At 38.0% G+C, this 105,249-nt stretch overlaps 9 protein-coding genes and 1 pseudogene across 12 annotated transcripts; 4 read left to right on the top strand and 6 right to left on the bottom strand.

Annotated features, from left to right (window-relative positions):
- The first annotated feature begins 7,240 nt into the window (after positions 1-7,240).
- Positions 7,241-8,652, top strand: LOC147850208 (uncharacterized). Its single transcript, XM_087336128.1, has one exon. It carries the CDS (start codon positions 7,521-7,523, stop codon positions 8,268-8,270), a length of 750 nt encoding a protein of 249 aa, XP_087192254.1. The 5' UTR covers positions 7,241-7,520; the 3' UTR covers positions 8,271-8,652.
- A 14,689-nt stretch (positions 8,653-23,341) lies between these two features.
- On the bottom strand, positions 23,342-24,632 carry LOC147850209 (pentatricopeptide repeat-containing protein At1g11290, chloroplastic-like). The gene is made up of 5 exons (XM_087336765.1): positions 24,549-24,632; positions 24,116-24,242; positions 23,944-24,057; positions 23,707-23,853; positions 23,342-23,535 (listed from the first exon to the last, which is right to left on the bottom strand). Exons 1-5 carry the CDS (start codon positions 24,630-24,632, stop codon positions 23,342-23,344), a joined length of 666 nt encoding a protein of 221 aa, XP_087192891.1.
- A 4,888-nt stretch (positions 24,633-29,520) lies between these two features.
- LOC147850210 (protein RER1A-like) lies at positions 29,521-33,360 on the bottom strand. The gene is made up of 3 exons (XM_087336468.1): positions 32,822-33,360; positions 30,078-30,258; positions 29,521-29,737 (listed from the first exon to the last, which is right to left on the bottom strand). Exons 1-3 carry the CDS (start codon positions 33,214-33,216, stop codon positions 29,687-29,689), a joined length of 627 nt encoding a protein of 208 aa, XP_087192594.1. The 5' UTR covers positions 33,217-33,360; the 3' UTR covers positions 29,521-29,686.
- A 5,486-nt stretch (positions 33,361-38,846) lies between these two features.
- Positions 38,847-41,793, bottom strand: LOC147850211 (putative pentatricopeptide repeat-containing protein At3g01580). Its single transcript, XM_087336620.1, has 2 exons — positions 41,686-41,793; positions 38,847-41,610 (listed from the first exon to the last, which is right to left on the bottom strand). The coding sequence occupies exons 1-2, from the start codon at positions 41,754-41,756 to the stop codon at positions 39,549-39,551; spliced, it is 2,133 nt and encodes a 710-aa protein (XP_087192746.1). The 5' UTR covers positions 41,757-41,793; the 3' UTR covers positions 38,847-39,548.
- Positions 41,794-42,640: 847 nt separating this feature from the next.
- LOC147850212 (uncharacterized) lies at positions 42,641-47,391 on the top strand. The gene is made up of 4 exons (XM_087336648.1): positions 42,641-42,775; positions 45,437-45,530; positions 45,689-45,898; positions 46,323-47,391. The coding sequence occupies exons 1-4, from the start codon at positions 42,695-42,697 to the stop codon at positions 46,985-46,987; spliced, it is 1,050 nt and encodes a 349-aa protein (XP_087192774.1). The 5' UTR covers positions 42,641-42,694; the 3' UTR covers positions 46,988-47,391.
- A 964-nt stretch (positions 47,392-48,355) lies between these two features.
- Positions 48,356-61,328, bottom strand: LOC147850213 (protein ENHANCED DOWNY MILDEW 2-like). 2 transcript variants are annotated; one of them, XM_087336814.1, is made up of 19 exons: positions 60,700-61,328; positions 57,340-57,480; positions 57,141-57,237; positions 57,009-57,068; positions 55,823-56,136; positions 55,603-55,705; positions 55,380-55,484; positions 54,896-55,143; positions 54,709-54,810; positions 53,832-54,299; positions 53,609-53,756; positions 53,428-53,529; positions 52,929-53,021; positions 52,400-52,441; positions 51,854-51,964; positions 51,351-51,422; positions 51,150-51,268; positions 50,598-50,661; positions 48,356-50,507 (listed from the first exon to the last, which is right to left on the bottom strand). In XM_087336814.1, the coding sequence occupies exons 1-19, from the start codon at positions 61,089-61,091 to the stop codon at positions 48,750-48,752; spliced, it is 4,539 nt and encodes a 1,512-aa protein (XP_087192940.1). In that variant the 5' UTR covers positions 61,092-61,328; the 3' UTR covers positions 48,356-48,749. The 2 variants fall into 2 exon arrangements, with proteins under 2 accessions (XP_087192940.1, XP_087192941.1); XM_087336815.1 differs by lacking the exons at positions 57,141-57,237; positions 57,340-57,480; positions 60,700-61,328 and having other exon boundaries at positions 55,823-56,128; positions 57,009-57,028.
- Positions 61,329-63,321: 1,993 nt separating this feature from the next.
- LOC147850214 (uncharacterized) lies at positions 63,322-75,937 on the bottom strand. 3 transcript variants are annotated; one of them, XM_087336248.1, is made up of 17 exons: positions 75,660-75,937; positions 74,427-74,666; positions 70,056-70,202; positions 69,863-69,941; positions 68,168-68,351; positions 68,005-68,070; positions 67,678-67,893; positions 67,377-67,583; positions 66,981-67,293; positions 66,130-66,289; positions 65,927-66,035; positions 65,712-65,847; positions 65,576-65,631; positions 65,198-65,497; positions 64,816-64,944; positions 63,975-64,649; positions 63,322-63,807 (listed from the first exon to the last, which is right to left on the bottom strand). In XM_087336248.1, exons 1-17 carry the CDS (start codon positions 75,742-75,744, stop codon positions 63,649-63,651), a joined length of 3,261 nt encoding a protein of 1,086 aa, XP_087192374.1. In that variant the 5' UTR covers positions 75,745-75,937; the 3' UTR covers positions 63,322-63,648. The 3 variants fall into 3 exon arrangements, with proteins under 3 accessions (XP_087192374.1, XP_087192375.1, XP_087192376.1); XM_087336249.1 differs by lacking the exon at positions 74,427-74,666 and having other exon boundaries at positions 75,660-75,936; XM_087336250.1 differs by lacking the exons at positions 69,863-69,941; positions 74,427-74,666; positions 75,660-75,937 and having other exon boundaries at positions 70,056-70,196.
- A 3,327-nt stretch (positions 75,938-79,264) lies between these two features.
- LOC147850215 (ATP-dependent Clp protease ATP-binding subunit ClpA homolog, chloroplastic pseudogene) lies at positions 79,265-82,345 on the top strand (annotated as a pseudogene).
- A 2,033-nt stretch (positions 82,346-84,378) lies between these two features.
- PDE149 (integral membrane TerC family protein) lies at positions 84,379-91,181 on the top strand. The gene is made up of 16 exons (XM_087336638.1): positions 84,379-84,645; positions 86,769-86,841; positions 86,939-87,016; positions 87,100-87,186; positions 87,267-87,358; positions 87,576-87,652; positions 87,981-88,068; positions 88,683-88,763; positions 88,846-88,902; positions 89,583-89,670; positions 89,808-89,857; positions 89,940-89,996; positions 90,081-90,159; positions 90,246-90,304; positions 90,500-90,557; positions 90,661-91,181. The coding sequence occupies exons 1-16, from the start codon at positions 84,517-84,519 to the stop codon at positions 90,759-90,761; spliced, it is 1,254 nt and encodes a 417-aa protein (XP_087192764.1). The 5' UTR covers positions 84,379-84,516; the 3' UTR covers positions 90,762-91,181.
- Positions 91,182-93,471: 2,290 nt separating this feature from the next.
- On the bottom strand, positions 93,472-96,373 carry LOC147850217 (Translation elongation factor EF1B/ribosomal protein S6 family protein). The gene is made up of 2 exons (XM_087336551.1): positions 95,900-96,373; positions 93,472-94,078 (listed from the first exon to the last, which is right to left on the bottom strand). The coding sequence occupies exons 1-2, from the start codon at positions 96,314-96,316 to the stop codon at positions 93,767-93,769; spliced, it is 729 nt and encodes a 242-aa protein (XP_087192677.1). The 5' UTR covers positions 96,317-96,373; the 3' UTR covers positions 93,472-93,766.
- Between the last annotated feature and the right edge of the window lie 8,876 nt (positions 96,374-105,249).

Here is a 105,249-nt window from a genome sequence, read left to right on the forward strand (position 1 = left end):
CCCCTCTCTCCGTCCTCCCCTTTTTAATTTCAAGGAGAGCCCGTGACATCAGTCATAAAGACAGTCATTTTCCTCGAAGATCCTTCCCCACGATTTTCTCTCATCACACCGTTTATTCCTCTCGATTTGTGGGTCATTAAAGTACCCATCCAAATCACATTGTCTAGTACTTATTAGTCCTAGAATATTTATAATGTTTTATGTACATATAAGGCCTCGTTCGTGTCCATCCTTGCACACCCCCGTTCACACACATCCGGCTCCTTTCTCTCCTATGGCCGGAATCCTTCACGACAACGTAGAGTTGAAGGTCATAAATTCAATCCAACCAAGACCAATACATTTTCTAATGTGTAGTTTTTAACAATAGGGATCTCTTTTGTTAAGCATGTACAAGTTGTGCAAGTTGTAATTTGATTCTAACGATAATATGCATGCAATAAACTTATTACTATACATTATAATTGTGTTGATGTCCTTGAGTGGCATAATTAAATAGATGATTAAGTTCAACAAAGCTAATGAGCATTTTCTTGTTCGCAATAAAACATATTATGCCCAAATTCTACATTCAAATATTTCATGTCGAAATAGCTTAACAAGCCTTCATCCACTTAACAAACACAAAATATCTATAAAAGTTTGAGTTTGAGTCTTCTTTTTTCCAATCATCCATACTCTTCTTTGAGCATTAGGCTCCAATCATTCATCAATTATAGAATGATATGATATAAAGTTGATTTTGATTTGACACTTCAATAACCTTTAAGTCAACTACCATAATAAGTTCCACAACATACAAACTTTAATAGAGTCTTAGCGACTAGCAACAAAAAGGCCTAACATTTTTTGGAATGATCGGCTTTTCTAATGGTAAAATAGAAAATCCATCATTGTACAAGACTAAGAAATCATACCATAATATGTGGGGCATGTCATTGAGTATATAATATAGGCTATTATATTATGATAAATTAGTTATAAGAAGGAATGGAGACCTAAATGCTCAAATTTGAAGTGATCTTTAGACAAGATACTTTATTGTTGTTGTACATAGTTATGGACATACATAATTAAGATACTACACATGTAAAGCTCAATGACAACATCAAAGGGGATGTGTTTCTTATAGACTTTTGATTGTAATAATGTCCAAGCTTAAAAACAAACTTATTCACAACGAGTGATGTATCAATTTCTTCACCCAAATTAAAAGATGTTCCCCATTTTATGACCATGAAAATGTAAGAGTGAAAAGCACATCTAAGGACATTATGGAAATATGAATATTTAGAGATGAGATATTGTTATGATTATTTAGAGTACGCATTGAAGTTGTAGAATTACTCCTTCCAATGTTGTCTATAGGTTATATCAATTATGTTGTAATTATTTCATGGAATCATAAAAGTTGGACAAAGTTATATACTTATAGAAAGCTCAATAATACCATGTGGCTTTGATGAACTCAAATTACAACTCATTTTTTAGTTTGGAGCTTGACTCAGTATCACCTAACACTTGAATTGTTAATCCCACCTTTTGGGTTTGGAGTTTGCCCTAGGACTTCCATTATATCTTTAGTGTCACCTAGACAATTCTAGACTAACTACCCAAATGTCTAGGTGAGGAAATCTAGAAATTGTGCAATCCTCTACATTTATGATGTGATTATCTAAAGAGACCATTTCGTCGCCATCTTGACCACTCATTACTATATGGCAAGATGTCAATCAAGTCAATCTAAGAGGATGGCAGTGGGCACAATAAATCAATCAAGTTACAATGGATTATGTCTTTCCGTAAGTCGTAGGCTCCTTTATGATTGATGATACAACTTTTGAAACTCAACTCTACCAAATTACATACCTAACTTATTATCATATCAATTTCCTCTACACGAAAGCAACTAACATGGAAAACAAAAAGTCATAGGCAATATGGAGTAACTTTATTATGTATGATGGAGTTGCACATAATGTATAATATCTAGGTCACCATGTAGTATATCCAAAAATAATGTTTGTTGCAAGTCCTTTCAAGTGAAGTTGTTCATACATCAACTTATTGAAATTTAAGGCATTAACTACCTTTTCCCCTATTGTGAACACGTACCTAGCCTTTGTGTCCATTATTCTTGTTCTCCATTAGGAAAAAATTGCATATCAAAAAGGCGTCTATGAAATCTTGAACTCCCCGTATTTAAAAATCAATTGGTTTTCTTTCAATCATGCTTTCCTTGCTACGCTTGACAAATGTGTAGAACGGACTAAAATGTTGCTAGTATGTATTGAATCCCCGTCCTAGATATAAATCGAATGTTCTAATATTAGAAATTGAACTCCATTTGATTCTTACGAAAAAAAGAGGTTTTTCTATATTAATGTGTAATTTTAATCATCACAATTGCTTACATATAGAATTCATTCAGGAAATGATCTTGAAATTTCAAATCGCATTGAAACTTTAGGCAAGTTGAAACATTATAGTATTTTTGTTTTTAAAGTGGTAACTAGTTTATTGTTGGCCCACCCAAGCAATAGCCTACTTTTACATAGTTTAACCTTTAGATAGTATCATCATACAAGTGCCACTAGAGTCCAAGGTATGTTAAGAAACCTATACAAATGCCAATAGAACAAAATTGAGCTCCATGCAGATCATCTTGTCATAGATGGCACCAATTTGATGATCCCAATTATCAAATTGTGTGCAATATTCCAAGCCTTGATTGTTAATATACCAATACGTCCAATAGCCCAATGACCAATATTGTGTATGTTTTTCTACATGCTCACACCAACATTTTAGTTGTCACTTTTTGGTATCTTAAATCCATGAGCACAAGGAAACAAATCCAATATGTTAATTACAATTTAGGAATGTTTTTGGTGGGTCATATTTGTTACTTCTAATTGTCCCATGCTTAATCATACATCTAGTTTCTTTTGGTTTTCTAATGATGTAGTTGAGGATCGAACTATGTTAGTGCTAGAAAGGCTATGAAATATTGGATATCCATCTGCAAACATATTACTTTCACCTCGTAGTTATAAGGTCCAACATAGATAATCAAACCATGTTCATGTCTTTCATGTTGATGTTGATTACATTACCTCATGTGTGTGATTAGCTTCATAATGTTGACCGAAACAATGTCCATCTATTTCTTCCACTCAAATATCTACATACTCCACCCAAACCATCTATAGTTAAGGAAACTCAAAGTTATGTGCCGACATTAAATTCGTTGAATTCATGTAGGTAGTTGGACTATATCTAAATACTTTTCCTAATTTTCGATAATGTTGCACCTTGAGACATCAACAATCAACCTGTGATATTTTAGAAACATTGTCCAACTATATGCACACATCAAAACATTAGGTGTTCCTTAGGCAAGTATTGGTAACATAAGTTGCAATTGTTTCCAATTTCTATGTTAAACAAAAAGAAATGGTTAACATCATCTTCTTCATGATATTGATGTGCCGCCATTAGTTACTAAGTTATTTACTACGTTGTGGTACGGTAGAACACTATATTGTTTTGCATGCCCAATGCGACAAGTCGCAACCAACATGTTAGCATCAATGTTGACATGGCAACAAAGTTAGCTCCATACGCTCACATGGACTAATCACCTAAATGGGATGTTTGCGGCAAACCATGTTGATTCACATTTCTTTTTAAAGGGTCAAGTTTCTACTTTTCACTCTTGTGTTATATTAGAAAATGTACAACTGTAATGAATGTGTAGCTTCATGATTTTAGGAGCAAATCCATAGTGTGGATTATTTCAAACCAAAATTATGAAGAGTTTTTATAAAGAACATGTCAAAATAAAAACCCTTCCGTTAGTTATAAAATTTAAGGGTAACCTCCACATTTAAGGGTACCATGTAAACTAGTGTACAAATTTTATGTGCAACACTTATGGCGATTAGTGAGTGGGGCACCACCCTCGAGTCATATCATACCCATGCTGGAGCAGGTCACCTTTATTGAGATCCAAACCTTTCCTAATGACCTATTGTGGTTCATTCTTAATTACTTGACAACTTCTAAAGGACCCTTTTGGTTCCAAACATTTCTTAATGTCCTAACTTTTATTATTTTCTAGCTCTTGTTAAGATATTTCTAAATCTCATTTAAAAATTTTCGTTTTTCGTTTGCTTACCTTGTTCTAAATTCTATTTCTACATTAAGAAGATTTTCATGTGTTGTTTACAAAGATACAGTCCATCAAACATTTAATGGCAAACTAGAATTGATGATTCCCCCCTTAATACTCATTTAAAATGCCCTAAAAATGGGCATCCACGAAGCAGTAGTAATTCAAACATTCTTTGTCACACACTCATGTTTTTTTTTCCCAAAAAAATACTATTTCCATTAGTTATAAAATTTTATAGATGAGAATGTTATAGACAAATCCAAGTAGGGACACGATAGTTCCATCTTATGTGCAGGCCCACTGACTCAAGAAAGGGAGTGCACGCGCCCTCGTTTTAACATGATGGTTCATATTAGTAACTAGCATAACACCATCTTTATTGTTACTAAATGGAATACCAAACCAAACTCGGTTGTGAACAAGTTGATTTGCCCCATTGGTCATTTGTTGCATATTCTTTTCTAGTATGGGGGAAGTTGATAATTGTGTACTCACTAATAAGTACACGACCCATTATCACCGGTTTTCAAAGTCATGCTACATTATTCCCTAGATGAACATTCTCAAACTTGAATGAGATGCCACTTTATTCATCATCCAATATATAGGGTATGTCTAGCTTTTAATTATCAATGTGGTTGTTATTCCATCGTGACCTAAGTCATCGTCCTACAAACATGAATGTAGGCTTAAATTTTGTTTAAAAATTTCATTTCACTTGTTCCCTTAATCACAATGATTAAGATTGTTGAGCACTAACCAACCTGGGTGTCCTCAAGATAATTTATGTTCTGGTTGGACTCTTTATAGGTTGAAACAAGTTACATTGAACACTCGTGACTCTCACTTATAAGGGCCAAACTACCAATATTCAGGCAACATAATTAGTGACATCATCATCTAAAACCACACCGTTACAAGAGGATTGTGTTATTATGATCGCACTCATGGATGAGATCGATCGATACAAACTAATCGCGCAAGGACCTCATGCCTCATGTTTGAGAAAATGGTTTCAATAGTAACTTTCCATTCATAAAGACGAGAAAAATGTGAATACAATATTATGGGAATTAAGGAGTGCATTTTGTTATCTTTATGAAAATGTCTTAGAAGCATAAAGCACAAAATTTGACTAGTGTAGTGGATGGACACTTCAAAATATAAGCATATCTTATATAGATGGCCATGACAATAACCTATATCAAGAATTGATAATCTTATTTAACAATAAGTTCACCTTCACAAAGGCACACATATTTTAAGAACGTGTTTTGTTCATAAGACAGGGAAGCGAATTAATCGGAGAAAGATATTAAAGCCTAGATCCAGTTTGAGTGACACTCCAACATTTTTGTTTTTTATAAATAGGTGTGTCTACCTTTAGATCTTTTGTTTCACAAAGGACTTCCGTCACATCATCCACAACACCCTACTTACTTGCATTCATGCATTTTTTGGGCTAGGATCTCCATATTCTACTCAAGATGGTTAGTTTGGCAAAGGGATTGTAAAAATCTCTCTCTCTCTCTCTCTCTCTCTCTCTCTCTCTCAACCACATGTATGCAATTTGAAACTTGTACAATCAATCACACTTGTGGCCCTCTTGTATGGCATGAGGAATGCACGTGGCCAATGAACGAGCCATGAGAGGTGTTAGATTAAGAAAGGAAATAGTGAAAGAAGAAGAAGAAGAAAAGCAAAAGAAGGCAATGCCACAAGAAATCGCCACTATCTAGGTATTTCCTCTACTGACATGAGGCATGCGGCCATGTACAAGCAGTTAGATATGGGAAAGGAGGGTCATGAGAAGATCATTGACAAGGGATTTCAAATGCGCGATGAAGTTAATTAAGATTATTTGGAAGTGTACATGTATCAGTTAAATCACTTTAGACATAATGTAAACCATCGTTGGATAAAAGAAGAAGAAGAAGAAATCACCACTATCTGTTTGTCGTGTAAGAAAATGAAACGAGGGCGTGGTGTGAAAGTGGTTGTAACTTGTGGCCCGTGGGTCAATCAATAGTTAATTTGTTTGTTTTTGTCTCCCACTGAATAGGTTTATTTGGGGTAGGAGGAGGAGAATCGAAACGCTTCTTTGGAGTGAGTGTGTGTGTGTGTGAACATTTGACGAAGAAGAAGAGAGTAAAGAATGGAAAGAAAACAAAAACCAAAAATACAAAAAATGGAAGTACAAAAAAAGAACAAAAGAAAAAGGATAAGAAAAAGAAGAAGGAATATGTATATATGTAAGTGTATGTACATATTTGCCGCTTCTTTGGTTGAAATGTCAGTCAGTAAAGAATTTTGATTAATTGTTATTATTATTATTTAGAAAATTTGAATTTATGGAATTATTATTATTATTATTATAGAATGGTTGCCCCCCAAAAAAACGCGGCGTTGGTTGGTGAGGGGAGGGGTAGGTGGAGGGGATTTCGGAAAACTAGAGAGAGAGAGAGAGAGAGAGAGAGAGAGAGAGGATCCAAAGGAGAAAAAGGAGGACTGAAACAAATAGTCATTTTTTTATATTTGTATCTATGTATTTCGTTTGAATGTACATAAATAATTAGAGTAACGAAGTAAAAAAATAAAATAAGAATAATAAAAGTAAAATGAGCGCGTCGTATGTAAAAAAGCAGCCAAGCCCAGGGGCAGAGGCAGGGGAGGGGCTACAATAAAAAACAAATTGAAATTACAAAGCCATTTACTTTAGGAATTTTAATATAATAAGTAATAGATAAAAAAAAAAAGAGGCTACAATAAATAATAAAAAAATTTGAAATTACAAAGCAAGAAAAATTAATTAGGAAAATAGAAGGCGAAGGAAGGCAGCCCATATCCCATAACATAAAACATAAACATAAACAACATAAACAACATAAACATAAACATAAACGTAAACGTAAAACATAAACATAAACATAAGCAATAGCGTAGCATCATACATACCATACATACATACATTAGCATGTTCTTCTGCGTTATTTACAAACATGGCCGTATTTTTAACACTGTGCACCACCCACTTCACTCGCTCACTACTATATATAAAGCGTCTGTCTGTCTGTCTGTCTGTGGATGAGCAGCACCTGCACTTGACCATCTTCATCTAATCTTAACCTAATCCAATCCAATCCAATCCAATCCAATATCATCTGCATCATTTTCTTCTTGCTACTACTACTACTACTACTACTACTACTAGACGAGTCACTGTAGTCACTGCAGAAAACGAAGGGGGGGGGGGAGAAGGCAACGTAGGAGTGTAGCAGCAAGCAGCAAAGGAGCAGCTCCAGAAGAAGAAGAAGAAGAAGAAGAAGAAGAAAAGGTGGCGGCCATGGGCACTCCTTATCTCCATCTCCTCCTCACCTTCTTCTTGGTGGTGGTGGTGGCCATTTCCTCCTCCTCCTCCTCCGGCGGAGGCGTCGACGCCCATTGGGGCGGCGGAGGCGGCGGCGGCTGGCCCATCTACTCCTACAAGAGCCCTCCTCCACCTCCACCTACCCCCACTTACACCTACAAGAGCCCGCCACCTCCGTCGCCATCTCCGCCACCACCTTCGCCATCTCCGCCGCCTCCTTCGCCATCTCCGCCGCCTCCTTCGCCATCTCCGCCGCCTCCTTCCCCATCTCCGCCGCCTCCTTCCCCATCTCCGCCGCCTCCTTCGCCATCTCCGCCTCCCCCTTCTCCATCTCCGCCTCCCCCTTATGTCTACAAGAGCCCCCCTCCTCCTTCTCCATCTCCGCCTCCCCCTTATGTCTACAAGAGCCCCCCTCCTCCTTCTCCATCTCCTCCTCCCCCTTATGTCTACAAGAGCCCCCCTCCTCCTTCTCCATCTCCTCCTCCCCCTTATGTCTACAACAGCCCCCCTCCTCCTTCTCCATCTCCTCCTCCCCCTTATGTCTACAACAGCCCCCCTCCTCCTTCTCCATCTCCCCCTCCCCCTTATGTCTACCATAGCCCTCCCCCTCCCCCTCCTTCTCCTCCTCCTCCATCTCCATCTCCGCCCCCTCCTTCTCCATCTCCTCCTCCTCCTCTGCGATACTTCTACAGTAGCCCCCCTCCCCCTCCCTCCACTCCCTACTAACTAACTACCTCCTCCTCCTCCACCTCCATTTCTTTCTTTACCCTCCCACTCCTCCATTTCCACATTAAATTTGCCTATTATTAGCCTTTCTTTATCAATTCCTGTTTTCTAATCTTTTGGTATTCTTATGATCATTACTACTAATACTACTACTACTCCTACTACTACTATTACCGCCATTACGCATTGTTATAATTGTGTTTCTTCTCAATTCCCCTTTAGTTTCTTTTTCTTATGATGACCATGCTGCAGACCCTGCTCTTCTTGTCTGCAAAGAAGAAAGATTCTCCTGAGAATTCGACGTAAATCCATCCATATATGAATAAAATGAAATGACGCAATGAATGTAATAGAGCTTTTTAACTTTGATTCATTCGTTGAACTCGAGTCTGCTCATGCTTTGCTTTGATTTAACTTAATGTTACTTCCGTTTGCTTTGTGATACCAATGAATGTATCAAAATCCATTGCTTCATTAAGTTAACATCCTTTTTTAAAATCAACGAATCTCCAACCAGGAAATATATTAATGGTCGTTATACTCATTAATAATGTAATTAGGAACGATCGTTCATTCCTAATGATTTAAACTTTTTCTCAAATGGGTGGGTGACTTCTTATGTGTTAATGATCCATACTTTGAGATTTGTGTTAACCCATTGCATGGGGATCTGCATTGGATCAAACAGTAATTTGCTCCTCAAAGTACTATGGTAATGTGAACGAGGAAGTCTGGATCAACACTACCCATCTCCTTCTCCTTTACTCAATCTCTGTGTCCACGTGTCCTTTTAGCCACGAAATTCCTTTTTGTGAGCTGTATTTAGTGATGGATGGATGGATGTATGGGGCTGTCTTGTGTGACTCTGGTTTTTGGTTGTATCTTATGAGACAAAAGGAGTGTACAATAAATAGTAGGAAAACCCTTGGTTGTGAGTGGTCTCCACTAGGCTCTTTACTTTTTTGTTTTCTTGTTGTGACCATGTTTTAACGCCATGGATCACCTATATCATCATATAAGATGTGATGTGTTTGTGCTTTCTCTTTGATAACCAACTTGTAGTGATTGGATCATCCGTGGGCGAGTGATAGGGAAATGATCATTTGTAGACGATCGACGATTTACTTGTAGTATGTCGTGAATGTCGTAGTCTCTCTTGGTGCAATAAGATTAAATGATGATGATGGTGATATACTTATAAGCTTCATGGATCTGTGATCGCTTATTATAAGTGTACCGACAATAGTATTTTAGAGCATTCGTGTCCCGATACACAGATGGAACATGCAAGCTCGATGAAAGAATTTATGGATTTAATTGAACTCTGTTACCAACATGATGGCCACGAAGTGTCACGTTATAAGAAGATTGATGACCCTAGGGAAGTGTTGTAGATATGTCGAAGAAATGTTTTACCTTGTCTAGGAAACTCTTTGTTGAGACTAAATCTAGTTTCTGTATACAATGGTGTTTTTCTTTTAGGGCTCACGAAGAAGTAAAGACAAATAGGGCCCCTCCCCACCCACCCAAAGTAATGAATGTGAGGGTATTTGGTCTTGTCAATGTCTCTTCAATATCCCCAGCTTGACTTCCTAGTACTTTGTAATAGGCCTTTGCTTAAATTTATACATTCAATGTAAAGATTCCATGTGCCTCTCGTGTTTTTGCAAGCTTTGAGCGTATTAAATATTGTTGATCTTGCTCTTTTCATGTATTCAATACCGACATTCCGAGACTTAAGAAGGACTTAGAAACACTAATTTCCCAACAAAGTCAACATCAAAGGCAAAAAGGTTCTTAATATTGACGACTTCTCTTTACACATAATCACCCATCATTTGTACCATGGAAAACAATCAATCAAGTCACCAAAGACGTTGAATAATTTAATTGCGTAGATGTACATATAGATGTCTTATAAAACTAAAGGGATGATAATGGCACATTACACATTTTTAGAGATGTTTGAAAAATGCTAGACCAAACCATGGGGTTTTGCACCAAGTGAAAAGTATTCATGTTGAAAAAGAACTCCCTTGGTGACCAAGACCATTGCAATGCATTATATTTCTCTTGTGGGTTGCCCTGTTGCTCCGTTGTAATAATGGCTGGTGACAAGCACGTTTGGTGTCAGTAGAAAGGGTGATCATTTGGGTTCCATGTAACATGCACCACGAAGACAAGAGGATGCATAGCCAAAGTACTTGACAAAGCAAGATTAATTATTAGATTATGTGGACAACAAGAGGATGCACAAACAAGTATGTACTTGACAAAGCAAATATTAATTTTTCGATTACATGGACAGCAAAGAGGAAGCACATTCAAGTACTTGACAATGCAAAGATTAATTGTGAGATCATGTGGACAACAAGAGCATGCACACACAAAGTACTTGACAAAGCAAAGATGTTATTACCAAAGTGCTGAAATGCGATCACAATGGGGAGCCCAACCTTTAGTGCTCATAAGTGACCAAAAATAGATACAATTGAATGGGGCAAGGAGATCTCCTCAGTTCAATAGATCCAAGAACCTTCTTCAAGTGATCCACACAATTTCCATACATCGATATTTTTTTCCCTTTTCAATAGTTGATGGCTTTTAGCACCAACCATATGCGACAAACCTAATGCCTCACAACACCAATGTAATATCCCACATGTTACACTACCTCTCCACACCTATCATATTGTAAATGAGGTGTCGTGTGTAAAGTGAACAATAAATGATGTTGCAATTTATGTCAACAATCACACGAAACATAATCCCTGGTTATGTCTTTTATTTGATGTAAAATTATTATTAGTGCAATTGCTCACTATTAAAATACCAACTCAAGTTCACTATATCACAACATTAAATGTCAACATCTTTTGCTTTTGGTCAAATGCTAGTTGAGCTAATTGGCCAAAGTTAGATTCAAAGAACCAAATTGAACTAGCCTAGCAACATTGTTGGAACAACACAATTGCATAGAGCATGATCAAATTTTTATATCTACTTGGTTAATGCTTTTTCAGAGCTTCCTGGCTCAACAAAATACTTTTATGTCAAGTCATATTCCTTGGAGGTTGACGTCGCGTGTGGTACCTACCACTACCATAAGAACGAGCCCTATGAGCAAGGAGTGAACCACTCTACTTGGTTAATGCTTTTTATATGTACTTGGTTAATGCTTTTTTTAGAGCTTGATGGCTCAACCAAACACTTTTATGTCAAGTCATATTCCTTGGGAGTTTGAGTTTGTTTGTTGTTTTGAGACCCTTTGAGTTATAGTTTAGGTTTCAAATGAACCCTACCTCATAAATATATAAAATAACCTTGTGAGAAAGTTCTTATGTGTTTGTTACAAATTTCATTATCATGGCTCTATCTATATATTAATACCATGAACATGCTTTGATAGCAATGTGATGGTTTTTGGAGGAAAATGAATGTTGGGAAGTGTTCAACAAGAACATTACTTAATACTTCTAATAAACTTGTCGAAAGAGGTTCAATAAGAAGATTAACATGCTTAAATAAAGTTGTTACAGAGCTCTTCGATAGGAAATATTACACGAAATGTTTTAGAAAGTATAAGCATGAGATTTTGATGGAACGTGTCGAAAAGTGAAGAAAAGTAAGATTGATGAATAAAACTGTGTTGGGAAATTCGATGATGTAAACATGTTGGAAAGTGTTCAATCATATGAAGCTTGATGAATAAATATATCTAGAGGAAAGGTGTTCAAGAATATTGATCCTGTTGGAAAGTGTTCTAGACTAGGTAAATGTGTACACCATGCTTTTTAGATTAGGAAGAAAACACACACAAAAAGAAAACTAGAAAGTTGAGGAGGGACTCCTCCCCACACCTCAAACCCAATGTAATCAATGTTACGCTTACTTGGTCTTGACAAGGTCTCCATTTACACAATCGTGAACATTTGGTCTATAACTTTATGATACTTTACCAGATAAGCCTTGCCCAAATTATTCTTCCCTTGCCCAAATTATTCTTCAATGTGTACGTATGTGCCTCTCATGTTTTGCTCTTGTCCGGATATTAAACATCATGATGATCACCATGTCATCCCACATGTGGAGTGATCATGCCATCACACTCATGTGTACTATACTCGTACATCAGAAACCCACAAAGACTGATTACCCTCGACGGGCAATTATATATCTACTAAAAAGTTTCCATTGTTGACCTTGATAAGAATTTAAATATAATTTGTTTTGCAATGATCCACATAAAAGACAAAAGACAAAAAAAGTGACTCAAAAAACTTTATAGTTTATCGAGGATAAACCTACTAGTGTTCAAAAAATTGTAGGGATGATGATTGTCAATTGAACATTGATTATCCAAAGGGGAGATATTCAAGTTAGAAAGAGGTTCCCTTTGTGTTGTATTGTATAGTTGGTATAGCACTATAGTATCTAAGGGTTGCAAAAATGCACATAACTGAATTTAAAGTCATTATTAATTACATTCAACATTATGAGTTGATTATTGTCAAAGAAGCTATGTTAATGATAATTACTTCATAGTTATTATGATTATTATTATTATTACATCAATAACTATAGAGTGTTATTGGTCCCTTTCAAGTTGATAATGACTAGAAGACTATTCCAACTAATCTATATGAGGGTTGTGGTGTGTCTTGAGTAGGAGGCAATTACCCTTCTACCCAAAGAATTTGCTCACACCTCTTATCCATGCCTCTCAATGCACAACATGCGCTTCACTGGGTCATTGCCTCAAGGACATCCACTTAAATATCTAGAGTGATACTTGCCCATAAGATTCATATAGTAACAGAACTATGCTACATGTGAATACACCAATAAAGCAAGCCAACTTACTATGAAGATCATTGACAAACTATCCAAACAATGCACTAACCCACATGGTTAACGTAAAAGTGATTAGCGATTACTTAGAATAAAACATGATATAAACATGATCGTCGAGGATTGAATCATTTCCACTTGGCGTATCAGAATTGTTGACGTTGTATTGGTTCTACGTGGACATAAGATGGTTGATCTCAATTGTCACATCCACCATTAGTTCTTGACAAGCTTAAGTAATATATACTCGTATGTCTGTTGTTGTCATGAGCATGTAATTTTGTTTCCTATACTATTTTTATTGTGTAAGAGTTGCAAGAGCCTATGATTTTGTGGCTTGATACAAAGGTCCATAATGTGAGGGTGGGGCAAAATATGAAAAATCGCAATGAACGTGAAGACATGCAATGACACTTCAAACCCAATTTGACACATCACCAATATTAGTGAACATCATATTAACGCAGCAAGAACGTGTTAAATGCCCCCACTATGATAAACAACGTAACGTTAGTCATAGAAGTATTGGAACAAGGCAAGCAAGGCAAATAAAAAGTCGCGAATGCTTCATCAAAGACCTTAAAGGACAAAAACTACCTAGTTATCCGTGGAAGAAAAGAAAGGTAAAGGTTTATCCTTAATAACAATGAGATGAAATCCATGTCGTTTATTTAAGGAAAATGGGCACATCCAACATTGAAATATAACACAAACAAGAGGATTTGTGACCAAATGTCTAAACTTCACTAGGAATAACTAAGTCTTCTTACATCATGTGAGAGAATTAGAAGATATAAAAGTATTGGGGGGATATCCTCTCTCTTTCCCCCCAAAAAACTCCTTCCATTAGTTATAAAATTTTACAAATGAGATTGTTATATACAAATCCCTGTAAGGACGCAATAGTTCCATCTTATGTGGATGCCCATTGACTCAAGAAAGGGAGAGGATGACCATTGTTGGATGAAGGTTGGTCGTTGTCTTTAAAATCCGTCGGATCCGCCCGTGAGGCTATCATATTAGCCCTTTAGAGTAGTTACAAATTCACTCCAAATCTCTTGCATTAACGTTACTAGATGCACGGTTTGGTTGGAAAAGGCCCGTCTACATCCTTGTTTCCATAGAATCCAAAGAGTTATTGGGCTATCCAATTCCAACACAACTTGAGATATGACATTAATAGGAGTTTTGTGTCCGATATTGTCGATGGTGGGAAAAAAACCTCTTGTGCTTTTATCACCAAAGTCGACTCCTCCTCCTGATGTTCGTATTTGTCAACTGGGGCTTGCCATGATGTTATAGACCAAAATGAAGTAAAAAGAAGGAAAATAGATTGGATGGAAGAACCCGTTCCACCCGACCACCCCCAAGCTATGACCTAGACATAGCCAACCTACCACTGACGTCCCATCCCGCCGGATATTAGGATGACTAATACCTTGGAAGAGATAACACGATCGTCGAGATGAAAGCCTAGACCGCACCATCGGTGTCTAAGACAGTAGCCTTCCGACGTAACCCTTATGAGGGTAGCTAAGCCGCATATTTATACCTCTTCCTAGGCCCCTTGAATAGATGTGTCATTCTAAAAGGCTCTCCATTCATTGGTCCCCTTTTTAACATTAGTGAACATACCCTTCACTTATGTAAATATTAGCGACCTACTCTCACTTACGTTATGTGTACATAACATACTCCCCTAGATTGCACTACTTCAAAAGATTGCACTCCTGCAATATAAAGTGAGGAAATTGTGCCTTAAGAGTATGTGCGTTGTCGTGAAGATCCGTCACTACGTGCGGATCGTGAGGTGGAACCGTCGGGGTTCTGGACCGGAAGGATTCAAAGTCGGTACAAGCTTTGGCACAAGCTTTAGCAAGAAAGTACTTAAGATAGATTGGGAAAGAGAGAAGTTGAGATTACACGATTGAGAGAGATTGATTGAACTTTTAACTTTAGATTTAAGAAACAAGTTACACCATCAATTTGATAACGAATTTCTTCTTCTTAATTTCATAATAAAAAAAAACGTGTTTTTTTTTTTCCTCCCCCTTCCTTCTTTTATAGATGCTCTCATGCATATGATGCATGTGAGGGTACAAGACATGCATAAATTGCATGTTTGCCATTTGGCGCTTATGTATTACATGTGGTGCATGATAACCATGTCACTCATTTTAGCTCTCATGTATGAGAATTGACATGTAAAAGTACAATGATAGAAATATAATTTCAACTAAATAGCATGGCTTAATGGTAAGCCAATTGATTCCTAACTTGGAGGTGCAAGGTTTGAATCCTTCCTTGCCCTCCTTGTATATGTATATATATTTATATATTTATTTATCTAGTCGTCGGACGTCGGTTCGTCGGTTACCGGTGCCTCGCCGGATACCGGTGCCGCCGCCAGATGTCGTTGGTTGCCGGTGCGTCGTCGGATACCGGTGTCTCACTAGCGCCGGATTGCCGTCGGATGCCGCCGGATCACCGGCTCCATCGCCGGTTCGGTTTTGGTTGGCCAAAACCCTTTACGAGTAGCTAACCCACCTCCACTCTTAGTTCAAGTTACCTTGAACTCTCTATGCTCCACACATAGACACAAAGATAATATCTTTTGCTCCACCTTATATATGATGAGAGCCGTATTTGTTGTGCCTATGTGGGATATCTCACAATTTTCTCTTTTCCTTTCACAAACTTTATACCCTCATATCTTGACATTTAGTTGTCCGTTTCTCGTGTAATAAAGTGCATTCGAAACCTCCATCATTTTGTACTTAGATATTAAATTTATTTAAAATGTTATCTTCACAATTATTGTACTATGTGATTCATACTCGATTTCGTACGTTTTATGGGATTTTCACACTATTGCCGAAAATCTTCATGACAGCGTGTTCCCATGTGGCATCATCAATAGGTTTATCCATCCATTTGATCTTGAATAGCCGAATCTCTTTAGAATGTAAATGTTTAACTGTACGAGAATGAAGAATTTATTCAGGAATATGAGGTTTGTAAGCAAAATCCTCTAATGTTACAACATCTTGGATTGTGATGGCGTTATCACCAAAGCCTAAAAATGGTTTTAGTCGATTGACGTGAAAAACAAGATGAATACCAACGTTATGGGGTAAGGCAAGGTGATAAGCAGATGATCCAACTCGCTTAAGGATTTCAAATGGGCCACAATATCGTGGGGTTAACTTAGCGCCCTTGCCCATAGACAATGACGTAGAGTCAGTAGGGACACGCAAAAAAAAAAATTGACCAATAGTAAATGAATGAGGACGTCTATCCTGATCAACATAAAATCGAGCATGATCTTGAGTTGTTCGAACATTTTCTTTGGCAATATGCAACATTTGGTTCATGTCTTGGAAAAAATTGGGTGTATTGTCTAATGTATCATGATGAATAGTGACATCAACTAGGGCATGTTTTCATGGAGGATTCCGGCAAAAGGGGGAAAGGATGCCAAATGCCTTGAACGGAGAATTTTGGCCACAAGAAGGAGAACTCGCCGAATGCGTGTGCACACGGGGGGTGTGCAAGTATGCACATGAAAGGGGAGTCTTTATTAAAAACAAATGTACATATTCAAGTATTTGTAAGTACTAGGTAGATAATGTTATAAGGTACTTTAATGTCCCTCAAAAAGAGGAGAATAAAGTGTGTGATGAGAGGATATCGTGGGAAGATCTCTGCAGAAAAACGACTATCTTTATGATTGATGTAACGACCTCTCCTTGGGCTATAAAAGGGGAGGACAGAGAGAGAAGCGGGGGATCGATCGCTTTGGAGGAGGATGTGTTGTCGGTTTGAGCTCGGAGTTTCCGGTTTCTGTCCTATCATTTTCGGTGTGCTATGTTGTCGACCGAGTCGGTTGTATTTTCTGTCATTTAATCCATTACTAGTTTGCTGTGTTGGAATCTCTCTCTGTGTTTGGGTCCACATTCTCACCTCTATTTTTGTACGTTTCTGCATATTTACTTGAGTCTCCGAGCCCGTGTGCTCATCTTTCGGAATACGGTGACAAGCCTGGATCGGATACACGTTTGCAAGCCCGTGCGCTCCATAACTATCTCCGGCAACCAAACCGGAGAGTCACTGCAAGCCTGTGGTCTCCCTCCAGCTCTTTAGTCCAAGACCTCAGAGGTCTCGCCCCGATCAGACATGTGCACGTAGATATCCGCGACATCTTTGATGAACCCGACGTGAAAAGGGCGACAAAGGAGTCAAGATGAGGGGAAGCGAGCTTACAGAAGCAATGACGATGGTTGTCGACCACCTGGTGAATGCTCGAGAGAATGTGAGTGGCCTTGACAGGGCCATAGAAACGATAGTCGGCACAACGGGCCGATTCAATGATAAAGGTGTTTCGACCTACTTGGAGGGTTATAAGGCCGAAATGTTAATGCGGGACATCCCGGAGGACAAACAACTGTCCGGATTCCCGCGAGTGGTCACAACGAGCATTCACACGGATGTGCTCGAGATTCAGGCCAACTACATGAACTGGTTGGAGCTCAAGGGTGACTCCTCGAGAGGTACAACATCGATGACTCACCCCATATGTCGAAATAGGAGCTTATGGAATGGGTCGCGTCACCTAGCAAAGGAAGGAACACATCAGTGCTTTTCCAAGAGTTCGAGAAGCAATTCGTGCGACTGTTGGCACTGGACCACACTGTGCTCGATACGAGCAAGGTCCTATTGTTTATCAAATTGGTTGATCCACTTGAATGAGATAAAGTTGGTCTCTTGTTGGAGACGGACAAGGGGCTCACGACCGACTGGGCCACCGTGAAGAGAGTCTGCATTCGTTGTCTGGGTAGTTGTGGTTCGTGTAGCAAAGTCGTAAGGACTAAGGTTAAAGGGAGTTGACTAAATTTTAATAAGGCTTGTGTGGTGATGTTAGAAAGATTAAGGATAGGAAAAAGAAGAGTTAAAAGTAATGTGTGTGAGAGAGATGAGCATAGATGAGAATAGAGACAATGTATGATTGACGAAATGAAAATGTATTATAAGAACATGTCAAACTTTACATTAACAATACAAGATTTTACCAAAGTTACAATGTTCAATCACAAGATGTGACTTCTCTTTGCCGAACTCTTGATTTAAACCCTTGACTCCAACTTCGAAACACAAGACTCTTCGCAAATAAGCTAACTTGTTTGATTGATTATTTATTTTTCTAACTTTCTCTTGATTGATTGATTCCCCTCTTTTCCCTTTTACTCTTTTTATAGGTGCCCCCATGCATACAATACATGTGAGGGTACAAGACATGCATGAAATGCATGTGATGCATGATAGACATCTCGCTCATTTGAGGTCTCATGTACGAAAATAGACATGGGATAAGTATAATGATGGAAAGGCATTTCTAGAAACGAGTAACCTAGCCTAGTGGCATGTACTTTGTACTTGGTAAATAAGGTTGAGGGTTCAAGTCTCTCAAATATTATCGAATACAATATTTAAGTTCATTTTTATATCGTGAAGCACATCCTTCACAACACCGTGTTGTTTCGACAAACGGCACGAATGGAACGTTGCAAGGTCGTCATCGGCTGGCCCGATGTCGTGAGGATTTCCAATAACGGTGAGAAAACCGGGTGGAACAGGCGAAGTCGGTGATGTGCACTGAGTGCACATTCAAATAAATAAAATGTATATAGAAATAAAAAGGAAAAGGGACGGTGTTGTTTTGACAAATGGCACGAATGAAACGTTGCAAGGTCGTCGTCAATCGGCTCGATGTTGTGAGGATTTCCAATAACGGTGAGAAAACCGGGTGTAATAGGCAAAGTCGGAGATGTGCATTGAGTGCACATTCACATAAATAAAATGTATATAGAAATAAAAACAAAAAGGGATGGGTGCAAGTGCGTCGATAGAGTTAATGGATATAATAAGTGTGATGTGTACAGTGGCCCACATGCACATGTATAGGGTAGTGGGGAAGTGAGGGGGATTAAATGTACTTCTCCCATCACCGCTCTGGATACGGAGGCAAATATTTGACCGACCTATAACGTGCCTCCCTCCTTGTGCTATAAAAGGAGGGAGGGATCTCTTGTAAAGGGGTTGCCCCCCCCCCCCCCCCCCCCAGTTTTTTTTAGTTCCCCGTTTTTTAGTTGCTCCGTATTTGTTTTGGTCTTGTTTTGTCTGTTAGGGTTTGGGGTTCCGTTTTGGGTGTTTAGGGTTGGTTCTACTCGGAGCTCGATGTGCCGAGGATTCCGATTCCTCTTCGTAGCCTATCCACTTCTCTATTGTCGTCCTTTGATTAGCAGATTCCCAAAGCAATAGAGTGTTAACAATTTCATATCGCATAGTCCATCAACCCTTCATTCTATGGAGTATGTTGGCTTTATCTTGTATTGCAACATTCTATGCTATTTCCTGGACCTTCTGCAATGCACCCCAATGGCAACCCCTGACTTGATCCAATTAGTTGACCAAATTCATCTATGATACGTGCGTTCCATAAGATGCATTGATTGAACCAGGCAGGTTCAGAATTAGGTTGATCGCACTTGAGCCCTCATCTTATGTCACACCACGCCTTCCACATGGATGCACTGAATATATCCTCCAATTGGCCTGAGAAACTTGGTTTGAGATCCATGTTTAGAATCCATCCTGTTTGGAGGGGCCAATTGGCCCTTTTTCATGGCTTACAGTAAGCGAAACGTAACATCGATACCTAGCGTTTTCCAACAGTCATCCCCTGGTTGGAGTGCTCACACCACAAATTTGCCGAGTAGGGCTTTCGATTGTGAGAGGGGATCAATCAAACCCAACCCTCCTCTCGACTTACATAATGTGAGTATAGGTCACACCACCTTGGCCTAAGCTGCATGGTTTTCCTTACCATACCAAATGTAGTTGCGTACCAGACGCTAAATCTGATGTATACTTTCCTTGGAGATTGTCCAACATGATAGGTTGTACCATGTTGTGAGTAATACCTGGTCTGCCAAGTTATGATGTGACCTGCTAGCAAGAGTTTTTTCAAGCTCCAATGTATCAACTTCTGTTGAATGGAGTGAATAATTGGTGCAATCATTGTCTTCGGAGGAATGTTGAATCCAATTTGGAAACCCAAATATTTGGTGCTCGTTTGATCGCTTGCAAAACAAGGATAATCCACTTTTTCACTTCTTTAGATTTTCCAAGTCCCCTTACATGTAGGTTGCGGTGTCATCTACAAATTCTATATCTAGGAGGCTTTGGTGAGAGTGCGGCACAAGAAGGCCATGTAGGTTTAGATGCCGCAAGTTGAGAAACCTATAGTGTGATTCAGGGTATAATAGAAGTAAGGGTGGAGCTAGTGGGCATCCCTAGACAGATCACGATATCCTTAAGTTTCGATAATAATGTCTCCTTAGTCTCAATAGGCCTCCCTCACGCCCTTGTGATTTGCTATTCTACTATTTCATCTGTAGGCAAATAATAGATACTTGATTCCCAAATTTTCCAAACTTGATAATGGAGCTCTTGCTCATTAGGTAGGTTTCAAGAGCTCTCTTATCGAATAAAAATAGTGTTGCCTCTTTTAGCGTGCACTGTTATTTTTTCATGCACTTAACCTTATCCTAGCATTGGTGCTCGATGCTTGTAAAATTATTGTTGAGATGTTCATGATAACCTCTCACTTAATTGTCGTTGTTTAGTGAGGTTCAAACCCTTGACACTATTGTTCTAGTGGCTAGCTCTTCTATTTTATCTACACCCAAATGTTAACTAAATGTTTACCTTCTTCTGAGGATCACTATGATCATAATCCCAATCTATCATAAAACCTAGCATTTATACACTTTTCTCCCTTCGCGCACATCACATCACAATGTCGTCAGCATATGTAGGTACTACGTTACCATCATTGATGGCCACTCACAACACATGGGTATGCTTGATGTGTAAGAAGAGTGAAGTATTCATACCACTACTTAAAGGGAGGGGGGGGGTATCATCATGCCCTTCTTAACAAGAAGGTAACACTAAACATCTCAAAAAGCACATGTCACTAAATATGATGTTTAGTGTCACCTACAATGAGTCATTTCTATACTAGATAGCAATGCTAAACGTCGTTGTAAAGAAATGCACGATGACATTTTTAATTGTATGTATGTATGTATGATGTATGTATGTTTGTATGTATGTATGTATGTGTTGGGAGACAGGTCCCTCCGGATGGGAAGGGAGAAGAACAGTGCCGACGAACAATCTCGGCCGAGGCCGAAATCGGAAGAGGAGTACTCGGCTACGGAGAGCCGGATGATACAGACCCGGTATGAACCGGATGAGGAGTACTCGGCTACGGAGAGCCGGATGATACAGACCCGGTATGAACCGGATGAGGAGTACTCGGCTACGGAGAGCCGGATGATACAGACCCGGTATGAACCGGATGAGGAGTACCTGGCTACAGAGAGCCGGATGGTGCAGACCCGGTATGAACCGGATGAGGAGTACCCGGCTACGGAGAGCCGGATGATACAGACCCGGTATGAACCGGATGAGGAGTACCCGGCTACGGAGAGCCGGATGATACAGACCCGGTATGAACCGGATGAGGAGTACCCGGCTACGGAGAGCCGGATGGTGCAGACCCGATATGAACCAGATGAAGAGACATATTCATAAATATGTTTCTGAGAGTCCATCGAGGTTATGTTTGTAAATAGCCGAAAAGTCATATTAGTATAAATATGACTTAGGGCAAACTTTTAGTATGAGTTGTAGTTGTTGTCATTTTCTTGTTGGTGCAAGAAGAAGAGAGAGTACGTAACGTTGTACAAAGAGAGAGAGAGAGAGAAAGAGGTCGTTGCCTCTGTTGTAACCGCCGCCTGTGGCGAAGATCGTGAGTCCGAGGTCGTTGCCTCCGTGAACTCACTGTTTTGTACATTCTTACATAGTGACAGTTTGCAGCCTGTGGGCTGCCGTGGTTTTTCCCCTAGTTTGGGGTTTTCCACGTAAACGTCCTGTGTATCTTCCTCTTCTTTGTGTCGTGTTCTATTTCCCGTTTTCTGTGTATCATTCTAAGCTCGGTTGTGGCCGAGCGTTGCGCATAAGGAGCCTTGAGTTCCCGTTAGTATGTATGTATGTATGTATGTATGTATGTATGTATGTATGTATGTATGTATGTATGTATGTATGTATGTATGTATGTATGTATGTATGTATGTATGCATGCATGCATGTATGTATGTATGTATGCATGTATGTATGTATGTATGCATGTATGTATGCATGTATGTATGGATGTATGTATGTATGTATGTATGTATGTATGTATGTATGTATGTATGTATGTATGTATGTATGTATGTATGTATGTATGCATGCATGCATATTTCTTGAACATCACAAGGATTGATCGCGTGTATTTCTTGTTTAAGGACATGTAATCTTTATCATGTTTTCATTCTCACAAGTTAGTTGTTGCAAAGAAAAGGCAATTGCTTGAAAAATCCATGTTCTCATAGAAGCGCGACATTTGTATTTCCAATAGTTGTGATCATATGTGGAAGTCTTAAACCCTTAGGATTTCTCGATCCAAGAATCTTTGCATATGTAGCCTCTTGAAATTTTAGTTCATTATTAATCAAATATATAATATCCGGTAAAAATAGTTTTTGCATTTATAATATTATTTATTTCTGTGATGGAAGTTATCTTTGGAGATTTAGTCAATTTTTTAATATGCCAAATTTTTTTGTAACTCTTACAATGTTCAGAAGTTGTTGTAGTTTATGATCACGAATAACAACTTATCAATTATAATTGATAAGTTGTTATTCATTATCATAAACAAAAAAAAAAACCTATCAAAGCAAAGAAAGTACAATAAAGCCATACCATTCTCTAAATCAACAAGATGCATAGTCCAACCTCCAGAAAAAAGCCAGCAAAGGAGTTCGTAGTTTCTTTTTTTTGCACCAACTTGATGATAAATTCAATTGCTTCTTTTGCCACATCAACATTCCCATGAAGTTGGGCAAGATCTTAAAATAACCATCCATGATGATAAAGAAGGCTTATCAGGAAGCTTTTGCAACAAGTTAGTTGTTGTTTCGACGCCACATGACCTTTTGTCCTATGCCATGTTCACTCATCCCATAAGCATGAGAATGACCTTTTGTCCTACGCCACATCATTCAAGGATCTATGGCAATCACCAATAAACTGACATATTCTTTCATTCAACTATAATCCAATGGTATTGCCTGATCGAAACTTAATTTCCCAACCTCCAAATTCCCCCATTTACTACAAGCATGCAATAATACAAGACCAATTATAGGGTAATTTGAAAATGGCATCATTTTTATAATTGATACAGTCTTATTGAAGAGACCAGCATTTTCATAAGTTTGCCCCATGGAAGTATAATGCTCTATGTTTGGAGAAATGCCCTATTTTCTTATCATGTTTTCAAAAAGCCTTTCGGCCTCGCACAACTTCCCCCAACAACCACGTGCATTTAAAACACATATGAAGGTGACCTCATTTGGAGTGAGCCCCTCAATTTTCATATGTTCAATATTGGTATGTGTTGCACTAATACCTAATTGTTCTTGTTGGGCATACCCTGCAATTAATGCATTCCATGTTACCACATTTCGTACTAGAAGCTCTTCAATCACTTCTTGTGCTTTTACAAGACATCCACATTTCACATACATATCAACCAGCGCAGTGCCAAGCATAATATCTTATTCCAAAAACCCTTCCTGTAAATAACATGATGAATTTGTTTCCCCTTCTCTATGGCTCCAGTACTCCCCACGTGCCTTCAAGATACAGATAAAAGTAACCATATCTGGAGAAATGCCCATACTTTGCATTTGTTCAAATGAATCGAGTGCTTTGTGGCCTTGTCCATGCTGGACATATGTTGTAATGAGTGCATTCCAAGCTATTCACATCTTGAAAAGCAAACTTTTCCAGCACTTCCTTGGTTGTCCCAGACATACCACATTTGGCATACATGTTCATCAAAGTATTGCCAAATACCATCAAATCAGTATCCACCAGAGCCATATCCACAATCTCACTGTGAATTTCTTTTGCCTTGTCAATAGCTTCTACACTTCCACAAGCCTTCAAGATGTAAATCAAAGAAATTGTATTAGGAGACAAGCCCTCGCTTTGCATCCTTTCAAAACAATTTAATACTTTATGACATTGCCCATGCTCAACATACCCTTGAATTAGTGTATTCCAAGTGACAACATCTCTAATAGGACACTCTTCCAACACTTTCTATGCTTGTGCAATCGTACCACATTTAGCATACATGTCAACTAGGGCATTACAAAGCATCACATCCTTCCCAAGAAATCCCCTACTCAAAATCACATGGTGACAGTGTTTGCCATTTTCTAGAGTGCCGATCCTACCACATGCCTTCGTAATAGAAAGAAATGTGATCACATCCAGAGAGAACCCTTCACTTTGCATCCGCTCAAAATATTTCAGTGTTATGTCCATGTTCAGTGTACCATGTGATTAGTGCAATCCAACTGACAACATTTCGACTAGGGAGCCCTTGTAGCTTATGCTATTCTCTTTTATTTATTTATTAAACTTTTTTGTATATACATGTAGATGTGTGGTATGATTGGACCTTCACTTTTCCCTTTTCTACCTTTGGCCACACCAAATCACCACAACGGGATAAATTATGGTCATGCTCGTAACACCTCTAATTAAGGATACTATTGTCTACCATAAGATAGTAACTTGAAGGAAATCGGGCTCGGCCACAACCGAGTCCCACAATGCGAATGGAAGACTAAACAGAAAGTTAACAATGCACTTCCACAATGAGATGACAGTGTTTACGTGGAAAACCTCAAAAGGCAAAACCACGGGAGTTTGCAGACTCCGAATAGGATGACTATAGGGCAGAGATACTACAAAGTGAAACTCAAAGGTAATGACCTCGTGCTTTGTCTTCACGAGCCAGTAGTTACTGTAGAGAATATGCGGGATAATGCTTGGCCACAACAAAGACTGTTCAAGGTCTCTCTCTCTCTCTCTCTCTCTCTCTCTCTCTCTCTCTCTCTCTCTCTCTCTCTCTCTGTTACGCTCTGTACAACAGTTACACCAATTTACTCTTACGATGATCTGCGACCACACTCAATAGTGTTTGCCATAGGTCATATTTATACTAATATGACTTTCGGGCTATTTACAAATATAGCCACAACAGGTTAACAGAAACATATTTACATCTATGTCCCTTCATCCGGTGAGAGATTCTCATCGGGCTTGCGTCATCCGGTTCTCACCGGGTCTTCCTTGCCGAGTACTCATCATCCGGTTCTCACCGAGTTTGCGTTGTCGGGTACTCATATCCCATCCGGAGGGACCGAAATCCTAACAAACTCCCCCTTCACTCCGGCATGGGATGCCTCGTCAATCCGATCCTCTTCCTGCATGCATCTAGCTTGTCAGGTGTCAACACTTTGGTCAGCATATCTGACCCATTCTCCTCCGTGTGGATTTTCGTCAGCTCGAACTCCCAATCTTCTACTCGCTCCCGGATCCAATGGTACCTGCGCTGGATGTGCTTTGTCCTCGAATGATAGGCAACATTCTTTGCAAGGTGGATGGCACTCTGACTGTCACAGTAGAGCCGGTATTCCTCTTGCCGGATCCCTAGCTCTCCGATGAAGTCCTTCATCCATAGTATTTCCTTGTCGGCTTCCACAACTGCCACGTACTCCGCTTCCGTGGTTGACAACACAACCGTCTTCTGCAGCCTCGACTGCCACGAGACAGCTCCCCCTGCATATGTCATGACATATCTGGATGTTGACCGGTTGGTATCCGCATCAGCCGACATGTCTGAATCTGTGAATCCGTTGATGTTGCATTCTGCCTTGACTACCTCCAGAGATGCATCTACATCCAGTATTTCATGTTTCATTGTTGGAACCCTACATTGGTAGTTCCATTCCAAATCGGGTTGCTCTAGCCCCACCTCCAGTTCAACTTGTTGATGGCCCAGAATTTGAAGTCAAAGCTATTTTGGACTCCAAGATAATACGTAAAAAGCTTTATTATCATGTGGATTGGTTAGGATATACACCAAATGATCGTACTTGGGAGCCATTTGAGAACCTTGATAATGCCTCTGACTTGGTGGCTGAATTTCATCGCCAATATCCAGATAAGCCAAGTCTGAATTCATGCATTACGACTCATGGAAGTCGTCGTCAAAGGAGGGGGATGGTGTCATGTGTATACAAAACCCAATAAGCTTTATGGTGATTCGAACCCATGAACTCCTCAAAGAAGGCATACAACCCCATCCATTAGGATACATCATATTGTATATATTAAATAATAAATTCTATTATATCAATAGGAAATACATATAATAATATTATTGAAATGTCGCCACCTTGCATAGGCTAACGCATCATTGCCAAGGGGCATGCTTGCATGAATGCCAAGTGGCGATCATGTGTGTCTATGAGGTGGCGAGCATGCATGTATCCAAACCATGCTATATAAACATGTATTTGACTATTGATGAACCATTCTGGTTCAACGCCAGTCTTTGGCATATTCTTGTAAACATTACTCTCGTTATTAATACATTATCAAATTCTTCTTATCTCTCTCATATGTTTCGCTTCTCTTTCTCTTCTTCATTTTAAAACTTGTTCCTAACTTTGGCCCTGACACTGGGGACTCCGATTTGACTATTGATGAACCATTCTAGTTCATCACCAGTCTTCAGCATATTCTTGTAAACATTGCTCTCGTTGTTAATACATTATCAAATTCTTCTTATCTCTCTCATATCTTTCGCTTCTCATTCTCTTCTTCATTTTAAAACTTGTTCCTAACTTTGGCCCTGACACTGGGGACTCCGATTTCGGTCTCTTCCCCAGTTATTGTCGACTTCCGTAACCAAGGCCTTCTGATCAGTTCCGGATTCCCGGTCCTTCTGGCGAGCTTCTTCATATAGAAAACTGTATTTTACCCTTGCTAGGGACAGGTGTTTTCCTTCCAACCTTGCATTGCCTAGAGTGACAACTATCGTCTCCCAACTATCCGGGAGGGAACCGAGCAGCAGCAATGCGAGTACCTCGTCTGCTAGAGGCACTTCCAATGAGGTTGTTTGATTTATGAGCCCCTGGAATGCATTCATGTGCTCCGTCATGCTAGAGCCATCTTGGTATCTAAGTCTCACTAACTTTCGGAATACCGAGACTCAATTTACGGCATTCTTGTTTTGAAACATGATGACTATCTTCTCCCAGAGTTCATGAGCCTTACTCTCTTCATTGAAGTTGTTGTACAGCTCATGTCGATGAATCATCGAATGTAGGTTGTCGTCTTCATATGCACATTAATTCCCAAGTCGGTGCATCTATTTTGTTCGGCCATGCATCTCTAAACTGTACAGGAAGCCAAAGATCTTTGACCACCAACATGTCCCTCATCTTCAACTTCCATACTGGGTAGTTGGAGTCGGTGATCTTGAACATGGCGCCGAATGAATCTTCCATTTTCCTTTGTTGTTCGCTCTAATACTAGATTGAATGAAATCGGGCTCGGCCACAACCGAGTCCCACAATGCGAATGGAAGACTAAACTGAAAGTTAACAATGCACTTCCACAGAATGAGACGACACATTGTGTTTACGTGGAAAACCTCAAGAGGCAAAATCACGGGAGTTCGCAGACTCCGAACAAGATGATTATAAGGCAGAGGTACTACAAAGTGAGACTCTGTCTTTGCCAGCCGACGGTTACAACAGAAACTTTTTCTATCTCTCTCTCCCTCTCTCTCAGTGTAACAATACAATTACTACAAGCATGACAATACACACTTGCCCTAATTATATTTATACTCATATAACGTACGGACTATTTACAAATGTGGCCTCAACGGCCCCTAGGAAACGTATTTACATATCTGTCTCCCTTCCAGAGATTATACAAGAGATATGTCTAAACAAACCTTTGTCCCAATAGAGACTTAAGGTTGTAAGCAGTAACCCTAGCATTGGACACCCATAAAGGAAGAAGAACAAGTAGAGACATGTGTTTTCCAAATGACGAGAATGGTACAATTCTCAAACATCTACGAAATTAGTTCTGAACGCCATCTTCCATCCAACATAAATATCATCAAGAACCACACATTTTCAAGATCTTAGTAGCCATAAGCTTAAAGTCCAACCTTGGAATAGGACTATGAGGGTCACACCTAATATGTGTTGCCACGGAAAAGGAAGGCATTGAATATGGTAAATGGATTAATCATTTGGTGTAACAACCTATGACATATAATTGATTGTGGATTGCATTCTTATTTTCATTATCATTGTGTTTCATGGAGATATTCAAGCATCCATTGAATTTAGCTCATGTCACCCCCTTGGTTCATTATTAGATAGTTGGTTCTCAAGCCCTCAATGATCTACCAAGTTCATACTTTTCTCAAGCAAAAAAATCCATTTCATACTGAAGTACTTTTCTAGCAAATTAAATCAGCATACATCACATGCACAAACTCAAAAAAGCACCTATCTCAATTCAACCATTTCTCCGGTTCATATTGAATTTGGGTATTATAAATATTGTATTTCTTCTCCACTTTTTATGTTTATTTCTACAGTAACCACCCTATAACTTGTATTCTACACGATATGGACAATCAAGCATGAACATTGTGAACTAAGACAGTTATTCCACTTGAAAGTGCCAAGATTTATTCAACTATATAGACCATAGCATCAGCTTTGAGTCTTGTTTGCTTACAGCTGGTCAAGAGCTCACATATCCTTGTATACCATTCCGAAGTATAGCAGCATCAATCCTACCCTCAATTGTTAAAAACACCATATTTTCCATACATATGATGTAGAGTAAAATAAGCACACATAAAAAATATGTACAGCCACCCACTTCGGAGGCATGACATAATAATTACACTACACGTTTAAAACACCATATTTTCCATACATACGAATAGATGTAGAGTAAAATAAGTGCGCATAAAAAATAGCCACCCACTTCGGAGGCATGACATAATAATTACAGCTGGTCAAGAGTTCACATATTCTTGTATACCATTCCAAAGTATAGCAGCTTCAATCCTACCCTCAATTGTTAAAAACACCATATTTTCTGTACATATGAATAGATGTAGAGTAAAATAAGTGCGCATAAAAAATATGTACAGCCACCCACTTCAGAGGCATGACATAATAATTACACTACACATCTGATCATTGATCCTCTAGGATAATTTTTCTAGTATAGTACTGAAGTAATAAAAATTAATTATCAGGAAGAAACAGCAGCGACATAATACGCATAGTCCAGCCAGAAAGAGATGGAGATAAAAGAATGGATCCAAGAGCATGCATCTATATTGAAAGTCAATACAATTTACAAGAAACTTCCAAAGAATACATGTGGCAGTTTAGTAGCAAAGTTTTACTGGAATTGTGAGAAAAATCAAAAGACAATGTGCATGACACCCCATGTGAAGCTTCATTGGGAATAATTTGTAATTAATCTCTCGAGGAACTGGCTTTGGCGGAAGATTTTCGCCCAGAATATCGCTGCAAAAGCAAAAGAACCAAAATTAATATCGCGTTGAAAACTTGTTTTGGGGAATTACCGAAAGACAACTTGGAACTTGGTTTTATTTCCCTAAATGCCCTGGTAAAACCCCAAAAAAAGGAATCCATTCTTGATGTATTTCCTCAAACATCACAAATAAATGACAATATGACTATTCATTATTGCTCCAAATGGGGTTGACCAAGTGCATTTGGTAAGATAGCAAAAACTTACAAGCATTAGAAGAAATAAAGAACATCCCATATGTATATCCCCACTTTTATCCCTTTCAAATGCGTATATCCCCACTTTTGTCATTTAAAAGAAGTGGTAACTTACCTGTTTACCAAAGGAAAATGGTACATATTTGTATTTTATCATATGGCGTATTTGACGTTTCATTGTAAGAGCAAAGAGCACAATCCAGTAAAGCAGCAAAATTGGCCAGAATACCGGGACATCAAACATCGGAAAGAACGTCAAAACAAAGGCCACACAGAAGGCTTTTGTCAGAGCATACCTGTAAAATAACAATTAAGTTGAACGTTAACACAAAAGAAAATTTACTTACATGAAATGGTTAGAATCATTCACTAACGCAACTTGATCCCGAGTTGCCATGTTCTTTATAACCATTGCCTACAAATTAATACTCGAGTAGAAAATCTCAATGTGAGGATATTCTTAAAGACTCTCTTCCTCTTTGCACTTACCATAATACATAATTGTGCAGTTTAATGGATACACTAATTCTTTTTGTACTCAACATAGTGCTGCAGCGGTCAGTTATTGTGCTTTATAACCATTTTAGATCCGTCGACAGCAAAGTAGTAAATATGGTGGACAAAAACAAGATAACAATGCAGACAAATACTAGATTACAATGCAACAAGTACATAAACAGCACATCGAGCTAAAACTTCAGAGCGAAAAAGAATCAAATTAAATTCAGTAAAGGGGTGAAATAGCAACAAACGCACGTATGTAACCTTCCAATATATGCAAGTACTCGAGAATCAACAACCTTACAGGAAACATGGAAAAGTGTACAAAAACAAATTCTTCAACTTAACAATCCCGATGCTTGCATTTCACAATGCACATATGTACCACAGTGACCTCATGACTCGATAAAGGAAAATAGCCCCGGTGATCTTGGAGTCAAAATGTAATAGGTATCCAATAAGGCCGTTCACCTTAGATTCCACTTCTTAGGAGTAAATATCATGGGGCAATTATTCCTTGTGAGATTGACCAGGTGACTACCCCTAGGATTAAGTTGACTGTATATATTTAGAGTGGTAGTGAGTAGACATGAAACTCTTGTACGTCAATACGGATTAAAAAATTGTAGATATTGTCATATAGCATGGCTATTGAATCTACGGAGTGCATCTAACATGCACGTTTACTTTTCCTAGGTGCTCACATTAATAATCATGATGAATGAAACTTGATTTAAAATTTCCAGAAAAAATAGTTTTTAAAGATTACATTGCTAGAAACCTTGCTAAAGGTGGATTATTCAAAGCAGGTGCAATGGATAACTACAATAATATAGATGTAAGTTGTTCAAGCCATGCCTTCTTAAAAGATTAGAGGGGTTTACACAGCTCTTTCTTCACTACTAATCGCCAACATTTATGATACAAAATGGTCTGACATACAATCCATTGATCTGTGGGAACATTCTGTTTCCAGAGGATAATCCAAAAAATAATCCTAAAGAAGTACAACTACTAATGATAATTATTGCTCCATTTGAGCAGCTTTCAATACAACTTCCAGTAAATTAGGTGGGAGCTATTGACATGGCCTATAGCAATGAACTAGCCATGAATATATAAAAGAAAATTTGAAAGGTAGCAAAATTTTTGGTATTCTAGGATTCTTACAGTGTAGGAGAGGTTTATGGGCTCCATTATCATGAAAAGAGCATTGCATCTCATGTTTATTGACAATCTCCTGGATACTGTCATGCTTCTCCTAATACATCACAGAAATTACTGTTCTGAGTGATATTTCTTAAATCAGAAATTAGGCTTCTGACTAGCAATTGTCTGATCAGAAAAGCACAATATAGACTATGAGGTCAGCAGCAAACTCCGAATCACCGTTAAGACATCATAGATTACAATGATTCCCGCGCAATGAGAAAGAGATAAATACATGTAGTGGAAAGATTGCAAAGTCAGAATAATCCTGCAAAATGTTCAGAATACTTTATGTATCTGCTACAGGATTCCAATCAGAGATGGCAAGTCAATATCCTAAATCTGAGATAAGCATTAACATACCCCTCATGGTTCTACATAAGGTGATGATCCATATTCTCCTCACGTGATCACAAACAAATCATTCCAAACTACTATAATCTAATATACGTACTACTTTTTCAATACTTATAGACTATCTATCCTGTACTACTCCATTTTAAACAGAATCGATTTTCCCTTCAGAAGCAGTATTATATCCTTTACCACTGTTACACAGAAAAGATCCATTACTTTTCTTGAGATAATCACTACAAGATCCGTCTTGTAACTAAGAACAGAAAAACAGCCACTATGAGCAGTGGCAGACATTCTGCAATAGCATAATTATTATAAACGGAGAATACTAATTTTATACTTAGAGCCGACTAGCAGATCTTTCAACTCCAGACACAAAACCTCTCTCAGGAAATCCTTCCAAATAGCTATTTTAAACGGTAAAGATCCGTTTATTCAGCAAAGATGACATTGGCCGATCATTCGAAACAATGGATACTTGAAAAACTTCGTTTTTCCAGATCATTCCCTCAGATAGTACATAAAGGGAGAGTTCGTTACTTCAGAAGTGGTCAATATCAGATCCTTACACTACTACAACTATATAGAACGGAAAATCACGAATGGTTTCTTCATATTCTTCCACACGCGATTACTAAACACGCTGAAGATTTCGAGATGTGATGTATGAGATCATTCCTTCCAGCTAATAACCAGTAAAGACAGAACATTTGTTTCCTCGGCATTTGGTAAAACCAATCCTTCCAAACTACTAGATGAGAGAGAAATGGCATGAGATTCAGATCTACATACCAGAACTTGAACTCAGGAAGGCGACGAATGAAAGGCTTGAATTCATCGCTTCCTTTCGAAGGAAGGGAAGGACCTTCAGTTTCCATGTCGATCTGAGGAGATAGGAAGCCGATGAGGAGGTTGAGGAGGTAGATGCCGAGGCCATAGGTGACAATATAGAAACCTTGAAGGAAGAAGACACGCATGCAGTAGATGAATGCGACGGCAACAGATGCAAGCCATCGAGGGATGGTGTGAGGAGTAGATCTGTCAAGAAAGATCTGGAATTTCCGGGCTTGCTCGCTTCTCCACTTCACGAACGGGCTTCCTCCGCCACCGATCAGATCTTCGCCAGACCATGGAGTAGGGGCTCCTCCTCCACCGCCGCCGCCGCCTAGTCCTGCAGCAGAATCCATCGCTGAGCTCTTACTCTCGCTCTGTGTGTATCTCTCGACTGTGCAGCAGCGGAGGAAGGGAAACAGGCAGGCAGGTAGACAGGCAGCCTTAACCCTAAAAACTTTGAAACCCTAAAAAAACTTCATAACCATCGATCTAAAAATGAGGCCCAATGTTTTCTTCTATTGCTGGCCGTCTCGTTTTCCTAATTTATAAAATTAGCCCCATCGCCCAAACAACTTTGAATCCGTGTGTGTGTGTGTCTCTCTCTCTCTAACTATTTATCTCTCTCTCTCTTTTTTCTTTTTTATTTTGGTAAAAGCACACAATTATATTAACTGTATATAAAATCCACTTAGTTACAACACTTCTTCGTATCCTCTACCTATCATATGCCTATGTAGGGCGAGGGACTTTCTGTAATGCTACTAAAAAACCTGAATATGCATTTGAGGAAATGATCCCCACATGCTCTAACATCCAAAAATTCCACTTGAGAATACCTTTAAGCTTCTTTATATAGGCTTTCACCCCATGTCTATTATCAAACATGAAAGCATTACGTATATTCCAATTGTGTTGTAGACCCCAATAACGTAAAAATTGGAACAATATCTCTATCTCATCATTTGATCCATTTTGAACATATTGAGAAAAACCCCATTGTTGAGCTCTCAAACAACAACGGGTTAAAACTTGCCAAATGTCCGATAAGTACTTCCAAATGGTACACGCTATAGGACATTTAATGAACCTCTGTGTACTATCCTCCAATGGAATAGTGCAAAAGAAACAAGTGCCAAACCCTAGTCCTCGTCTCTTTAAGGCCGAACCTGATGGGAGCCCACCAATCATGACTCTCCATATGAATACCTTTGCACGAAATGGTAGATGGGAATGCAAACCACGTTGTAATATTTTCCACCACCTTGCATCTGACTTATATACATTCCACAACTTCGTTGCTTTAGGAGATAGCCAAGATAATGATGCCATCGCATGATGATACAATATATTTGTAGTGACCTGTAACAAGCGTGTACCATCTTGTAACCGCCAATCTACCCAAGGTGCAAAATTGGTTTTCAATGGCAAAGATCCTTGCAACAATGGTATATCATGTAATTTCTCCCAAATAAATCCATAATTTGGGGGAATACATAACCATCTCTTGGCATCTTCAAAATCTGACAACCTTTGAGATTCATTATCAACCACAACTTCCAAATGTACAATCCCCAATCGAAATAAACGATTGAATTGAGATCTCAACTTCTCTTTCCCATGCCAAAACAACACTCGAGAAGAAACAAGCAATTCGTTCTGTAATGAATTACAATATTCTCAATCACTTGATGGTCCCCATTCAAAAAGAGATAATGCATCTTGCCACGATTTTACCAAATGTTGTCCACATACATAATGTCAAATCTTTAGAGGAATACTTCCATTTAGTAGTGACCACCACGATGCTTGAATCTTTGTTTTCCCATGCACCAATCCTTCATGCTCAATAAAATATTGCATCATAGATATCCATGGTTGATCTTGTTGACATATATCTCGTAATAATGTAAATCTACGAGCCATCAAATGCCTTTCCAAATCCAATATTGTTGCACCACCTAACCTTTTAGGAGTAGCCAAATGGTCCCATGAAATCCATGTAACTCCCATCATTTCTCCGTTCCGCCACAACATGAACCAAATAGGTTGTAACATGCTTTGTAATGCCTTCTTAGTCTAGGGAAGTAAAGGCAAAAAATATAATAACATGGGTATCAAGATACATGCACCACTTTGAGTCGTACATGAAAGGGCCATAATTGAGACTTGCAATACATAAATTTGTCCCTCAATTTACTACCAATCCAATCAATCAATTGAACATTTGTAACATCAATGCCCAATGGATAACCCAAATGTCAATATTTTGAACCTTGTGTAATCACTGACCCTTGGCATCCCAAACATTCCAAATCACTCTCTAACTATTTATCTCTCTCTCTCTCTCTCTCATCCCGATAACACCACAAGGACTCTCCGAAAGACCTAGACACCTTTGTATGACTCCATTGGAAACATAACTAAAATGACCACCCAAGCTTTTATGGAGTTTGCACCAGTAGCACCCTTGTTCGTGCTCACACATATATTGTATTAATATGTTTGCCAATACATAGTTCTCTACTTTACTATATGACAATATGGGTGGGGGGGTGTAGGTACTCAACAATCATATGAATTGAGCATCGATTTGTATTCATCTCGCTCTCAATGTGTATATATGTAGTATATGTAGTAGTGGAGCCTTGGATATGCTTATGGATAGGAATGAGCATGATACATCTTCGTTGCCATGAGTCCAGCCTTAGACATATATGCTTATGGATATCAATGAGTACAATATATGTCTTCATTGCCATCAACGAGACTACCAAAACATTTGTGTTATTTCTATATTAAATGGGTGTTAGTAATAAGTATGATGCGTTTTCTTATCATTTGCTTAAGCATTCACAAGTAAATCTTCACTCTCGCACGCCTTTGTTAACCATGGTGGTGGTATAGAACTCACAACCTAAATATCTTCAAAGAGTAGGCATGACTATCTCTCTATTTTTAAATTATCGAGGTTCTTTTAGGTGTAGTTGCGATCAAAGACAAATCTACCCTTTATGCTAGCTAATATGCTTGGTTTAAATTTAATCATGTTTGTCCACTTATGTCTACAAAATTTGCAAGCCTACATCGATATGAAATGTATGGGATGTGTACATAATTGAGTCAACCTAATGCTTAAAACTTTGGAAGTCTGACTTAACATTGTGAGACCATCCTCCGTGTGCAAGCGAGCTTCAACAATCCATTACAACAAATTAGGAGAAGTGACAGCTCATAAACTCAAACCTTACCAAAATTGCACATGAAACTCATATGCAATTTTTGACATCTTATATTCTCGTGTGGATATCATGTATTAGCGTTTGGACATACACGTGAGTCTCTTATGTTATGGAATTTAATGACTTTGTCCATGATTGCATTTTCTACTTAGATATGCAATCACAATGCTCGTATATATCTCACTTCAGGATTTAGTTGGGGTTCTCGTTTGTACTAGAACATGTTGACATAATTTTTTCGATTACCAAATTTATATCATACATGCACTCCCTACATGGAATTTTCTCATTTAAGCGGAGCATTTGAAATTGGATCGTGTATGTTGTCATTAATGATACATACAATTATTCATCCTCATACCACCAAAACAAAACAACCCAATCTTCAACCATGCAATATAGTCATATTTCTATAGTTGCTATATAATTCAATGCAATTGCATGAATGACCATAACATCATAACACGTGAAAAAAGGATGTAGCATGCAACATCGCAAACTTTTAAATAGATCATGTAATTGATTTCTACAAAGCAAGGTTTTATAGTGTTGACATCACGTGCTTACACAAGAAAATATTTTTTTCATTATCTTATCGACTATATATAGACCAATTTAGTGATACTTTTAATGCTAGAAACCTTATAGCGCTAATAAAAAATCATTTTGTTATGTTACATTATTTTTTCTCAGCAATAATACACTAATTCTTACATTGAATCTCCCTTAAACCATGAAGTACTTCTGACCCCATTCCCTTTGGAGGATATCGAGATTTACAACGATATTCAAATCCAAAATACAATGACAATAAAAGATTGAGGTGTCAACCCACTCAAGCCTTTGTGTGTTCACCCATAATTATTGTAGATTTGATCTCCTAATACCTAAGCATAATATAATATAGTGCTCTTTTCCTTTTGTCCTCATGTTTTTCTCGTGTAGGAGGGACATTCATTGTGAATAATCTTAGCATACATTACATTATCACATGTTACAAGTGAAAGGAGACTTTTGTACCCGATCAAGATAATCATAAATTTACAATTAGGTATTGAGAAACCGTTGGTATAACAAATGCATGTGCAACCCTTGAGCTAGTTCAAAAAATAGGGCTTCTCAGACCTTTTTTTGTTCCTCCTACATTCGTGTGTGGGTCTTTTTTATCCATAACCATGAATGTACATTCTTTAAAGCTATTTTAATGTTTTTAAATCATACTACCAAAGCAAGTAAAAAAACTACTTACAACGACCATCTAGGCAAAGAAACTCACCGAAAACTAGGGAAGACACAATAACTTACTAAGAAGTTCCCAAAAATAAAGTTCCCTTAGAATTCAAGTATTCTCAATTTATTGAATAATTTCAACACCTAAACGAGCTTGAATCCACATTCAAGCATAATATAGAGTTTATAGACATTTCAAATTGCAAATTCATTCATAATATATGAATAATTTACAATAATTGCAATTGCTAAGGTAGACGTGTGAGGGCTTTTGCTATTCGACATGTTGGTTGATGGTATGATGGTTATGTTTTCTTGTATGAGTTATTTGTAGCCTTTGTGCATCTTTCCATTAATACCAAGGTGAATCTTTTTATTCAAAATACAATAAAAAATTACAATACTATATAAGAATATCAAGAGAATACATCATATTTTATTGCAGATAGCTCAATGCTAATAATATTCACACAACTAAACATAAGGATTTCGCTTGTCCCTTCCAAAATTGAAATCAAGATTTTACAAGAGTCATAATCCAAAATTTGATCGTTAGAATAAATGGGTGGTCCAAACCAACTAGAACTAGACAATTTCAAGGTGAATACAATACGTGTTAAGATTCATGATAGCACTTTACAACTTATTAGGAAAAAAGATTATCTTGTGTAAGTTATTAAAGAAAAAAAACTAAATACACACAATACATCACCAAAAATGGTATGTGGAAAACCCCCAAGGGGAAATAAACAACCATGGGACCAAGTCCAGAAATAATTCACTATCAACAGGTACATTTTGTACACCAAAGTTTTACTCTAAAAAGACTAGAGCACTATGCCAAGAGGAAAATAATAACTTAAAAAACCTAGCCAACAAGACAAAACAGACCACCAAAAACTCACAACATGTAGCTAGTAATGGAGGCGGTGCTGTTCAAGATGTTGGTGTCTTATTGATGTACTCCAAGGCACAGATGGAGAAGGCAAAGAAGCTTAATATGTGCTCTTGAAAATTCTGTTCTGCACTCTTACAGAAATCTGCCTATTTTTCTCCCTTTTTCTTACTTTTAAAAGTGAGTATACATATAAGTGTGACCCTTTTCATGTTATATTAAAATAATGACATTTGGGCATCCATGGCCCATTCACACGTAAAGACGTGGCCAGAAATACTATCAATATGTCATGTATGATATTTGGTACATGTGCACATCACACAAGTGCAATATGTTAGTGCCAACATCATATGCCAAATTGTATTAAAAAATTGTTTCTAAGGTCATCACCCATCAATTGCCATAGACAACATATTGAACTAGCCCACATTAATAGAGATGATTGACAATGAAAGAAACAAAGTGGACAAGAACAAAATTTCAACAACTTTGAAACATGGATCAATTCTAATGCTCCACTAATATGCCACAATATATTGCCATGTGGGAATACTACTCAATCCGCACACATGGTTCCTGCTCAAATCTAGGACTTGTTTGTCAAAATTATAAACCCTGAACTGGCTTTTACCAGAGCAATGCTACATTTGCCATTGACCTAGTTTATCATGAAATTTGAGGGAAGGAGACCTATATTTGAAATGGTCGGAACCTCTACATAGAGTGCTATGTTTTTCACAGAAGTCTTATTGATGGACATGAGAGCTTTAAATTCACTTACCTGAAGAGCACTCATCACTTACTTCAATGGCACCTCAAGGATTTCAATAGATCTTTTTTTGCCTATCCAAAGATGAAAATTTGCTCATCTTGTCTTTGCATGAAGCATTTGCTTTACACACTTCCATCTCAAAATGTAGAATCTCGATGGATATGAGCTTTGATTCTATCCGCCTCTCAAGAATGGCACATATCTATTCTCCATGTAGACAACAATCTCATCTTGAACCATTCTTCCCCTCATTCTATCTGTGCCTGTCAAGCTGATGCACAGATATTCTCCATGTAGACAATCTCATCTCAAACCATTTTCCCTTCCATAGCAAAATGCAGTATCCCTACATATTCTATATTCTTTTCTTGTTGATTTATACATATTTTCCATGTAGACATATGCAGCTGCACAATTTTCATCCAACAATAACGAATGCTAAACTGCCCAACTCCCAACCTAACATTCCTCCATTTTCTGTAAGAACCCAATAAATTAAGGAATAGTGGAAGAACGTTAGTATGAAGCCTCACATCTATTTTTCTTTTAAGTTGACGCATATATATTCTCCATGTAGACATATGCAGCTGCACACTTTTCATCCAACAATAATGAATGCTCAAATGCCCATCTCCCAAACCTAACATTCCTCCATTTTCTGCAAGAACCCAATATACTAAGAAATAGTGGAAGATGATTAGGATGTGATACCTTGCCAAGCATGCACTTCACTTTGTCAAACCGTCCAACCCGGCCAAATAGGTCAACCATACAGGTGTAGTGTTCTAGTGTCGGAGTGAGATGATAAACAAACATTTCATCAAATATCTTCTCTCCCTCCTTCACTAAGCCTGCATGACTGCATGCGCTCAACAAAACAACAAATGTAACCAAATTCGGCATAACATCTTTTGACACCATTCTTCTATAGAGGTTCAAAACCACATTAGCATGACCCAATTGGGCATGTCCAGATATGAGGGCACTCCAAGACACCACATCCTTCACTGGAATCTGCTCAAACATTTCACGTGCTTTATCCAATGCACCACATTTGGAATACATGTCCACCAATGCATTGCCAACCATAACATTTTTTTCCAGTAAACCTTGCTTCCTTACCTCGATCTCTATAACACTCCCCATCTCCAAAGACCCCACAATGCCACAAGCTTTCAAAGTGCATACATAAGTTATCACATCAAGCCTAACTCCTGTGTCTCGCATCTGCCCAACGCATTTCAACGCTTCATGACCGAGCCCATTTTGAGCATATCCAGCAATCAGGGCATTCCAAGATACGATATCTTTCACTGGTAGCAGCTCAAATACTTCTCGTGCTTTGTCCATTGCATCACATTTGGAGTACATATCCACTAATGCATTGCCAAGAACATGCGCTTTGTGTAATAGTCCTTGTTTCCGAATCTCAATGTCTATATTTTCGCCGACCTTTCGAGACCCCACAATCCCACAAGCTTTCAGAACACAAATATATGTTACGACATCTGGAGTGACTCTAGCATCTTGCATCTCCCTGTAGCATTCCAATGCTTCATTACCGAGCCCATGTTCAACATATCCGGTCATGATGGCACTCCAGGATACAACATTCCGAACCTGAAGTCGTTTGAACACTTCTCGGGCTTTCTCTAGCGCACCACATTTAGAATACATGTCCACTAGTGCAGTGCCGAGCACAACATTTTTCTCCAATAACCCTTGCTTTCTGACCTCTGCCTCTATCTCTTCCCCAACCTTGAGAGACCCCACAATGCCACAAGCTTTCAAAACACTCACAGAAGTCACCACATTTGGACAAACTCCAGCAACTCGCATTTGTCTGAAACATTGCAATGCTTCATCACCGAGACCATTTTGGGCATATCCTGCAATGAGGGCACTCCAGGACACAACATCTCGTTCTGGAAGTTGTTCAAACATTTCTCGTGCTTTATCTATCTCACCACACTTAAAATACATGTCCATCAATGCGGTGCCAAGCACCACGTCTTTTTTCAATAACCCTTGCTTTCTGACCTCAACCTCAACAACTTCCCCAATCTCTAACGACCCGAGCACACCACATGCTTTCAAAACACATACATAAGTTACTGCATCAGGGAGGATTCTCGCATCTTGCATATGTTCAAAACATTCCAATGTTTCAACAGCAAAGCCATTCCGAACATATCCGGCTATGAGGGCATTCCAGGACACAACATCTCGGCTTTGAATTTGATCGAACACTTCTCGAGCTTTCTCCATTACACCACATTTGGCATATGTGGTAATTAGGGCAGTGGCAATATAAGCATCTTTTACGATTAACCTTTTCTCAATTATAATATCATGTATTCTCCTCGCTTTCCATATGTTCTTCTCTCTCCCGCATGACTTTATTGTATTTAAAAGCTGAATACGATCGCAAAAATGAGATGCTGGTAGATAATCTTGATAGTCATCAGCTAATTTACCATTAGAGCTGACAGAATTGAGCTCTTTCAATCTGGTTTTGGCAAAAGGTGGATGTTTCAGGCCATGGATCCAAAAGGTCTTCTCTGCTTGCTTGTGTATGTATGAAGACAAGGGATATAGGGTGGTTTCTCTGTGATGCGGTATAAGTAAAACACGATTAGGTTATCTAAAACAGAAACACGTGAAGATGAAGCTTCAACCTTACCTCGGTGTGTCGGGTGTTACTGCAAAAGTCGTATTATCGCAGGGTTGTTTATGTGGAGAGCAAGGATTCATGGTTTCTTCCTACTCCGTATTTTGTGTAGAATTATATATGTACATAATACACTCCAGCATGGAGAGAGAAGGGCACAGCTGTAATTAGATAAAACCTCTTGGTAATGTTTCCATAGGTGAGAGAGAGACTACATATAGATATAGATTATTAGATAGATAGATAGATAGAGATTTATGGATAATTACGGGCCTGCCCCTCCTATATTATTTAATTGATTAGCACTATAACATCACTTGCCCGCACATACCGGTTGAGTAATACATCTCACAAATATCGCCTTCTCATTCGTCCAAACGTGCACACATATTACCGCTTTGTCCTTGCATGCTTCAAAACTATATATTTTCCAACTCATTATGCTCCATAAATCGATCCATTTGTTAAGGCTCGCATTGCCCCGATGTATAATGCGGAACATACCTTGTATGCTCGAATATCCCTTTTTTCGGTTTGTTATTCCACGAAAATATATTTGCATTAATAGTAATATTGGTTGCACACTTTGCATGAATATAACACGACTGACTTAACGATTACAACTGTATCAGGCTGACTAGTGTCAAGTGACATGGGAGGAGTATATATGTATACTAGTATTGCTCGTAATGCTAATCGATGCATAAAAATCAAGTCGCTCTATTCACAACAATGAGTATGAAACTAAATCGAGGCATTAATCATCATGCTAAAACGATCGTGTAGATGGATCGAATGAACAAATGGTGATGATTTGCCCGAATTATAATATATAGTGGAGTGTTAATTAACATTAACATCAGGATTAAGTGCAACAGCCCTACAATTAAGAGGAAATATACAGGAAAAGGGTAAGGGGACTGTAAATATGTATGTATATCTACCCTCCCTCCCTGCTCAAAACCCTAACCCCTTCAAATCACATAATAGCCTTACAGATAATTGAATCGAGCAGAGAGCAATGGCGAGGAAGGAGAGAAAATCGCCTGAGTTCCTTCATCTGCTCGCAGAAAGCGTTTCTTCCATCCATGACACTCTCACGGTAAGCTTTATACATATCTATCTGTATGCACATGAGACAGAGATGATCTATATTCATATATATATGTACGTACATCTGAGAGGGAGAGAGATGACGGAAGGTGATGTTCGATTAACGGCCACGATGGAGAGAAATAATTATGATGATATAGTAACATCCACGGGGTTCCAACATGACCCATGAGATCGACAATCTTCAGAAAGCACTCTCTCCCCAGCCATGCTGATGGTGGATTTTAAAACAGTTGAACATAACAAACACAAGAAAACCCAGAAATGAAAAACTAGACCTGTTTGGCTATGTGGTCGTGTAAAAAGCATTCCCAGTGTTCTGTCTGCATCAACAGTTCTTTAAAGCTCGTGTAAACTTATATCAACTCTTGAGCATTATGCCTGGTTTCTTGATATTGGGGCATTCCAAAGCTACATGTGCTTCTGATTCTTGTAATTTGATGAAACATTGGTGAGCTTTTCCCTTTTCTGCTTAGTATTTCCTCGTAGCCAATACCCAGTTTTTATTCTCAATGTGTCTGAGCTCATGTGCGCCAGCATGATGCCACATCTCACTTGCTTAGAAATGAGTGTCCAGATGTGGGCTTGGATGTCGGCCAACCACCCTCGATAAATTTCCATATAGTGAGCATTAGTACTGCCGCAATAATACTTGAACTTTGGCCGTTCTCCTTTTTCTTTGGATGGCGTCACATTTGGCTGAATAAAACATGGACGCATGTCTCATTCTCTTTTCTTTTCCTCTACTGGTATATATTGAAAGTAAGGAGATTGCCTCCCCAAGGCTGTATGGAAAGTTATGGAGTATGGGGGTTGTGCTCTGAACCTCTAAAAATGATGGCATTGAAATTTCTTTTGTATTTTCTATATTTCATTCCATATTCTTTTCGAAATACTTCCTCCCCAAACCTAAGCTCCATCAAACAAATTTTGCACCACACTTGCATCAAGTACGATTGCTTGTGTCCCATCTTTGTGTTCTGCACAAGTGGCACGTGCTCTCAAATAAGAATTATTGGGCTTTGCTGGGCTGCACAGTACACAATGGGCTGCTGACTTCAAGATTTGACAGTATTTATCTCCATGACATTGATCTTGGCTACATCAACTGGTTGAGTAGGTATGCCAATTTTGAGGTATTTGTAACCACTTCAATTTCCTCTTTTTCACAGTACACTATGGGTTGCTGTTTTCAAGTTTTGACAGTATTTACCACAATGACTTTGATCTTGGCTACATCAACTGGTAGGTCACTATGCTTACAGAAAGAATAGATTGTATCTAAAGGCATTTGCATCTCGTATGAGAGTATTGCAAAAGTGCAAAATTGTCTGCATAAATCAGAAGCAATTGGAAACATCCAGTAGCTATTTTTCCCCATTTTCTCGTAACATTTGTTGGAGGAACTTTTCTAATTATTCAACAGGTAGATCAAATAGTGTAGTTGATAGTGTGCATGAGTACGCCATGAAAGTTTCAACCCCATGGTGCTCGTAAACTTCATAGAATTTATGTCCCTTGAAAGTATTATGCAACATCTACTCTTTAAATGTCTGCTTTGCTGTGGACCAGTTGCAAGTATGCGTGAGATTCATTGGATCTCATTATTCCATGCATCTTAGTGAATGGATTGTAGCATCTTACAACTAAAAAGAGAGGGAAATAACATATTCTTAGAAAGATTTGTCCTTATTTCATAGCTTAAAAATTTAAGACATAATTATTAACTGTGATGAAAGCAAGATACCTTTTTGTGCATTAACACATATATAATTAGAGACACAAGCACAAAAGAGAGAAGCGACAAGTGTACAATTAAAAAGAAAGGGAAATAGTGTAATTTTGAAAGATTTGTCCTTATTTTTGTAGCTTCACATACATTAGCGAGGGTTGAAATTTCAAGACATTAGGCTTAACTTTGATAAAAGCCATTAGCGAGGGTTGAAATTTTAAGACATAAATATTAACTTTGATGAAAGCATGCATTAACGCATATATAAGTAGAGATACAAGTACAAAAGAGAGAAGTCAAAATTGTACCTGATATTTCCACATTGAGAAATTTAGGTATTTAAGAGCACACATTCAATATATCCATTAGCAAAGCAAGAAATAGACATAACACTAGAAACATAGAAACTCTACTCCAAGGGCTGAGGTGCTGTGCTCTAAAACTATGATACAAATCACAATACCATTTAATCTTTGTTCAAATCAGGTTACAAAGTCCTTAAGTATGCTGCATTCTAAGCTTGAGCCGGGGATTAATGATGCCATCGCATTTTAATTTGAGCTTGGCTAACCATTTATTGAGTGTTCACTAATGCAAAAATATTTCTTGTTCGAGAATTGATGACTATCGAAATGGTTAATCATTGAACAGCTTGACCCTCTTTCTTTGAAGGGCTCATACTCCTACATGTATGTGCCTCTGGATCTTATGGTAACTTCTTCTAAAAGCATATGATCCATTGCTTTTTTAAGTATGGTGAAATCTCTTGAAAAAGGGAAAAACCATATGTGAAGATTGCCATATGAAATGCCTTATTGTATGTTAGATTTTGTCATAAACACTGGATAGATTTTTATACAACAGACAATGTGTAAGGGTTTCTCCATGCAGCTTTCTGAGTGTGATTGTACTCTGCAGTTGTTTAAAGATCCTGCTCCTATAGGAGCAAAGAAGGTTGAATGGGAAGAAGTTATAGGTGCTGCTGATGGTATTGCCAAACATGCCACAACTAGTAAGTAGGCGCACCATTTGTATTCAACAGTGAGTGCTTATGAGTCTAAATTCATTTTAATACGTTTACTTTCACCTAACAAAGCTCTCATATATTTGTTAAATTTATTTTAGTACGTTTACTCAAACTATACTCGGGACATGTCCCATCATATGCAGCTGGAATCTTGTGGAAGGCAAAACTTGCCAAAAAGGAGGGTGTAGAAAATATTGAGTCTTATACTCGAGCATTGCAAGGCTTTTTGCTGTTTTGCCATGGAAGCACAGTTGGAGCAGGAACCACTCTGCTCACCTTTGTGGATCTTGCTGCCAGACAGGTAGCAAATGCAAGTATAAATCTGTTGAGGGGAGTAGTCGCCACTAAAGCAGGTAATTGGCTGACATAGTACACTCTTTGATTGCTTAATGTATTCTATAGAAGCGTGGTTTAGTAAAGAGAAGGGTGCCCCTCAACAATTGTATCTTATCATTTGTTAAGGCACACACGTACTTGTTTTGTCTCATTGGATGGTTTTGGACTCTAGTTGTAAACAAAACATTTCTATATTCCCTTCCTTTGTTCAAGCGTTCACAGTGCTATATGTGTAGCTAATGAGAGTATCTGCATTTGTTTCACAACAGCATGGAAGGTGTTTTAATAATTCAGGAATACCTTGAATAGTTTTTTTATTAAATTATTTATGTTTACTTTGGTTTGTTCTCTTCAAGGTGAACATTTCAGATGTGTCTCTCGTTTGGTCTCATAGGCCATTTCGGCATCTACTCACAGACATTTGCATATCTTTCTCCCCAGGAACTGTGAGCAGTGAGCAGGAGATTGATATTCCAGTACTAGTTGGGCGTGTTTGGGAAGCTTGTGAAGCAGTTAAAAAAACACCCTCTAGCAACCATGTTGCTATTGGCCGAAGCTTGACTCAAGTCGCAATATCCATTAAGGATGTTCTTCGAGAAATTGATGAATTTAAACAAGCCCCTGAGAAGTGCTCACTAGATGCAGCTAATGACATCAACAATGAAAATGAGGCTAGTTCTTCAGATGAAAATGAGTTTAGTGAGGAGTTAACAGCAACAGAGATGCAAGTTGTGCGTTCAGTTAAAGACTTTGTATTTGCCCTATTGAGCTTGTTGAAGCAGCTTCTGTACATTGTTGCGGCTGTAGCAAAACCACCACTTGATAGGACGAATAATACCAATGTATTAGAGAAGCTTCTAGAGCTGAGCAAAGACTTGGGGATAGGTGTAGATGAATTAGGGGCTTCTCTCTATCCACCACAAGAGATTGAAGTGCTTCAGCAAAGAGTTCAAGAGATAGAGGGTTTGATTGAAAGCTTGCAAGGTGAAGTCTTTTCTATGATCAATGAATCTGTGCCGGAATCCTTCATTTCTGCATTCATTGCTTGCAAAGGGGCTGTTGTCTCCTTGACAAAGATCCTCGATGCTTCTGGTGATTTTCCATGAGAAATCCTTTATCAAAATTCTGGTTTGAGCTAATACAAATGCAAGATTGATCAAAACCATTTACCTGAGTTTTGGTCTCAACTACATGTCTGAGATGCTTTCTCGAAGATCATTGATATTTCCAAACTGGTCATTACTCAAGTCATTCCTCATGTCTGCCCTTGTAGACTTGAGCTCAAATCCTGCACTCTAAGCAAGCTGAACTGGAAGCAATAAGAAGTGTTACAATCCTATGTAACTTTTCGCCATTTCCTTCTTATCAACCGAATCTGCATCATGCTTCAGTTACTTTTCACTGTTCACATGTAATTATTATCCATACTCCTATATTTTGATGATTCAGCATGGTTTAGTCATATTACATTCTTACTGGAATCCAGAATTCAGATGCCTTGCCCACTTTCTTTGTTGTATGCTCATGTATTCTGTCCTTTTCCTCAAAACATTACTGTCATCATCATTGTTAGTTGAATTTGCAAAATACAAGATGCAAATTAAATGTGAAGGCATCCTCTGGCTACATGAGAAATGATGAGAGAAGATTTCACAAACACGAAAAACTAGTCCTTTTTCTGACAAAATGATATAATAAATGATTATTGCAAAATCCTTGTCATTGTATTATAAGATTGGGTTCAGAGTCAGAAATTTTAGAGGAAAAGGAAAAAAAATGGTCATCACGACTGAGAAATTGATTGGTTTCAATTGGATTACAACCAATAAGACAAATCTTATTATAAAATTGGTCGGTTTCAGAGTATCAGAGATTTTAGATGAAATGGAAAAGAATCACGATAGTGAAGACTAGAGATATTCATTATTGTTATATCTGCTCTCCACAGTAATTTCTATATCTAGATTAGTGCCAATCATACTATTGTTGTCTTTTTCACCCCTTGGAAACTTGTTTTGAATTATTGGCTCTTATACATGATGTACTCTTTGTATCCCACCTATGCCTGTATATTGCATCTGCAAGATTTTTCTAACCTTTATAAAGAACGAACTATCCGCCCTGACGCTTGAAACACACATATAATGTCATTAAGACATGCACTTCCTGTGTAATTTTGCACTATTAATATTAACCTTCATAGAAAGCCTGATACAGTGGTGACTACAATTCAGATGAACTATTTGCAAAGTGCTCCCATAGACTTCTTACACAAATATAACTTTCAGATCTTAGAAATATTCATATTCAGCCTTATAAAACATGATACAGATACAGAAGTCACTAATATCCATGGGGTGTACTCGGAGTGTGCTGCCATGGGCTTCTTACTCAAATCAGACACTCAGAGAACCATCAACCCAAATTCTACGCATATCCAAAATTTCATAAAGATATGAGAAAAACAACCTCAGTCATACAAAAGCATTATACAAGTCAGCTAGGATTTTTTACATCGTCAATTCACTTTCAAACAACTTTAGATTTCCCTGTTGGGAACTGTTCCATGCTGATACTAGCAGATCAAATTCAAGAGTAAAAATACTTAAATGATTTTGCAGCATTAGATCACAGATGCTGGTTCTGAAAAAATAACTACACACATTCCACTCATCTAATCTTATTTTCAAGGACAAGATTAGCAATTACACATGGTACAATGTATTTCATTCACATGAAGCCATTAAGCTCATGCAACATATAGGACTTCAAAGAATACCATCAAGGTAACATGCTGTACGGCAGTATCATTAAATGATTGCGATAAGAGAAAACTTGCACGTGGTAAGCACATGAAATCCAGCCTCATCATCTCCCTTGATATCGTGGTGTTTGACCAGGAGGAGGATACTGCGATAAGTTCATAGGAGGTTGTGCACCAAGCAGACTGTCTGAACGGTTGACGCCGACAATGTGGTCACGTGGTGGATTAGGAATGAGAGAATGATAGTTTGATGAGTATTGTGGAACTGTAATTGGCCAATCTCCACCACGATGTGAAAGGCTTTGATTCTGCTGTGGTAACACACTTCCAGCATTGTAATGGCTTCTGTAACCATCCACTTGCCCTCTGTACATGTCCCCGATTGGCAGTTCCAAATAATTATCGTTACAGCTTAAGGTTCCTCTCCTTTCAGGTACAACCTTAGTAGATAGTCCACTAATTGGATCATACTCGTGGCCATAATGTCCTCTCAGATACACATCATCCCTTCTACCAGACCTTCGTGAAGGATTTTCAATACCTCTTCTCTGTCCATCAATTGACTGGGCATTGAATGTCTCATGCCTCATCGCATCCTGATCAAAATAGCTCAAGTTGACTGGCTCCAGAACCTCGTGGGAATATCTTCGGCCAGGTGAAATTTGTCTACGACTTTTTCTTCCGGTGGTTTTCATATAATCTCTATCTTGATCAATCTGTGCATCTCTGCTCGAGTACATGTCAAGGTCCACTACAGAACTCAAGTTATGCCGATGCGATCTCTCAGGTGATGATATCTTTCTAAACTTGGTAAAGTCTGAGATACACCTATCTTCCCTTTCAGACCTGTCTGCAGTCCACCTCCTAGTTTCATGTCTGCCATGCCTATTGGGTGATATTCTTCCACACAATACACCATCGTTTTTGGGCTGATGCCTTACAGATGATTTCCTGTCAAAATTTGGCAGCAAGCCCTGGTTTGAGCTACCTTCCCTGTCAAGCCTATCACTTGACTTCCTTCCCTCCAAGGAAATATCATGCCTAGAGTTTAAACTCAGTCTTGCTTTCTCTGTTGGCTCCTGCCAAGAACTCAGCCTCTTACCATCAACCTTTCTAGCATGAAGATCCTCCTCTTCAGATGCCTTCTGCTTAGATGATTCTTCTTTCCTATTTTCTTTGGAAAGGCAAATCATATGCGTAACTTCTTGACCTGCAATTGGTAGGTGTTCAACTGTTTTTCTTATCTCTGGCAATGACAACTTGTCTGAGGCATCTTTAGAGATAGGCTTGTTCATTGATGTCACTTTGAATTTCAGAGTGTCTTTATTAGCAACGTCATCAAGATTACCTGGTAGAAGAAATTTGGTACCAACTTTCTGTGTGTCCATCAACTTAGAAGATGAGGTTCTTCCAATAACATTGAACGTCAGTGCTTCTCCATTAGCTACAGCATTTGAATCAATTCGTCGGTGAAATTTACTATCCACTCTGTTCATGTCCTTTACCTTAGACAAACTTCTACGACTTACCTTCTGAGAATTTTCTTGTGCAGCATGCAAATTGGTGAATGTTTTGCTTTTTTCGTCCGAAACACTTTCCACTATCTTCCCTCCTGTTTTATTCTTCTTCTCTATTAAGAAATCTGGAATTGATAAGGGAGAACGAGGCTGTTGGCGTGGTATGGAAGGCATCCCAATAAACCGTGTATCTGATTCTGTTGAGATGTGACCTTTCTCCAAAGCTACTTGACGGTGTCTGGATACCCAATCAGGTCTACTCCACAAATACAGGGGTGGGGCAACAGCATTCCAATCAGTCAACGGGTTTTCATCAACATCTATAGAGCCAGGCAAATAGAATGACTGCAAGCAACAATTTGGATCAGTTGGTTTCATTAGAAATATGACATTGTGTGAACAAAACCTGATACAAATTATTGTCTTTGAGCTAACCTTTCCTTGTAAGAGGTCAGGGTCTTCCCATACCAAGTCATATTTCTCAGGTTTCCGATCCAGCCTGCAAAATGACTATATAGCATTGTAGTAAAACCATATTATGTGTGATGGGTCATTATAAAAAAATGAGGGTTTAGGGTTTAGAATTGTAAGCCCTATTATTCAATAACCATGAATACTTGTGGCAAACATGTATAATTGCATTCAAGAAACATCATTGAAAAGTAGCTTGGAACTTTTAATCATTACAAGAAATGATTGTACCTCCAAGGGCATCAGACAGCTACTGCATAGGTAACATAATGCAAAATTTTCATGAACTAAAGAAAACTTTGCCAAAATGATTTATTTTCCAATACCAGAATAGAAATCTGCATCTGGTAAATGAAATTTCACCTTGCTTCCTAGACACCTATTGTGTCCATTTTGCGGCTATATTGGAGTCTAAAAGTACTTATAACTTGGATAGTAAGGGTTATGAGGAGGTCCAAACAACAAGATCCATTTGTGTATGGGAAGAAATTTCCACTTAACAGAAATTGGATGTACCTTTCAGTTTCCTTGGGAACAATGAATACCAGAAGCTTTGGTTTAAACTTCAATGCGTGATTTATAAATTGGTTCGCAAGTGCTCCTCTTACTCCAAAAGGAGGATTCAATCCCATTATCTGCAATATATTTAAAAAACTACTAAGCATTAAGCAGAAAGCTAGCACTAGTTCATCATTATTGCTCATAAGGAGAACTCACAAGCCTGCTTCCATCAATCAAGTCCTCTGGCTTCACTTTAAACCAATCCTTCTTTGTGAAATTGAAGTCATTCTGCAACTTTAGTTTGTAAGTGGGCAACTTGCCATGGTGTAAATGTTAGATTGTCATCTCTAATTCCATTATTCTCTAAGTTTTTGTTTAACTCCATATTTCATGAAACCTCATTTTTAACTACACAACTATTAGGAGTAATTATGAAACCAAGAACACAGCATTGCATTTAAGCAAATCACATAACATTTACATATTAAAATTTAATGAGTACATGTAAAGCCTATAACTTTGTTGCTAGTAAAGAGGAATCAACATCATAAAAATAGTCTTTCAGGAATAGAAAGAGAAAAAAGTGAAATCATTAACAGAAATATTAGAGACATGTACACACCCCATGACTAAGTGAAGTAACTAATGAGGATGAAATGAAGAGCTTGGAAAGCAAACCGCACCATGGAATAGGTGGGTCAATCTTAGGACAAACTTACTTTCGTCTGAATGGCATCAAAGTTTTTATATTTGCAAATTTTCCCAGATTCTTCCAGTTTTTCCTTCATAAGTAATGAGAATTCATTTGATCCACAGCAAAAGTCAACCACCTACAGAATAAAAAAGAATTCAAGAACTTCTAGCATAAAATTGAAATAAACCAGGATAATTAACAGTACAGTATGTAATGGATAAAAAGAGACAATTTGCACTCTTCTGCAATTGCCTTGAACACTTCCCAAAAGAAAAATATCATCATGTACAGTGTACCATTGTACTTAATCATCTTTTGTAATGTAGAAGTGTTCTTGCAAGGAAACTGTGACATAACAAAGACCTACACATATATCAGATTCTCAGTTCTTTTGTATTCTCAATTCAAGTTACAAATTGTGACATAACAAAGATCTTTTGTATTCTCAGTTCAAACTACAGATCAGATTTATATTTTGCAACCCTGTTAAGAATGAACTGTATAAAGAAGATCTTTAAGTGGAGAACTAGCAAATAGTAGCTCAGTTCAGAAAGATAAGATAATGCTTTACCATATCACCTTCATCAACATATGCATGTAGCCTGTCAGCAATCTGTAAATATAAGATACAAAATCACCCAAGGAATTTTTGAAGTGCATTAGATTTCGGTCTGAAGACACAGATTAGAGCAAATCAAGAAATCCCACTAAATATGTAGTAAGTTTTTACATTCATTCTGTCATAATTTTGCACAGGCAATTAAACAAATGATAATGTATAACACACATTGATGAAGAAAGCATGAAACTGCAAACAGAAAAATATTAAAAATATACATATTACACCAAGACACACATTCGAACTCAAATTTAATTTAGTTAACTTTACACTTAGTAGACCACAAACAATTCAATCGCACTTTAAGTACATTATCACATGCAGAGAGTGCATATATTTACAAGGGCACCAGCACAAATTAAGAATGGAAAAATACCAGGCACATGGCCAAATGCTAATATACTAAATACACTGAAATACCAACAATGTATGAACGCGGATGAAAAAGGCATGAATCTGCAGAGAACGAAATAATGCAAACCTGTTCAAGTTTGTCAGTTTTTGTAAAGTGTCGACCATAGGAAGTATACCTTGCTCCGTAAAGAAATGGGGACAGATAAACTCTCAAATCATTCTGCTCATTCACAAGAAAAACGAAATCAACAAGAATACGAAATAATCTCTTAGCTTTTTTCATAACCATGACCATGCAATTCACCAAACAATTTTATTGAATGAACAGAAGCAACAAATAGCATATCTGAAAGTCAGCCACCAAAAATGTTCACTAAATGGTATTTTATGAAGCTTTCAACATGTTTCTCAGCTATTATTTTTATTGGGTTTGGTTTAGATGTATAATAGAAGGAATCGGGGAATTCAATTCAAGTAACAGTCCTATTGACATCCTCAAGCTAATGGAATTTTTGCATCATTCACGATGTTATTTAATATTTCTAGCATTGTCAGTTTAGTGCAATCATTATCTCTAGAAGTTATCCACCTTACAAACTTTGAATGGTATACTCTTTAAACCATACCCTGCAACATTCCAGATATTTGATGAAGTGAGGAGAGCATTTCATTTTTGCATCCTCTATGCTACCACCATTCTCAAGGATCTCTAAAGCTTTGCGCATACCCTGCAACAAACGAATACCAGAACATTTGTGGAGTTAGGAGCTTATTGATGTGGTGGCATCAAATAAAGCTGGAAGTTACCTTGGTTATGGACTCGATTTTGACCAAAGAATATTTTCTATCAGCATTTTGAGAGTTTAAACGCCTATAGTTGATAGGCACTTCATACTTATTTAGAACACTCTCAATTGTCACCACAGCTTTTGCTTTTCCAATGATGCTATCCACCCTATTTAAAATAAACTATTAGCTAGGGCACATGGAGTCTTGACTAGAACTACAGTTTATATAGTTTTTTACGTACACACTCTGTATTTCACTGCCGATTATAATTGATTTTTGGAAAGTGGGTGGTTTTCTTTTTCGCAGATGCTGATGCAAAGTTGCCTCATTTGTAGATTTACAAGAACCATCTAATCCAGTTTTACTTTTTCTTTGCATTGCGCTTACACCAGATTCATGTAAATTGTCATCTTGATTTGTAGGGAAACCTAGTCCTTTTAACACAAAAACAGTTTGTGGTCCCTTCATCAGTTTCTTCTCTGCTGAAGTAGCATCACCCTCTGATGTCTTTGATACTTTCCTTTCAACTGTGGGCTTCAAGTTATCTTGACTTCTCTTCAGTGAAACTATCTTGCTCAGTTTTACTTCGGTCTCCAGCTGCTCTAATTTATTTTTTCCTAGTGTTCTTTTAGGTGTGGACTTGTAGCTTGCAGGAAATTTCACATGAGATCTTTCAGGCGTACCAAGTGTAGAAATTATAGGGTGCCGGCTGTCAAATATATAAAATCCAAAATATAGAACCAAAAGATATAAAGTCAGAGATAATCAAAGCTTCAAAAGCTTTCCATGCAGGGATCTTCTTACAATGATGCCTTACGATCTCTCTTAATAATTACATAACTGAATTCACATCATAATCAGAAGTGCACAACCGAATGGGAATGAGAAAAATGGGGCCCACAAATAGTGACAAGGTTCCACGACACAATCAACTGTTGACAAATGAGATAATTACAGCAAAGGGTATAACTATAAATCAGATAGTGACAATGCTTTATATTAGGACTACTCGATTTTGTTAAATGAACTGTTTTGTCTGTTTTGTCAATAGAGCTTGGAATATGTGTGGTATATGCTTATCTTACTAAAAGACAACTTTAAAAAACATGAATGCTTACTTGCAATATATAAGAATTCTATTAAGCAAAAGGCCATTCCAAGCTCTTGTAGGCTCATCTTCTCCTCTTTCATCATCACTTTCATTATCAAATAGAATTGAACTGCAAAACATAGCATGACAGTCAAAATAGAACATTATCATGCCAGTAGATTATTTATAGACTATAATATTTATTAAAAACTTACGAAGGCAGACATGCACGATGCCAAACCCTTGGGCATCTTCGGCAAATGCCAAATTGTAAGTCTCTCTCTTCCTTCTCCCCTATTCCACATTTCCAACACTTATGCATGGAGCAACTAAACCCTTCTCCTTTTTTTATGGATTCAGCCAGAGCAATTTGTTCACTTTTATCATGATCTCGTAGAGTAATTTCAGCAATGCACATAGGATGGTAAAAACGACCACACATAGCAGTTTCACAAAGAAATACCTGCAAAAGGTAGTCCACTCTCATCTTTAATTTTAGATATAAAGATGTATTTAAACATATCTTTAAAGACTGGATTAAATTATTTGAATACAATAAAAAGACTCTAGTGTGGCTGAAATGTGAATGAGATGGCTATCCTTATAGAAATATCAATATTGTTAACTTTCTGAAGCTGTGAACTCCCATACAATGATCCCTCATAAAGGAGTTCTTGATCACCTTTGAAAGAACGATACCTCTTGAGCAGCACCAATGGTCTCATGAGAGCATCCAAGTTCCCCACATGCATTGCATTGATGTACTTTTGCTTCACAATTTGGACAGTAGAATTTATCCATCCTCTATAAAGTAAAGGAGACGTCACTATTTTTTTTCCAAACAAAAAGAAACACTGCCAACACACAACATTCTTCTGATAATTCAAGATGTAAGATGGCATGCCAATAACTCCTTACAAACCTGAACTTTAGATTTGCTAAAACCCAATGTTGAGCAACTAACATCTTCAGCTCCTTGAGCATCTTTGTGCACATGGAATGACCTCATACATGGACCATCACAGCTGCAGTCCACCAAAAAAAGGAAGATAAAAAATAGCTTTAAAGTAAGATATCACATCTGGTATTTCTAGCCAGTAAAGAGGGGAATGCAAGCATAGATGCACATTCATGCATTTTACCTAGTAACTTCACCACCATTATCACAAATACAGCAAACAGTTTCAGAAAGATCCCCAGTTTGATCTACATCTACATCTTCTCCATTTCCATTTTGATCTACATCCGCATCTTCTCCATTTCCAGTCTGATATACATCTGCATCTTCTCCAAAAGTATCCATTTCCTCATCAGACTCTTCTACAGCTTCCCCAAAACCACCAATTTCCTCATCAGACTGTAGACATCCCATTTCCAACTTGCATTTTTTGTCCTTGTGATATACCATACCTTCATTATTTCCACCAGAAGTAAACACCTGATTTCTTCTACTTGGCTGATCATCATGGTGACAAAAAATGAAACAATAAAACAAGCAAAGAATTAAGCAAGATCATTTAGAATGTTGGAAACATGGTAGCAGCAAATAGATTACAGCAAGAAGATAAATCAACTAGATCAAAATGTAGACCCCTTAAGTACATATGTCAGAACAATACCGGGAAAATTTTGTAGAATCAATGTGAGATGCAGAATGAGACCAGGATTCAAAATCTGATGAATCAGTTTGTCGTGGAGAAAGAACGGGAAAAGAAGAGTTCGCAGTGTTTATCATGCAGATAAACTATCTACTGGACCAATAGGCCACCCCTGTGTCTGATCCTAGTCTCTGATAGACAGGTGCTGAATCACGTAGTGGGGACCATAGAATGAAAAAAAGCTATATTAGAGGCCAAAATGGCCAATAAGACCGAAGAAGAGATTACATCTTAAAATGCTGACTTGTTTTTGAGAGTTACAAACCTAAATAAATATAACTAAATATAGGCTCCCAAAGAATGTAGTTATCTAAACAGTTGAGATCTTTTAGATAGATAGGAACTCCTACCATTGAGAAATCTCCAACATGGGACAGTCCAAAATGAGATGACAAGGGCTATCTCCAAAAATCCATAAGGGCTTATGGGAGCTAACAATATTTACAATTCTATGCAATGCAAAAGTTACATGAATTATTTGGAGAAAGACCCCAGCTCACTACAATTATTAATATTCAAATAAACACATTTTACCAATCCAACCAACATATTCTTTCACTGCTGCTTCCACAAATCCAACTCTTGGTTTTGCCTCTCTTCATCTCAAATACTGCCGTTTTAATGCATTTATTTTAAACACATTACTTGATATAAGATCGAAAATACAGACCTCATTTGTAGCTGGCATTAATGCCTTTGTCGACAATCCTAGATCAATAGACCGCAGCACCTGAGTACTCACAATATTGGTAAAATATGGATATACTTTAAATATCAAATAAAGATGAAATTGGTTAACTACCGTGGAGGTAGCCAAGCGCCTATTTGAAGAGATAAGATGTTGTATGACGGGCAAATGTGAAAGCAACTCATCGCGGCTCAGTTCCATTTCCAAAGAACTGCCAATCAAACCATATCTTAGCTATGTATATGACAAATTTTACTTTAGATTAATCAGATGGAAATATCCAGGTAGATGCATTAACCATATAGACACTTACGGGAACAATTCTTGCACATGCTCCCAAGCACCTTTATCCGAAGCATCAGGGTAGACAAGAGCAAAATTGAGGAAGTGAGCAACAATTAATATGCTTTGAATCGTTTCCTCATAGCTCTTACAAGGTTTTAGCAACGTGATCCTGAAATAAAATTAACATGCCTCAATGACATCCGAAATATGATCTCTGCAAGTAAAAACTTGAAGCTAGGCTTATGAGAATATGGTCGTTTAACATAGCATGTCTATCAATAGGCTTACCAGAAATGGCCTTCTCATAGCATGTTTCTCAATCAACTTATTAGCATTGGTCATTCAACATAGCATGTCTTCATCACACTAGTAATATAGTCTTTCAAAAATAATGAGAAAGGGCCATCGTAAAATAAAATGAGAATAACAAAAGATAAAAGATAAAAGATAAATGTCTTTCTGCGCTAGTTTTGAAAACTAAATGGAACTCAAATCACTGCCCTCTAAAAATAATCATGATGGATGATCCAATATTGAAATGTCCTAGCAAGACGGTGTCCCTGCTGCCATGTGATGATGGCTTTGATTGTATGAAGACATGTACATTCCAGCTGTGATCCCAGGATAGTGTTGTCATTACTTGTCTGTGAATCCAACTTAGCTGGGATCTTTGCTTGTGGAGTGTCCTTAGTAGTATCCATGCCAAGACAAAGTTCCCTGCTTTGGTGGATGGGTGAGTATTGAGCACTTCCTCTCCTCATGTCTACAAACATCCCAACCAAAATGAATTCATGGCTCAGCAGTCAAGCCCAATATAGTTATTTCTCTTTGTAGTTGACGCCACTGATGCCAACTGGAGCCATAACTCTAATGTGCATATTTTCACAGACCATCATCACACAGCATCAAAGATACCCTCTTCATCCTAACAATCTTTTCATACAATATTACCCCAATATGTTAGCCGGTCGGCTACCCGGAGTCGGACAAATGTGAAAAGGAATCGGAGTTGGAGTCGAAGTTGAAGAGTATGAACAGTGATCGGAAATCGTATGAATATGAAAGGACAGAATTTAAATATAATATAATTTTGCCAAGTATAAAAAATATAGTAATAGGACAGTTTTGTATAACTGTAGGTTCTTGCCGAACAAGGCAAGTGTAAATCTTGGAGAGGGACTCTCAGGTCACCTATAAAAAGGAACCGAGAGCATTGTATTGGTATCGGTCTATTTTGATTAATATAAGTTTTGGTAGTTACGAGTATCTGCTGTGTCGACAACTCTGTGTATGTTTCTATCTGTCGTCGTGTCGTATGTTCGAATCCAACCTCTGCTGCACAGATTATATTATATCTAATAGTTGATCAAGAGCGTATGTTAAATCGTAATAATTAATCTCTGTACAACTATTTTCTGAGTGTAGAACTAGTGTCGACCAACCCATCTCTCCACCACAATCTTCTTGACCGAATGTTCAACCTATTGTGTCTGTCGGCTACAGCTGTCAGCAGATTAACACATTCCAATGAGCAAACACCAAAGCTGATCGTCAGCAATGATTCAGATTACATTCCAAGCCATTCATTGTTAGAAAGTTAATGTACTAAAGACATATTTTCCTTTTATGACTGACATTGATTGGTTACAGAAACAGTTTTAATATGTTGAGCATCATAGAGTTTAGACCATTATGGTCTCCTTAAATGTCTAACAATATCCGAAAAGCCTTCAGCACTAGACCAAATGCTCTACTCATGCAGTGGCTAGAAGCCCTTGGTATCCCTGTAAATATGCAATGGGGAATCTGTGCAGAATTGGAGTAAAACAAGGATGCCCACTATCATCCACTTTCTTCAGTGTCTATATAGATGATGTATGGTTCAGCAGTTCAGGGGCATGACTAGTGGGTATACCATACAAATATTACTATTATGTTGATGATACTGTGTTTATCTCCAATCCTCTAGAGGAACTACAAAGACATGTAAACACCTAAAATCATTTTTTATGGACAAAGGTTTGTTGGTAAACATAGATTAAATTAAGGGATGGTGTTTAACATCAGTCAAGCACGGGCAACAAGATCAGAACCAAAATTCTTCTTGGGTGAGGAAAGGGCGGCATATATACACGATCCTACACATACCTAGGAGAACAGTCATAGTGCCTAGGTTCTCCTTACAGAAGGCTGCCTGTTCTAGACTTTCTCATGGATTTGCAGCCCTTGGTGCTCCTGAAAGACAATGTGAACATTTGCAGGTTCAAGTACCAAGAACTAAATTGTGGCTATTTGATGCAATTGTCACACCTATTCTTCTCTATGGAGTAGAAACCTGGGGACCTATTTGTAACAGCAAATAACTGGAAATATTTAAGGAGACCTTTAATCTCAATAATTTCCCAAGTTATAAGGAGCAAAATATTGGTGCCCCATGATATAATCTGGGCCATTATACGTATTGTAAATGTACATCCTTGTGTATGTCTATAAAAAATCCAATAGAATACATCTTCCTATTCAATCTTTTTCACACATTTAAATGGTACCCTTCAGTCTGTAGATGATAGATAAAAGAGGGTTTAAAATCCCTTCCGCTGAGATCATATCCTATGCTAACGTAATTATGAGTGACCAACCCAACTTATACATTATATTGGCTTTTAAAACCCTTTATTGTGAATTTTTCCTACAATTCCACAAGAAAGGCAAGAAGGAAGTCTACTATGACGACCACATCATCATCAATGGCAAGGCCGTCAAATAGGGATTTGCAGCCTATGAGACAATAGAATCAGAGCTACATATTGGAGTTCGAACCTACAACAGAGCACTTTGGACACATCCAAGAAGAATGGAAGAGATCATGGCAAAACGAGACATACTCCTCATTATAAAGAAGCATCAGAGCCGAAAGAAAGGTCTTCTTGGGTGGAGGGAGCACCAGAACATAACTGTCGTTGCTCCTCATGTCTGATCCAATCTATTACACAAGTATCAGGATACAAGGCACATGTGCCATACCAGCAATAGATCATGGACATCATTAATTGCATGTCTGATCCACCCAAAGACACCCAGATGCACTCAATGAACTTCATCACAGCTCCAATCAACCTTGAATACTATTATCCATATCAACGTACCACTACCAATCCCATTCATAATAATTACGCGTTTCAATGTAAACTATCTCAACGCCTGCATCAAGATCATTATCACATATGTTCACAAAACCTAAAGCATTTGATTTTGTATAAATATGGATAACTTGAATTTACCCATCATTTGTCTCATAGGCCAATTTAAGCTTCTAATAAACGTCAATATATCCAAATTTCGCATTCACAAAGAAAGAAAACAACGAAGAAGACGCAACAAGAAATACCAGTTCTTTTCTGCTTGCAAATAAAAGATGGGTTTCATATCTTCCTTCAGCTCAAGCTTCCATGAAAGAGCTTTCAGGTATAGAAACATCCCATTGTTGTTAATTCCTCTCAAATACACAGGTTTCTCTGTATTAGGGTTCCGAAACACATTGTTCTCCATACTAAGCTTTAGAAACCTGTCTTTATCTGTATCATGGTTTTCCTCTTCCTTGAAGTAAGGTAAAGTAGTGAAAGAAACAGGTGTTTCATCTTCATATTCTAACCAGTAATTTCCAACACTTTCACAATTCACTTCCATGTCATCCTCATCCTCATCTGAAGAAGAATTAGAATTGAGGTCATTTCTTCCATCACAATTCTGTGTGTTCTCTGCATTTTCGTCTTCAGCCATAGGAAGACACACAGGATAGACGACAGAGCCTGAAAAAGAAAACAGATGAATGGGGAGAGGAAGAGAACCCTAATTCAAAGAAAGGGGATGAAGCACGATTTGAATTGAGAAGAAATGGTGGAGATTTTAGATCAATATGGACGACATCAGGTGAAAATTGCCCACCATGGTAGACGATATTCCCTCAGAACGGATGAATCAAATGATTACTCGTCAATCTAATGAAATATATCCCTGCAATTTTTGGCAGTAGCCGTGTAATTTACAACATGTGCGTTTAAGCTTGGGTTCTAAACCCTTACTATTTGAATGAAACATAATAATGCTTAATAATGGAGTAATTGTGCCAACATCATAATTAAAGCGTTGATCTGATTTGATACCATAATAATCTGCTAAGTTAGCATGATAATCCGATGTGTTTGCATGATTATATAGTTTTGATTCACTCGAGCTAGATCCTAATGTAAGAATGAGATAAGGATATAAAAGATAAATAGATAAGAAAGGAGAGAGAGAAAGAAGGGTGCCGATCCACCCGACCACCCCCGAGCGAAGGGATCGAGACAGACTCTAGCCTTGATCAGCATCGCATACCACCGTTGTGGCGTCGAGTCGTACATGGTACTGGCACGCTCGCTACAAGAGTTGATCCACCACAAGGACAGAGTCTTGACGTAGTCAAGAGATGACCAAATGAGGGAAGTTAAGCCTCATATTTATAGCCAGACCTAAGGGCCCCATGCAAGTTCACACACTGGCCTTCATGGGTTGTCTCAATCCCAATGATTAAAATTAAAAGTAATCCTTCCCTTCTTTACACTCTCATTTAACCCTCGCACTTTATCCACGTGTATAGAATACTACGATACAATCTTACCACGGGATATTATATGGGCATGCCCGTATGCTATAACATACTCCCCCTCTTTAAAACATTGCACTCTTGCAATGAAAAGTTAGGGAAGTTAGTTTTAAGAGTATTTAGTTAGATTGGTCCACTTAGGTTTTACCATAATCAATCTATTCGATCTACTTACATTGTACAATAATCTATCTATTTTATCTAATCAGATTGCATCATAATTAATCAATTTGACTAATAAGGTTGCATCATAAAATCATTAGTTTGATCTAATTGTGTTGCATCACCACTTGAACTGTATAGATAATGCTTTTGTTTAGTTGATATGCATAAGGCCTCGTTGCTATTTGTTTCCCGAAGATTGTTAAAAGACGCGTTTTAGCTAAAACGAAGTCCGTTTGCAACTATTGGTAGCAATTAGCAATAGTTCAACAGCCAACTTGAGCCAAACTAAACCACAAACCTTATGACTTGTCAACTTGCACTAGAATTTTGTATGCTTTCCCCATTCAAATTTCCAAATTTCCAAATGGTTTTGGGTTCAATTTACCTTGGACTTTCAAGGGTCCAATTTAGCTTAGTATGAGCCTCTATCAACTTAACAATTTGCAATTTGAACAGCTACAACATGCAAGTTAAACAACTTGAAGACTTGAACCTAGGACAATTTTTAACTTATTAAAAAAATCTCAATCTAAACAACTTCAAATCACAACATAACCTCATGTTAAAAACGTAAATGGTTTGCAACATAAACATCTTCAAACCACAACTTGGGTGGCTTACTCAAACAACTTCAAGTTGCAAAGACCTAGGACAATTTTTAAATATTTATTAAATAAAAATTAACATTTCAAAAGTTAAAAGCTATAGTCTATTAACATGATAAGTGTAAAGCACTTCTTCAAACAACTTCAAGTTGTGGCCTAACCAGCTTAAAGACTTGATGTTATGAATGACAACCGATATTTTCTACTTTACTCAACTTAATAGCAACAGACCTTTGGTTAGAAAAATTCTTTGTTAAAGAGTTGAAAATTTAATGCAAATGTGTGGTTTGCACCAAGCCATGAAACCATGGCTTAATGGTTTGTAACTCACTTACCATTTGGTTTGAGCTTAAAAATCCCTTAAAACATTTGGCTTCAACAATTTTAGCTTAACAGTTCAGCTTGACATAATTTAGCAGTTCAAAATGTTTAAATGGTTTTAGTTAGAGACTCCTGAGCTAAACCATTTCAGCTAAGCATTTCTAATTGGTTGCTAGTGGCACTTCAATACTCTTGCACTAGAAATTTGAAGGGATGAATTATGGGATAGAAAGTTCAAAAAGAGTAGGATGTATATGGCATGATTGTTGTAAGGTAAAAGCAACAGACACTTCACGATCAGCAAAAATGTGTGAATGGTGTGGATTACAAGTACAAAAAAAGTGAGCTTTTTAGTGGTATCAACATAGGCATATGAGTTGGTGCCCTATTAGGATTCTTAAAATTTTTATGAGCAATAATAAAAACGGAACCTTTGAAAGATTGATGATCCTACCAAACTTCTTTTGCAAGAGACTGGGAAAGGCTGGCATGAGTATTCCATGCTAAATTTCTTCCCATTGTAGCACATTGATATACAATGCTAAAGTTCATGAAGAACTCCACGGAATATTTAATTGCAAGGCAATGCGTAAATATGCCTTCATTTATTTATCAGGGCACTGAGCTTAGACTCTGAGGTGAAAGGGAAGAAGCAAATAGAAAAGTTGTAAGATACTGCTTTTACCAAGAACTCGTCGTATACACATGGGCTCCAACTGTCATCGCCTCCGACACCCATGTGTTTATGATCCAAGTACACCTACATTCAACAAAGACTTGGATCATAAACAATAGCCTAGAAGGATATCAATTCATATTATTCATTCATTACGTTGTGTAAGATTATTAAACAGCCTATAACCATATCAAAGCATAGGGATTCAATTCATAATTGCGAGAAACATCAAGTTATAGCTCCATGATTACCTTCACATTTTGACCAGGGCACAACTCTTCTTCATGTGTAGCTTTATCTAGCTCTTCAATAGTGTAGTAGCTTGCATTCATTTGCATAGGAGGGCTGTCATTAATTGTGGATGCAAGAATCCCAAAATTGCTCGAGTTCTTGAACCATACCCACCTTACATCTGCTCTTCCTCCACACTCTCCTGGAAAGATGTAAGGCACATGAAGATCTGATACAGATGTTTCATATATGCCAACATAGGCTGCATGTTTCCTATCAGGATAACATTCAAAAGGACCCCTCCCATACCAACCTAAATTGTCAAACTCTTTTGGCATTTCAAAAGTTACCCCTACCCGAGGCAATGGTGGAATTTCACCTTGTGGCTTTATATCAACGGTTATTGACACATGCCCATTGACATTAACCTTGTGATGCATACATACATTGAAACCCACTTTTTGAGCAACATCTACAGCGTCAGATTCAATTTCATAATTGCTCATCAATTCTAATACATTATCAGATAAATATTTCACTTCAAAATCAACAGGCTTTTTTATCATTAGAGAGCTAAGCCCACATCTTTTCCATTGGGAAGCATAGCTGTGATCACCACCACCTCTGTCATTGTCAGTTGCAGCTCTGCAGAAACAAGGAATTGGGCCCCCTGTGAGAACTGTGATACCATTTACCTGATAGAAACAAACAGACAAGAGTTCAAACTTCAATAAACATTATTTTCCTATTATTCAGGACATAAAAACTAGCAAATGTGTGAGCTTGGAATTACACCGTCATGGTCTGGTCTTTCCATAACTTTTTTTGTTGCACTACACATTTCAAGAAATGCATACTGACCTTCCATTGTACAATTGTACCAGTATGTTTGCTGAAATCGATTACCCAATTATGTTGGGAATTCTGTATAGTTACAAACTCATGCGAGTGCTCCAGAAAGATGGTGCCCATATCAGAAGTACACTCAGTCTACAAGACCGAAAACATATTACCTATATGTCAGTTGGTGAGTTTGCACCATACAAAAAACAAATAAATAGTAATCTTTGTTTATCTTAACCAAAGTAAGATTCCAGCAATAGAAAAGTTGAATAAATAAGCAGAAGCAATGAGTACTAGTATTTTGCTTAATTTGCAGTTTGGATCCTCACCTTTTGTACTAAATAACTAAAAGAAGCCAAACAACACGCTCATAGCATTCATTAAATTGATGTATTATTACCTGAAATATTTCATATTTCTCCTCTGCAATCACTATTTGATTTGATGCAATAGTATGGCCAGCACCTGACCATCTTTCAGAAGTTCGCAACCTTGCTAATATTGTGATATAAATAGAAGATCCTTTTGTATGCCCCAACAACGAAGACCATGGTCCATTATTGAGGTTCAGCACATGTTTTTCACCAGCTTGTAATACTGGAACAGATAATTGACCAGATCCAACAATCACACCGTCTCTAGAAAGAGACCATGAGAAGTCCAGGTTGGAAGTTGATATGAAGAAATTTCTATTCAACACCTTCACCAGAAGATAATATTAACCTCTCCAGAATGTGCATTTACAAATTTGATCCTCGTTAAAATAGAGTTACTGTACCTCAATTGTATTATTCACTAAAGTTATTTTGATTGGCTGATACAAGAATTTAACCTCTATGACATACGAAAAAAATGTTAAGCAATCTCCTCTTTCATATCAAAATACTTAAAACCATAGAAGGATAAAATTTCACCATTGAGAGCCGGGTGAGGGCTTCTATCTGGCCATGTCAGGCCATTAATGCAGAAATTTAAATCATTTGGAAAATCTCCAAAGTCTCCTCCATAAGCCCAATGTTTTACGCCATTAGGGCCATCCCTTAACAAGCCCTGCGAATCATGATACCTCATTATTATCAATATAATTTTAAAGCTATGATATGAACATAAACTTAAGGATTCTTTTGACCTGATCAACCCAGTCCCAAATGAAACCACCTTGTAGACCAGGTGTTGAATCAATTGCTTCCCAATATTTATAGATGTTTCCATTGCTATTACCCATGGCATGAGAATACCTATTGAAACCAACCAAAAAAATATTTTTAACAGCAAATAATATATTTAATGCTTCAACAACTGTACATAAAAATAAAAAATAAAAAAGCTCACTCGCAAAGAATAAGAGGCCTTGATTCAGTTTTATCAATAGCAATGTTGACGATATCCCACACACGCATGTACATTGGACATACTATATCAGTGGCAGTTGTTTTGGCACCACCTCCCTCATAATGTAAAGCTCGTGTGGGATCCCTGCATCTCATCCATCCTGTCAAGCAAGAATGTATGTAACTGTCTCTGCTGTCAAAACATAAATATAAGTAGATTCCAGAGATTTGACCAAATAATTGCAGGCGATGCTATTGTGCTAGTGAACATCTTTTATTGCACTCTTATCTGTTGTTGCAGCTCCTACGACTTTTCAACAGATAGTTGTCATTGAGCTGCAACAACAGATACCGCCATTGCTCTTTTTCATTGACATCAACACACCTAGAACACAACCCTGATGTGCATATTTTCATAAGATCAGATCTATCCTCTGGCACCGGAGATGCCATCCTTGTCTCAATGGCCTTTGCATAGATGATCACCCATAATTGATATCTTCAGAGGGCAGCAATTTCAGTTATTTCTAGTGATCAGGCACCAAACTTGATAGGTGCTCGTCATTCATGATGACTTAATGTCAAATCATTTAGTTGTTGAAACCCACATTAGAAAGAGATGTTGTTACTAACATTGACAAGTTAACATAACAAATGTAAATTTTATTAGGTGTCAGAGGCCATTATGTTATTTCAGAGATATTATTTCTTCCCATTTTGGTGGTCGTCTAAGCTCAGAAAAATGAGATGCTGTTTTTGTGATCTGTGGAAGCATTCAAAGTCAAAGTCTTTTATCTTCACAGTCAGAATTCAAACAAAACTATTTATAGTCTTTACAAGTTGTCATCTTACCAGCTAGTGCACCATGACTAGGCCCATAACCTGATTCATTTCCCAAAGACCATATAATAACACATGCATGGTTCTTGTCTCTTTCCACCATGTTTACAGCACGCTCAAGCATTGCATCCGTCCAATTGATATCCCACGTTAGTTGTTCTTTTGAATTGGGATTTGAGGTAGGATCAAATCCGTGTGTTTCTATATTTGCCTCATCGATAACATAAAGACCAAACAAATCACAAAGCTCATACCATCTAGGATGCTGAGGATAATGACTGTTTCTAACCGCATTCATGTTATATTGTTTCATAAGCACAATGTCCTGCAAGAATTTCAATGCTTTAACAAGATATAAAAACAAAACATAAAACACAACTGTGGCTTAAATTATAACAGCATCTTAACCTTGATCATACAAGCCTCAATATTTGTTTTTCCCACTCGTGGATGGTGCTCGTGCCGGTTCACTCCAGTTATTATTACAGGTTGACTGTTTATAAGTAGCTTTTTGTATCCAAGAGAAACTTTTCGCACACCAACTTGGCATGCTTCAATATCAATAGGTTCATTTGAAGCATCTTTAAGAAGAATCACAAGTACATACAGGTTTGGCTGCAAAATGTAGCAGGTGATATATATTAGATTTAGACATTTACAAGAGACAGATGCAAATACTATATAAGAGTCCATTAAGAAATTAGTATGCCTCTTCTGCAGACCAAAGTTTCGGATGATGAAAATCTATTTTCCATCGTTCACTCATGAAGCATCCTGTGGAGCTCCATGCACCAATTTGTGAGGAAAGGCTAAGTGCCTCTGATAGCAAGCCCTCTTTTACTTCAAATAGGAAATTCTCCACCAGAAGCTGGTTAGGAGTACAGTTTTTACGGTACTCTGGAGATGCCTCGAGCAAAACTTCAACCTACCAATATGCGTAAAAAAATATCTGTCAAGTCATAGACTTTGATCCATGCAAATTGATATGTGTGTATAAACAGATGCATGCAATGAAAATACACATCAAACTTTATACCTCTAGTACTGCAGCAGAAGAGTCTTCAGAAACCTCTGTCTTGACAAAATAATCAGCTATCATGACCTAAAAGCATATATAAAATCATTTATGTTTAGTTTCTGAATAATAACCTATCAGCCTCCCTGACACCAAGAACTCTGTTTTGACAACAAAGATGCACCTGAGGCTTGGAAGATAGGATTACATCCCTGTGGATACCAGACAGCCACCAATGATCTTGGTCTTCAAGGTAGGATGCGTCACTCCATCGCATGACCTGGACTGCTATCATGTTTTCCTTATTCGAAATTGGTGCGTAACATACCTCTGTGATCTCAAACTCTGCTGGCAGCCTGCTATCTTGACTGTTTAAAAAGAGCGAATTTCCAACCACGATGTTACCACACATTTTCAGCAAAAAACTCTATAATCATACATTATCTCTGATTATCAAATAGTATGGTCTCTCCATGATATATGGCATTAGCAAGTATGTTATAAAGATGTACGGTTGGATCAAAATGTAAAGACTTTTTTCCAATGTTTGTGCAGGGTCTGAATGCTTGACATTCACTCTTAATAATATATATCAAAGGAAGCCAGATAGTTCCATTAGTGAATTTGTTTTTCAGGCTTCTTATCTTTCATCTGATAACCCAAAGAGGTGGTTCATAAATTCAAGAGTAACCACCTACTCGGTTTTTCGAATCAGTAACACATGACCAAGTCAGTAAAATGGTGAGGTAAGAAACTATCTAAATGGTGACCAAGTCAGACAAAAGAAGTTATGGTAGAAACGGTTAGAACAGAAATGTGACATTTATCCTGTTGTGATTCTAAATTCCTGGTAAATAGAACAGAAATATTTTTAAGGATTGCAAGAAAATAGATGATCCATCAAGGTCAAGCAATCGAGGTGGTCACCAATTTCAAAAATAACAGGTGACTTATAGCCCATTTTGGCCTCTTAAAATATGTTAATATATCTTTCTTACATTCCAGCCAGTCAGGGGACCAAAATGCATATAGCACAGTACAGCAACAAACCTAGATCGAGGAACACCATATGACTTGTAACCCGTTTAACCACCAAGAACTATAACTTCAGAGAACTATGCACACCAAGGTCTTCCCTCAATACATTACTTAGACACTGGCAGCATTGATCCATAGAAGCCCTTACGGTTTACCAAATATTGAGTAATAGCACTCTCCATGTACGCATGCATGGCCCTGGTATCCTTGTCACCACCCAACTGACGTTGCTTTCCACAATTTGGAGACTTTTACTTTTGGAACAACCTATTTTCGAGATCTTTGGAACAAATCAGAGTCATTCCGATTTGAGTCTCATATGTCAATTACATTTCTTGTTACGTGGCAAGTTTCATGTGCCATTGTATTCAGGCCTCTTAGAGACATTGATACTTTTTGTCATTTGGACTTCCTTTCTCATTTGGATTAATCTATCCAATGAAAGGTATAGGCATTAGAGCAAATCAGAGCCATTCTCATTTGAGTCTCATATGTCATTTCCATTTCTTGTTACATGACAAGTCTCATGTGCCATTGTATTCTGGCCTCTTAGAGACACTGATACTTTTTGTCATTTGGACTTCCCTTCTCACTTGGATTAATCTATCCAATGAAAGGTATAGGCATTATCTGTCTCATGTGAAGAAATAGATGAAACAAAATAAAACATAAGATATTCTGAAGTTTGCAGGAAACTGAAATTTTATCATCAAAATACATGACACTTCAGCTTTGTTTCATGGAGGTATGCCAAGATCATCCAAAACATGATGGCCACTGGAATTGTATTTAAACTTAGGAAATTAATATATATGACACATTGAAAAAAATTTAGACATACCTATAACCCACCAATGTTCCATTTACCCAGACATAAAATGCTGAATCAACTGCTTCGAAAGTCAAGAATATTCGGCGCCCTAGGTTTTTTAGAAAACATGTCATATCAAAGTTTGTGAGGAATGTGTATATTGCAAGAGTTTTATAATATACAAATAGTTCTAATGAACATTACTTAAAATTCATTGAATCACCTGCCCATTCCATTGGAAGCAAAAATGTTTTGCGATAACAGCCAGTTGGATTTTCCTTTGGGACATGAGGAGGGTCCAATGGGAAGGGGTATACAATGTTTGTGTAGATTGGACGATCATATCCATGTGTTTGCCAATTTGATGGAACTGCCACAGCAACAATGACACAAATCAATAGGTAATATGATCAGAAATATACTGTCCATCAGCACACAGGCACCAGGCAGCCCCAAAGAAGAGTGGTTAGTACCTGATAAATCATTAAGAATGGGTTTCAATGTATCATACATGCAAATTTCAGAACACAAGATGGGCAGGCATTTTTGCTGAACGACATATTGTCTTAACCAATGTTATTGCTTAGCAAAGAGTTTTTGTTGTGGATTTGTTAGTACTTTTACCTTCTTGAGTTTGTGCACTGTTATTGCTTAGCAAAGAGTTTTTGTTGTGGATTTGTTAGTACTTTTACCTTCTTGAGTTTGTGCACTCCAGCAGTAATGTAGTACAGTCTTGTTGGCGCACATCTCGTGAGATGTTTCATTTTAAGTTCGTGGTGAGGACATTTTGGGATTTTAATTTTATGGCCATCATCGGTTTTCAAATTTATAACACGATTTCCAAGAGAAGGATAATGGAAGGTAGCGACATGGAACAGTTGTGGTAATCGTGAAGCCATTAGGAAGATGAAGGCATAAATTATGGTCTTCAAATGTTTCTGAAATGAGAAATATTTCGTAATGACATATTAGAGATGAGGGTGAGAACCAAAGGCATTTAAGGATGCCTGGGACAATCCAATCATCTTTTGGCCAGGAATTTTAAGGACAAAAGACCATGTACCCAACACTGGACACTGAGACTGCATCAATTATACATCACAGAGATTCAAACACGCCATGAATGATCCATCTGAGAAAAATCCACTAATACCATGTCTGATCCAGCAATTTTGTTACAAAGAGAGCCTACAGGATGGCCCTCTACCATCCCCATCAATATTCCATATGCTAACTTTAACTTCTGGTAATCATTAGTATAATCATTAGCTCAAGAGACATCGGGAAAAGTTGTTGAAGAGTACAGCCACACAAGCTCATCCACAAAGAACAATCACAACTTTCTTTAGCTCCATCAATCCTAATGCTAGAAGTCAACCCCAAGATACAAAAATGGGATCCAGACCAGGATATAACAAAGGGGTTACGATTGATCGGGCAATGGCAATTTGCCGTGCACGTAGGCCCCGGCCCCATGGACCACGACCTCGACACCCTTGTCATCGACAAATAAAAGCCATTATCTCCCGCCATCGTAGGTGCTTCCCTCGCTTCGGAGACATTTCCATTCTGGATCGACCTATGATAGAGATCTTTCAGAGACAAAAGCTACAATACACCTAACTTGAGAATCTCGCATGGGCCAAAAACCAGATTCTCTCGTCTCTTTTCTTTTCATCTTATTTACTTTTATATTTACTGTGTAATATTTACTTTATTTTGATTTGTTCTCAAAGACGAGAAAACATTTAAGATGTAATCTCTTATTCGGTCTTATAGGCCATTTTGGCCTCTTAAAAGACGTTAATATATCTTTCTTTCTTTCTTTCTCTCTGTCTACACATACCTAGGAGTAACATTTACAGGGTATAGGTTCTCCTTATGGGAGGTTGCTTGTGCCTGACTTTCTCGTGGATATACATCCCTTGGTGCTCTCGAAAGACAATGTGCACATTTGCAGTTCCGAGAGCCACAAACTAAATTGTGGCTATTTGATACACTTGTGGCACCAACTCTTCTATATTGAGTAGAAACGTGGGAACCGAGTCTTAACAAGGAAAATAACTGGAATGATTTAGAGAGACCTTTAGCATCAATTATTTCCCATATGAGAAGGTTCAAAAGTATCAGTGCCCCAAGATATAATTTGGGCAGAGATGGGAGTAGCCCCTAACATCACTCAGGCATTATTTCAATCAGTGACATGTATCCAACGTCTTTGGGAGCTCCCAAAGACAAAAGTTACAATATAGCTGAATTGAGAATCTTATATGTGCCGATAACAAGATTCTTTAGCCTCTTTTTATCTTATTTACTTTTATGTTTACTTAGTAAACATTTATTTTATGTTGATTTGTTGTTCTCATAGACGAGACAACACTTAACCACAACACTCAAAAGGGGTTATAATAAATCACGCAAACGCAAATTTTCATGCATGTAGATCACATCCATATGATCCAAAAGCCCACCACCTTTGTCCTCCACTAAAGGACATTAATACCCAACACCAAAGATCCTTCTCCACATTTGTAGACATATCCATCTTGCACCTCCCCATATTGAAGAGCTTTCGAAGGCAAAAAATTTAGTGCATCCAAGTTCAAGATGTAAAGTGTTTAGCTAACGATATTTTCTGGTATCTTTGGCAGGTCCACTAATCTAGTTATATTTATTTTGGACTGTTATTCTGACCATTTGGCCTCTAAAATATATTAATGTATCTTTAGCTCTTTCTTTCTATCAATTCCATAGAGTGCACAAACTACATGAAAAGGTTACCTTTTGGGTTCCATGGGCCTTCTTGATCTCCGTGGATAACAACAAAATCTATCTAATGTGTGGATGTACATATGGATACATACATGCAAACATACATATAATTGGCCCTCCTATAGAATTAAAATATAATTTTCTCTAGTATGATATTTATTTAAAAAAGATTGTTTCATTCCTTCACAAGCTTTTGACAAGTTCATTCAACCAAAGAAATCACCCCAAGATATAGAAAAAATGCCCATTAGGAAATCAGCTCCACGCACACCAAATGTTTCCTTTGCTCTATCAGGTCTTTTTTTTACCTCAGAAGTCATAAATGTATGTGTGTATGGATGTACAGCAGGCATATATGCATGTATGTGTGTGTTATGGGCATAACCATAACTTATCCCGTGGTAGTTTGTATCGTAGTTTTCTATACACGAGGATAAGAGTGTGAGGGAGGATAATCCTAGGGATTGAGACAACCCTTATGGGTCCAAGTGTGAACTTGCTTGAGGACCTTGGGTTTGGTTACAAATATGAAGCCTAGCTATCCTCATTGGGGCATCATTTGGCTACGCCCAAACTGTGATCTTGTGGTGAACAGTCTCTTGTGGTGAGCATGACCTATCATGACGCGGCGTGCCAAAGGTGAGAAACATGGGTGAACAAGGGCAAAGGAATGGAGCGCAAGCTTGGGGAGGAAAAGAAGAGAGAGGAAATATGCAAGCACGTGTGAAACGGGAGAAGAGAAAAAGAGAGACAAATTGTGCACATACTTATGTAAATAATTATACAATAAAGAAAAGTGAATGGCCTAATGGTTAGTAAGGGAGAAGGAATAAATATATTTAATACAAATGAGGCACCCTCCTCCAATAAAAGAAGAAGGGGGAGCTCATTTTAGGGGTTCTTCATTTTTGCATTTCAGTGAAGGTTTTGGGGTTTTAGGAGCTCTTCTTCTTCCCATCATCTTTGACTCATCTTGGGTTAGAGCGTCAGCATTCAGGTAATGAAAACGAGGAGACGGCAAGCGCACCAGTCGTTTGGAAGGGGAGGACAAAGTAGCACAAGAACTATTCTAATTCATGGCAATGTAGCCATTGGAGATAGTCATGGTCTCGGCAGCCCACTAGACTCATTCTCATCAGACGCTTCTCTTCTCAATTTCCTGTTTCTCGCTTAGGCTTGAGGTTAACTCATAGTTACCTCCGTTCTAATTCATCCCACTGATGTAATTCCTACCATGGCTCATAAGCCCTCTTCTACTAAAGGATTCATTTCGGAAATCTTCATTATTGTTCCTAAAACGACTTCGTTAGTCCTAATCTCGTGTTTAGCCATTAATTTCTCCGTTTCATGCTCGAGTCATTTTCTTGCCCACGTCGCCCGCGTATTGTGCACTTGTGTGGCAAAGCTTTGGTCAACGAGAGGAGGTCATCGAGAGAGGCCAACTAGAGAGGTCATTGAGAGAGGCCGACGAGATAGGTCAACAAGAAAGCTCAAAAGGTCAAGGAGAGAGGTCGACAAGAAAGGTGGACAAGAGAAATCAGCAAGAGAGGTTAACAAGAGGCTTGTCTGGCTAGGGCTTGTTCGACAAGAGTAATCATCCGACCTGGACAAACAGGTAGAGCGTTTGACGTCGTTGTCGCCGTCGTCTGGTATGGGACGTTGTTCAATGCTCGGGTTCGTCTCAATCCCTTTGCTCCATGGTGGCCAAGTGGATCAGCACCCTTCTTTCTCTCTCTATCTCTTCATTTTCTTATCAATTTCCTTATTTTCATGCTTACATTAAATTATATCGCTAACAATATGACCCTAAGGTTGAACTTACCTGGCAAACAATTCCATGATGAGTCATCAAAATCGTTGGAATGGAAATTGATGGGAACATCTTCAGGTGTACTTGAAAGGTGGAATTTCCAATAGCCACTCAAAGACAAGACAAAGGGGAGGCCATCCACCCATGAAGATGCAGACTGAAGAGCTTCTTGCACAGCTTCCTCGCCCCACACAGCTCTCTCTGCAATGCTTCTATCCACAGAGCTTCTCTTCTTCCAAAAGTCAAGAGTGCCTAAAGAATCAAAATAAAGCAAAGGATCCATTCAAAAAGATATTTCTGAATATTCATGAACATGGGGTGCAGTAACTTTGCTTTGCCCTGAAGAGATCATTACAAATATTCATAAATAAACAATCAAATAAAGATACACAAAGAGGTAGTATAGGAAAAAAAATTAGGATCATAGGAAAAGGGATTCACAAAGATTCAAAATAGAATGATGAAGTACAAAGATTCATAAAAAAATAGATAACAAAGATTCAGTCATGTTGTAGCTTTGTCTTACTTTGACAGATCAAACAAAAAAAGAGATTCAAAATGGTGCAGTATCTTCATTTATATTGAAAGATCGAATAAGGGATTCATCAAAGTAACAAATTTCACAGAAAACTTAAAATGGTGTTGTATTAGTTTTGTGTTACCTTGAAAATCAAACACCAAATACCCATAAAAAAAAGACTCAACAAAGAGTCCCAATGGTGTAGTGATTTTGTCACATTGAAAATTTGAACACAATGATTCCTTTAAAAAAATAGCATTCAACAAATATTAATGGGTTAGCAACTTTGTTTACATTCAATATTAAAACACAAGTATTACTTAGAGAAATAGGAGATTCAATAAGATTTGCTATGATGTAGAAACATTGTTTTGCATTGCAAATTCAGACACACAGATTTCTTAAAAGTAAAACAGATCTTCACAATAGATGTAGCAACTTTGTTCTACCTTGACAGATCAAACACACATATACATAAAGAGAAAATACATCCTAAAGATTCAAAATGATGTCATAACGCTGGTTTATGCTGAAAGATCAACCATAACGATTTGTAACCCAAGAGAAAATAATTTAAATACTCCAGAAGATTTGACAAAGATCACAACACAAAAATAACATTCAACAAAGATTCCGGACACTGGAACAAAACATGCAACAAAGGTTCCTAGAAAAGGAAAGGTACAAGATTCAAAACCACGGTATAGCAAACAGCGTAAACGTACCTTGAAGGGTGGCATGAGAATGGAGAGGAACATGAGCTCGTCGTCGGTTACGTTTGAAAACACAAGGATTTTCCCAATCTGCCATATTTCTCTCTATACAACTTCTTCTTCTTCAATGGTGTTTCTTCTCTTCACACAGTCTATGCAAATTTCCACTTACTTTTGAGTCCTTGTTTAGTAGGATTGACAGACGTCCAGGGATCATGGTGTCACTGGACTTCACAGTCCATGCAATTTTGCACTTACTTTCAGTCCTTGTTTAGTAGGATTGACAGGCGGCCCTGCCACAGTAGGCATAAAACTCCAATCATGGCCATACTAATACATCAATCTCATTCGTGATTCCTTGGTCGGCCCATTCGATGACTGCAGGTTTTCAATCTTGATCTTCTGAGTTTGATTCTTGCTAACATGTTGTTTTAGAGCTGGAAGGAAGTCTCGTCAGGGTATATGAAATTGTATATAAGACTTAAGCTTCACATACAACATGTCTTTTCATTGACGCACTTGTTTTATCCACAAGGATAGATAATACCAGTGCCTTCATTTAAATTTATCTTGCCTAAAGAGAATTATATAAGAATTTATCTTTCGACAATGGTCGTCATATATGATTTTCCATGACCTAACAACCAAGCCCATACATCTCGCGTGAGTACATATTTTTCTTCATTAAATCTTTTTTCCATCTAGATACTTAGGATATAGTATCATGGGCTTGATTGTGTGTTCAACGGAAAAAGGTTTACTTGTATCTCTTCGAAGGTGAATAAATAATGCTCATCCTCCTCAAAAGTAAGAGATTTTGAGTGCCAAGACGAATTAGACTTTAACCGATAGGTGAAATAATAGTCGCCTCAGTAGATTGTTGTGAATGCTAATTAATTGGGATGATAAAGTCTTGTTTTTTCTAAAACTACTTTGTGATTTTCTGTTGTCATTTGCTTTGAATTATTTGTGAATGTCATCGAAGATAAACTACTTTTATGCGTACGTATATATATATATATATACGGTTGAAGAGCCTACTTCGTTATTGCAATCACAAACCCCCACTCACGAGTAATTTCTAACTCATCACAAACCATATTCATATGGTTCGTGAGAAGGTTGCGTATTAGCCAAAAGATTAGGCATGTTTAGTGGGGTCCATGTTCACTATTGTAAACATGTAAAATTGTAATAACAATGGGTTTCATCAATCTACTTCAGATCATTTCATCGAGGTCAACAATGCAAATATTGATTTCTATTCACTCTCTATTCATGAACCCTCATGTCGGGATGGGTATTTACTAACCACATTTTCCATATATTTCTGATACCAATTTCAATTCATCGTCTAGCTTTCATGAACCTTCCCATAAAGTTGGGTCGATACGCGATGATTCTATGTGACAAGAGTGAGTGGATTAGTTTATCATACATTCATTGAAACTCGTGTAAAAAAACTAATGTTGGTCCATCCAAATATTTATTGGATGGAAGGTTACGCATAATCATAACTTGGAATTAGAATGGTTATCACAATTTTTAATTACGACACAATTTATGGCAATACCTCGCATGATGCAAGGGCACGATAGATGTTTCATGTTGATGAATGATTGTCATCATACAAGTTAAACTTGAAATATATTGATTTCCATCATCTTCAAGATAAAGAACATTATAGATGTTTCGTGTCGATGAACAATTGTCATCGTACAAGTTAAACTTGAAATGTATTGATGAGCAATGGATACGACGGAGTGGTGGATGCTACAAGCTCAATTAGATCAAGCATGGATGTTGAAAGGGTTAAGTGACGACGTCTAGATCTAGGAGAATTGGATATTATTTTGTGGGTAATCCTAAGGCGACTAATATTTGGGTGAGAAGTAAGATCGGTATAGACGTTCGGTGGAGTGATTGAAATAAGCATACTTTGAGCCAAATGTAAATTATCAGATGATGCATGTGATCGACAAAGAGGGGCATTGAACAATTGGACAAATATGATGGAACTGATCCTTATTGCAATGCATATTCTTTGGCTATAAGGAAAATTACGTTGATTTTCTTGCGAGTAAAATATGGAATAAAAATAAAAGTGTACAATTATTCTGGCTAATCTTGATCCTTATCATGAGGCATATTGGAAGCTTAACCCATATTTTGAGATTAATTGTTAGATCAGTGCCAACCTGCAACTTCTTGAAGCATTTGATGATTTAATATTTCACCCTTACTTATCTCTTGAGTGCCTATGATATCCACAATAAATATTTTTTCTTCACTAAGTAGCATTTGATCATTTAATATTTCACCCTTGCTCATCTATTGAGAGCGCAGGGTATCCACAAAAATGTTTTTTTCTTCAAACCTAATCGTTGAATTCTAGTGCAGACCTTAGTTTGTTTGATCTAGAGGTAATGATAGAAAGATCTTATCAATGTTTGCTCCTAAGGGAATAAATTATGTAATATTGGATATGTCTTGTGAGTCAAGTCTCTGTATTGATTTGGATACATCTATTATACCATGATTCCTCAGTTTTCTATGGTTATACGTATTCACAAAAAGCTAAATTAGTTATGATTATATTTATAATTGAGTCTTCAATTCCTTGTTAACACTCATGAAATGATAGTATGAAGAATTCATTAATTCCCTTGACTTGTTTATAGTTAACTATATTACTTTAATGGTCAATGTATCTAATGTGTTGATTCTTTTTTTTGTAGATTACAAGATTGATCAATAACCACGAGTAAGCCCATTGAGGGAGTGCGTCATTCACATGCCTATAGCAAGGCGTTATGGAGGGGTCACTTCAATGTCACATCTTGGCATCGAGAGACCACATAGGCTACTTGCATAAAACAAGGTGTTGGAAGCGACGAACAACTATCTATGGAGATCTAAGAAAAACTAGGGCTAGACTTCAAATAATTCTTGATGCAGGACAAGAATAAGTGGGTAGGGCACAATGCACCTCCTCCTCTCCCCCCCACCCCAAGGCTATTGACACGGTGCAAGGCCTCGACAATTGGAGACCGCGCGGGATTATGGTTTGGGCATGGGGTGGGCAAGCGGACAAATCCGTTGCATGTGACGAACAACTATCTATGGAGATCTAAAAAAACTAGATCTAGACTTCAACGGATGATTGATGTAGGACAAGAATAAGTGGCTAGGGCACAATGCACCTCCTCCCTACCCCAAGGCTATTGACATGGTACAAGACCTCAACAATTGGAGACCGTGGGATTACGGTATGGGCATGAGGTGGGCAAGCGGACAAATCTGTAAACCACGACCGTGCTCCCCCCTATAGGCAATTCACATTGACATGGTGCAAGACCTCGACAACCAGATGGAGACTGCGGGATTATGGTTTGGGCACGGGGCGGGCTAGCGGACAAATCCATAAACCACGATGAGGAATCCCCTGGGACTCAAAGGGTGTCCGGGAGGTGAATGGCCCGGACACAGCCCAAGTGTGAACACACAGTTGTGTGTGTGTATAGAAACTGAAGTCTTTGTAGCCATATCCACTAAATCTTCTCATTGAAGAAGAAGAAGAAGAAGAAGAAGAAGAAGAGGAGGAGGAGGAGGAGGAGGAGACAGGGGTGGGTGTTGTGAATTTCTTCTCCCTCTCCCGTCAAGAAGCTCGCCATGGCAGGGGCTTTAGCAGCAGCAGCAGGAGCTTCTGTTATCTCGGTGAATGTGGTGGCCCCTTCTTCATGTTCCCCTTCATCCCCTTCATCTTCCTCTACTACCTCCGCACATCTTCCACAAGTAAGTTCTTTCTCGGGTTTTCGCCGCCTCTCCGTTCTTGACAGGAGCATCGCTAGAAACCCTAAAACCTTCCATGACACCGTGTCGAAATCTCTCTCCCTACCTTCTCCTTCAACAAGAAGAAAAGGCAGTAGGAAATCGGTTCCTATGGCCATGTTCGAAAGGTTCACCGAGAAGGCCATAAAAGTAATCATGCTTTCTCAAGAAGAAGCTCGTCGCTTGGGTCATAACTTTGTTGGAACCGAACAAATCCTACTCGGCCTCATTGGAGAAGGCACTGGAATCGCCGCGAAAGTGTTGAAATCCATGGGCGTGAACCTGAAAGATGCTCGTGTTGAAGTCGAGAAAATCATTGGCCGAGGAAGTGGTTTTGTCGCCGTCGAGATTCCCTTCACACCTCGTGCCAAACGTGTCCTGGAACTCTCCCTAGAAGAGGCACGTCAACTCGGGCACAACTACATTGGGTCAGAACACTTGCTCCTCGGCTTGCTCCGAGAGGGAGAAGGTGTAGCAGCCAGAGTTTTAGAAAACCTAGGGGCAGACCCGAGCAATATAAGAACCCAAGTAATAAGGATGGTTGGGGAGAGCACAGAGTCTGGAGCAGTTGGAGCTGGGGTTGGGGGTGGGAGCACAAACTCGAAAATGCCCACTTTAGAAGAATTTGGCACGAATTTGACCAAGTTAGCTGAAGATGGTAAACTTGACCCTGTCGTAGGACGGCAACCTCAAATAGAGAGGGTTACCCAAATCCTTGGAAGAAGAACAAAGAACAATCCTTGCCTTATTGGAGAGCCCGGGGTTGGGAAAACTGCCATTGCCGAGGGTCTCGCACAACGTATAGCTGGTGGGGATGTCCCCGAGACGATAGAAGGCAAGAAGGTTATTACTCTTGATATGGGTCTTCTTGTCGCTGGGACTAAATATAGAGGAGAGTTTGAAGAGAGACTTAAGAAGCTCATGGAAGAGATTAAGCAAGCCGATGACATCATTCTCTTCATAGATGAGGTTCATACCTTGATTGGGGCAGGGGCCGCTGAGGGTGCCATTGATGCTGCCAATATATTGAAACCCGCCCTTGCAAGAGGTGAGCTTCAATGCATTGGTGCCACCACTCTTGATGAATACAGAAAGCATATTGAGAAGGATCCTGCCTTAGAGAGAAGGTTCCAACCTGTCCAAGTTCCTGAACCCACAGTAGATGAGACTATACAAATCTTGCATGGTCTCCGAGAGAGGTATGAGATCCATCACAAGCTTCGATACACTGATGAATCCTTAGTAGCTGCAGCTCAGCTTTCTTATCAGTATATAAGTGACCGGTTTCTTCCTGATAAGGCCATCGATTTGATTGATGAGGCGGGTTCTCGGGTGCGTTTGCGTCATGCCCAGTTGCCTGAAGATGCCAAAGAACTCGATAAGGAGTTGAGACAAATCACCAAGGATAAGAATGAAGCCGTAAGAGGGCAAGACTTTGAAAAGGCAGGAGAGCTCCGTGATCGTGAAATGGAGCTTAAAGCACAAATCTCGGCTTTGCTCGAGAAAGGAAAAGAGAAAGCGAAAGCTGAAAGTGAATCTGGAGATGCGGGGCCTGTTGTGACTGAATCCGATATACAGCAGATTGTGGCTGCATGGACTGGAATTCCGGTTGAGAAAGTCTCCATCGATGAGTCTAGCCGGTTGCTAAAGATGGAAGAAACACTCCACAATAGAGTGGTTGGGCAAGATGAAGCCGTGAAAGCTATTAGCCGTGCAATCCGGCGTGCACGTGTAGGTTTGAAGAATCCAAACCGTCCAATCGCGAGTTTCATCTTCTCGGGTCCAACTGGTGTTGGGAAATCAGAACTTGCAAAAGCATTGGCGGCCTACTATTTCGGGTCAGAAGAGGCCATGGTTAGGCTTGATATGAGTGAGTTCATGGAAAGGCACACAGTCTCAAAGCTCATTGGTTCACCTCCAGGCTATGTAGGATATAGTGAAGGTGGCCAACTCACGGAAGCCGTCCGAAGGCGTCCATATACGGTTGTGCTATTTGATGAGATTGAGAAAGCTCATCCTGATGTGTTTAACATGATGCTTCAAATCTTGGAGGATGGTAGACTAACTGATAGCAAAGGGCGTACAGTGGATTTCAAGAACACACTCCTCATCATGACTTCTAATGTTGGAAGTAGTGTTATTGAGAAAGGTGGGGGTGGTATTGGATTTCAGCTTGATTATGGCGAGAAAGATAGTAGTTACAATAGGATAAAGAGCCTCGTCAACGAGGAGTTGAAGCAATATTTCAGGCCTGAGTTCTTGAATCGTCTAGACGAGATCATTGTATTCAGGCAACTAACCAAGTTGGAAGTGAAGGAGATTGCCGATATAATGCTCAAAGAGGTGTTTGAAAGGCTGAAGAAGAAAACCATTGATTTACAAGTAACTGAGAGGTTCCGTGACCGTATAGTGGACGAAGGGTATAGTCCGAGTTATGGAGCAAGGCCATTGAGGAGGGCGATAATGAGGCTTTTAGAGGATAGTATGGCAGAGAGGATGCTTGGAGGTGAGATAAAAGAAGGGGATTCGGCTATTATCGATGTGGATACTGAAGGGAATGTAACTGTCTTGAATGGTACGACGGGAACGTCCTCTAGTGTGGCTATTGATGCCCCAGCGGGTATTGCTTAGGTGGTTATTTATTTGGGTGGACATTTTGGGCAGAAATTGTCACATATTTGCATTTTTTAAAGCATTTTGCATCGGAGTAGCATAGTCTAGATATTGATGCCTAATGGAAGTATCATCCTCATCGTCATCATAAGATCTTTATATGATCTCCATACATGAAGTTGATGCTGATTCAGATTTGGATTTTTATCAATTAATGTTCATTTATGTTTTCTGTTGAAAGATTGTTTTGATACGATATCTATACTGGTGTAGGGTTTAGTGTTTAAAAATTAGGGTTTTAAATCAGAGTGGCTAAGAGGACTCGAGATTTCTTTGAAATTTTTCTGTTGTGGACCGCTCTTTAGTTCTGCATAGTGCTGTTTTTTTAAGTTCATTCTTTTGAGCGTTTCCTTGGGAAGCAAGGTATTTTGATGGCATAAATATAAAGAACAAATTTGATGACTTCAACCTAAGCGCCCATGGGGTTTTGAGGAAAGTAGTAATATTGTAGATTGTGGCGTTAAAGAGCATGGGTTGATGAGTTAAAAAGAGTTGTAGAGTTCACCAATGATGCAATAGACAACAATTTTTCTTATTCAAGAGTTATATTCTTCTTGGTTACAAGAGTTATATACAATGTGAAGTGTATGGGAGATTGGGATATCCTGCCTGATTATCAAGCATAAGAATGCCACTATGACGTGAAGAGCACCTTCATGTCAGTTGATATCAATGTAAATTTCAGGGGTAAATATGGAAGGCACAAGGAGTTGAGTCATGTTTATTATAATCATGACATAGGTTCACATCCAAAGGATGGTGTATGCCTATATTCTTATTCAATGGATAAACCTGATTGGGTATTTTTGAAAGTTGTTTATGTATTGACGAGAGTTTGTGTTAGTTGAAGAACCACTTGCTTTTGTGAATTAGTGGCAGTCAAATAAATTGTATTGCTTCTTCAATTCCTTTGTTCATTTAGGTATGCTAAAGTTTATATAATTTTTTTGTAAGTGTGGATCCCTATAAATTGGTGCATTCTGTGGGTATCTAGACAATCTAGTTGTCCATTGCTTTAGGATGGGTTTGAAATTGAAGCACAATTAGATATATTGTAAACTTGGACAACATAATTATTGAAAACTTAGGATAGTTCCTATTAGCTTTTATGTTGTTGTGGAGATTAGAAGTCTGAACAAGCTGTGTGCTACAAAAGGGGTAACTCAAGGTTTTTATATTGGAGAGTGATGAGTCAATAGAATTAATTCGTACAAAGAACTTGGAGGGATTGGTCAATTTAAAGCACATGGGCATCTTAAGAAGAGTTGAGATTCGAAATTTAGATTTGAGATCAATGAGATTGTTTTCCCAAAAAGTAACTTTATTGCAACAATAAAGCACAAGTTCGTTGTAATAAGAATTGAGATTTTATATGGGTTTGAGCAATTGGTGCAATCCAAAGGATTATAGTAAGATATATGTACAATAGGCAAAAACTAACATTAAACATGGAAATACTCTTTAGACAAGCGTCATTGATGTTAAAATTTGTGAAGATGCAAGCAATGGATAAGACGAGAGCTAGAAAACGCTACACTAGGATAGCATGCCCATTTGCAAGACGAAATATTGTTAGCTCAACAAATGGAATCTTCAATGATGTGGAATGGAATGGAAGATAGTTTTTGAGACAACATCGTAACTAGTCCTCAATGATGTGGAATGGGCAACTTAGGGCTACAAAAAGTCTAGGATAGTGAAGTTTGCATGCACATTCATGAGAAGAATTGTCATCAAGTCAATATATTGAATGATGTAAAGAAACTAGATGTACAACTATTGATCACAATGATTTTGATATTTAGCATTTCAAGTGATATATATGAGATGTTAACACAACAATTGTGGATAAAGAAACTATATGCTCAAATAAAAAGAAAACCATCCCCAAAACATGAAAGAGAACCCACCCAGAGATCTTTAATGCCGGGCCATTTCAGAGAAGGGACAAACCGTTCTGAATGATAACATACCACATCATTTGAAGCATCAATAACAATCATTAAAGAAATTATGCATGTGATGGACGGTGATTAAAAAGGCTAACTAGAGACAAGAATATAGAGATTTCGACAAAGGCGAAGCAAAGACGGCAAGTTGATGCAAGGAAAGGACACTGGATGGTGCATATGTGTGAATGTGTGCGCGCGCGTGGGGACATTTTCTTTTCTGTGGTGTGTATGTAGGCATCATTAAAAAAGAATAGAGACCATAAGATTTGAGGACCAAAAGAGAAGTGAACAAAATCTGAAAGCACCCAATTGGAGTTCAGAGTTTTATCCAATTGTGAAGATGAAGTGAACAAACAAATCTTTGAGAGAGAGAGAGAGAGAGAGAGAGAGAGAGAGAGAGAGAGAGAGGAGCCATGGCAACTCTTTGTTCTCCTTCTTCTCTCACTTACTCTGTGGTATCCATGGCTTCTACAAACAATTCTAGAACAGGACAACACCACCACTACCATCCTCATCATCATGCTGTTTCTTCCAGACTCCTGGTATACTAAACACATTTCTCATATTTTCTCTTTTCTTTACCCACAAGGTAATGTTTCTTAGCACGAAAACTTGTGTATGCATTCATGAAGTTTTGAGTATGTGACCCTCTAAATTGGTTCTAGTTACTCAGAATACAATATCATGCAATATATGTATGTAGTTATTGAAACCTTGATCATTTATTTGAGTCTTGTTTTATTTATTTCCATCCCTTTGAAAAACTTTAGGCTTTAGTTGACGCTCAAAATTAACCCGTAATTGGGTTTTTTAGGCTTCATGCTTACTGAAATCCTTAAAAGGTTGGGTTGATTTTGGTAGCATTATTCATAATACCTGTTATCACCATTATATTCATAACTGTGTTACTGTTAGGAGTTAATTTTTTGCTCATCTGCTGCTGGATGGCCATTGACATTAGCTATTCGGTCGGACCTTGGCCATTCATAGTCTGGATGACTACATATGGTCTGGAGTCCATAGATTTAGAGTTTTACTGGTATGCAAAGAGTTTTCCATAGTTTGCCTCCTCTTGATTACATAAAAAAGAACATGCATGTTTAATCGTGTTAGCCACCTTCATAAACTAGGAACTTCTCACTTTCCAATGAGGAATGCCCTCTTCATAAAAAATTGATGCATATCAATTTTTGCTTCCCTTCATAGCTCCATGTTTCATGAACGTGCCAACCGTATTGTCTTGGCTTTTTGCTTTTTGCCTAACACGTTGCCTACACTATCACTGGCATGTATTGTGTCCATTAATTGATCGAGGCTTTTCGATACAATTTCATCAACATCATTAACCATGGATCAAATCCCTTGACTAAGCATATTTTAGCAAAGTGAATACATTATTCTCTATGAGTATCCTAAACAGTAGTTGAGGCATTTTGCACAAGACTTCACACCATGCATGAAAGGAAATCTCAAAATGTGCACTCCAATCCATGAAGATTCTATTTTCCATTGGCGCTGGCCAAAATTGCGTTTATAAATGAATTTTCATTTCCCAAGGCCTTTTCTCACCTCAAAATCTTGGAAATTTAAGGAACTTGCTACAAGTTATGTTTGCAATACATACGTAAAGATATGGATCATAGAGATCCGGCATGTGTGAAACAAGTTTGTAGAAAGAAAGAAACACTAGAATATTTCCAGAGGCCAAAATAGACTAGAGACTGAAAGAGAGTACATCATCATGTTTCATCTTGTCAAACAGCACCTAAAGAGACCATACTCACACCTAAGTAATGAAACACAATCACATCATATAATGCCTCATCCACTCATATCAGAAGTTTGAGATGAGTTGGGTCTGAATACCAAAATCCAACAAAGAGCTCAGGAAGCTTTATTATTCAGGTGGCTTAATAGCCGAATGTGATGAAGAGTGCATAAAATGGGGCCATTGCTAATGGCCACACCTCATGTCTGTGCTATGGTTTTCTTCTATTCAGCACAATGCTCATCTCTTGGGCCGGATAGGGGTCACTCTCTAACTTGTAGTGTGTCTCATTCGGATTCTGAGCTTTTACAAATCATACAATGTACACTCAATGCATATACGATAGTGCTCTAAGAAGGGGGGTGCAGTCTCTAACTATTGTATCATTCAGAATCTGAGCTTTTGCCATTCATACCATATACATTCAATGGATGGACAATAGTGCTCTGCGAAGACTGGGCACCGATATGTGGTCTTGAGTTCTTTCCCTTATGTTCTCGATCTTCATGTTTTCTCTGCCTATTCATGTGTCTCCAACTCTAAAATTGATCCTTACAACACACATAATCTTAATGTGGAGTCAATAATAAGCATATAGGTAGGCCCATTACCTGTGGTTGGTTGCGCTGATCTTGGTTTTATAGGCATTAAATATATAAATGGCTAGTTGCCCTCCTGTATATTCTAGTATTCCACTCACTTTCTTCTACATTTTAGAGCATCTCCTTCTCTGTTGACTTTACAGCAGCTGCGTATTGTGATTATGACCATATAGTAATATCCTGGTATAACTTTACCATAACCATTTTCTACAGCACATATGGATTACGATTATTAGTATACAATATCCTCGTATAACTTAACAATAGCCCTTTTCTATGTATAACTCTTTTTCAGGATTGGAACGCTGCATACCTTGTCTCAATTCAAAGAAAAGCTGATTCCAAGTGTCATTTTGGTCTCGGAAAGGGTAAGCTCAACAATCTGAAGAGCTTTACTGCCATAAGCTATATGTATATGTATATATATCTACATTCTGGTACATCATATCGGTAGCTTACAAACAGGCTGGCTTTCTCGATCTCCATATGGATCATGGAAGCTATCTCTATCACCGGCGATTGCAACAAAGGCCAGGGTCTCAGGTCAGAGTTTTTTTGTATTGTTTTTATAACTATTATCAGCATCTATTTTGTGCTTAGTCTTTGTCTTGTTTTGGTATGCGTAGAAAGAGAAGATAACATAACTTCAGATGATGCTGGAAATGCAAATGACATGTCGAGCAAAAGTGAGGATGGGAGTCCACTCTCTTCAGGTGAGGATTTGCTTTGTAAATTAGATTCTGTTGTAGTTGAAGTTACTGAAGCTAACAGCCCACAATTGTTGATATTACAGGACCGGCCATTTTCTCACTTGGTAAATCAGAAATTTCTGTTATGAGTGAAGACTCACCTGCATCAACAGCTGTTAAAACTGTTCTATTCTGGGTGAGCACACTTTGGTGTTATTATATACTTGGGTATCTAAAGTTTTTATGTGAAAGACGTCAGAAAACGTCATGTTCACATGATTGTTTTTTTTGGGTGTGGTGTTCAATGTTTCATGCAAAAGTTGTTGGCAGTCTTTCTTTATTGGTGTATGAAGCTACCTGGACTTGAAACTAAGTTCAGTAGATGCATCCTAATCAATGTGCATTACCTGCAGGTCTGTGCTGCAATATCTTTTGGTATCTTCATTTTACTGAAGGATGGGACTGGTAAAGCTTCCGAATTTTTTGCCGGGTAGAATTGCACTTGTACCTTAATATAAAATTGCATTTTTTTCCTGTCTATCCAACGTTCTTGTCATTATGCATGCAAAGATAACTGGGTTTTATTTTTTCAAATTTAATGAATTTCACACTGATTTATTTGCAAAAGAAACTGCAGGCATAACTTGCCAGAAATGGTGGTGCCAATTAGACTTTTAAAATGATGTTCTTTCCTTTCGTCTCTTTTTTTGTTGATTTTCTCTATTTAACACTAAATCCACAGGCCAAATTGTTCTTGTCATATAGAGATATATGTCTTGAAGGTTCTGATTTTTCACTGTGCTGTGTGTCATTTCCAGCTATCTGCTGGAGCAAAGCCTTTCAGTTGATAACCTTTTCGTATTTGTTGTCATTTTCAAATATTTCCGCGTGCCTTTACAGTATCAGGTTATTTTGCCCCCACTTCTCAAAATATTAAATTCATATATGTGGCTTAAGTAATGAATCAAAAAACTTGATGAAATTGTAGAATAAGAAGTAATTGCCTTAACTTTTAAATATTCACGCGATAAAATATTGAGATCTTTAAAACAGACCCTGAAATAGACTCCATTGCATTATTCTGTACTTACAAAGCTAATATGCTTTGTACTTCCCTCAGAATTAGACTGCAGAACAATTCTGGAGGATTTGTTTCTTACAGATAATGTAGAGCCCTATTTCCGTCAATAAAAAAAAATTAAAACTTATAATGTTATCCTAAAAGACATTTTAACATGTTATGATTGCATTTTCTGAAAAATTGATCACAAGTTATATGCAATAAAAAATGCAGAATCCAGATATGGTTGTGAGGAAGTGTTCATATGTGTGTATGTGTTACTATACTTAACCATCCCAAATCACGCCCACCCATCATAACCATTGAGTCACCATTGTTGCATCCTCAATAGGGCTAAAGAAGATTTTATGCTTGTTTGGTTTTGATCCAGAAGTTATTTTTGCATGTCATAATATAAGTGCATATGTATTTAAATCAGACATTTTCTATTATTTCACAGACACGTATTTTGACTTATGGTATCTCTGGAGCAGTTATTTTCAGAGCAACAATGATACTTTTAGGGGTTGCAACTATACAGGTAAGATCTATTTGATGAAATTTTCCTTGGTTGAAGTTTTATACAGCTTTCTAACAAGTCGTTTTCTCTCTTTTTTGGCCAGAGCTTTGAGGCTGCAAACCTGTTCTTTGCTGGCATTCTGATATTCGCTTCTTACAAGGTCTTACAATATTTGTTTCTACAAATTTGTACTATCTTCACTGTTCAGTAAAATCTATATGACATTCACTATCGACTTATCTGTGTGTTGAAATATTGACATTTTCTTTATTTTCTCTGATTTCGAGAAGTTCTCTCCCTTTGTTACTAGAATTCCGTTCTTCTTTGAAGTCATGGAGACAGAAATGCTAGTATCTCTATTGCAAAATTCATCATTCAAATCTACAGACATACTATGCCTCTGTGTGGTAATCTATGTGATCTCTTTGCAGATTCTATAGTAAATAACCACAAATTGTTGTGTCCCATCTGATAAGCTATGCATATCATAAATTGTCCATCCACTTATAGAGAGCCATTCTCTGACTGCCTGAAGTGACTTTAGATATTACTTTTTATTATGAGCTCACAAAGGTGATGATACAGAATTTTTAGCGTCCAATAGAAGTCAGTCTCTCTCTCAAACTAAAGCAAAAAGAAGGAATACATGCGCTTAGTTTGCACGTATATAATTTTACTCCCAAGACATCCACATGTTTCTGAACTTAGACACGTTGACCATGGGAAAAGAGAAATTTCTGAATTTCTTCTTTTATTATAAAAAAAAACTTCAGTACTTCTCAATTGCATGACCTAGTTATTCGTTTACCTAAAGGATGTTATTCGGCCTATTTTGTATAGCTTCTTACAGACACTGAGGATGATGGGGATGATGATCTCTCGAACAACTTTATTGTCAATACATGTCGGAAATTCATACCTGTTACAGGTAATGTTAAAATAATATTGAAATCTTTCTACTCCGCAAATTGTTACAGACCTAGAGGTTCATTTTATACCATGTTCATGCAAAATATTAACATAGTATAAATAATAAATAAACTTCGGTTTCTAACTTTTGAACAGCTCACTATGATGAAGATAAGTTCTTCAGCAGGATGGAAGGTCCATTGAAGGTACAGCACAGACTCAAATTTCTAGACACTGATATACTCACAAGATTTTAATTGGTTATATATTTATCTAAATTTTTTTCAGGCCACACCTTTGTTCCTTACTTTAGCGATTATTGAACTGAGTGACATTGTATTCGCTGTGAGTATTGGAACTTCTTATGTAAAATACTCATTTTTACTTCGTTTAACATGAATGAATTTTCATTGAATTTCTTACTTACAGATTGACTCTATTCCTGCTGTCTTTGGTGTTACTCGGGATCCCTTCATTGTTTTTTCTTCGAATATTTTTGCTATTTTAGGTAAATTCTATTTAGTTTCTGTTTCTTACATCATTACTTGCTTGAAATTACTCATTGATCATATAAATATGTTGTATCTTATACAGGATTAAGGTCTCTTTATATATTGATTTCTAGCAGCATGAATGAGCTAGATTATCTTCAGGTAACAATGATTTTATTTTAATTCAGCTGCTGCAAATTTGGCATAATATGCTCATTGGAAAATTCATAACCATGGCAAGTATTATGCCAACCAAATTATGAATTCCTATTAGCTTTCATGCCAAGTATTTCCAATGGCAAGTATTATGCTGCAAATTCTAAGACATGCCAACCAAATTTTTTATTTTTGTTTCAGCCAGCGATTGCATCAGTACTAGGTTTCATTGGCATTAAGATGATAGCTGATTTTCTGGGTAAGGGAAAGGATAATAAATACATGTTTAGGTTCCGAATATGATTGGTTTTTTTGGGTCTTTTTTCACTAACATTTTAGGACCTTTGTTTTTCTTTATATAGGTTTCCATATTTCAACTGAAATATCTTTAGGAGTTGTGGCATCAGTTCTTGGGCTTGGTGTTGGGTTGAGTGTCTTGAAGAACAAGAACAATGATGAGTAAAAAATTAAAAAATGAACCTGTGGCAATCAGCAAATGAGGTTCATATTATGTGTGGGAGAACAAGTACAAACATTGGCAATTTGCTACATCGAGGTAGATGATCAACAAATACCACTCTCCAAGGCAAATATGAAAATTTTCATGGTGATCTCATGTGATCAAAGATGAAATAATATGAATTATATAGCTAGTCTCCACCACAACACTGTATGATCTTGCTTTGTTTCATTTGTTTTGGTGGACAATGACCTTGTAGGAAAATCTCGAAAGAGATTATGTTTCCTCTTGATCTCTATCAGTCTTCTTTTGTTGGAAGATATCCTTGTGCTTTAATTGTATATTCCTTGTTTATCTCTTACTATATTAATATGTATTATATACATATTAATATTCATGGTCTTCAACTTGTAGACTAACATTTCTAAGTGATAAAGACGTTGAGAAATGAAAGATCAGCTGCAATGTTCATTGCATTTTGGAAGTTCCTTTTTTTCATAATCAGTTTCAAAAAACTGTTTGCCAAAAGTATGCTTGTCACTTCTCAAAGGATATGTACCACCTAGTGCAGGTTCTTATCACGACCTCAACAAGGCTTGTCATCACCATCATCATGTTCATCACTATAGGGGATGATTCTTGATTAAAGGAAATTTCTAGGGCAGATCTTCTCACAAACGTGCTTTAGTGGTTGACTGTAAAATATATTGGTAACTGTAGTTTTTCTAAGCTTTGAAGATTAAAACACAAAATCAAATATAGTGAATCAATTTATAATATGGGACAAACATTAATTAGAGGAAATATTTTGCCATTTTTATGGCTACTTTTGGAGGGTTGGATTAAAGACTTAACCTCATGGATATGAATGATATCACACTTTGCAATAGGTGGAATTTAAATTCTTAACCTTAAAAAGTGGGGTTAATTAGAAAAGATTTATTTAGAGGTTACAACACAAGAAATCTTTGGAATGCATGTTTCTCATACATACATATTTTATAGAATAAGAATAGATGAAAAGCATCACATTGTTGATGTCATAATGAGATTTATCTTGTATGAAAAGTTAAAACCATAATCTAGATAGCGTTGCAATTAAAAGTTAAAACAGTTAAGCTATACATAGGTCATTGGGCTACCATTGAATGAATGATAATAATTGCAAATGCAAGTGAAAAATCTAGCATCAACACAACCAACTCTTACTAAGTTCAAGGTGTATAAATGTTCTATAAGCTAACAATAACCTCACCAACTTCTCCCTACCCTCCTAGTGACAAATACCAAGATGTAACTCTTTGTTAGTCTTATGTGCCATTTTTAACTCTTAAAATATGCTAATATATATCTTTCTTCTTTTTTGACAGTTGTTGACAAAGTTTCGACAACACTACATTGTATCCATGTTTCTGTCTTCTCATGGCAACAAATTAAACAAGAAAGAAACAAATGTTTAGTGACCTTCTCTTCTATTATCTAACCATGTGATGTTATGTCCAACACGCAAGCTAGCATAAATTTCAACTAGCATTACTAGCATTGCAATTGGAGTTGAGGGAGGTAGGGTTTCATATGCAATATAACCTTGAGAAGTTTAACACAATCATAATATAACTTTTTAAGAATATCATCACTACTTTTGAAGCACCAATGGGCAAAATATTTTTCAATCTTATTATATTTGTATATATGGCACAATATAACATATATGCCATCAATTTTTTCTAACCCTTCAATGTTATTATTATTATATTTGAGATATAAATTGGAAATGCCATTAGAAATTGAAGGTTTATTACAAAAAATATTGTGGAACAAGATCATATTGCACTCACACCAGTATTGGACTTGGGTGTTTGTTGAAAATAATGTGTCTTACCATCAATACCCATGGGGCCTTCAACTACTCAAAACAACTTTGAAATGTTCATCATTAAATGTTGATGTTATGGCATTTGCTCGTGACTTTTCTTTTTTCAGTGTATGTGGATCCTAACCATCAAAGTTTTTTGATAAAGTAATCCTTAGACTTATGTATAGTGAGTTGTCGCAATTTTACTTGTTTCCTCAATACCATGCATGAAAGCATTCATCAATTTGTTCTAGAGTTCATAAACTGAAGACAACACATTTCAACACAATTTCCATTTTCTTGACACTATGCATGACAAGCATCATGGTGAGCCTTCTGCAAAACATAGTGCCATTGACACAAATACAAGGTAACTTGGCCCAAGAGAAGACAAGACTTGAATACATTGTAAGAATTGCATTGCATGTCACAAACTAGAGTCAAAGAAGTTTCACCTTGTATGAACATAAAAGATTGGGTATTAGCATGATTCGGGGTTGAGTTCCCATTGTACTTGGAACAGAGCAATTAAGCTAATTGTTAAGGTTAAACCTATCATAAATTCTGAGGTTTAAACGCCATGTAAGAAACTAGACATAACAACCTCATTCTTCTTTCCAAATCAAATATTGGAAACATCTACTTTGGTGAGACATAGTTTACTCTTATTATTCACATCCTTGAGATAGTTTTTATATTTACGCCCATTTCATTATAGTAACAACAAAAGATTGACATGCCCTAATAAATACCCTTGGGTTTCTACAGCAATTTCTATGACTGAGAACCATTTTTGACACTACATAGAACATGTGCATGTCATTTATGTATATGTGACATGACCTTTCACATTCTCAGTAACATATAAAAAACATACATTTTTCCCCAACTAGTCACTGTGTGAGGCAAATTTCCCCAAGACACAGAAAGGTTACATATTGGTCGTTTTGATGAAGAGGAGCTTCTCAAAGAGCTAAATGATTTTACAACACTTTGGAAAACAAAGAAAACAATAACCCAAACCCCATGCTGGCACCTACTTAGGAGCCTGGCCTTCATCGTGAAGGTTTTGAACTCTCAAGAGCTTTTTGCTTGACAAAAATAACCGAAAAATAGAATGATTAACTCCTTAATCTCTATGTTTCCATCCCACCTACAGTCTTTCTTCAGAAGCTTCCTTTCTCTTTTCCGCACGTCGTTGCTTTTTCAAAATGTTCCTTGCAATCGATGCCGGAGGAGGAATCACCTTAAATGTTGAGCTCCGGATTACATCGTCGTCGACATTGAATTTCTTTTGGAGATCCACAACAGCTTTCGGCTTGGCACAAAAATTAAATAAAAGAAAGACACCATCCAAATATCGATTTGTAATTCCTCCCATGTCTTTTCTCTTGATATTATATGCCAATGGCATCATTCCACGATTAAAAACCTCCAATCCCATACCGCCACCAGCAATAATAGCCTGGTTTGCACATAATAATAACATATTTAATATGTGAATGGTGAGCATATGATGAATAATACTTGGCCACATCCATGAAATTAATTGAGTTTTAAGGCATTGTCATACAGTACACAAAATGGCATGTGTGTGTGACAATGATCAGAGGAGCTCAAACAAAAATGAAATGAGGAAAGAGAACATAAAAATCAGACATTTGGGCATCAGTCATGTGTGTGACAATGAAATTTTAATTTCTTCATCATGCTACTCAAACATGAAAACCATTAACATTACAACCAGGAAATCAAAAGTCATCTTGAACAAATAAAATTAAAATTCATGCAAGGGATTAGGGTGAGAGTTTCCAACACGTATTTTACAAACCAGAGTACGTTGTTCACACATAGCAGCAAGGGAATAAGCTCACATAAGAAGAGGTTCAAGTATACATTCAACACACTTGACTCTACATTGCATGAATCCATTGTCATCAAACACGTGAAAATCTCAAATACAAGAAGGTTGAAGAGAAAGGCATTATACAACCTTCCCAAATCCATAAGGGGGTATCACATGGGTCACACTATGGATAAATGTTTCACTCTTTTCCCCCAAGTCTGTAGAACTGTAATCGAATGCCATAGTTACATACAAAATGCCCAGTTACATATAACTGGTGCCACATGGGGTTCGGCTATGGAGAATGATCTTCCTGTTCTCTTCTAGCTCCCATCCAAGTGGAAATCATGTTGTAAGGCCATTGCCAGACCTTATACTTGTAATCATTGAAAAATCTCCCGGTTTCATGATCAATAAGGCACTTAACACAAATTCCATGTTTCGTGATGACCAAGAAGGCCCTTTCACAAAACGACAGGTTTAATGAATACAAACAGTTTCTACAAAGTGCCATAATAAGTAAGATAACTGGAAAAGTACATAAGATTCTCTTTCTAGTCACTGCGTATCATCGATAGAATGGTCCCTGTAGTAACGTAGAACCCATAAGACCCTATGGCTAAGAGGAAAATAAAACCATAAATACCGTAGGAAATATGGAAAACCCTTACAGACATAGCCATAATGGCATTCACAATACAAAGGCCACCAGTTTCATAAAATAATGCTTGTTAGAAATTTGCACTTTTCCCTTGATCTTATGAAATAAGAAGATTGCTCATATACCGTTATAGTGGCCAGAAGACCTTACTTTTCTAGCCTCCTTGGCTGTATTTATGCATAGAGTTTTAGTCCTAGCTGGGCTAGATTTAGGTAGCTATAGTGGTACTAACAGTACAGAAGGTCACAATTTTCTTTTACCCTCAAACAAATTTTTGCCTTTAGATAAGGCTATTTGAGCCAGATGGGGGAAAAGCTCATGTCCGATTCCGAGCGGGGGGCCTTTTTGAACTATCACAATCTAAATCTGCAGCCTGTAAACCTAGTCATCTACGCAAACACCAACGAATACCAATATCCTTAACACTACACAAATAGTGACCTTGTTGTGTTATGCAGTACTGCCAGACATGATTCACTACCAAGTTTCCTAACAATGTGCAATTACCGGCGTAATAACATTATGCAACACAAAAGTGGAAGTGTAACATGTCCGTTTAGCAAGCCACATACCATGGAAACCATTGCGCAGAGCTTATCAAAGAATGTTTTTTTGTGCTTTGGTTTCATAATTAGGCCTAGTATAAATTTGGCTAAATGTTACCATTTCCATATTGAATTCATGCATAAGATCCATCAAAAAAGTCATATATACAACAATTGATACGTCAAGGAAGTCTCAAAAATCAAAATGAAGAGCATGAGTGAGAGAGAACCCACCTCTTCATATCTTTGAGTGAGCTCAAGACGTTGTTGTTCCGTGATGTCAGGGCGAAGAACGACCATAGCTTCATAGCGGAAAAGTCCAGGAAGACATTCCACACTCGGCTTTGGCTCCAAAGAAGAAGACGAAGAAGGTGAGACAATGTCGGAAAGACTCCCAAATAGGCTCGAACCGAAGCTATTCTCATCCAAAGAAGAAGAAGAAGAATCAGTGTTTCGTGTCGTCGTTGACAGAAGGTCTTGGATCGTCGTCGATGAAGATGACGAAGAAGAAGAAGAAGAAGAAGAAGAAAACGATGAAGCCGCGAACACAGAGAGAGATGGAAAGCTTCCGACCTGAATGTGGGAGATTGAGATATTGCGATGGAGAGAAGGAAGAAGGGAAGGTGGGGACAACAAGCTCAGAGACGCCATAGATTTCCCTCTCAAGGCTCTGTCAAATGCTCTGTTTCTTAAGAGCCTCTGCTCCCCCTTGTGCCTTCAATTTTCTTCAAGGATTTGAAGGGATAAGGTTCTCTCTCTCTCTCTCTCTATGTATATATACGTATATATACATGTATATATATACATATATACAACATATATACATGTATATATGTATATATATACATGTATATATTCTCTCTCTCTAGACCCAGCATAACATCCAAGTTTAGCTTAGTTTAGTTAGTGTTATAGGAGAGGTATAGAGTAGATACGTGTCTATCCAATGGCTCCTCGCGATCAAGCGATAGGTGCCATCGTGCTGACCTCCTGATCCGACCTATATCACTCGTATGCTCGCACACAGTAAACAGTAATAGAGACCTTGATTTATTTGTCTTGTATTGCCTGCAATATTGAACATCGGTGCAGGACATTTGCCTTGTATTGCCTCGACACACCGTACCACTCGAAGCAGAAGACTGTGTCCCTTTCGAATGCCTCCCATCATGAAGACATTGCACATGATTTTCAAGACTTCCTGCAAGGGTGTTCTTTGCTTTCGAGAACAAAAACAGCTTGCATGCCCTTTGCTCGTCTACTTACCCATAGAACCAATTAGGAAACCCACCGAAGCTTATTAGAACAATAAATTTTGGTAACTAACTAGACTTTTTTCATCTAAGATTTTATAATTCTTGTTTTTCCTTTTTGAGAACCCCACCTAGACAACGTGGGAGTGACTTTGTAATGATTGTTGCATTGTGGGTCAAGATTGGGTCAATTGAGTATCACCATCATCTCGTGTAAAGTGTAGAAAAATTCCCAATTTCTCTCTTCCAAAAAAATGATAATATTTGATCATTCTCTGACTCCCTTATTTACTTCTTTTAGAAAATTATCGTGTCATCGGTTCTAGTACAAAGTGATACACATTGTGTATATCAATCGAATGCATTTGACAAGGGTTGGTCATAATATACAATATGTGGGAGGGGGCATCATTATGTAATATCTCAAAAAGATGAATCAAATAACATGTGAGATTGACCCAAGGGCTAAGGGAAGCTTGCATTCTTTCCTCTAGAAAGACTCAAAAGAATGGGCTCTTCACAAATGAATGAGCTCATGTCGCACAATCCTCAAAGTTCTTACATGTGAGATTGCCCCAAGGGGGGAGGGAAACTTGCATTCTTTCCTCTACGAAGAGACAGAAGAATGAACTCTTCACAAAATGAATGAGCTCGTGTCATACAATCTTCCAAATTCTTACATGTGAGATTGCCCCAAGGAGCGAGGGAAGCTTCCATTCTGTCCTCTACAAAGATGCAAAAGAATGGACTCTTCACAAAATGAATGAGCTCATGTCGTACAATCTTCACAGTTCTTGAGGTGGAATGGCGGTCATCACCAAGTATGTGTGAGTCGTGACTATTGACTCATTAGATACACCATAAGGTAGGCCAAATTTTATGTATCGAAAAATAATGGCTTTGATGGTTATATGTTAGGATACAAATAGTCTAAAATGCCTTAAGATCAGGGCCTGAATTTGACGGGTTAGTATAAAAGTTTTTTGGCAGGCATTTTTTAAAGATATATGTCATATGACACGTGTAGCCACTTTGAAGAGCCAATATGATGGCCTTAAGGGCGGCTCTGAGGGAGTTGAAAGACAACCTTCATCCAACAATGGTCGTCCTCTCCCTTTCTTGAGTTAGTGGGCATCCACATAAGATGGAACCATCGTGTCCCTTCAGGGATTTGTACATAATCGTCTCATTTGTAAAATTTTATAACTAACGGAAGGAGTTTTTTTTGGAAAAAAAAAAGAGTGAAAAAACTAACATGTCATTTGACATACAAATTTTAATAATGATTGTTATACATTTCATTACTATAGAAAGTGCACAAATAAACATAACTACCTCACAAAGATAATGAAATACATAAAATTAATCTCAGGTTAATTTTTTTACTAAGGGAAAAGTACCAAGATACCCCTGGAAGTTCGTCTATTTACTAGAATGCCCCTGGAAGTTCCATATTTACCAAACTACCCCTATTTCCAAAAAATTACACTTTATAGAGTAATTATACACTCAAATCTACAAGCCCTATTTACCAAAGATGGAAGAAATGGACCAGAACTAGCCCTATTTACCAAAGATTTGAGTGTATAATTACTTTATAAAGGTTAATTTTTTGGACATAAGGGTAGTTTAGTAAATTTGGAACTTCCAAGGGCATTCTGGTAAATAGACGAACTTCCAGGGGTATCCTGGTACTTTCCCCTTTTACTAATAAGTATAAAAAAAAGGTTAGTAAAAATTTAATTTTAACTTAAAATTTTATATAAGTAAACAAATTTAGTTTTAACTTAAAACTTAAAACATTAAAATCAAACCTAGAGTTATACACTTCTTAAAGTATGTATTTAATAAAGGTTATTGTTTAAAATTTCAATCAAATTTCAGCTAATATTATTACTAAAGAAATTATGAATAAATATTTGAGAATATATACCATTATTACATGATAATGATATTATTTTAAGCATGTTATAAAAAACATATAATTTTTTGGAATTTTTTTTATATAGTATTAATATATTATAATACACACTTCATATCTATAATAAATGACATATGTATATGTATATAATATATATGAGATGGAAAATAGAATTTTAACATGGCATTTGACATGCATAATTTGTAGGGGCCTTTCGCATGAAAAATGGATATTTAAACTTTATATCTCACTTGACAGGCAAAATGGCCTTCGACGGGCATGACACCCGTCAAATTCCTGCCCTACCTTAAGATAATGAATTGTAAGTAAAGAGATTGGGTCTCATAAATATCCCTCTTAGAATAAACAAATACCCTATCTACATAGTTCATGAATAAAAGATTGTGAGCATGAAGATTTTCCCCTAAAAATATACATGGTATGGATGTCAATCTATTGGGCAAACGATAAAAGTATTGGCCACCATAGATTATGCAACAAGACCCTCGACCTCCACAACATGATCGTCATGTTTATCGGAACGTGATATCATGATCTATTCGAACAACCCAAGTATCGAGAGGTAATCTTGCATGCATAGTCTCCCATTGATTTATTTAAACAAAATTGTGGCTATTGTTTATATATCAAATGCATGTCCAAAAATGACCATGAAATGCACAATCGAGTGCAACATGAAATACACCCACTATCTAGGTGTCAAATAACACCATGATAAAACTTGCCAAATTTGAGAAATGTAACTATCTGACAAGCAAATGGACATTGTGTAAATCGATGAATATTATCTTCCATTTGAACAGTGCAAAAAAAACAATTACCCGTTGCTAATCCACGATGCTTTAGAGCTAATCCCAAAGCCAATCCTCCAATCAAAACGCTCTAAATGAAGACTTTGGTCCTTTGCTACAAGTGGCAATTTAGAATGCCAACTATGTTGTAAGATTTGCCACCACCCATGATCAGATTTGTGTATTTTCCATTCTTCTTCGGCCTTAGATGATAACCATCCAAGAGACTCAATAGAGCAATGATACAAATATTAGTAGTCACTTGTAACAATGACATTTGACCCTGTAAACACCAATCAATCCACGATTGTTCTCCTATTTGTAGAGGTAAGGGACCTTGCATCAATGCAATATTTTGTAGTTGTTGCCAAATAAACCCATAATTAGGCGGGATGCGTAATAATTGCCGCACTTCAACAAACTCCAAAATTCTTTGAGATGGAGCCTCAACTATATCTCCCACCTCTTTGACCCCCAAACGAAACAAACAATTAAATTGAGAGCGCAATCTATCCTTTCCTAGCCAACATAATAACCAAGAAGACACAAGTAACTCTTTTTGCAAAGAATTACAATGCTCTCTACTAGATTATGGTTTCCATACACATAACAAGAGTGCTTCCTGCCATGAAGTAAACAAGTGTTGAACAGATGAAGAACCCAGAATCCTAAGTGAAATACATCCATTCAGTAATTGTCACCATGAAGCCTTGATCGTTGTCCTCCCATGTGTTAAACCCTTGTTCTCAGTGAAATATTGAACAATTGATATCCATGGTTGTGAGTTTGAATACATGTCTTGTAATAATGAAAATCTATGAGCCATCATATGCATAGTAAGTTCAATATTCCAACTCCCCCCCAAGCGCTTAGGGGTTACTCGATGATTCCACGCAACCCAAGTGAACCCATCTTATCCCTCTTCTTCCACAACAAATCTTGAAGAGGTTGCAAAACAGAATGTAAAGCCTTCTTTGTCCATGGCAACAATGACAAGCAATATAATATCATGGGTTCCATAATACATTGTACAACCTTCAAGCATACATGAAATGGTTAAGATTGTGACTTCCAATACATGAACTTATCCCTCAACTTACTGACATACATTCAATCAATTGACCATTGACCATTTGTAACATTCATTCCTAATGGATAGCCCAAATGTCGAAAAATAGAGCCTTTCTTCACCACGGATCCTTGTCTTCCTAAACATTCCAAATCCCTTTCAGTACATGATATGAGACTAAACTTCCTCCAATTAAAATGTAATCCAGAAGCCAATTTTGAAATTGGTTCCATACAAGCATCCCCTTCTCAAGATTCTCTCATGAGGCTTGTAGAAACATGAAAGAATCATCAGTCAAAGCTTGTGCTACTAGTTGCAAAGATTGTGCTACTACATTCTCTCTCTCTCTCTCTCTCTCTCTCTCTCTCTCTCTCAATATATGGTAGCTCGTGAGCATCTTTGGAGGTGAATGCAAGAACTCGAGTTTCCAAGTGAGTATATGCTTACAAATTCCTGAATTTATGAGAATGTTATATGGTGTGTGTGTGTGTATGGGTGATAGACTATTAGATTTTTTCAATAGCAATATTGGCATTAAGCAATATGTCCACTCTCACCAACTCTATTTGTTCTATGCATTGATGGATTGGAAGAAATGGTTGCAAAGCTTGTAAAGGAAGGAGTTGAAGAAGTTGTCATTAGGATTGTAGTCATCATGCTTTTGTTATATGCAGGTGATGTAATGATTTTTGCAAATACTTTGGGAGATGTGCAAAAGCTTGTGAAGGTATGGAAATTTTTTACATGCATACTAAATTAAGTGTGAATAGCTCTAAAACAAAGATTATGCTTGTGAAGAGGCAAACGAAAAAGATTAACCATGCATTATATACAATAATTAGCCATTTGAATGTAAAATGTATTCATTGATAAAGGTCTTGAACATCAAGAGTAGCTACTCACTTTGACATGTATTACGTGAAATGTAATATTTTTGGTCTCATAGGTCATATTTGACCTCCGATGAAGATAATAGAATCTATCTATCGATCTAGTTAAAACACACAATTATAGTTACAAAATAGATCATCATATTCTTTACAAAAATCATGGCGAGGAGCAAGAGTAGAGCATGGCGGGAAGAGGAAATGGCGAGCAGGAGCACGGAGAGGAATGCGCGTGCTGGCTAGTTGTGTGTCGTTGTCCAAGATCTCGCGCAGCGGCTATCGCAGGAGGGAGTTTTGGCCGCTCGTCAGAGCCTATTCTACTCTGTGGGGCTGTCAGGGTTGCAGGGAGGGCGTCGAATGCAACCGATTCCTTTCTCCTACAACGAGTCAACGTCACAGCAAACATTGGAGTGGTTGTCGGCTGCACAGAGCGCCTCAAATGAACCACATTGATTGTGAGTTTACCTACCCCTACAGTGTCAGATACGTTTTTATTAGGGAGTAAGGCTAAGAGTAGAGCATTAGAGGGCAAGGGAGCCAAAGGGCAACGGGCTACAAGAGAACATGGTGGCAAGGGACCCATCTGAGGGTAGTAAAACAGATTCAATGTCATCGATTAAAGTACCAGCGGGAAGGGTGCCGCCCGCGCGGTGGGTGGAGTCGAGGTATGCATTACCAAGGATGGTTAATGGTCGTGAAAAGCAACAGGCTGGGAATTTGGAACATAAGGAAGCAAGAGACGCTTGGAAAGTTGTAGGGAAACATATTAATGGAGGATCTGGCAGGATATGTAAGGAATTGGTGAATCAGACAGATAAGAGGGGATGGATGGAAGAGATGATTAGGGCCCCTTCCAGCAGTATGGCTACAACCCTCTTCGCAGTTGATGGCAATGAGGACTCGCGTGTGTGGGGAGAATCAGAGGTTTGGAAAGTGGACGCACGAAAGCAAGAAGCTAGAGGAGATCATGCCAACCTTGCATTATGGCAAACGGACGAAGAGGGAGTTGAAGAGGGGCAGCGGGGACTGCAAGGAGGATCGCCTCAATGGTTGCCTATGGTGGAGAGTGAGGCCACGGAGTACACGTTACAAGTGGAAAACCTTTTGAATGAATGTGGTCAGGCACATAATGCACATAATGCATGCATGAGAGGAGATCATGATAAGGAATTGAAAATGGTGGAGACTTCTGATGTGTTGTATGTTTTTCTGTCCGAAGAAGAAAGTACAATCCTAAATGCTGAGATCAAAAGACTAAAGAAATGTTCGTTCATTTGTAAGCTATTTGGTGGTAGGCCCAATAGAGGTATGGTCCGTGATATGCTACAGATAGCTTTAATGGATAAGGTCCCGCATATAAAGAGCGTGGATAATATGGGACGGAATTTCTTTCACATTGAAGTGAATGAAGGGAGTGATGTATCGCAAATTATCAATATGAAATGTGTAGAACTCAAATATGGAAGAGCTCTGTTGTTGGAGTGGCATGCTAATTTCAATGTTATGGATGAGGCTAAGAAAATTGGTAATCCCATGGTGATATCTATGGTATTCCCTAATCTGCCTCGACACTTATATCTGTTGATGCAAAATATTGGGGAGAAGATTGGCACAATTTGTCCTTCAAAGGCAACCATGGTAGACAAAATCCGAGACTCCCCTAAGATTAGGGTGCTTGTGCAAAGTTTGTCCACACTTCCCTCCCTAATTAGAGTGCATGATGTGGAGGGAAGATTGATAGATGTGGATGTGGAATATGAGGGTTTACCTGGCCAATGTTTCTATTGTAAAAGAAAGGGCCACATTGCCAAGGAATGTCCAAGGAAGATTAATAGAAATGTAAGGGGGGAGAAGGATACGGGGCCAATAGATAAGCAAGAGACGTTGAGGGTGTCAAGATTGAGTAACCTCAATGGGGCTGAGAAGGTGAACACTAGTGATGGCTGGACTCGTGTTTTGGGACGGAAAAATGGCTTGGAACGAGAAGTCAACATGGATACGCCTCAGGCAGATTTGAGAAATCGTTTTGAAGTGTTGCAAGAAGAGGAGGACCTAGCACAAGACTCAAAGAAAACTATTCTTGAAGAGGTGGTAGTATGTACACCTGAGGTCATGTTAAAAAGTGGAACACTTAGACAAGAATCTGCCATGGGCTCCCCTTCCTCCATTGGCAAAAGTGGAAGTATGGGATTGAGAGCAATGAAAGACTGGCTGCGTAATGGGAGGTGTCAAGAAAGCTCATCCATCACTCCTGAAATTCAGAAGTTGCAAGTGGTGGGACAAGGAAGTAAGGAGGCAAATGTTAGAGTTCCAATCAAATTTGTTAGGTCAAAAATATTGGAAGGGGACAGGCTGGACAAGGGATATAGGTTTAGTCAGCAAGCTCTCACAAGACTGACTGATTTGTCACAAGGGGAAGCTCTAGGGCTAAGGGTTTATGTAGTTGTTGCTGAACGAAACAAGCTGCCAGCTATAGGCGTCTCTTTTGATCTAACAGACCTAGAGGTTACAACCAGTAACTTGCCACGGATCTCCAACTTTATAGAAGTTAAGGCACACAAATACTTCCACAGCCTACCTATCACCTGGAATGGAGATCAATGGAGGTTGATGTGGCTGAATGCTGGAATGATATGTGGGAGTTTTCATGATTCTCGCATTAAAAATCAGATTTTACTATGCCTAGAGGAGACGATAGACTCCCTCGATGAGGTGTTGCACTTCCACGAGGAGGAAATGGCAGAAGCTACAAGGCAAGATGTTGTTTTAGGATGGGAGAGGATCAAGGCAGGAGGTTGGGCATGGGCTTGTGGGGAGGGACTATGTCCGGCTTGGGAGACTTCACAATTGTTCTCATGAAATTAATCACGTGGAACATACAAGGTCTAGGCGGTAGCAAATGTATGTTGGAGAGGAAGAACCTCCGCCAAGAGTTCAAATCCCCTAGCTTTAGGGGTATCCTAGACATTTTGCTCTTGCAAGAGCACCATTTAAGTGCGAACAGAATCTCGAGTATTGGCAATCCTCTAGCGGGGGATTGGCATACTTTTTGGTCCCCAGCACAAGGTGAGCATGGTAGAAAAGGGGGTGTTTGTACATCTATCAAGAATAATCCAGATATTATTGTTGTGGACCAAGGCACCATCGTGGAGGGATGTGCCATCTATGTGATGGTCAGATGGCAACAACGTATCATTGGAATAATAAATGTGTACGCGCCCAATTCGATAGCGATGCGGGCCCTTTTTTGGAGGCATTTGGCCGATGGATTGCCGATGGCAGATGCATGGATCCTCGCAGGGGATTTTAACATGACTTTGCACACAGAGGACAAGGTGGGGGGCATGCATACGGCGGTGCAGGGGTCAGAGTTAGTTGCATGGGATTTGTTGATGGGCAGAATGGGAGTGAAAGATGCTTGGTATGTACTAAAAAAGCCTCGGAGCTCGCTATGCTTCTCAAGAGCAGGCTGCAATATAAATGGCTATTGTATGTCTCGCATAGACAGAATATACATAAGCTCGGAACTGGAAAAATATGGCAGCAATGTTGAAATCATCGCAGGTTCAGCTTACTCTGATCACATGCCGGTTACAATTACGTTGGTCACTCAGAGGCTGAACAAAAGGGACTGCAACTTAA

Source organism: Azolla caroliniana, unplaced genomic scaffold (genome assembly GCF_043228905.1).
Source record: "Azolla caroliniana isolate FFs.n. ecotype wild unplaced genomic scaffold, voAzoCaro1.0.p SCAF_21, whole genome shotgun sequence".
In the NCBI taxonomy this organism is placed as follows: Eukaryota; Viridiplantae; Streptophyta; class Polypodiopsida; order Salviniales; family Salviniaceae; genus Azolla; species Azolla caroliniana.

Excerpts from the sequence above, each read along its gene's own strand:
- LOC147850217 (XM_087336551.1), bottom strand. The coding sequence starts at position 96,316 with ATGGCGTCTCTGAGCTTGTTGTCCCCACCTTCCCTTCTTCCTTCTCTC. Across the intron at positions 94,079-95,899 it reads TCACTCAAAGATATGAAGAG|GCTATTATTGCTGGTGGCGG; the intron begins GTGGGTTCTCTC and ends TGTGCAAACCAG.
- LOC147850210 (XM_087336468.1), bottom strand. The coding sequence starts at position 33,216 with ATGGATTCTGCTGCAGGACTAGGCGGCGGCGGCGGTGGAGGAGGAGCC. Across the intron at positions 30,259-32,821 it reads CTTCCTGAGTTCAAGTTCTG|GTATGCTCTGACAAAAGCCT; the intron begins GTATGTAGATCT and ends GTTATTTTACAG. Across the intron at positions 29,738-30,077 it reads CATTTTCCTTTGGTAAACAG|CGATATTCTGGGCGAAAATC; the intron begins GTAAGTTACCAC and ends TTGCTTTTGCAG.
- LOC147850209 (XM_087336765.1), bottom strand. The coding sequence starts at position 24,632 with ATGGACATAACACTGAAATATTTTGAGCGGATGCAAAGTGAAGGGTTC. Across the intron at positions 23,854-23,943 it reads AGATATGGTTACTTTTATCT|ATATTATGCTTGGCACTGCG; the intron begins GTATCTTGAAGG and ends TTTTGGAATAAG. Across the intron at positions 23,536-23,706 it reads TGCCCAACAAGAACAATTAG|AGCATTATACTTCCATGGGG; the intron begins GTATTAGTGCAA and ends CTCCAAACATAG.
- LOC147850212 (XM_087336648.1), top strand. The coding sequence starts at position 42,695 with ATGGCGAGGAAGGAGAGAAAATCGCCTGAGTTCCTTCATCTGCTCGCA. Across the intron at positions 45,531-45,688 it reads TGCCAAACATGCCACAACTA|CTGGAATCTTGTGGAAGGCA; the intron begins GTAAGTAGGCGC and ends CATCATATGCAG. Across the intron at positions 45,899-46,322 it reads AGTAGTCGCCACTAAAGCAG|GAACTGTGAGCAGTGAGCAG; the intron begins GTAATTGGCTGA and ends CTTTCTCCCCAG.
- LOC147850214 (XM_087336248.1), bottom strand. The coding sequence starts at position 75,744 with ATGGCAGATTGGGAAAATCCTTGTGTTTTCAAACGTAACCGACGACGA. Across the intron at positions 69,942-70,055 it reads GCTTCCAATGGAATGGGCAG|GGCGCCGAATATTCTTGACT; the intron begins GTGATTCAATGA and ends TAAAAAACCTAG. Across the intron at positions 66,290-66,980 it reads TAGTCATGGTGCACTAGCTG|GATGGATGAGATGCAGGGAT; the intron begins GTAAGATGACAA and ends CTTGCTTGACAG.
- LOC147850213 (XM_087336814.1), bottom strand. The coding sequence starts at position 61,091 with ATGGCTGAAGACGAAAATGCAGAGAACACACAGAATTGTGATGGAAGA. Across the intron at positions 55,706-55,822 it reads AATGGTGGTGAAGTTACTAG|CTGTGATGGTCCATGTATGA; the intron begins GTAAAATGCATG and ends GGTGGACTGCAG. Across the intron at positions 54,811-54,895 it reads CATCGTGCATGTCTGCCTTC|TTCAATTCTATTTGATAATG; the intron begins GTAAGTTTTTAA and ends TATGTTTTGCAG.
- LOC147850211 (XM_087336620.1), bottom strand. The coding sequence starts at position 41,756 with ATGAATCCTTGCTCTCCACATAAACAACCCTGCGATAATACGACTTTT. Across the intron at positions 41,611-41,685 it reads GTAACACCCGACACACCGAG|AGAAACCACCCTATATCCCT; the intron begins GTAAGGTTGAAG and ends ACCGCATCACAG.
- LOC147850208 (XM_087336128.1), top strand. The coding sequence starts at position 7,521 with ATGGGCACTCCTTATCTCCATCTCCTCCTCACCTTCTTCTTGGTGGTG.
- PDE149 (XM_087336638.1), top strand. The coding sequence starts at position 84,517 with ATGGCAACTCTTTGTTCTCCTTCTTCTCTCACTTACTCTGTGGTATCC. Across the intron at positions 84,646-86,768 it reads CTGTTTCTTCCAGACTCCTG|GATTGGAACGCTGCATACCT; the intron begins GTATACTAAACA and ends ACTCTTTTTCAG. Across the intron at positions 90,160-90,245 it reads GAATATTTTTGCTATTTTAG|GATTAAGGTCTCTTTATATA; the intron begins GTAAATTCTATT and ends TATCTTATACAG.